The 143,048-nt window shown below is 36.7% G+C and overlaps 1 protein-coding gene across 2 annotated transcripts; it reads right to left on the reverse strand.

The window, feature by feature from the left end:
• Positions 1 to 22,942: 22,942 nt before the first annotated feature.
• On the reverse strand, positions 22,943 to 114,286 carry CUL3 (cullin 3). Of its 2 annotated transcripts, XM_019753677.2 has the most exons (16): positions 113,728 to 114,286; positions 92,653 to 92,850; positions 72,682 to 72,795; positions 53,577 to 53,737; positions 52,487 to 52,601; positions 50,164 to 50,392; positions 46,237 to 46,382; positions 45,317 to 45,493; positions 43,947 to 44,117; positions 43,265 to 43,372; positions 39,649 to 39,773; positions 38,911 to 39,007; positions 37,282 to 37,416; positions 29,997 to 30,183; positions 26,273 to 26,418; positions 22,943 to 23,417 (listed from the first exon to the last, which is right to left on the reverse strand). In XM_019753677.2, the coding sequence occupies exons 1-16, from the start codon at positions 113,791 to 113,793 to the stop codon at positions 23,286 to 23,288; spliced, it is 2,307 nt and encodes a 768-aa protein (XP_019609236.1). In that variant the 5' UTR covers positions 113,794 to 114,286; the 3' UTR covers positions 22,943 to 23,285. The 2 variants fall into 2 exon arrangements, with proteins under 2 accessions (XP_019609236.1, XP_019609237.1); XM_019753678.2 differs by lacking the exon at positions 92,653 to 92,850 and having other exon boundaries at positions 113,728 to 114,246.
• Positions 114,287 to 143,048: the final 28,762 nt, after the last annotated feature.

The raw sequence follows: 143,048 nt of genomic DNA on the forward strand, positions 1-143,048 counted from the left end.
GTTGGAATGAGGCATATTTGAAAGGGTAAAAGACAAGAAGAAAAATAATTCTTTGGTGCTATAAGCATCACCACATTATTTGAGGCAGATTTCAGCTAAATAGAAAACATTTTTTAATAAATACAACAGTCCAATACTGACAGGGCTGTTACTAGAAATTTGAGGAAATTTCAAGCATGGACTTGAGGGTCACTCTCAATGTAAAAAGTGGCTCTGCCATTTTCAACATGGTAGATGGTCTACAAAGATGGCAGCCTACATTCCTCCCATCCCTAGGTGAACCTGCCGCTTCACCTCTCCCTCTTTGATTCTGTGCTCTCTCTTTAACTTGCTTTGCCCAAGAGAAGGTGGCAGAAGTGATGTTATGTGACTTTCAGACCTCTTCCTTAGGAGGCTTTGCAGCTTCCATATTTACCCTTTTGGAAGCCAGCCACCTTATAAAGGTCAGACTAGACTGCTAAAGGATGAGAGGCCACGGACGGAGAAAGAAGGTGACCACCCAGAGGGGAACCCAGGACCCTCAGCCGACAACCAGCGCCACGGCCCCAGACATGTGGGTAAGGTTATTTTGGATTTTCCAGCCCCAAGAAAGTGGCCCCAACATCGTAAGAAGAGAGACAACACCGTCCCAGCCAACCAGCTGAAGCCCCTGACATCAGAGCACAGAGGTGTTGACTTGCTGAGCCCACCTGAATCTGTGACCCACGGGATCTTAACAAATAAAACCTTGGTTAAGTCCACTAAGTTTGGGGTGCTTCGTTACATAGAAATAGATGATTCGTCTGTAAACTATGGCCAATTACATCGAGAGCATTTACCTCATCACGCTGGTGAGGAGTAGCGAGCCTGTGTGATTCTCTGAGCCAAGAAAGTGCTTAGTTCTGTACCTGTTCCTGCCAGGTAATAAACACTCCATCAACGTGGGCCGTTTTTGCTATTGTCATTTTCAAAGCGAGTATGAATGACTTACCAGTAATGTTGTCAAGGGAGATTGTCCTTTAAGATGAGATTGATTTTCCTACCCACACACTCAGGGGGTGCTGAGACGAAGGTGATCTGAGCACTTTGTTGGCCCCCATGCCCCAGATCTGAGCCTACTCTCAGAGTAGAAAAGCAGTCTCTGTCCTGGGCAGGCCTCAGCCCTCGTGGAGGTGCCTCATACAGACCCAGCTTGGAGAAGCAGCCCCGGACAGTTTGTAAAGCGCCATCTTCCGGGGTGACTCCCTCCCCTGCAACTTTTGAGGGGCAAAGCTCCTCTCCTGGCCTCATGGAGACTAAATTGGACCGGCTGGGTATTCTTTCTAGGGAAGTATGAATGGGCAACACTGAGACTGAGAGTTGATGTCAAAGAGACCCCAGAAGGAAGATGGATCACCTTGGTAAGTATCAGAAATTGGAAACAGAGTGAAAAGACACCAAGTCACCACAAGGGAAGATGATAAAGGTCCCTGCAGAAACCTGGCTCCTCGATCTTCATTTTCTACCATGGACCATGATTCTTTTTTTTTTTTTAAGTTTATAAGAGTTTATTTGAACCAAACTGATCACAATTGCCAGGAAGCAAAGTCTCAACGGATTGAGAAAATGCTCCCGATCGTGATTCTTTTATGGTCTCTGTGAAGGCGGCTGGGTTTCTGTGGGAGGTACTAGGGCCCTAATTTCCCGAATATCTTTATAATAAAAGATATTTCATTTTTTGTAATTACCTTTTTTTTTTTTTTTTTTTTTTTTGCAATTAAAACCCTCTAAATGATACAAAAAATTGTTGGGAGGGGGAGCACTTTAGTGACTTCTATCTCTTTGATCTAGAGCAAGACACTCGAAATAAATGTGCAATCTCAGTAAAATCAGTATGCTTGGCCCACAGATCAGCTTCCAGACAAATACTCAGGTGTCCCTAAGGAGGTGGCGGCTTCCTGCACTGGGAATCTTGGAGCTGCCACAGAAGAAGACATACTGACTTTCTTTTGAACCTTGTCATTCTTTTTCCCCTTTGCTCCTAGCAATCACGCTAGAATTTCTGTTCAGGGCTTTAAGGTTTGTTCACAGTAACCAGTTCCTTTCCCCCCTGCCCTCTTTGGGTTTGTGATCTAATTCCTATCCCCAGTGCAAATTCTCCCACCAGTCACCTAGATAACAGATGTCACTCTATTGTTGACCACAGCACATCCCTCCCCACTTGCACACCTGTGTAAGGTTTTGTCCATGCCTCCCACCCAGCTGTGCCCCAGCCATCACCACGCCCTCCCTCCTACCAAGCCCTTTGAGAGTTACCCTGAACAGCATTCATCGAACAGCATTCATCGTATTACTATTCACTCACTTGCTTTTATGTGGAATTGGGATGCTTTATAAAGTTAGTCAAAGCAAGTCTTTACAAGCTGTTGCCTAAGAGGATTTAGTTATAAAATACTTGAAGGACTTCTTTGTAATGCAAATCAAAACTTTGTAATGTAAATCCAATTGTATGGCCCCTACAAGCAGAATGAGACCAATATTAATTTACTTATATTTAATTATTCTCCTTCTCACTACTATCCCCTGGGATGTAAAAATTCCAGGGGCAGGAAGAATATCTTCCACTTTTTTTCTCACATTCCAAAGCAACTTTGCACCCTGGGAAGACTAGATACTGACCTTGAGAATGACAATAAAAATTAGGAAATACCCCAAATTGAAATAGATGCTGTGCCTCTGTGAAGTTCTGACTACGCTCTGCTTTTCTCATTCTTCTGTTTTGTTTAATCAGTCATAAGTCTGATTACAGAGTTGTAGCAGCTTCTTTATGCCACACTGTGTAAATCTTTCTGTTCTTAACTAGAAAAAATAAAAACAAACAAAATGCTACTACTTTAGTTTGTGTAATATTGTTTTTGGGATAAAACAGGAAATCTGTGACTAAATCAAGGCATCGTATTCTTTATGAATTAGGGTCGTTCATGATTTAAAATATTTTTTGAATGCCTCCTAAAGCCATAGTAGGATTTCTACAAAAATAGTTTATTATTATGAATAGGAATTTCAGTAATGACAAATGATATTTCTTAATAGCAGCTAGTGTGCTTAGGCACTGTCTATCACTTAATTATCCTGCAATCTTATTTAGCAAATGAACAATCAGAAGCTCTCCATCCCTGGGGTCATGCAGCTTGGAAAGGCCTGACTGAGGGTGCAGATGGATTTCTCTCCATCCTGGCTGCCATGTTTTCCTACACAGCCTTCTTGCAAAGAAGAGACACAGGGTTAAAACATCCTCAGTCTAGAAACTATTTTATGTGATTCCTTGTTAAAGCCACAAACATTTTCCATCTTTGGCTTGCAAGCAACTGTCCAATCCATCAAAGTGATAATTCTTGAATTGGGTTTACCCACCATCACTTTTCTTCACTCCTCAGTTCAACTCTTGATGCTTTTGGTGGTTTTCCTTTTCTTTTTTTTCCTTGTGCCCAGTACTCTCCAGCTTAAAGCCTTGGCATAATGACTCTTCTGCATTATGTTTGCTTGTCTGGCCTGTTCTGTCTGATATCCCCTCGCTACTTAACCCACTCATTTGAACCTTGCTGATGCGTGTCAAGATTCAAAAGGATAAGCTCTTTCTCACTCCTACAGTTTACTTCTTACTCTCCAAACTTATTTGGGCAGGTCCCCCTAACTTGAGCCATTATTCTCTAAGGTATAAATTTGTCAAGCAAATGGCACAGTCACCGTTTGAGTTTTTCTTTTCATTGCGCCAGCATTACACAAGTAACTTGTAACAATGTGGCCGTTGTAAATAACACCTGAGCAACCCAAGTTCTAAAGGGGACAGAACTGTCACCCTGGATACTGAGTGACTTGAAGACGCATGTTCCATTTCAGCTCAGGTGGGCCGTGCAGGCCTTTCATTCAGGTACCTGTGCTCCTCACCGCAGCCACCCATCCTGGCCTCTTTAATTTTTCCTGTAACAATCGCGCTGGTATCACCACTCATCTTTTAGTACAAAGAGAGGAAAGAAGGAAAACGCTTCTCAGTATCCTGGAGAAAACAGTCATAATCACAAGGGAAGACAACAGGGATGGGCCAGAATGGATTTCCACAAACTCACACCCAAAGGAGATGAATGGAGCTTGGGTGACCATGGGGCCCAGTTTGAGAAACCCACTTGGAGAACCTGGTCTCTAACCCTGCTTCAGGATCTTTACATGATGGGTATGGGGTGGGGGTCAGAGCAGGACTGCCTGCTTGTGTAAAGTGCAAAGTGACCCTTATGTCCTGTGAAAGATGGGGGAGGTGGGGCGGGATGGGGGGATTTGAGCTCAGGGGAAATGGATGTCAGGGGAATTCAAATCGGGAAACCAAAGAGAGTCCTGGGGTCAGGATTCAGGAACCAGAATAACATGTGCAATGAGACCAAGCCAGAGACCCAGAAACCAGAGGCAGTGAGAGGGAGGTTGGAAAAAGAAGCCAACTTTCCCCCACAGGCCGGGGTCCGTGATGAAGCCAGGCCAGGACCCCTCAGCTCACCTCCAGCCCCGCTTCTCCTGCGGGCCGAGGCGGGGACGTGCGTCCCATCGCCAAGACCGGGGGACGGCAGCGCGGGGGCTCAGGTGCCCACAGCGAGTCTCCTCCAGGCAGAACTCGGGCTTCGGGTTCCCGCCCCGCCCAGACCCAGCTCTGGCCGCACCCCTCCACGACCCCGCCCGGGCCACGTGTAACGCCGCAAATGAGTCCTCCGACGAAAGTACTGGCGGGATGCGCGGCGCTCCTCGGCCGGATCCGCTGGAGCAGTCGCGGCGGTGGCTGGGCGCTCTCCTCCGTGCCCCTGGGGCTGTTCCCGCCGGGTTCCCGAGGAAGGTCCCTGCGCTGTCGCCCCGAGCAACACCGACAGCCAGGGCCACTCCGAGCCGAGGCCGTCAGTCGATCAGGTCCATCCAGGCCCTGCTGTGCTCAGCGGGGAGGAGGCGCTATCCTGGAGGGCTTCCTGGAAGCGCAGAGCCGGGAGGATGAAACCAGCACTCCTAGGCGGAGCTTAGCATTTTCATTGAGCCCGCCTTCTCCTTTTCAAAATGATTATTTTCTGACTAACCGCAGTCAGAGTGGGTCACCCCACTTTGGCAGTGACCCTCCTCTCCAGACACACACACACACACACACACACACACACACACACACACACACACACACACACTGCCACTTGCTCTAAGAGCCTGAACCTCCCAAGCGGCTTGAGAAGTGCTCAAAGAAGCGGCCCATTGCCTGGCGTCCACTACGCCTCTCGCTGCAAACTCACTGCCTTGAACTATTCTGCAGGTCACAGCATCTCCCTCCCCTCTGAAAAACCAATGCACTATTTAGGGGCTCCAAATGTCATTTTTCATTTCTGCATTCTGCTCTGTAAGAGTTCGGGCCTGCTTAAGTACACACAGCCAGAACTCTTTCAGCAAGGACGCAAACGTGACCTGTCAGGCTTGTCGCCTCTCTTTCCTTACTCCTCTCCCTCTCCCTTTAGGGTCTGTCCCAGCAGATAACTTCCTGTCAGGGCTCCTGCCACCCAACCCCCCCACCCACCCCCACTCCCACCAAGTACAGGATGGATGCCAGTATTCCCATTATTTTCCCACAGCTGTGGCGGCAGGCTAGGGTTTTCCAAAAGAAAAATTACTCCAGAATTTATTTTTAATATGAAACTATTTTAAAAGCCCATGTTAGAAGTTAAGATTTTCGGCCCTTCCTTCACTCTGCTCTTGTACAGGTTTGACCCAGAGAAATCCCCTTATTATTAGACTGCCCCCCTCCCCATCCCAGAAGTCTTTCAGGAAGGGGAGGGGTCTCAGAGAGAGCCTGAGAGCTGTCATCCCTGAGATGGTGTCAAGTCAAATGTGCACCAAATTGGAGACAGCTAATTTGAGGGTTACTTGTTTCATGAGGAGAAGGTTTGGGTATCTTCAACATTGTAAAAAGAACCGCCAGGCTCAGTGGGGTTATTAATTTTCTTACAGTGACATCATGTGGTAAAAGAAGGACCACCCAGCTTATCTTTCAAAGCGCTGATATATTCTGAAGACCGTGCAAGATGGGGAATGAAAATAGGAGAACCGAAAGGCATTAACTGAAGTTGGAACCATGGAATAACAGAGCTGGAAAGAGATTTAGGAGTTTCTGCCTGTACCTCCAATTCCAAGGCTTCTGGGAGCAGCCCCTGGGGGGCTGAGAAAAGCATCAAGCCTTGACTTTAAAAGAGATGAGGCACCTACACCTAAACAGAAAGGGAGGCTGGACCACTTATGTTTGGGCTTTCGTCACTGACCCTCAAGACAGGCATCAGATGTTCCATTACACATCGAACACTCAAGAAGTTCAAAAGGAAAATTTTTGTTTTTATTTTTATTTTTTTTAAAAAAGGGGCATCTGATTCCTAAGGGGCTATGAACACTGGGTTCTTCAATACTCCCTTCAACTAAACAGCTGCTAACAGCATTTTCCAAAGTGCATCTTATAGGAATCTGTAGGTGTTAGGTGAGTAAGAGGGTTCCGCGGTCAAACAAGATGTGGATTCAACAAATATGGACTTTTTGAAAAAGTAAACACTTTATAGTAGCACCTCTTAGAAAAGCTGATATGCTATGTAGCTCTTTAATTTCCCCAAGGTGGCCCCCATCGCCCTTGCCTCCTGCTGTAATGTGCCCTGGTGTAGGCAGTCCCTACACTGTATCAGAACTGGGGTGCTTGACCACCAGAAGACAGCAGTGTGTGACTCCCTCGGCCAGGCCAAAAAAGGCACGCAAGTTTCCACTTTGACCTCTGACATACATATAATTGTGAATTCCATTTGCTAGTATTTTCATTAGGCTTTTTGCATCTATGTCATACCTGTAATTTGCCGGTGACTTTCTGTTCTTGGACTGTCCTTGTTCTGTCTTGGTACCAAGGTTATATTAGCTTCATAAAAGTAGCTGCGTCTCTCTCCTTTTTTGTCTGAAATAATTTAAGATAGAATAAATGCTCTTTGAACGTTTGTTAAAGGCCCCTTCCCCCACTGTAAAATCATCTGGCCTGGTGTTTTTTGAAAGGGGTGGAGAGAATGCTAGGAGAACCTTTGGATTACTAATTTAATTTCTGCCATAACTATTGGTTTGTTCAGAGTTTATTTATCTTCTTGGGTCACTTTAGAAATGCATTGCAAAGTAAATATTTTATCCAAGTTTCAATGGTCATGTGTGATTTTAAACATCTCCACTAAGTCTATAGATATATCCTTTCTGTATTCCTAATGTTGTTTGTGTGTTTATATATATGCCTTTACTTTCTTTATTGTTTTCTATTTTCTTAGTTTAGCCAAAAACTAGTTTTTTATTTTATTGATACTGTTTCTCTTTTATACTTTATTACTTTATCCTCCTATTTTTTAAAATTCTTTAAAATTCCTTCCTTCTATTATACTTATGCTAACTTCCTGAGTCGAGTGCTTTACTCATTTGTTTTCTTTTTTAAAAAATTTTCTTTTTTTTTTTATTAGTTTCAGGTGCACAAAACAATGTAATAGTTAGACATTTATCATTTATATCCCTCACAGAGTGACCACCCCCCTCCCTCCTCCACTACCCTCTGACATCGCACACAGCCATTACATTTCCACTGTCTCTATTCTTAATGCTGTACTCCGCTTCTTGTAAATATATATATATATATATATATATATATATATATATATATATATAATTGTAGTTGACATTCATTATTTTCAAATTTTCTTCTTCAAAACATACATTTAAGTTTCTAATGACTGTTTTTGCTGCATCCCACGAATTTTGATATGTAATAAATGTATTATCATTCTAGTCTTAAATGATACAATTCCACTGTGATCTCTTTTCAAACAATTCAAATAATTGAGGAGAGCATTATAGTTTCCAAATGTGTGTGCATATAATTTATTTTATTACTACTTTTGTTATTTATTTGTTTTCTTATTTTATTCTTGAGTTATCATCTAATTTCAATATGGCCAGAGGAATGAATGTGCTCTATGTAATACATATTTTTTAATTTGTTTAGGCTATTAATTATCATATTGTTAATTTTTGAAGATATTTTTATAAATTATCCATTACATCAAATCTGTTAATTTTATTTTTATTTCTATATCCTTACACTTTAAGTTAAGTAACCAATCAGTATCTTGTAGAGATGTGTTAAAATCCCCCAGTATGAGTAAAGGTTTTCCATTTTCCTTATGTAAGTTAATTTTTGCCTTCTGTAATAGATTTCAAGGTTTTTTTTGTTTTTTTTTAGGTACATACAAGTTCATGAGTGTTATATTTTCCTCTTATTACTAAGTTCTTTCTTCCTTTACCCATATAATGCTTTTGCATAAATTATGTTTGATATGAAATTGATATTACTACTCTTAGGGTTATTATTTTTATTATTTGTATGGGACAAGTTTTATCACCCCTTTAGTTTCAGCTTATCTGAGTGGCTTTATTTTATGTGTATCTTCTATAAGAAGACAATGCCTAGTTTTTTAAAATTTTAATTTAACCGTATAATCTCTTATTTTTTATAGTGAGTTAATTCCATTTTCAATTTTTTGGATTATTGATTGATTTAAAATTATTTCTATTCTTTTAGTTTTGATATTTTGTTCACTTTCATTTGTTTTTGTTTCTTTTCTTCCTCCTTTTCTGCATTCTGTTGAACTAGTAAAACTTTCTATATTTTCCCCCTTCATGGTCAGGAAGCTGTTGACAGTGTTTTCATTTTTCGACTCATCTTTAGTTTTTTCAACATACATATTAGACCATACATTTCTCTAAATAATTCAAAATGCTCAGTAATTTTATTTTTGTCCTGAAAAAAATAGCCAAAAAGCTTTTAGCACACTAACTGCTAGTTAACATTTTCTCTTCAATTTAGTGTTACTTACAGTTTCAGTTTCACACTTCTTAAAACAAAACAAACAAAAATTGATTTTTTTTTACAGTTAGTAAACATTTGCTTTCAATTTTCCTGCTCCCCTCATTTTTTTGTATCCCATACCTTTCCTCTAGGCTCCTTTTTATTCCTACTGAAGTATATTCTTTAATAATCATTTTAGTGAAGGCCTTTATGTGGCTTTGGCTCTGTTTATAACATTGCATTTCTGGTGATTTCTGGTCTGTGAAAACATTTATTTCGTTTTTGATCCAGACTCCATCTTAATGATTTTTCCCTTTCGATGGCCTGTGTGTCTTGCTATGGGTTTGAAGCAAGGGGAATGAGTTCAAAGGTTCACTAACAGAGTCATCTTGACTAGAAATCAGAGTTAATGGCTCCTGAATTCCTGGTCCATGAAGGAAAGATCAAGACAGCACAAAGCAAACACGTATGACAACTTGCTTGAAAGAAAAGGGGTGGGGAGGAGAAAGAAATGAATTCTGAGCACATGCCAGTTTCACAAGACATTTGGATTTTCTAAGCTTTCTAACATTTATTCTTGTTTCGACTTATATTATTATTGGAGTGATAATGCCTGGTGGATCCCACAAGTGCCTATTTATTACAATTTTTGGATTTGGGTTGGAACTTATGCCAGGTGTCACAGACTCAAAAGTGTTCAGAGACCAGACAGGTTATATAAATGTGTCAAGTCACCTTGTATATGACAATAGATTATGGTGCCAAGCGGGATAAAGCTGGACAATGCAGACTCCACCAAAGGCATAAAAACTCAATGTTAAAAAAACACACAAAACAAATGTTGACAAAACACACAGACAGTGAAACCTGGAGTTTGTCAGAGCCAATGAGCTTGACCCGACCATCCAGATTTAGGTAACACACAGAAAGGTTAGGTCTCTGTTCCGTGGTCACACTCAAAGCTTGTTTTGTAATTTAATAACACATGCTTTCCATGATCCACCCTTACTTTCCAAAAATATAACAAAATCTCCACAATGCTATAATGAGTTATTTTTGTAAATTAAATCTAAGCATTTGTTGACAAGACCCAATGGGGGAAAATGTTGATCTTCAAGGGAATTCATGTAACATTTCTGTGTTTTAAGTAAAAAACATTTGTCCTAGATGTTATTTGAAACATTTTACACAGAAAGTCTTTACTTTAAAACATTACATATTATAAAAATTTAAATTTTTTCTGTACTTTTTTATGCAGTCAATTTCAAGTTTAAGAATTTAAAATCAGCAACTAGTCCCATTATGCTGTATTTTTAACTGAAAAGCATAATTACAGGGAGTAAGAGTGAATCATATAAAGGGGTTAATATCCAAAATTTATTTAAAAAACCTCATACAACTCAACCCCCAAAAAACAAACAATCCAATTAAAAAATGGGCAGATAACATAAGGAGGCATTTCTCTGGAGAGGACATACAGATGGCCAACAGACATGTGAAAAAAAAAGCTCAACCTCACTAATCATTAGAGAAATGCAAATAAAAAGCACAATGAGATACCACCTCACTCCTGTCAGGCTGGCTACCATCAATAAATCAACAAACAACAAGTGCTGGCGCGGATGTGGAGAAAAGGGATCCCTCGTGCACTGCTGGTGGGATTGCAGATTGGTGCAGCCACTATGGAAATCAGTACGGAGGTACTTCAAAAAATTGAAAATGGAACTATCTTATGACCCAGCAATTCCACTCCTGGTGTCTACCCAAAGAAATCCAAAACACTAATTCGAAAAGATATATGCACCCCTATGTTCACTGCAGCACTATTCACAGTAGCCAAGATATGGAAACAACTGAAATACCCATCGATAGATGATTGGATAAAGAAACTGTGGTACATTTATGCAACAGGGTATTAGCCATAAAAAAGAATGAAATCTTACCATTTGCAACAACATGAATGGACCTAGAGAATATTATGCTAAACAAAATAAGTCAGACTAAGAAAGACAAATACCGTATGATTTCACTTATATGTGGAATCTAAAGAACAGAATAAACGATCAAACAAAACAGAAATAGACTCAGAAATACAGAGAAAAGACTGATGATTGCTAGATGGGAGGGGAGTGGGGATGGGGGAGAAGCTGAAGGGATTAGAAAGTACAAATTGGTAGTCACAAAATAGTCACAGGGATATGAAATACAGTATGGGGAATATAACCAATAATGTTGTAAAGATTATGTAAGGTGACAGATGGATACTGGATTTGTCAGGGGGATCACTTCATAGACTGTGTAGATGCCTGACCACTGTGTTATATACCTGAAGCCGAAGTAGAACAGTATTGACTATCAACTATAATTAATGTCAAATATATATATATATATATATATATATATATATATATATATATATATACAAATATATATTCCCCCCGCCATGGGATGTAAAATACAGCTATATATGATGTCAGAGGGGTAGTAGATGGGGGAAGCTTATCACTTTGTGAGGTTATCACTTTGTAAATGTCTAGTACATTGTTTTGTACACCTGAAACTAATAAAAATAATTTTAAAAAAGAGTGAATTATATAAAAGTAGCAAGAGCAGCGATGTTCTAGAACCAAATACTTTGTCCAAATTCTTTGGAAAAGTCCACATTTCATTTCTACTAAGAATATTTTAATTAATTGTAATTGTAATCGTTAAAGGGCATTTAATCTTTTCTTTTCCTGATTTAAATTTTCTTATTCATTTTTTTCAGGATCTGTGTGACGTCTCACTTTGAAACGTCACTGACTTATTATCTATCAAATTTGATCACACATTTTCAGCCCGCCTCCCCACATCATTCCGTTTTAACCACGTTTCTGGTATCACTATGACATTCAAGAAAATCTACCTGCTTCTCTCTTGTGAAGGGTTGAATGTTTTCCATGGCCTGGTTAGCATTCAGCTTTCCAAGAACTAAGTCAGCTGCCGTATCCATCTGCTTTGCCAGTTCTCTCTGGCCCAAAGTATTTAGGCAAAAACCAAAGAAAAACATCTGCATTCTCGTGTGTGTAGGATTTCAGGAAGTTAATAAGTGTGTCCAATCTGATATCTTTAACAAGTGATCTCCCATCTATTCTTTCAGATGAACCTGAGAACCAATTTATTCTGCTAAAAATGTATCTGTATTTAATCCACTCACTCCCATCAAAGGTCAAACTCTTGGTTTCATCCATTACTTCTACATTCATTTGCTTATCAATTCATTTCTAGTTTTGTATTTATTATATCCCTTTCCTTTCTCTTGATTTGTTTTGAGGTTATTTTTATTATGTTTGAATTAATTGCTTAGTCTCTTATTTATTAATAAATCATTGAATCCTGAATTTTCTTTAGTGTATGACTGTGTGGTTAAATGCCATAGTTATTGATGTCTAATATTACCATTGTCATTCAATTCTAAGAAGCTTATAATTTCAATTTTGATTTCCTTTGTGGCAGGAAGTTATTTTGAAGAGCAGTCTTAAGTTTCTAAATGAGATTTTTTTTGATATCTTTTCATTTATTAATCTCTTATCTTGCTTCACTGACCATCAGTGAAAGGACAACTGTACAAATTTTACTTTGTTTCTTTTTATATTACGCCACTCCTATTTTTAAAATTATTTCTTACTACCTGTAAACTTCATAACGACCTTATGAAAACTATTTAGACTTAACCATAAAGTTTCTGCAACATAATAGAGATGATGTTTTTAGAGAAATTTAGATGCTTTTCTCTTCTGCTTTTCCAAATATATGGGTTCAAGGTGTTCATCTGCCATCATGAGATGCTGGAAAATGAGAATTATTAAGATTCATGTGTAGAGAAAGAAATGTAACGATGAACAAAGAGTGTTCAGTTTCTGACATTTAAATGGTATTTTGCAGAGGAGACAATAGGGGAAAATGCTTGAAAGTCAGTTGAAAACAAAGAAGTATCTAAATTCCTTTGCATCTATTTTCACTATCAAATGCGAGGCCTGCGCCACACAGCAATAATAATCCCCAAATTCACAGAAAATAATCTTGTCTGCCAGTTGAGTTTAGCCTAAAAACGTGGAATCAAGAAAGGGAAGATATTAACCAAAGGGAATAAAAGAGGAGTTTGTCTGTTCTGGTCCCGGGAGATGGTTGGAAGGAAAAGATGAAGAGGCCAGGGGAGACTGCGACATGGGAGGGGGAAGTCAAAGGTGTGTCCCAGTTTTCCTCGGGGCCTTGGCTTGGTGAGAGAAACTTGTGCTAAGGTAAGGATGAGGATTCTGTCTATTCCCACCTGGGACTGTGGAAGGAGCCTGCGGTGCCAGGTGGCCCTGTTCCAATAAAGGCGGACAGGGTAGCCCCAATGGATCCTTGTTCAAACCTCTAGAGGTGGGAGACGCTGAGCTGAGAACCGGCAAGTAAGGGCAAAGACTACCAGTGGACCGTGGAATGGAAGCTGGAATGGAGCATGTGGGTGAGGGTCTCAGCGTCAGGGAAAATCGAAGGGAGGATGGGAGAGGCAGCTGGGCCCTGAAGGAGCTTAGCAAGAATAAACTCTGAATTCATTACTTCCAGAAGCCAGACACAGATGCCAATGAGCAGGACACCCCGAGTAGGATGGGACCATCCACTTCTCAGCAGAGCCAAGGGCACACCCAAGGACCAACTTGAGCGCAGGGGACCCCTTTTACCTCCAAATGACAGGAGACTCTTGTCCCCACCCCATGTTCCAGATATCATGTTAGAAAAGAAAAAGATGAGAATAAAACCACAAGAGTGCACCGTGAGCCCCCTAAAAACTGAGGTAAGCCTAGAGATTGTATATTGTTTTAAACCAAATTGGAATCAAGTTAAATTGGACCAAAAGTTAAAAAGTTTTCCCACCACTCAACGGGTGGGGCTGTAAGGGAGTTCAGAATTGTTTTAAGAGCAGAGCTTCTCACCTGGGAATCTTGTTAGAATTGAAGAGTCTGACTCAGTAGGTCTGGGTGGAGCATAAGTGCCATTCTCATCACTGTTCGTTGGATATTGTTTTTCACTGGCTCTGGTTTTACAAATGCAAATTTAGATTCCAATTTATGTTTGGGCAGATAATTGCAGTCCTTCTTTTAGAGAGTTACACGCTGGCCTGAAAATCACTTCCTTTCGGCTTTAGAGATGCCCCATCATTTGTCTGGCATGAAACTCTCAGGAGGCGTTTTCCCTCGGGTATTTGCCAGCATTGCTCTGAGGTGCATTTGGCGTTGTGTTTCGAGAACGCTGACGTCAGTCTGATGCTCTTTCCGCACTCTGCACCCGTGAAGTAAGCCACCTCCCTGCAGCTTGAACAGTCTAGGCAGGTCTTTGAATTGCTTTATTTCTCTGCCTGGAACGTTCTTCCTCGAGAGCGGCATGGCTTGCTTGCTCTTTCACTTCCCTCAAGTTCAAATGTAACCTTCTAAATAAGGCCTACGCTGGTCGTTCCATTCAGTTATGACTTCACCCCTTTCCACCATGCTGCTCCTCACGTCCTTGAGCGACTTCCTCTCCCCTTCCTGCACCTACCACCAGGCCCTGCGTGTTATCAAACCTATTATATTTGGCAATTCTCCCCCATGTACTCTCCTTGAGGGCAAGGCTTTTCGTCTTGCTTTGTTCATGGCTGAGTCTCCAGTACCTAAAGCTCTACCTGGCACATAGAAGGTACATACAAAAATATGTATGAAGACACATAATAAAGATGGCTAAACAAATGAACTCTACGCAAAACGAAGTGTTATTCAATATAAATATATTTCATTACATTCACACTTTAAATTAGCAGGTTACGTACGATACACAAACTAGGTAACAGACTAGGAATGCTCATATCACAGCAACACCCCACTTCTGAGGATGAATGGGCGTTCCAGGCACCACCACCAGAAACTTCTGAAAATATGCATATCTGATACATTGTTTGCACGCATGCTGTCTTGAGCGAATCAAGGAATGAATTAGAACTCCGTGGGATTTGCTGTTATCATCCTATCCTGCATGGTCCCTTCAACGGCTTGACTCCTTTTTAAAGATTTGTTTTGTTTTGTTTTGTTTTGTTTTAAGCAAACCTGAACTGACTAAAATGTAAAGAATTAGAAGTCAACGGAGAGAGGCGATGACCCATTATACAGTCACACGTCATTATTCTGGCGGTTACATTTCCCTTCCACTTCAGAATGGAAACCCAAAGTGCCTTGCAAAGTGTAAACAAATGCTCACAAAGCCAGGTCCGTGATTGCTCCCTTCCTTTTGTCTTAGCCTCACTTACTCCTGAATGGCAGTTGTGGGAAGGCAGTTCTTTGGCTCCTGTGTGCAGCACAGGCGAAGAAATGAGGCCGTTAGAAGCAGGCACACTGACAGAGGAGGCAACTTGCAGCCAGATGGGTAGGAGGCCATCCGCCCTCCAGAAAGCACAGGACTTGTGCTGCACTGGAGGCCCAGCCACCCAGTGGGCAGACACAGGTCATGTGATACGGCCACTTATTTTCAAAAAGGTGCAGACGTATAATACAGTTGCAGAAAAATGACATCAGAAATTATGAAAACATATAAATCATGTAAACATTTGGCTGTGCTAGATAAATGTAACATGTTTGTACAGTGTATGTAGACATCTTTGTTTATGCATTGTTAGTCCATTTATTTTTACCACAGGGAGTTATTTTCATCATAGTAGCTGATGACACACTTAACCATGGGAAATTAACTCATAAATATAACCTAAGATTTCTTAGTCAAAAAACTTCCTAGAGTACCACCTACATAGGCTTGTATGTATGTGTACATTTTTGCCTGACAGTTTTATTGGTATTTAATACACTGTTCCTCAGCGAAAGTAGTCAAATAAAATGGGTTTACACTTCTTACTATGTGGTTTGCCATTTGATAAACTAAGAAATTATGATACACTAGTAATTATTAAAGAAATTACCAATCTATCAGCTATGTACAATACTTGAAGATCTAATGTCACCCATCATGCATAGGCAAATGTGCACACATATATACATACATAACATGTACAAAACATTTACACTAGTGAATGTACCTGTTGTAATAACTCACTGTGTGGTCAGTGATTGCAAATAATGAGGAAAAATGGGACATTTAAGCAAGGACTGAAGGACGTTCCTAACAGAAGCATATTTCAGGAAGTTACACCAGTTCAAAGGAGAGGGGAAAATAGTATGAACTGGTTTAGTTTACAAATCAGTTTTCAAGTAGTAAGTTGATTAGAGCATGATGTGATAAGGCTAAAGCAACAGCTTGGGTTCATATGCAGGGCTTGTAACTGTACAGAAGGGGGGACCCTACCATCGTCTCATAATGAATGCTGTTGTAAGTTGGGATGAAGTTAGCATTGAGAACTTACTGACAGGTGTCATGCTAAGATCTACTGCAGTGAGAGCACGCTACCAGCTGCTCCTTTAGTAAATACAAGGTGCAAATCTAAGAGAAGCTACACATGGAAAAATCTCCCTCAGGAGCAGTAATGTCATTTGTCACCCAGACCTACCAGTGGATTCATAGTTGAGGTCTGTGGAGGAGTTATAAAGAGAAGTAAACAATAGGCTGTGTATCCACCCGTGGGCTGAAGGAGCAATTACTGTGGCCAGGGTTGTGAGAATAGCAATAATTAGTGAGACATCTCCAAAGTGCACCGTTAGGGCCCAAGTACAGGCTGAAATGGGGGCCATCGCTGCTCCCCCAACCTTGAGAATTGGTTTGCCTGTCAGGGAGCTTCTGGGTTTCCTCACACTTAAGATCTTAATCTACGCACTGATCTGATGGAGCTATTTTTATGAGTCTCAACTTTGTTTACAAAAAAATTAAAAACACCTATTTTACTTAATTACTGGATGATTCTATGAAAGCTCCTGACTGAAAAATAATCCAGAAGTCAGGTTTGAGTACTAGGGAGTTAAGTGTCATGTTCTTAAGGCCGTCACTTCTTGTCACATTAAGAGGATACCCATGAAATTGCAGCCTCAGGCCCACTGGGAACACTTTGTTCTGTTTGGGTTACACTGATAAAGCCCACTCTATGGCTTACACTTGCTTACGATCTTATGCATTTGGCAGCACAAACACACTAATTTACGTCACTAAGACCTCACTAAATTGCTTCACAACCAAAGGTTCTAATGGTGGGAAAAGTCCAAATCTGTTCAGTAAGCACTTCCTTTTTTCTTAGAATCACTGTTCGTGTTGCTACCTAAACTTGAACGGGAGAGAGGTCACTGAGCTTTGAACACTTGGTTTCTGTATTCCATTTCTCAGTGGGAATGCCCAATTGTTAAGACCACAGGTTGACCTTTGACTGAGGTCACCATTGGTTCTCCCCCTCCCCCAATCAGGATCCTCTAATGACAATTGGTTGGTTGTGATTAATACTGTGATCTGTGGCCATAAGTAGCTTGAAATCAACTGGCCCACTTTTAATCAAACTTCTTGACCAACCTCTTGCCTTAACCAGCTGAGGGGTACGTAGTTAAGTCCATGTAAGATGTTGAAGATCTCTGGGGTGGCCAGTTAACTAAGCTGATTAGAGCATGGTGCTAATAACACCAAGGTTGCCAGTTCGATCCCTGCATGGGCCATTGTGAGCTGCGCCCTCCTTAAAATAAAGAAAGTAAGAAGGACCTGGTCTCAAGTTTAAAAACAAAAATGTTAAAAGATCTCAGATTGCATCCTAGCAAATGAACGTTCTAATTAGTAACATTGAATTAATATCCTTGTTAATACCTATAATCTAAAGCAATAGTTCCCAAACTTACCTTCACAAAACAATCACCTCAGGTCTATGAAATCAAATCTACAAGAGGCATAAGTTTTGTTTTAAAGCTTCCCTAGGATATTCTGATTTAAAATACTAAATCACTTGCCACTCTTTTTTTGGAATAGCTATTTAAAGTCTGTAACCCATTCTTGTGTAAACTTAATGAGCACAACCCTTCTTTTGAGAATGAATTATGTTTTAATCAGCTCAAGTCAGTTTGGTGAATATGAATGCCTTATGAGAAATTTGGATAATACCAATTTTGGTCAAAAAATAGTGAGAATGCTTTCCTCAGTGTTGCAAAATGGTTTTGCAGGCAAACTTTAGAGGGAAATTTAAAAAATGTGAATATAGTATGCATCGACTTTCTAACTTTGAAGGGCATTATCTTCTGTCCTCCCTCTTCACTAGATGTAGAAGTTGCAAGAGGCTTTCTACAGAATCTCACTGTTTTACAGTTACATACAATGGTTGTCTACTGCTGGAACAAAATGCAGATTTTTGCCCTTTTCCCCACCTGGTGCATGCTCTTTAGGTTATGTCTCTTTTGGCCTACAATTCCATTCCATTAAAAAAAAAAAAAAAAAAAATCAGTCTAGTGGTTACTTTTTAATACAGAGAACAGCATCATATAGGGAATAAAAGTTATGATTAATTCTACAGATATTGATATCTGACATCAGTTTTATAAACAAAATAATTCGCATATACCATACATACCAATATGCACAGCTAATATTTTTTCTCTTGCGTAGGATCTGTAAGTTTCACAATATCAAATACTCCAAGGAACACTTTCTAATCAACAAACGTTCACTAAAATACTCCCCAAGAAAATCTACTTTCAGAATCAAATTCAATTTGTAAAGTGCTGCCCAGTTTGCCAAAACTGGGGGCACATTAACTCATTAAAAGTACAGGTTTTCAAATCAGACAGTATTGGGCCCAATTTCCTGCACCCATTAACTATTAGTGGGATCTTGAGAGTTGCTGCATCACTAAGTCAGAGTTTTTTCATCAGATGTTGTGTGACTCAAAAGAGTTTTAAAATCGGATTGAAACCATCTGGAACAGCCCAGCAATTGGTCTCCATTTTCCACTTTTTAGCCAGCTGAAAACCAAAAATCAAATGATTTCCATTTATAAAATTAAAAAATATCATATCATGAATATTAGTCATACTCCCAATGACGTACAAATTTTATGAAGTTCAACTCTTTTAAGACAATCTTCCAAGACACGTAGCAATCATTAAGCACATCCGTCGGAGACTTACTACCCCCACCTCATGCCAGACATTGTGCTGACACATTTAAGTATTGCAACAGCAGAACTTTGAGACTTAGAATTTTAATTTTCCCACTGCAAGAATTCTTACATTCAAGTATTATGTATTATTTGAACTGTACTTCGTTATCTGAACATTGAAATTTGACGAAATTACTAAACATAGACAAGGTTACTTTGAGCTCCACATATAAAGCTACGCCTGCATGGCTCACTGGACCCTAATACTGAGATCAAATCACTTTAATGCCATGTTTACAAATTTGCTATTTCTAGAACTATCAAATGAATGGGTTTTCAAGACTTTCTAGCTGTTCATGTTTTCCTGAAGGCTTCATGATCAAGCTCTGTATTGTTACTTGTTGGATTCACTTAGGTCTCCTCTTGGCTAAATAACCAATTGGTATAGGAAAGGCACCCCATAAGGAATGTTTTTTTAAAACTCCAGATTTAAATTTATGCCTCTACCCATGTTACCCAATCAAGTATGTAAAATTAAGATTCCAGAACAGCAGCCACTTACCTATTTTCCCTCCTACCCAAAACTGTTATCAGCAAACGTACAATCAAAATATCTTAAGTCCCATATTGAGATGCTTCATGTATTCTTTTAGTTTGCCGTTTTGTATGTACTGTAACTCTTTTTCATGTAAATGAGGTACAAATTAAGTGGTAAGTTTATAAGTAGAAAACCATGTTTATTTGTAGTATGGAATACAGGCTCAGGAGACAGAACACAGGATCAAACCCAGGTCCAACCCACGGCTCTGCCATATCCTAACAGTAACCTTGAGCAACCAAGTGTAACGACAGTGCTCGTCTCATAGAGCTGATGTGATGACTAAATTAAATACACAGACGGCATTCAGAACAGTGTCTGGCACATGGTAATACGCACTCAAATGTTGTTTCTGTTTATTTAACATTTCTAACTCTGCTTTTGGAAACAGGAATGATTTATAACAATGTTGCTAACCTGAAATGTTTTAACGTTCATATGAGTGCCAAATACTCACTGACCCACTCTATGTACCATATAGTAAAATACCTGATCTGTGATTTTGATATGTAATAGCTTTCCTCCCAAGACTGAGACAATCTAACAGTATACATATGAGAGCTTATGAAAAATTAGCCTATAAAAATTGAATCTCAAGTTACACAGGCAATGATAAAACCTTGTACTACCAGTTATTCAAAATGAATATTTAAAACTGTACATAAAACTAGTATTGTCTAGATTTAACATATTATTTTCCAAATTGAGGAACTAAATAATATTGAAAAGTCTGAGCTGATGCCAACGTGCTATTAGTTTACCGGGGGTGTAGGTATAATCTTAAGATCATTGGTTGTTACTAAGCCTTTCCTGCTACCCAACATACACACTGGGGGGATGGAACATTAACAGTGCTTTACTATGATAAGAATTCTTATTGAGAAGGCGTATCAGCATCTTGGGGGTTTGGAAGTGGAACGTGTCTATGTTTGCAATGCTACACAGGTGATCCTAACATAGCCTTTACAGAGACATGCATCCCCCACCCCCCCAAAATTCACCGACATAAAGAATCCTTGCAATCACAACCACATTTTATTTTGTGAGGCTGTGAGTTCCCTAATTGCAATGAATTTTCAATCTTTAAATAATATAACTATATAACAATTCAAAGTAAACACTGTCTTGGATTCGATGAGGGTAGCAGAGAATTACAATTTAACAAGTGAACAAAGATTACATCATTTTTGCAGTTGGAAAATTATGTATCCGCCCTCCTTAAAATTCTTCAAGTATAAGTCACCAAAATTTATTCACATCAACAGGATTAAATAAATGGTAAGGATGTATTATTCTTTGAAATTAAGACATTAAAAAACTGAGAATAGCATGAATGACCTCTTGCTGAAAAGAAAGCAACGTCAAAATGTACCATTGAGCTAAAATACACTTACTTAAGAGCTAAAACATATAAGCATGTTAGGTGACCCAATTTTGTTTTTCAATGCATCAGTCTCCAACTATTCAACTCAACTGCAATTGACTGAAATGCAACTGAGTGCAAATGGTTGCATTCTCCACCTATCCAACTCAACTGCAATTCAGAAACGTTTCAAAATATTTATAAGCATTTAGAAACATAAACATCAAACCTGTGCTCCAAAATTAACAAATGTCTCTAAACTCTAGGTTGGATTTGTACCTTCACACTTGAGACAATGACATTAAATTTAACTTTACTGATTTTTAATGCTTTAAACTAATGCAGAAATTTGTGTTTTAATGTCTCATTTAGATTTCAAATGAAGTTCTTACATCCTTCATATTTATTAACGTTGACAATCTGAGTTATTCTATTTCCCAATGTGTTACATATCATTTAATTGGGAAATGAAGCAATAAGGAAACTCTGAAACCTAAATACCAGTATTTTCCTTATAAACACCTTATTATTACAGAAATTCCAATGACGTAAAAATCAGAAAGTAAAACCCTTCAGCTTTCCATGTTACACCTGACCTACTGTCACTCAAGTATGGTAAAAGTATCCTGAGAATAATGTTCATGATAGTTTTCAGTTGTATCTTATTTGCATCATGTAAAAGTGGAAAATGCAGAGATCAAGAGCATAAGGCTTACAAATCTACAGTACAAATGAAGACAAAATTAAATGCAGTAAGGGCGTATCTGCAAGTCTAAAAGGAAAATTATAACCCGAGACGCATGGGGAAAAATATTTATGTGGAGTTTTTAATCCATATTAGAATTCAGTTGTTGTAACTTGACCATAAATTTAAACAGAAACCATCTTCTGAGACATACATTCTAATAAATGTATCAACAGTATCGATAGTCAACGGTTGGTTATTTGAACTTACTAGTAACATTTCATTTTTCTATCCGATAGAAATCTATAGTGGTTTGCCCCAGTTACATATCTGCAACAATGTCTTATGAAAACAAAATGAAACAAAATTAAATAAAATTGAAGATAAAAATACTCTGAAGTTATTAAAAATAAAGCAAACTATAATCCTTGGCAGGTCAATCAGGTAAAAAACATTGGTGAAAGTTGGAAGCACAGGATAACCGACATGAATCTTCAGCACAAAGCACATCTTTAAAAACATGAAACGATGACTCTTTGGAAGACAACAGCTAAATATCCAAGAATCATCAGGTTTGAAAAATATTGCTTAATCACTTTCCAAAACACAGTCAACTGCAAGAACTGAAGATCTTGTTAAAAAATATCAAGGTAATCATATTTATTGCATCTTTAGAATGCATTCTGAAACAGAAAATTAACAGTGCACCTCAGCTTCACCAAAATATAGATATTTAAGAGAGGGGGAACCTAAGATATTTTATAAACAAAGTATAGACTATATGTGCTTTTCAAAGGGGCTGAATTAAATATAACCAGCTGCCAACTTTGTGCTCTGACGTACTTGAATTAGTGGGTATGTGTATGCTAAATTCATTTATTTTTGTCTACAATAAATGAAATAAAAACACTGCCCTATACAATCCACTATTAGCAGTGAGTATAACAGCAAAAAATTATTGTACAATTTATACATACTAAAATATTCTCTCTCTCTAGAGATAACGAGGAACAAAACCTAATCATTGTTAAGACTGAATTTGAGAAATTTCAAAATACAATAGGGGAAAACCAAATCAGGGTTATGTACTGAGCCCAAAACAAAGGTTCCTGGTCATACGGCTATCAGATCAGTCAGTGCAAGTGGTAGAACAAAGCATGCTCAGATTGTATGCTTGGGTCTCTGTATTTATCAAACCTTTAAATTAAACAAGACTAGCTAAAGAAATGCCAGAAGCAGAGCAAGATAATTGGAAATTGTGTCATTTCTTTTACCATTTTTGTTACCCAACTTATACAATGCGCAAAGTGCTAAGCAACACTACAAAAACACATTTACATCAACACTGAAGACCTGGGGAAATGAAATCCAACAATTTTATTTTAATGAGCTGTAGTTTCTAAATTTTTGTTTTATTTTTTTCCTGTTTTCATACAGTATTGAAAACAAAACGCGGCACATTCACATTTTCCCGAGGAACTGTAAAGATGACCTCTACAGGGATAAATGTTGTAAAGCCTGAAGCTCAATCAATTGATGTTGAAAACTCTCAAAGGGAGTAAAGGCTTGATCTGAATGGTCTAGAACATGTACTGTAATTTAATAGAAGAGATGGTCGTCTTAGTATTTAATGATTTAAAAGAACTTCCCAGTCCATGCGAAGAGTACAGTCCAAGAATAAATCAAATTTCTGGACGTATTTTATGCTACATATGTGTACACTTTGCGATCCTCAGGTGTTCGTGCCAAATACTCTCTCTCAATAAGTCCTTCAATACGTTTCTTAATAACAACTGGACTTGGTAAGAATCGAGCCTTCAACTGTTGAGTTACCTAAAACAGAAGGTAAAAAAAAAAACAAAACACTATTTCTCACCAGAAAATTTAAAAAAATATGTTAACATTTCCATATAAACACACAAAAATTTGTATTTTTGAATAGAACTGATGTGGAATTTTAAGACTCAGCTCAAACTTTAGTAATTTGATTACCAAAGTTAAAAATACCAAAACTTTAAAAAGGTATTTGAAAGTGTAATGTTAGGTTAGAACACACCACCTGTTCACATCAGAATGTGAATACTAAAATGGATTAGGAGTACAAGTTGGACTATATTAGTATGAATGTATATACCACCTAGACTTTAACCATTTGATGCTGTACGCTAGCCTTCTGGGTTACTCTCCCAATTCACAGAACGTGGGTAGCATAACGTGTCTGAGAGCACAAACTGTGGACCTGGAAGGGCTGGATTCAAATCCCAACTCTCCCACCTACTGGCTCTGGGACCTTGGGAAAGTTCCTTAACCTCATGAAATTAACAGACGTGATGCTTTAGAATAATGTCCTACTACCCGTCCACAGTAAGTGCTACTGGTGCTATTCTTTTCTCTATCTGCTGTCAGGATTCTAGGCATTGTGACGTCAGTAATAATAAAACAGTAACCACAGCAGTAGTCAAAGCCTGACTATGCACTGTATCATTAGTCATTTCGTATGCATTAATTTATTTAATGCTCTTAGCCTTGCAAAGTTAGGTTGTCTCATTTCTACAAATGAGAAAAATATGCCAGAGAGGAAAACTGACATGAATAGAGCCAGTAGTTACGAGATGAGAATCTAAACTTTTCTGCCCCAAGTTCAGGCTTTCCTAGGAACCCACCCTGCATCCTGCAGACCATCCACCCATCAGCCAGCTTTTCTTTTACTCCCGTTGGATCCGTTTGCTGCCCAAGACCACAAGGGGTTGATAATTCTTTGAAATCTGAAACTGCAGCACTCCATTCTCCAACTAAAATCTAGCAGCCTTCTAGTTTTATCATTCCATCTGAATCTCGAATCCTCTGACCCTTTCTTCTAAGCTATCAGTAACTTCTTTTAACTGTAACTCCCTCCTGACAGGGTTTAGTTTGCACACAGGATCACTTCAGCTACACTCTCAACAGTCCCCTCAGCTTCCTGATTCCTCTGGTTCTGTTCCATAAACACCCTTTCTACATGTGCTGCATCATTCAAAATCTACTACTCAGTTCCCCGCTGAGTGAAGTCGTAGTTTCTTATACCTTCTGTGTAGACCAGGAGCCAGCAAACTGCAGCCTACAGGCCAGATACAGTCCACTGCCTGTTCTTTTAAATTCTTCCTGAAACACACTCATTTCTTATCTATGGCTGCTTTCAGGCTACAACTGGTCATTAAAGCAAACAAACCAGAAAAACAAACAAAAAACCAAACTAACAGTCTGCCAATCTCTGATGTAGTGATAACCCAAATGTATAGTATTCAAGTTCAGCAAGTCCCCGAGCTCGGGAGCCTCGCACCCTGCTCTCCAGGGAAAGGCCACCGCCGTTTGCAAGTCCTCCCTCGCACCACCTCACACACTCACATGCATCCATCCTGGATTAACACTCACCCTGCACCCTGTCCTGGACTCTCAGGAACACTCAGTAACATCCCTGGTAATACACCTACCATCCACCGGTGTTCTCTATCCAATCCTCTCACCTTTCCTTTGACTTTGGTACATCAATTATCACCTCATTTCATTTTTCTTCCTTTTCTTTTTAAGTACTCCTTTCTTATCCTTAGGATATAAACATCCTCAACATTTCCCCATCTAAAAAAATGAAATTCAGAACCCCTCAACTCAACACTCAGTCCGGGAGTATTGCTCTCTCTGCCCTTTCCCATGAGCCAGCACCTCAAAGCACATGACACTCTTCCTGGTGGTCTCAGCTCCATTACTCCTCAAGGCACTGCCCTCAGACATCTCCTGCCAGTCCAATGAAAATGTCTGGGAAAATTAATCAGTTACCTAATTGCCAATGTCTTAAGTGCTTGTGTTTTTTTCTGTCATGATTTTTGAAATTACTGAGTATTCACTAATTATGTCTCGGGACAGGAAGTCAACTTGTACAGAAGGGTAGTAACTGGAACACAGCAGCACACTGTCTTCCCTTTTCAGTTAAGGGACCGACCTCATCTAGCCATTCCAGCCAGAAACCTAAGAGTTTTCCCTGACCCCTCCGTCTCATTTCCCACAATCGGTCAAATATCCTGTCAATTCTACTTCTCATTTGTCTTCATTCAGCTCTCTATCCTCTACCAATACTCTATTCAGCCCTAATCAACTCTTACCTCACTGTTTTAGTGGTTTCCCAACTGGTACTCCCCTCCTTAGTTTTCTAATTTGTAATATGTAAACACTCAATAAATGGTAACAGTTACTAATTTTAGAAATAAAGTCAGTTTGTTTTGCACAACAGTATTAAATAGCAGGGAAATTTTTTGTTTATTAATGTGACAATATGCTATGATTTTCATTACAAACATCAGTTCTTAGAAGTGTGTACATATTTCAATGTATTGCTTTGTTTAATTATCAACTGTCATGCTTTTAATAATAAGTATTACCTGACTGTTTCCTAATTTTAAAATTGGATTGAAATTAGTTGAAAATACCATGTTTCCCCAAAAATAACCTAGCCGGACAATGAGTTCTAATGCATCTTTTGGAGGAAAAATTAATATAAGACCAGGTCTTATATTAATTTTTCCTCCAAAAGATGCATTACAGCTGATTGTCTGGCTAGATCTTATTTTCGGAGAAACACGGTAGTACTTTCCTAAATTTCAATTATTAACGTTACTTTGCTTTTCTACATGAATCCAGGCTTAAAATGTTCTCACCTCTGCTACTAACACATTGTGCTGCATCTTCTTTCTAGATTTCATTATCCGCACTATAGCAGCTTCTATCTCATGTTTTCTGTCATCATCTACTTTCTGCCTCGTTTCCTTCCTTTCGGGGTCAGATTCACCTTGTTTGGCAGCAACTAAAAGAGAAAGACATTTACCATGTGATTACCATATAATTTCAAATGTAATGGAAAATGTGGTTTATAAACACGAACAATATAATTTAGTAATACGCACAGAAAAAAACCAATTTCAACCTCTACGAGTATACTTATTATCCCAAGTAAACATTCAAAAAGTGCCTAATTCAATGTCTATTTTAATAAATATTTAAATAACAAGAAGTGATATAAAAATCCTGCACTTCTAAGTCCTTCTTTAAATAACAGGAAATTAACTTACAGAGATAATAAAACCAGTTTTACTTTTATAGAATACAATGTATTTCTTTCCAAGAACAAAAATGTAGCTGGATATCTTTAGTAGTAAAAGTATCAGTCATTTCCATAGCTTGTGCCTTCCAGAGGTCAACTAGTACTTGACCATCATGAACTCCAAGTTAAACCTCACCAAAAGTATCTCACATAGGAGAATACCTGATGTCTTACTAACTCAAAATAGGGCTGTAATCTCTAAGATTTAAAGAGAAGGAAAGAGTATGTATTGCCAAGATTTAGTTAGCTCAATAAATAATTAAGAAGTATCACTAGAATGTCAATTAAAGAAATTCCATAACAATTATTTCATTTGTACCTCTCACCAATTATCTAACAATTTCTTGTTATATCTTATTAATTTCTTTATGTCACAATCTCAATATAAGTATACTATATTCCAATCTTTAGAAGTCTTAAATCTGTTATTCCCTATAGTTTCCAAGGCACTTGCTAGGGATTAGATACAGAAGTCCCTTTCTCCTACAACTTTGCTCTAATTGAAGTAGCAGACAAAGAAAAGTGGTAACTGAATTTTCATTTGGTCATCAGCAGGAGATAGACGTGAAGTGAAGTTTCTGGAGGTAGAAACTGGACAATTACCAAGAGCCACACACGGGACCCTGCTGCCTTAGGCATGGGCACACCCACGAGAGAGCAGACGGTAAAATTTAGATCATTGTGGCGTGCATATCCATTTAGCTGTTTCTAACAAGAATCCCTTGGTTAACAATTCTGCTTTCAGTGTCTTTTCCCTAATTAAAGACACTCTGTAGCTTAACAAAAAGTAAAATTAGATTAAAATGGTCTGCTAAGAAATAATGCTTTGCCTCAAAAAAAGTCAACGTCATAAAAAAAGATATGTATTAGTTTAGATTAAATAGAACTAAATAGACATAAAAGTTGATTTAATGTAAAAACCTTGATTGAATCCTGGATCCAAAAAGTAAGGTATGAGAGGTATTTGGGGCACAACTGTGTACATACAAACTGTGGTACGTAAACCTATGGCATTAATTTTCTTGGGTGTGATATAGTATTACAAGTATGTGGGAAAATAGCTTATCCCAAGGAGACAGACAGATGTATGCTCAAGTAATTGGAGGGGAAGTGTTATGATGTTTGCAAATTAATTTAAAATGCTGTAGCAAATACACACCCATATGGAGGGAAAGATGGTGGGCCCAGGGCAAGGTTGCCCGAGTAAATGTGGCAACATTTTAATGACTCGTAAACATAGACGATGGCCATTCCCAATGTCCACTATCATGTTTTTACCCATTTCTGTAGATCTGAAAATATTTAAAATAAAAAGCTGGAGGGAGAGACTTTTCTAAACCACCCATTTGGTTCATATGGATTCGGTCACCTACATAGGTGTACTCTAAGATAAATGGGAAGATTGTGGTGATATACATTGAATTATGATGTTTTAAAAAATGAGAGGGCACGAGCACTCTCCTAGAGCCTAGCACTAGGCTCTGCACTTAGAAGCATAACACAAGTGTCTGCCTGTGCAGGTGGGTGAGGGGTGCAGAGGTGAGCGGGGGTGGTGGGCAAGACTGTCGACTATGGCAATTACTATAAATTACAACAGTTCTTTTCAAAGGTTGTATTAATACTTTTCACTCCCTTGCTTGAACTTGTATTACTGACTTCAGGAAAAAGCAGAGGTATGGTCAGAATCTCTGAGTTACTGATTACAAGTCTGAGTACTTTCTCCAAAAGACAAATGTATTTCGACAACTTAAGAAAATCTATGTGGTCACAGTACTTATCACCAGAGAGAAAATTTTAAGTTACACAAAATATCAGTAAGAGCCAAGGTAATCTAAGTACCATTCCCAAATGAAAAACATTATTTGTTTACAGAATTACAGCTGAAAAGAGCTGCAAGACACCATCTAGTCAAATTCTTCTTCATATAACTATATTCCTGTTTTAATCAGATGTAAAATACTACACACACACGACCAAAAATTAAAAATCCACGAAGTCTATTTTTTTGGATAATAATATTTGACAATATATATTTATTGCTGTTCATGATGGAATCTGTGATTACAAAGACAGTTATTTATGGTAAAACAGTGTGAGGCTAGGCAATTCAGATATATATCACCATACAAGTTTTTTTCCTCCAAATCCAGGATACATATAAGTCCTGAAATCCTAAATCTGTATCTGCCCCAAACTGTAAACTCGTATGTCTTGCACTGGGGGGAAAAAGACATTTTATTCTATGACTCTCCTTAGCACAGTTGTTTCATTTTTAATATACATCTGTGTCCAAAGACACGGGGCCAATCTTGGTGGTGAAGATACAATGTTATGTGCAACTATGGGACACAGTAGCCAAGGCTTTTAATAGAGACACACCACTCTTCTTCAAAAAGCATACATACCCAATTAGGGTCAAAAAAGGAAAATAAAAGTGTGCATATAAAGTTCTTGAGTCAATGTATCCTGGAAATCAATTGTATATTTAGCATTAAAATAATTTTCAAAAGACTATTTTTACCAACATAAAATGTAAATACAACTTTTTTAAATTGGAAAACTTTAGGCATTTGAAAATTTTATCTTATTTTAAAAGTACTGTTTTACTGCAAGACATATTAACTATAATAAATGAATTACTACTGGGAAATTTATCTACTAGTTTTAAAATCAAGTAGAAAACTATATAGAGTTTAAATGTCAGCAAGCAGACTGCCCTTTTCCCCTTTAAATGCATAGAAAACGTATCTTACATTATGTTAAATATACAATAAACAGGGTGTTCATTATCGACTTAAAAATAAGGCTGTACTAAAATCTGCTCACAATAGGGTCACTTCTATGTTTGTAAGTTAGAGATACGAGTTTTAAGGCTTTTAAACTTAAAAATATGTATCAAAATATAAATAGCTGCATCTAAAAACCAAACTTTAGAGAGATAACTCCCAATTTTGAGAAATCTATAAATCAGTTTTCAAAACAGGTGTACACTGACTATTAGTTAACCAGTTAAACAGAATTATTTTAAGTAAAACGTTCATAAAACTGTATTTCACTCATCAAAAACCATATGGAAGTAAGTACCATGTTCACACTATGAATTACTCTTGGATTAAACTCTATTTTGACAGGAACACATACCAACTAAAGCAGCTTTATATCTTAAACCTCTGTGTCATGCAGCACTGGAAACTACTTACTTTTAAAAGATAGAAATCCAATAGGTAAGAGTTTTTTAGAGGAAAAAAATACAATTTTTTTAAAGAGGAAAAATATAATACCTGTTTGAATCTTGACTCTGTGTAGTTTGGATGTGAACTGATCATTAACTGTGAATATATGACCGTTTTCTATTTCCTTTGACTTGGGCTCTTTTGTAAGAACCCGCTGTGTTGGTTTACCGCAGGCAAGAGACTGCAAAGCTCGAACGAGTTCTCTTTCGGGGATATCGGTCTCTTGTTGAATTTCCTGAAATTTCATCAGATTGACATAATTATAACTGGACTTTTTGGAAGATTCAAGCAGATTAGTTAATAAGTGAAACTGATCAAGCAGTGGTTAGAGAGAAGTAATTCCATTAAAGAAATAATTGACAACAAAGAATTCTCTATTATGACACTTCCCTGAAATCTCATTTATTCGAACGAAAGATAAAGGTGATTCAAATTACAAAATATGGAAAATATGTGTATTTTTCTGTTTCAGGAGATATAAGGCCTACTCTAAAAAGGTCATCCACCAGGGAATATTAGGGACCTGCTTTAGTGTTTAGGTAAAAAAAAAATGTGTTAACCACTACACGGTTGCTAATTTTAGAAGTACTCTATAATCTTCCTTCCAAGTTTATCAACACTACTCTTCTGCTTAGCAACCTCTTTCGTAGGAAGAAGCAAAGTAGGCTTGAACTAAGGTCTTTCTACTATACAATCAAAATTTATAATCCAAATTGACCATATTTATTGTCTGTATGACCAAATGAAAAACAATTAAATACTTGGTAATTAACACTAAACATAAAACGCAGTAAGAAATGTTTTGTAGGGCTGGTGATAATTTTTGCTATTTATAATGAGATGAATAAAATACAATGATGAAAAAAAAAGCAGTCTGGGAAAGAACGAATGTACAGTTGACTTCTGAAAAACACAGGTTTGACTGCGCGGGTCCACTTATATGTGGATTTTTTTCAATAAATACAGCTGACCCTTCAAATCTGCCAGTTTCACATCCAAGGATTCAACCAATTGTGGATGGAAAATTGTTATTTTTCATTCCCAACTAGTTTCCAACTGTGGCTGAATTCCAGGATGCGAAGGGCCAACTATTGTGGTCAAAAGTTATATGTGGATTTGCAGCTGGGGGCAGGTGGGTGTCGAGGCCCCTAACTCCTCTCTTGTTCAAGGGTCAACTGTACAATTTTTAAATTCATTATATGCTTCGTATGTCAGTGGGACTGTTAAGATAATTGCACAAGTATATGAGTTAGTCCCTACACATCTACAGGGAGGTATGATGCAAAAAGTCTTCACATTAGGATGTGTCGCTTTGATTCACTGTATAAAGCTGTTTCTTTCTCAAAAGCAGCACAAAAGGGGGCATGAAGATGGTGATGTTCAGACTGTGTAACTGATCTGGAGACAGTCATTCTCCCTTTCACAAGAGTCCCTGAGCAACAGCTTAGGTCTTTCTGAAGGACTCTCAGGGTACATAAGGACTGAGAGAAATGTGAATGGTACTGATAATGATGCACGTTCTTTTGCGTCAAATGATCTCTGGTTATGTCTAGCTATTTTAGACATTTCAGTTATAAATGTTAATCCCAGCAAGTTAAATAGGTGCTTTTAATTATTATGTGCATGCTACAAATGACTTATTTACATTATTTTATTGTTTAATCATGTTCAAAGAAATGGAAACATATAAATACATTCTTAGGTGATAGTTGACAATTACAGATCATCCCCAGAGGTAACTACTGTAATTCAATATTCTATGCCTTTTCCTAGACACCTACATATATGAACACAAATACACATATACATGTATGAACATGAACACGCCCATCTGACACTAGTATTAATATTAAACGCAAACGGGATCACACTATCTGATTCTTTTACTGATTTCTTGGAGATTTTCCATGTTAATATAAAGTGATTAAGGCTACAGGGGTCCCATAGTACTGCTCTATCACGATATGAATAGATTGAGACTGTACCCAATTTCATGATGGAGCATGCATTTCTGTCTTTGAACACAAAAGCCAGGTTTCCTGAAGCAGATTTCTAGAAATACGTTTCCTCAAAGTTATATATTATACTTTATAGATACTGACAAGCTGCCTTTCAAGTTGTTTAACTATGTAACTTCACAACAGTTTTATGAGTATCTATTCTCTTTACCTGCAACACAGAATTTTTATCTTTTGTCCATCTCTTGGGCTAAAAATGGTTATCTCATTATTTTAATTTGAAATTCCATGACCAGTACAAGAAAAAAGCTTTCTTTAATGTTTAAAGGATATTTGTAATACTTCTGTGTTTTATCTATTCATTTTCCTTCCATGTTTTTCTATTCAATCGTTTGTTTTTGTATTGACTTATTGGTGCTCTTTGTATATTTATGGCTTTCGATTCTGTCACATGTTGTAAGTAATTTCTCCTAGTCTCTTAATCTTTTCTTTTTTAATTTTATGATATTTCATCATATAAATGTTTTATTACTTTTTATGTGTTTAAATCTGTCAGTCTTCCTTTGTGGTTTATGGACCAGGATTACTGAAAGGCCTTTCTCATATCAAGCTTATCAAAATATTGTTTTCTTCTATTACTTTTATCAATTTGTGCTTACATCTATCTGGAGTTTTATTTTGTATTTGATATATGGAACTAAGGTCCCCATACTACTCTCTGACCAGTCCCAAAAATGATGCAGCAATTATTTTAATTGAGTTTGATTAGAAATGGCAAATTCATCACTCCCAAACACCTGTCTATATATTAATCTGTTTCTGAACTCTTTATTCTGTTCTTATAAGCTATCTGTCTACATGTTAACACAATTTTAACTTTAAGGTATGTGTTAGAATTAGGACAAATTCGTTCCTCACTTACTGGGCTTCCCCACCCCAAAGCCCTGCCACTCCAATAAAAATTTTGCCTATTCCTGGGCATTTTCTTGTCCAGATGAATTTTGGGATCAGCTTGTCAAGTTTCATAGAAAATAAATTGTTTGTAGATTTTGATTGGGATTTCACTGATTATAGGTGACTTAAAAAAAAACAAAACTCCTTTATAACATGTAGTTTTTCCATTTGGGTACATTTACCCTTTCATATTCTTTTTCTTTTACTGCCTTTTTGGTATGTCTTCTACCTTTCTTGTTAGAATGACTCCTAGGAAGATTGTAATTCTTATTAAAATATCCCTTTCTTCATGTCATCTTCTGATTAGTTCTGATTTATAGAAAAGTTGATTTTTCAACCAAACTCTTCTCAGAGAATGGTTTCTTCGTTGATTATCAAGTTGATAATCATACTGTCCACAAATTTTGTCAACTCCTGATATTTAAAAATTCCATCCCTTTTTCTTTTCTTACTATGTTAGTTAGGATCTGCAGAACAAGTCATAGCAAAGGCAGGCATCCTAACTTGTTCCTAACGTAAATGCAAAAGTGGCTAATATTTTACTAGCAACTACTGCATGCTTAGGTCTCTCATTAGATGCACCTTCATGACATTAAGGCGGGCACTTCATTCTATTCTTAGGTGTCTAAGAGTCTCTCACACTGGAAATAAGTATTGGGGACTGACTTTTATCAAGTGTTTTTTGTACATCTGCAGAGATCATTAACTGATTCTCTCCTTAAAGCAGTGTCTGGCAATATAGCAAGTGTTCAGTTAATTTTATTATTAATATAAAATCTCATAACTATCTGTTAAATTCCTTCTTTGTATTCCAGGAATGAATCTGACTTGGAAACAGTGAATTATTTTTTCAATAAACTGTTGAATCTGACTTGCTAAAATTTTATTTAATATTTGTGCATTTATGGTGAATAACCTAAAGCTTTCTTTCTCTTATTGTATTTTCCTGGTTCAATTTTACTAATAAGGTTATGCCAGCCTCAGATATTTCCCAAGAGCAGTATGTGCATTTTGCTTTCTGGGTTCAAAGTTCTCTGTACAGCATTCAATTTTAATTTGCTAATTGTGTTATTCAAATCTTCTTTATCCCATTTTTTTTTATTTATTGTTTGTCAGTACATTTGTAAGGGGTTTCTATGATTGTGGAATTTTCTCCATTTACTTCCAACCATTTTCCTTTATATATTGTGAAGTTGTTACTGATGATTGCTATAATTTTTTGATGAAATATTATCACTGTTGTTTAAATAGTTTGCTGTTTAAATTCTACTGTCTGACATTAATTTTGCTACACATATGTATATGTATGTATATGTATCAAGGGTGCCAAAAAAATATACACGACTTGTATTCACTGTTTGTCATTAGTATATATTATTAAAATATTAATAGTTTTTTCCTTTCTTAAAATGTGTGTACGTATTTTTGGCACCCTCTGTATATATGAAAAAGCTTCAGCAGCCTGATTACTACGAATTACATGTTTTACAAATAACTGCCACCTTTTGTAGGTAGTTTCCAAGATGGCCCGCAATGATCCTGGTATGTTTTAACCTGTGTGGCCCCCTTACGGTGTCAGGGTTGATTTGGGTGACCAAGAAAACAAGTAAGTGACAATATGTGACTTCCAAGGCTATGTGAGAAAGGCAATGCAGGTTCTGTTTTGGTCTCTCGGATTGATCACTCTAGGGATAGCTAGCCACCAGGATGGAAGGACAACCAAACAGCCATGTGGTAAGGCCCATGTGGAGAGAAACTAAGACCTCTTACCAATAGCCAAATGAGCTTGCCAGCCATTGGCAAGGAAGTGAATACCAACAGCTTGGAAGTGTATTTTCCAGCACCAAGCAAATGTTAGATAACTGAAGGCCCAGCTGACATGTTAATACAAGCTCCTAAGAGACTGAGCCAGAACCACCCAACCAAGCCCTTCCTAAATCCCTAACCCACAGAAAACATGCAAGATAACTGTTAGCGGTCGTTTTAAATTACTAAGTTTTAAGATTTTTTAAGTGCAGCATCAAATAATTAATATGCCATTACAGAACTCATAAAAAATATTCACAGGTAAAAAAGATCAGCTTCCTTTAAAATGATTAACTATCTCCTCTAACTTGTGGAGATGATTTCTGTAAAAGAGTTGCCTAATAACACTCAGGAAGCAGACTATAGTGAAACACATGGTGTGGGTAAACACAAGCTTCACGTGCCTTCTTACAGTGCCCCTGGTTTGAGATACAAACAGCCAGAAGTCTATGGAGCCATAGGAACAGCATTCTACATATACCATTTATGCTCAGATTTCTGGTTTGGGACTCAGCTAACATTTGAAATATTAGAGGAAATTTTCTACTTAATTTTTACCTTCTGCCTAATCACTGCTCATTAGCATCAATGATTCCAAGTTGGTTGAGAAAGTGAAAAGCTTGAACCATTAAATTACTAGCAATTCCAATAATGGCTGTAGAGAATGAATGTATGTTTTTGTTTTTCCCATTTTTGCCAGCTCTTTATAAACGAGAACTCTAAAAACCAACCCCAGCATTTTTCAAGTAGCTTATTTTGCTTAAAATGTTTACCTATGAGAACTGCAGAACGAAACACCCAGGCTGCTAGAGACAATTATACCTGTTTGAAAAGGCTTACCATGCTTGAGTAAGGTACTTGATACTTGCTTAATCAATATTCTTGGGACTTAATCACGTATAACTTGTGCTTTAAAATTAAGGTTATTCCCTAAGTAAGACATATCTGGAAATACGTAACTGCAAAACCTCTTGACTTAGCCACTGACCTAAAATACTTAGGTTTTCAAAACATTTCCTTAAGGAATATCACATAAAAATGGTCACCTCTTAAAATATTATCTTAAATTTAAATTTAATAAGCATCACATGATCTTCATTTCAGTGTGAACCTACCCATTTAAAGGTATGGGGAGAAAGAAAAAAGGTAATAAAAAAGTAAGTATATTAAAACAGTGACTGTAAGGAAAAAAATGGGTGGAGAAAGAAATCTGACAACCAAGGTAGTGTACAATTAGCTTAAGGGCAGACACAGAAATCAATGAAACAGATTCGAGAATCTGAAACAAACCCCACACATATGGTCAATTGACTTCTTTAATAAACAGACTAACGTAATTTAAAGAGAAAAGATGACTGCTTTCGACAAATGATGCTGGAATAAACAATTGAACATCTGTGTGTATGTGTAAAATAATTCTTAATCCTTACCTCTAACCACACACACTAAAACTAACTTGAAATTGATTATAGACATAGACCTAAATGTAAAAGCTAAAATTATAAACCACTTAAAATAAAACACTGAAGAAATTCTTTTCAATCTTGGAGTAGCCAATAATTTCTTAGGATACCAAAAGCAAGAACTGTAAAAAGAAAAATAGTGGCAATTGGACTTAGTCAATATTTAAAAAAACTCTGCTCTTTAAAACATACCACTAAGAAAATGAAAAGGCAAGTGACAGACTGATAAAATACTCAGAGCACATAGATCTGACAAAGGATTTGTATACAAAAGTCACAAAGAGCTTTTAAACTACTCAATGAAGATATGAACAGACACCCCACTAAATAAGACATAAAAGCGGCACATGAAGACATAAAAGATGTCCAGCATCATTAGTCATCAAGGAAAGGCAAATTAAATCCACAATGAGATATAATGATACACCAGCTAAAATGGCTAATATTAAAAAGACTGATAATACTCAATTCTGGAGAGGATGTGAGGCAACTGGAACTCTCCTACACTTCTGGCAGAAATGTAAAATAGTACAATTGCTTTGGCAGTTTCTTAAAAAGTTAAACATACAGCTCTATTCATTACAGCCTCTATCTGATAACTCAAATGCCCATCAACAGGCGTACAGATACAGAAAACATAGTAGATTCATATAACAGCCAAAAAGTGCTATTATATGATTCATTTATATGAAATTCTAGAAAGACAAAACGAACCTATGGTGATATAAAGCAAATCACTGGCTGCCAGAGTTTGGGGACAGTGGGAGGGAATCCGCTGCAAAGGAGTATTAAAATGCTGGGGGTGGTGGTGGTAATATTCTACATATTGGTTGTGATGGTAATTTCACAGGTGCACACATCTATTAAAACTCATCAAATCATGCATTTTAAATGGGGTATGTTTCATTATATAAAATGTATTTATACTTCAATAAATTTCGAAAAAATGAAATGTGATCCCTTACGTGTATAATGTTCATATAGTTCCATAGCCCAATTTGATGCTGTTTTCTCTAATGGCACTCAAAGGTTACTCAAACAATCATAATCATCCTCATGCTCAAATAATAACTCTAAAGGTTATTCAAATAAGACTCAACAGGTGAGAATTAAGAAATACAACTGGCTAAAATTTATATAACCAACCCATACCTCAAACGTGTATTTTTCTCTATTATTAAAGAGCATTAATATGGTCATCTGGAAAGTGGAGACTTGCAGTATGTGCTTCCGTGTATTAGAGCCAGTTACTTGTGCCCCTCCAACACCAACTTCAGATCCATCTTCCTGTTTCATTAAAAAAATATACATAAATAAGATATAATTATCCTCTGGTAACTTTAACAGTATGTTTGAGAAATAAGCCTGGTAATGTCCAACCCCTCCTTTAGAAAACTATGTAACTTATTCCTATACATAAAGAAAATGTTATTAAAAAATGTGTATGTGTGTATATATATGTATGTGTGTATGTACGTATACATACACACACACACAGAGTCTTTATTTAGGACTGTCCTTTTTAAAAATTGTGAACACTTTAATGTCTGAGTAAGTAATGAATCAACAATTCCCTATATTCACAGCTAAAATTATTTTAATAGTACACAATGGGATAGTAAAGGACTTATAAGACATTCCATTATACTACTACTAAAAGTAGCAGGGTTTGGTTTCTTTTTGTGCGATCTAATCACAGTAAAAGATCAAGTAACAGCACAGGATGGGGAAAAATTGCCTCTGCCATCCTTAAGCCTGTTCCTGCTCTATGATTTCAGAAGTACAAAGTAGAAATTTAAGTCTTCAATAATACGTGAATTGTGTTTTTAAAACCATCTGTTTAATAAAACTTTGAAAGGTAACATTATTTAGGGAAAGAAACCTCTCCTTTCAATAATTAGAAACTGAGTTCGTTAGTATACTTAACCTTCCCACTTATACTTAAATATATAATAGTTTTAAAACATTTATTCAACTAAATGAATAGTCAGGAATACTTCCCATTTTAATTAAACAGAGAACTTAGAATGTATGTAGCCTTTTTCAATATTAAAAAAAACTTTGGTGTTACACTGACATCATATAAAACTAGTAAGATTTTAATTAATAAAAAAGAATAAAACTGTTATTTGCTGCCTAGATGACAATTTAGGTATTTTTCTTTAATGTTTTGCTAGAAGCTTTTTATCACTTTTCTATTTTTAAAGTAAATGACTCTGATTTGAGTTACACCAAGCAATAAAAATTAAACTATTAACTCTAAACCTAACAATTTTAGATACAAAAAAGTGATTACTCTTTAAAAATGAAGGCAACTCACTAGTATAGTGCTAATTTTTAAATAATCCCTTTAGTAACATTTTGTACATCTCATAAATGTTCCCGGTTTTGATTTATTGAAAATAAGGATGACAGGAATTGTTGACAATTTTAAAAAGGGACTCATGGCTTTGTATGTCCTCAAATTAATGTTTTATTATTTTATGCAATACTGTATCAAGTCAATTCTTATAAATAAAAATGTGTAATCATCTTACTATTATATACGCCTTAAGGAAGGCTACTGGTATAATATTCATATTATTATCAAATGAAGTTACCAACCGAGGGAACAGAAGTGAATAAATCAAAGCCAAAGTTTCCCCCGTTATAGTATTTCAAACAGGTAGGGAAAAATAACAGAAATAAATAATTTATGCAGGTCAACGAAAATCACAAATCAGTTCTATAGACTAATTTTAAGTTACAAAATATAAATATGTTCAAATTATTAATATTTACCTTTTTAACTGGTCCATAAAAGGTGGCATTGAGATCTGCAGAACCCATGTGATGCTGGAGTGTTAGCTGTCGACCACTGTGTTTGGCTAAGTAAAACCTTCAGCAAATCAAACCAGATTTTAGAGAATTGTACAATTTACATATCTGAAATTATAAACTACAGTATAACAACCCTTAACAAACATATATGTATGGGAGAGTTTAAAAGATAAAGGAAACCTTAGAAATCAAGTTCAGTTCCAATTTTTTACAGAACAGGAAACAAACAAATATAAAAGATGGAAAGGGGGTGGAGAGAGGGAGACACACACAGAAAGAAAAAGACAGAGCTGAGTAACTTAGCTGGATATTATTACATGATAAAGGCAGCAGACTAAATCATCTCACTGGTACATTTTGCCCCTGGCCTGCTGCTCAGCTACTGCTGCTCCGTAAGACCACCTTTCTCCATAGTAACTCAACAATCAATTCGTCCTATGCCAGTGGCAGACATCAACAATACAAAATATACTCCTAACCATGCACTAATGCTGAAGGACATTAATAAAATATTCCTCTGAAAAGAGTTTACGCAATGCATTCTTACATATTAAAAGCATAAAGGATAAATTCTCCTTTTGAACATGTGGTAAAAAATGGAGCATATTCACCCTCAATCAGTGACACTAATGCTCACATTTATTTCAATGTTGGACAATTATTTGTACCTGGAAATAACCAAGTTTGAGCTGTGTTTACCTTCTGAATATCTCGAAAGCATGTCTCGGTGCTGGTGGGATGTTGCACTTTGGTGTGGCTGACTGAGTGGGCCAATATCCGGTTGTGAGCACCCGAACTGTGAGATCAACACCTCCTAAAGATACCTGTGGGAGAGAAAGAGGTGTTCCCCACAAATTAACTAGGATTTGTCAGCTGTTCCACACAGACACAGTGTTAGAGTTCTCAGTCTTTAGCTTCAGGTCCAATATGGAGCAAATAAAACACTACCTTTTAACTGTCCTGGCAAATATTCATAATTATTGCTTAAGACGTTGACTTTCAAGTATTGACCAAGGATAGTTCTGAGCATGTGAACAGAGTGTTACGGTGTCACTGAGAAGTGCAAAGTTTTGGTCCATAAGCTTTTTTAGATAAAATGTTAAGGGGCCATATTAATATTGTTTTAAAGAAAAATCTAGGACATCTTTCCTATCAGCCTTTAAGTATTTTTAACCATCTTAACACACAAACAAAATATTTCTATCTCACTCCCATTTCAAGTACACTCACTGATCAGTATGTTTTCACAAGTAGTTCACATTCTAACAACCTTTGCATTGGACACTGTGGATCCAGTTCTGCATAGCACGAACTCTATAAAATATTTGAATGACTACCTCTACAAAATATATGCTAGCGTTATTGTCACAATTAGATGTTTTCTTCTTTTTAAACAAATTAAATTTTAAGAAAACAACAATAAAGCACATCAATGGAAATTCTTAAGGGTGAATTATTATCTTTATTATTGATATTCACAGCTTGTTCTAAAGCACTATTTCCTTTTTATCTAACCTGGAGGATTGAGCAATACAGTTTTAACAGGGATGAGTATACATATCATGAAGTATTCCATACTCAGATTTCTTCACAAATACGTACTAAATGATCACTCCATTTTAAAGAAACTGAAATGAGGACTCTTAAGATGACACACAGGAGAGATGATCATAGGAGAGAGAGACTCTTAGATGATGAACGGAGGAGGACTGAGCACTGCTGGTACATTTTCAAGCTGGGGGAGGGCTCACCAGCAGGTTCATTCCACAAAAGAAAAGAAAATCTTTTATTTCTTCTTCCTTCTACCCACACATTTTGCTCCTCATCTTCAAGTCTTTCCTCAAAATGCCATTTAAAGGAGGCTTCCCTGACCCCCCCTTCCTTACAGATTTCCTCTGTGTCTCCTAACACCAGCTAAGATGCGATATGTTTACTTGTTTATCATCTGTCCATCAGATTAGAGTGTAAGCTCCATCACGGCAGGGATTTCTGTCTGTTACGCTCTCTGTATACCCAGGGCCTAGAACAATGCTTGGCACAGAAAGCATTCAATGAATTATTTGTTAAATAGAAAAAAAGAAAAGAAAAAACCTCAAAGAACTATTACTTTAGTGGTTTGCATCTTCTCTTCCTATTTTAGTAATATTTGGAAGCCATTCAGCTTCTCTTCAAAGATAGTGCACGGCAGGGGCAAGTACAGAGAAACAGAGATTCTGGAAAAGTCTGTCAGGATATGGGATTTGATGACAGAAACAAAAATATGATAGCGAGGTGGTTATCCTGCCCTGTCCCCATTTTAAAAATAAAAACATGGGAAAAAATGGACAAATACTTAAATTACCTTAACCATAATAAGATCTGTCTAAATAAAATATACCACAAGTATTAATAGAATTTTAAGAAAATACTTACAACTTCTAAAACTGGAAGAGCCACTCTTGGTATATTTTAAAAGGCCAAGCAAATTACAGAGAATCACCTGCTTGAAGACTGGTGCTATTTTAAAAGTGCTCAAAGATTCTGATTTTAGAAAGCTCAAGATTTGTTTGATTACTCTCACTTTTCATCAAATCTTTCTAATATAGGTTAAGGCTTAGGCGACTTAGCATAAACAATGATAAAAAAGCCAGTAATTACATGCAAGTAATGGTCTTACAGTAGTGGAAGCAGCAGCTAGATTAGCAGATATATTAGGTTGGTGCAAAAGTAATTGTGGTTTAAAAGCTTAAAATTGCAAAAACTGCAATTACTTCTGCACCAACCTAATATAACTCTGAGCATCTTGATAAGTACTCTACTTATTATAGTTAACAAATTATTAAACAAATATTCTACCACATAGTGAAGGATACATCTGAATATTCAAAATGAAAGACTGGAAAATTCACAAACTTTTAACAACAGAAAATAACACAGGCAAACAGAATCTAATGAAATCATCATGTTGAACTGTCACCCCCTACCCCCTTTTAAATGAAACAATGGCCACAGAGTGATCAAGACTAAGGACCATAATTTTCATATTAAAAAGCCTTCACTATCATGGACAAGATAATCACACACTTAAAAAAGTAGTAAGGGTGCTGAACCCATCCAGGAACATTTACTTACAGAAGATTTCAACAGAGTATTTATTCACACAAGGTTATTTTCCTATAGCTCTCAATGGGTAAGATCAGTAAAAGAAAAAATAACCAGAAAAAAAAAAATTGTACCACATGAAAATACAATTATATCAATATATGAGACAGAATGAAGTACAAATACCTAACCCATCTAAAAACGAAAAAAAAAAAAAACTATCTAGGAAATCATATTATTCAGTTCCTGCCCACCCAAATTTCTGCAGTATCACAGACTTGTTATCTTTTCTGCTCTCAGCTCTTCTCCACTGTAAAAATTATGAGGCAAATCATCAAATAACTATTTACAATGAGGAGGGACCAAAGTCCCTCTGGGTCAGAATTCCTTAATATATATCCGTTTCTATACAATTAGGTATTTTCACATATTTTGTTTGTGATGAGACTGTCGGACCAGTAGAAGTGATAATCTTATATGTAAATATTAAAGGAAAGACCTCCCAATTGTTTTAAATAGTTGTGATATGTCTTAACTTTTTAAACAAAGTGATACACAGTCACTTGAGAGAGACAACTTTTAAAAGAAAAACTGGAGTTCTCTAAACTTAAGGTAAAGCAGAAAAACAGTTTAAAAAATTCGAAACTTTACTAAATCCTCACAAAACCCCATCAGACTGCAAAACCATACAAGTTACAGCTTACTGTCTTCAGGGAGTCACAATACAAAACCACACTTCTAACACACTAGTGCCAGTGTTTTTATACTCAGTTCATCACCCACAAACCCTGAGGATGCTTCAGGCCCACTCATGTTGATCTAATAGATGAGTATGTAACCAGGACAGCACAATCCTGGGGTAAATTGGAAGTAGGAGTACTAACACTCAGTAAGCTTGCCTAAGCCCAATATTCTTTCCACAATTTAGAATGACTATAACAGCAGAATCATTTCTAGTTATTCAATTTTCAGCATACTATTGCAAGTGAAGAGGATAAACTACGTTTTAGAAGAATAAGCAAAAATATTTTAATATTTTAACATTAATAGTTAGAAAAAGAGGTTATATGGGGGAAAATAAATTTTAAACTACTCACGGACAAAACCTATGTTGTCACTAATGACATTTAAAGAAACGACACCAGCAGTTATTTGATATGTGGATGAAAATGCCCATTACAAGACTACATAAAATTACACATGTATATAAATAGAAATTAATGGAGAATTTTACCCCAGTTGCCTGTAGATGTTGCCTGAACTCATCCATGGTTGTGTTTGAGATGCTCATATCCCTAAACATTCCTTCCAGTTTTGATGTGAACTGACATCCACATTCAGTCTGTGGAAGAAAACCACAAATATAGACAGATAAATAATGGATTTTTCTACGAGAAAACATACAAAGAAATAAACTCTTCCATGTTATTGCCATCATTTCTAAATCTTTCCAATAGTTGCTCTATGCCTGTGGGTACCAAACTTGAGTGTGTTTAAGAATAACCCAAGGATTGTATTTTAAAACGCAGATTCTAAGACTCTTTGAGATTCTAAGAACCTCACTGAAGGTAGGGCCCAGAACTGTTTTTAACAAGCATCTCAGGTGACACAGGTACAGGTGGCCCATGGCCCACCCCTTTGTGACAGAACGATATAGTAATATTCCCCCTGTGCCCCTGCCCAGATCTCCATGAATGTATCCTGTCACACAAAGAAATTCCAGCAAACTCTGAATGTCTCAGAACTTGAACAAATGGTAAATACAGCCTGCTGGAAAAAAAAAAAATAAAAATCTAGCTTTATTTATAGCAGTAAACATTTTAAATCAATTAAATATTTTCCAATCATATGTTGGTGTTCAATCATGTGATACACATTAGTTAAGTGCACTTCATTCCATCTTATATACATCTTACCTTTAACTTAGATATCATATTTTTTTCAGAGTCATCAGAAACACTTTTATTTGTGAGAAGTCTCCTTGCCAAGTGTTGTTTATAGTAACGCTCAAATACATCTTTTTCTTGCATAAACCTAAAGAGGACCATTGCCTTATCCAATATTGTTTCTACTTCTTGTTCTGTTAGCTGCAAAATCAAGTAAAAGATGATTTAATAATTACAAAATTTTAGTTCTACAAAAATAACACCATAGTTCATCTACAGTTTAAAAACAATACTGTTTGACAACAAACAGAAATATCTGGTGAGCTATGTTTGAGCAAGTGCCTCCAACTTCATAATAGCACAGCACAACGCTGCCATCCTATCTAGTGCAGCTTTAGTCAGAGGCTGACATGGAGCTCCAGTCCCTAGATGGCAACCACGGAAATGGAGGCACGAAGTGAGATATGGCTGGATTAAAGGATGACTGAGAACAGACAAAATCAAATTTTACTTGCAAAAAAGAATGCCTTTGAGTAATATGTATGCACGAACTCACACAACCAAAAGACAGATTATTTCATATAAGTTTTTCAAAATCTAAATTGTACAAATAGAAAGGTAAATACTTTGTTGTAATTGAAAGAGCTTAGAAAGTCCCCAGGCCCTTATTTTTAAATTAAGGGCAAGAAAATACTGTGGCAGGTTGTATTAAGCGTATATTAAAAAATAGGGAAGACTAAACAAATGAGTCTTTCCTATTCTGTGTCTTTGGTGATCTTCCTTTTGTTTGTTTCTTCATTATAGCTCCCTGTAAAATCTGTGGCCATTTGTTGCTTTTCCCTTTTATCTCACAAACACTCCAAGATGAAGTCCAAAAGATCAATTTACATGTGATCACAATATTGCATGATTTGATTTCGTTATAATGAATTTCTAAGATCCCAAATATATAATAAACGCTTGAAACTGAGCTTCCGAATATTTAGAAACTATTTTCTGACAGTTACTCTAGTCTATGCCTTCAAATCCTTGGCTTCCAAGTATCACTGAATATATAACCCCCAGAACCAGATGAGATCAACAGTGTCCAGTGCCCTGGGGAGCTGTTTTCAGCTCCTTACTATCGCTATAGCACTCTAACCCTCACAGCGTTAACAACTTTGTGTTTGTTTTTTGATGTTAATTATTTTGATGTCAATTGAAAAATCAAAGTACCTCCGACCATTTCAAATACCTTAAACGATCCTTTCCAAAGATCACAGCACACATTTAAATACAGCAAAGCGCTATTACTTTTATATCTACAAGATTCCCTAATTTTATATCTGATTTCCTCATTTTATGTACAATTTTGTATCTACAAGTAAAATTTAATGTATTTTCAAATGCATTATACTTACCCCTTTGACTCCCTTTTTCAGCTTATCATCAATAAATAATGAGAGGTATTCAGGGGACCTGGAGTTGAGGTTGAGAAAATACTCAAAGTCACCCGCAATAGTCTGCTTAAAGAGCCGGTCATTATTGAACGATTCCTGGAGGAAACGATCAAACCTGCTCTTCAGATCCAATAAGCCCTTTCAAACAAAAACAAAGAAATTTAAGATACACTATAATAATCTTTCTATAAACAATACGCATATGAACATGCATTATTTCAACTTTGCTGGTAATAAACGTGTGCATTCAGTGTTAAACTTATAGATTCTAGATTATTATTTTCAAGCCGATATTTAAACCTTTATTAAAAATATCACTGATGAGAGATGTAGTCTACCTTCCATTTAATGAATTATTCTACTAAAGATGAATCAAAGAACCTCCTCAGTGTTTCTTCTCACCCTCCTTTGTCTTGACCAAATGGGCAAGCCCGAGAAAACAGCTTTAAAAATGTACAAAAAAGCTCATTGTTTATATTAAAATATGAAAAACTTGGAGCTTAATATATTCATATTATTGCTTAAAAGCAAAACATTTTGAAACAAGAAGTATTTAACACATGGTTTTTGTTTTTTTATTCTAACACACTAAAGTATATGAACACTCAGGCATACAACAAAGTAGAAAGAATAATTTTCCTTCTTGAGACTATTTAAACAAGGTCTTCACCAGAATGAAAAGCTGCTCAGTCTGGCTGCCTGTTTCAAGTATACACTCTGGCAAAATTCTAAAATATTTTAGGATAATTATACATATGAGTTTATCACTGGGACAATTAAGTCAAAAACACATAATACGTGGCTTAGTGTAAGTGACCTTTGTAGCACTTGTCAACACAACTTTATCATAAACTTACAGAGCATCCTCTGTATTCACTTACCTGGATATAGTCAACGGGATTCTTTCCTTCACCTTCCTCGGAAACAAGGGCTTTACCTTGCTCCCTCAAATAGGAACTCATACACTCACACATCGTTTTCAAACCATTTGGCACACGACTGAATAACTTGTACATGCAAGCAAGGTCTGCAATCAGAAAGAACACACAAATCAGCTACATTAAAGATTAAGAAATAAATGTGAATCTCTGTTCATGCTGATTTGTGATACTTAAAATTATTTCTCCATTACAACCATTTGCTGACATGAAAAACTACTAAAAACAACCCCCAGAAAAATAAAAAATAAGGAAAAATACGCTAATTAATGGTTATTATAATTTATGAAATAATTTTCAGATGCGATGCTTTGAAAGCATGAATGAAACGTCTCAGCAATTTGAGTTTACATGGAGAAGATGCCCAAACAGTAATAATAAAGCCATAAAAAATGAAAACTGCAGTTTTGAGTTTCTGTACAATTTATCCTATAAAATTCTAATCTAAAACCCGGTAATATTACAAAATGTCTACTGAAAGGATAACTTTATGCTGTAATTTATAGTCAAAATAGTAAGGAAGAAATTTAAAAACCAATTAAAGTCTTACAGGTATTTTTAAGCATGTATATATAAAAAGTTCTATATGAAAAGTTCAAATGATAAGAAATAAAAGGATTTATTTATTTCATTGCATACCATGGGCAAGTTTGTATGAAATTTGCAGCATAAATTCCTATTCTTCATATTTTCCTCAGAGCAATTGCTAAGATTTCCTAGGTGATGTCCTGTACCAGTACCTGTTTTAAAATTGGTTTTTCTAACTACACTGTATTTATTTAGAATGAAAAGGTTGGACTCTGTCCATTTTTTGTATCAAGAAAATGTGGAGTTAAAATACTGCTTTTCCATATGTCTAGCGTTTCTTTGAAATAAGAATGTACTGGGAGATGACAGTGTCAGAACTTTATAATGATATAAAAAAGTTTTATAATCAAGATCTTTTGAAAATGCAGTTAAAACAGCCGTTTCTAGTTCAGGGGCTAGGAAATGTTTTCTGTATGCATCAAATAGTAAATATTTTAGACTTGTGGACCATACAGTCTCTGCTGCTACTCAATTTTGCCATTGTAGGTAGAAAGAAGCCATAGGTAATACATAAAAATGGGCATGACTGTGTTCCAATAAAACTTACTTATGCACACTGGAATATAAAATTTATACCATTTCATGAGTAATGAAATATTCTTTTCGAAATTTTTTCCCAACCAAGCTGGTGGTGGGCCATATTTTGGCAAACAGGCTATAATTTGGCTACCCTGGTCTATATTTATAAGAGCAATTTAGATCCTAAAACTAAAGTTATAATTATTTAAAAAATACTCAGAAGCAAGTTTTACAAAAAAAGGCTTCTAAAATTTGTTTTAGTGACTTGCAAAAGCAAATTTTATTTGAAAATGTTTTCATCGATAATATATGTTCAAAGTAATTTACACACAAAAAAGCTTAGTTTCTCACATTTGGAATGATTTACGACCAAATTTCACACATTAAAAACAGGTATTACAAATACAACAGTAATTTATGGACACATACACTGTACAGTAAATTTGGCATATCAAATACTTCTAACAAAATGGTTCCCAACTTATCTGTTTTGTTCCTGTGTTGTTACAGTTTTGCTTAATTATATGTCATATATTTAATTTTATGTAAATTAATACAATTTCATTGTATTTCACTGTACATAAATATATTGTATAGTGGAGAATGTGAAAGAGAAAATAAAAACTATTTGCATTCAAAAATTAAATGTCATTATTTCTGTACACATTTAATAAAGCAATAAAATGAGGTATCATTTGAACTGAATTTCATAGTACTATCTGCATCTGCTAACCAATCCAATTCCTACTCCATTATGGTGGGACAACTGTTTTTTTCATTTTCTATATTATGAGACATTTGGCTTCATAATAGTGAAGCTGTGCTCCTGACCTATTCTTGACATACTGCTCAAGAGCAGGGTCTAGCAAAATTAAGAAATTTCGCAATCAGGTGTCTAGTGGAAAGACAGGAAAATTGAGGCCAAGAGTTTACAATTTAATTTAGAATCAGATAGCTGCTTACTTGCTGAAAATATTAAGTGTTACACAGTAAACTACAGTAAGTAGCTATTCTGCTATTTCTTCATTTATGTACCTATTAAGCACTTGCCATATGTGTCAGGCATACTTAATGCCTTTAACCCAAGTCTCCATGGAAGTTAGAGACACTGAATTCAGGCATGCCCAACCACCTCTCCACCAAACATTTCATGGCTCCTAATCTCCAGTCCATTTAATCTTTCCTCTCCTACCTCCCTCTCTCCCCTCAAAGTAAGAAAGCATTAACTCAATAGGTAAATAGTACATTAGAAAATTTATCAATTCTCATTTTGTTTAAGTAGAGAAAATGATTTTCATAAAGTCCGAATGTGCCAGGGACCATTTAGATCAGGGGGTCTTCAAACTGCAGTCCATGAACTAAATACAAATACAGCCCACTGTCTGTTTTTGTACAGCTCATGAACTAGGAATTGTTTTCACATTTTTAAATTGCCGAAAAAAAAATCAAATGAAGTTCTGACTTTTTTTTGAGTTTTAGAAACATAGTCAAGTTTAGTCACTTGTGTTATTGTCTATGTATAGCTTCTCACTACTACAATAGACAAGAGTAGTTTCCTATATGGCTCACGTGCCTAACCTATTTACTATTTGTCTCTTTACAAAAAAAAGTTTGCTAACCCTTCACTTAGGCCTCAGCCATTCAGAGGATTATTTCAGAAAACATGACAAACATACTTAACGATGATTGTTTTGTTTTTCACTTTTATAAAAAAAGGTTTACCAGAAGGGTCTTTTAAAAACTCACTTTCTCTGGTTTAATAAAAGCAGGAAATTTATGTACAATTTTCAGGAACTTATCATATGTATAGAAACGTAACCATTTCAAAACACAAAGCAAGGATTCCATTAGAGGAAGCATGGAACAACCTCTCTTCCCACCATCTTTCTTTTCTCTTCTCTTACATAACCTCCTTTCTTTAGAATTATTCACTTAATGTATTTTTTTTCATTCCCTACCTAGTCATGACCCCAAAAGGCAGTATGTGCTTCTTTTATAAGAAGTGGCTAAAATATTGCTAAGACTTCATCTAAGAAGCAGGAGAATAGCAAGAATACCATGTTTGTTTATTTTTTAATACCATGTCAGTGATTTATAAAGTCATGGTTTTAAAGGAAAGCTTCAGAAATTAAGTACGAGAACAACATCACTGCTATTCTTTTATTTATTTCTTCTAGGATACAAAATATTGTTTTCAGGAAAAGGTAAATAGCCAAAATGAGTAAATGCTACCATTATCTCAAAATGTTTACTTTTAATTTTACGCAATTCACCCCTCTCCCTTTTTGGTCTATAACTTGAGTCCTCCAAATCAATCTACTCAATTATTTAAATGTACCGACCTGGAAGACACCTATTTTTGCATTTTTGGCACCCTTAGCACCACAATTAACTCTCACAGGAAAGCCTACAAAAATTTTAAGATTAGAATTTCAGATTTTAAAAGAATCACAAAAACTACAGGAGAGTATGTAAGACTATATAGAGAGTCCAAACCCTCTAGTATATAAAACCAATACAGAAATAGATGAGGAGCTTGTTGGCCTCACCAACATTAGATTTATCTTCTGGGTTAAGAAAAACAAAGTAAGGAGACTGTACCGTTAAATGCTGTCAAAGTAGCTAGTGATAAATTAATGATACATACCATAACTTCTTGAAAACTGACATTCATAATCTATTTTAATTATAAGAAAATAAAAATATTACTGCTGAGACCTTGGTAGAACTATAAGGATTTTATTTTCAATTGCTAACACTTACCTTCTGTCTTTCCATTTTTCAACATATGTACTAGCCCAGAATTCTCCATTTCTACTATAGTTTTCATGTGCTTAGAAATGAGTTCCCTCTCAACCACCTTTACAATTGGCTCTTCGGTGGACTTGTCAAGGCAGTGCATCACCCGTTCGATTTCTTCATTAATTCTAGCTTCTACTTTTTTTATATATACTGAAGCACTGTTTTCTGCTAAAAATTTCTGGCTTTCCATCTGCAAATAAGAACCATGTTGTTTTTTTTAAACATAGAAGCAAAATGTGCTTTTAACTGCGTTTCTATAGTGTTGATTATAAACCAAACTAAGTACCATATGCACTAATATTTTATATAGTTTATCACACATTTTATATAGTTTATATTCGTCTGAACTATATCCTTTAAAGCATTTACACAAGATTAAATTAAATTAATACATTATCTTAGGCAGTGTTTTTCAAACTTTGCCAGTGCATTCCAAATAGCAGAAAAGTAAGCACATGCCAGAATGAAGCATTTGACCCCAAGTGAGAGTATGACATTTTTCTTCGATTTGTTTCAATGTAAAATTATGCATAGAAAGACTCATCATGTTTACCATCTAGTTTCGCTGGCATACTGCTAGTGCCGGTTCTGAAGTCCTCCTGCCACCCCACTCCCAATCTCAAGAGTATATATACTGAATTTGGAGAAACAGAGCTTTGAAATACTATTACTCTGGTTTGCTAACACCAGCCTTACAGAAGTTCCACTAAATTATAAAATTTAACTCAACTGATTTTAACCTATTTGATGGTAGGATTAATGAATATATCTAAGAATTACAGAATACTGTTTCCCCGAAAATAAGACCTAACCAGACCATCAGCTCCAATGCGTCTTGAAGCAAAAATTAATATAAGACCCGGTCTTATTTTACTATACTTATTTTACTACTTTATAGTAAAATAAAACCGGGTCTTATTTAATATAATGTAATGTAAGACTGGGTCTTATATTAATTTTTGCTCCAAAAGACGCATTAAGAGCTGATGGTCCAGCTAGGTCTTATTTTTGGGGAAATATATTGCTATAAACTATGCACAAATTTAGTAACATTTCCTACTTTCTTAACAAAAGGTAGTTTTTAATCCTTGAAAACAATCAAATGTCTAAGAACAGACATTAACACACCAAACAAAAATCTTGGTGAGACCATCTCTCCACTTGCTATTAAAATAGTACATATTATGTATATTTACATACACATACATAGTGTCACTGCAGTACATTTTGGAATCTGGACAGTTTATCTTCTATTGGTATTTCTACACTGTAATGAAGGAAATTAAAACAAATGCAAAGGTCAAAAACATTGTCAAAAACACCCAGAATTAGTTGCTGTAATATGAGGAAAAACAGAGTGTTTCCTACATTATGAAATTAATAGCTTCTAAAGCATAGTCCAGGCTCACCAGTGTAGGATACAAACGTCTTCCTCATGGGCTATAAACTGATTTAAAAAAAGCAAGGCCATTCTTTGTTTCTTTATGGGTAAAACTGACACCACAATTCACTGAGTTCCATTTTTAAATATATCTAGTGGCTCTTATGAATGACCTGCTGACTTACCGAGAGTTATTATAATTTTGCATTCATTTTTTTAAAAAGTGTATTACTGGAGTAAAAACTTTAAGTTAGTCTTAACTAAGTCTGTTTTGGCCACACTACAAAGCTCCTACTGTAAATTGCTCAGCTAGTTAAAACCTGGTTATCATTACTTATAACTATTTCTTACATTCATCATGGTACTTACTTAGTTATTCTCATTTCATTACAAGTTAGTACTAGTTAAGCTTCACTTTTAGCAATTTAGTTGGTTTGGGGTTGCATATAGTGCCGCCAATTTGCATCAATTGTACTTGTTGACCTATAATTTCCCAATCAACAGTCTTTAAGACACATGTGCACTATGGGATCATGCATTTTCTCACCTTTATTTTACTAGCAACTGATATTACCAAAAGTCTGAACAGTGAGACTTTATTGATGATGCACTGCCTGTGAATTTATGGTAAATAATTTGTAACATGTAAATATAATAAAATGTTAGTTATTTCTATAGTTATATGTCTTGACATGTAAGTTAACACATGTGTGTAAGTTCAAACTCTCCAATGAGTTCCTCTACTGGAATGTGAGAACGTGGGGTAGGTATGCTGAAGGGTATTTTTTGCACGTTCCTTCCAAAAGGCCTCAGTAAAAAAAGGTCAAAATGTTCAAATTAGTAACTACATTCAATAATTAAGAACACCTTAAAAGAGCACTTATTTATATTGTCACTAATTACCTGAAAAAATTCTGCAGACATTTCCAAAAAAGGAGCCTCAAAATCTTCTTCATAAACTGATCGTCCTTCAAGACCTAAAATCATTAACATCTGGCAAGCATTTCTTATTGCGCCTCTGTCAAAAGAAGTTAAACCATTTGATAATCAAATTACATTAAAAGTTCATGTAAAAATACAACAGAAGTAGCTCAAGTTTCAGAACTTTTTTTTTTTTTTTTTTACCAAAGTGACCAATCTCCCGGAAGCAGTTCACTTATAACACAAGACTTAAAGTAATTTCAAATGGAAAGTATATCTTGACTTGCACAGCTATTTATCTCAAGTTGCTGTCATGCTGTGATAACTTAAAACTTTTAAAGCTGTCTAAATATTTTTGTGTATTTAAAAACACAGAACAAAAAAGGGGCTTATTGGGAAGCAGGGAGGAGGGAAGGAGGCTGTGTTGCTTGACATGGTACAACATACAGTGACTACTAGGCAATATCACTGTTTTATACCAAATAGCTCTGGGCAATCCTGACCAACCACCAAAGCTGAAATAGAGAGAACTGTACAAGTCTTCACCTTATCGCTGCTCTGAATACAGAGAAGCAGAGAAAGCAGTATTGCATTATTTCAAGCTACTCTAGCTGTAGAGTCATAAAAATGGCACTGGAATCATGTTAGAAAGGGAGAAGGAATATGACAGAAGGGTACAGTAATTCTTAGTCATTTCAGAGACTATGTTCAACATTTTTCTTCATATATGTTAAGAATGAAGCCTAGCCAAAGGCCCTTAAAGGAAAAGACGAAGAAAACCCAAAATGTCAGCATAAAAAAAATATGTGAAAAATCAAATGGGAAGACTAATGGCTGATTTGCTTTTAAAAAGTATACTAAATAACAGCTTAGGATGGTCTCTTCTAAAACCAGAGGTGTCCTTTTTAAGTTAAAATCTAGGTAACTTTGTTAACTGTGATACAGGTTTTTGAGGATTTTCATGTACTAGAAAATCAAACTTAAATACGCTTTAATAAAATTTTGATAGTGAATTGGCTGTCAGGATGTAACCGTAAAACCCACAACCCAAAGTGTAGAAACATGATTGTACCGGTCTACCACTTCTCCTTTCCGCTCTCTTGCGATCATATCCAGTAACGTTTGTCGTAGATGATCCCTAATACACCCGTAACGTACAACTTGATCTCGAAAAATAATTAACCCCAAATTGTAGACATTCTCCACATTATTCTGTTGTACATATACACGGTCCTGCAGTTAAAACAAAACAAAATCATAGAAATATGAATATAACTCTTGCAGACACAAAAATAATCACTGTGAGCCACAATAAATATAAAGGAAATAAAATTCCAAAAGCAATATATTTTTCAGGTGAGAAACACTTCAAACTATCTTAAGTAACATAGAATTAGATTTTGACTACCTCCTAAATTATATAAAAGTAAGTCTGTACAATTGTTATGGAAACAAACAATGACTATAAGTGGTTGCCCATTTAACCTAAGAAAAAGGGGTGTGGGGGGTGGTGGTGGAGGGGAAGCAAGCACCAGACCCAGGGAGGCAAGCAAGCAGAAAGCAGAGGAGAAAGGTAGAGAGCAAGGCAGGCAGATGTTCCTTTCTCCTCAAAGCCATACATACCATGCCCAAACATGGTTCTGACTTTATTAAATACTATACTTGAAGATCGTATTTTATGAAGTAAAATTGAGAGCTGAATGAAATACAGATCCAAATGACAATGTTAATTGCGTACTGGTAAATATTAAAAGGCTCTAATGCTTATAAACAGAGTAGCAGTAAATATTACATCATTAAAACACCTCTAGTTGCTGTCATTTCAAACAGATTACCTACTAGCAGTCATCTTCTTCTCAAGTTCTTACCAACATGATTATAGGTGTCTCGCTTTACAGAGCACATGTAATCCAGAAGTACTGGCTATAAAAGTCCTAGTTTGTGCATTATTTGAAAGTCTGTATTTACACCAAAGTACACTGAAATAAAACTACTGTTTTTAATTCACAAAAGGATTAGTAACAGAATTCCTTTCTGTTCTCTGGACTTTGGTGGGTCTGTGAACTTCCTAAAATTATAAAAATTATTGTGTTTGTTCATACATAAGTACTTTGGAAACAGAGCCCAGAGCTTTCACCAGATTCTTACAGGCATCTGTAATCCAAAAACAGTTAAGAACCACTGCAAACTGTGATCTTTGAACTTTTCAAAGGAACACTGTCATTACAAGCAACATCAAACAAAGCTCTAAGGAGAACATGAACAGAAGTTCTACCATGTTGGCAATGCAACTAAAATGGCATTGATCAACCTTCCATCCAGTTTTAACTGAATTCTCCAGGAGCAGCACTCTTTTCATATGACATCATTCCTCTCACCTTCTTTGATTTACCTTACACAATGGTACACATCTAGTGGCTACAAGAAAGCTGCTCTTTTATCTGAATTTTCAGTGCTCACATTTTTCAAATCCTGACATCAATTTTAGCAAGTTCAAAATTTTCATTGATGACTTCTCTGACAAGTTCTTGGACTTCACATTTTCATTCTCAAGATCTGAAATTCCAATCCCCCTCACCCCCCTCCACACCACATCCCTCCCTTCTTTTTGATGGCTCTCACTGTTCCATATTCACTGAAGCTACTCTTTACTCTCATGACCTTCCAGCCCAAACCTCCCCTCATCTAGATTCTGGCTCCCCTTTCAGCATAAAAAAACAAGATGCACTTAAAAAAACTGGCAAAAATCTAGTAATTTAAAAAGTAACGAGAATCCTTTTTCTTATGAAAATAATCACTCCAATTACTGTATAAATTATTTATAAATTTGACTTTTATAGTTCTGAATATGCATGTGTGTTACATCAAAGTACCATATACAGAATCACTCTTACCCAATGTAATCAAAACCAATAACTGGTTGGTTAACTAAAGACATGTGTGGTTAGAGAGAAACTATTAAATACACACATATACCTGCATCTTAAACATTTTAATTTAAAACATATAAAAATGTTCCTTGAGCTATCAAGACTTATTCTTTCAACATGAGTCCCATAATTACTCTGACAGTTTTTACATACACTCATACATAATAAATTGTCTAACGTTTCTCTTCATTTTCAGTAAGATGTATAAGATGTAGTATGAACAAGAGACATCTGTGAAGCAAACTGAATGCAAAATCCTTCGAGATTTTTACAATTTCCACTCCAGTCTTTTAAACTACCCACACCTAATTCAAACCAATATTTGGTGATTTGCGTTTGTCAAGTTTTTCCAAAACATTTGATCTAGTTTGCCAAAGAACAAATTCTATTGTTTTTGACACCATTTTATTCGTTTACACAATATTAAATTATGTAATAATAAAAGAAGTACAGCTGGTATAAAACAGGTTTGAAAACAAGTACAACTGACTCTCAGTGAGCACAAAGCTCAACTGGTAAGAGCAAAATAGAGAAGATATACTGGAAAGTAATTGAATAGCAGTGAGAGAACTTTGTTACTAGGGAGGCTATTTCACAGCAAAATAGACAGTACCGGTGATTCTTGCAAGCGCTGTAAGTTTCAACTACATGCTATGGGGCATGAAGCAAATCTTGTAGAAGATATATACCAGGGGTGCCAAAAAAAATGTATACAAGTGGACAATCTGGTTAACGTTGCTTAAGCAGTAGTTTGCTATAATCAGAGTGTCTGTATACTGATGGTAACTGCTTTGAGCACCTCTTATAACTGCAGAAGTCAAACGTGACTTGCATTCATCTTTTGTTATCGGTATATGAGTATATTGAATATTACAATTTTAATATAGTTTTCCTTTCTTAAAATGTGTATACATTTTTTTTTGCACCCTGTGTATGTATACATATGATAATATCAACTTTAACATGTCACTAAGATATGAACCTCCTCCTTAAGAAATCCAATGTTCTTAACTTAGGCTAAGAGAAATGTCAAAGAATTAGGTCCGATTTTATTGTTTTTGGTAAAAGGGTACTACTCCCTATAAGAATTACAAAACAAAAGTCACATATAATGTAATCTTCAGAGTAAATTAAGAGTGTTAAAGGTGAAGTTTTTTTAATGTTTCCCCTTTTTTGGTTTTCTTGCAGTATTATTTACAAGTCATAAAATTACTTATTTTAAGAGTCCATAACTCACAGTAAATTTCTATCGTTGTGCAACCATTGCCACAATCCAGTCCTAGACTATTTCTATCACTCCACTCCCCCAAAATCCTTCAAGCCTGTTTACAGTCAATTCCCACTTCCAGCACCCCTGCTTTTTCTTTCCATAAATTTCCTTTTCTAGACATTTCACATAATTGGAATATGATCTTTGGTGTCAGATTTTTCACTAAGCATAAAGTTGCTAAGGTTCATTAATGTTCTAACATGTATCAGCATTTCATTCTTTGTTAGTGCTGAATAGTGCTTCATTGTATGGATATGCTACATTTAGTTTATTCACTTATCAGCTGAAGGTTTTTTGGGCTATTTCCAGTTTTTGTCTACTATGAATAATGTTGCTATGAACATGTGGGTACAATCTTTTTGTGGACATAAGCTTTTACTTTTCTGAGATAGATTTCTAGGAGTAGAAGTATTGGGTCACATGGAAATTGCCAAACTGTTTTTCCTAAAGTGGATGTATCAGAGTAAATTTTTTAGTAATGAAAATACTGGATGTGGAGTTAGGAATTCTTCGTATGATCTCTGTCTCTACCACTAACTGGCTGTGTGACCATGAGTAAGTCATTTATCCACTCTGGTCCTAGGTAACACAAAGGGATGGTTAAGATATCTCTAAAACTCTAACATGATTTCCTATGAAGGTTAACTCTCTGATAAAAAATTAACATATACCAGGGATCGAGATACATTTCACTATTACTTCTTCCCTTTCTATTTGTTACCAGTGTCCCCTTCCCTGGGTTTCCCTCTTCTCAATCCTAAACACAGTGATGCTATCACTACCCAAGTAGGTAAATCTAAAACCTTATGGCCAAAATGTCTGCTGTCTCAAGCCCTCTGGCAGAAAGGGAGAAAAGGGGTCAGGTGGAGCTGATGGATCCTTCAGGTACGCTGCCTAAGGGGAGGAAACTTCAGTACAGGAAATATGATGGGAACACCCGGTTGGTGTGTCTGAGCAGAGCATAGGCCATTTAATTCCATGGTAGATAATGAAAATAAAGATGTTGTAGTGCAAGAACTGAACCTTTGTCTCTTAATGTGAAACTGTGAAGGTGTATATAATGGCTATAATTAAATGATATACAATGTTAAGAAAACCTGTTAACCCTGAACTTTCACTATAGATACCAGAGAGCTCATAAATGGAGAAGGGAAAACCCCCACACTTGAGTGTGGCTATTTAAATTAGTAATACCAAATACTGATTTATATTAAATGTTTGGTGTGCGTGATTAATTACCACCTAGCAAAAGGAAAGCTATACGTGCATACGCTCATGTCTGTGTGCATGTTAAACAGAAATGCATGCACGCACACATTCACAATAACTTGTGATCTTCACATGATGTGTATGAAAATAACTACTAAATGAACATGGTAAATCTTCTGTTTATTGCTTGTTAGTACTACCAGAAGGAAGTCAGCCTGTGGGTACACAACAGCATTTTCATCACAGATTCTAATAGGAATCACTCTGTTAAAAAATAACTGGCGGATTTTATGTAATACAGTATTAATATAGCTCTAATCATTTAAATCACTGTAGGACTTTTATTTTGTATGTTTCTAAGTTAATATTTAATTTTTTAAAAGATCTATTTAAAAATCCCAGCTCTAGTTAACTTCTAACCTAGCTAAAAAAAAAAAAAAGAAAGAAAGAAAAAGAATCTCAGAGTACGGATAAGATAAAATCATCCCAAAAGAGAGACATAGTATTAAATAATCTAAAAATATTTTAATCTCAGGCTTTTTGACCAAAATGCACTTTATATGAATCCAACATTAGTCATTTATCCATTGAAAAGAGCTCAGCAAAGGTAGAAGGTTGGTAGCTGCTTCTATTCGCCTCTTTATGCCAAAATGCAGTCATTTTAAAATCTGCAAATAAGGTAGTTTTATTTCTTCCTTTCCAATTATTTTTAAAATTAAATTTATTGGGGTGACACTGGTTAGTCAAATTATATAGGTCTCAAGTATAAAATTCTACACTACATCATCTACACGTTGCACTGTGTGTTCACCACCCAACGTCAAATTCCTTCCATCACCATATATTTGACTCCACTTTACCTTTCTCTACCTCCCCCACTTACCCTTCCAGCAACCACCAAGTTGTTTGAGTTCTTGCTTGTTTGTCTTGTTCCTTTGCTGCTTTCAGTTTCACATCCTATTCACATGAGTGAATGCAGGCATTTTAAATATAAAATGTGCTGAAAAACATGTTCGAAAGCCTAATGTCTAATTCAAACTTTAGATTTACTCAAGGGATGTGAGTTTCATCATCACTAAGATAAGCTACATTTTAAATCTCTAAATTTATGGTTCTCTCAGGAATTGCTATTCCTAGGCCAAGCAAACCTGAAGTGGGCAGATGGACCAGGGGGTGAGGAGTAATCAATGAGAGGACCACTTCACTGTCCGCTTTCAGAGCTGGGAAAAAGTCAGCCTGCTTTTGTCTCTGACTTCGTCTGTATAGTTAGCTTGATAAACCAACTTATAAGCACTTCATCTGTAACACAACACCTAACTCACAATCCTATTCCACTTATTCCCACTTCTATTCCCTGCCAAGAACAACTATAAAAGCTAGATAAAAAAAAAAAAGTACCATCTGTTTAAAAGCATCAACTAGGACAGACAGGTCTCTAGGAGCTGAGGTAGAGAGTTGTAGTCTTTCTTCCTCTGCTACAAAAGAAAAGGGAACCTCAACCAGCTGATGTCCACGTAAAACCCTACTCATGACTTAGGGCTCTTCTCATTCTTAGTAGCAAGAGCACATCAGCCTACAAGGTGCTTGGCCTTACAAGGCCACAGATATTAATACTCCCGCCATCTTGAAAAAGATTTGCCTTTTCCCCTTAACTGATGTCTTCACCAAGGTACCTAATCCACCAAGACACCTAAATATTTAACTGATGTAGGTGAGATCAAACTCAGCATGCAAAAGCATCCTTAGAGGTGTCAAGATGCACTATGCAAAAATATAAATCTTATGAAAGCTACACCTGTGCAAAGACAAGGAGTGACTTTGTAAGTGGGCTAAACAGCTTCATTACTGAGAGAATTATATTAAAAATACACCAAAATAAAACAAAAAATAATTTGTTAATGAAGTTCAAAAAGTAACTTAACTCTTACTACTTAATTTATCTGCAAGAAATTATTTAGCAAATATTTTTAACCAACAGTCATTATGTCACAGGAAAGCAAACTAGGATAAATGGATATTGGGCACAGTAAATAATGGTGCACCCAAGGAAAGAATAAGCCCTTTAACAGTATCACTCATATCTAGGGTCTCATTTCACAATGTTTTCTTGCACAATTAAAGAGGCATTTGGGAAGCAAACTCTAAAACTAACCTTTGGATCCCATTCAATTCTGAAAACAGTACTACAAATATAAATACAATAGTCCTTTGTTTTAATTATAGTGTTTAATGGAGCACTTTATAAAATTTTTGCTTCAAATACCAGTAGTACTTTTAATAGTTCAGTCCTTTTAATACCACTAATGAACCAAGGGCAATTATGGATTAGTAGGCATTCATCTACACTTCCTTGCCTGGTCCCACTTGTGGTCACTGGCAGCTATTCATTTAGGCAAAGACCACCGTTAAAATGGTAGCAAATAGCTCTGAAAGTTGGTTTATCAAGCAAATTGTAAAGCTGGTTAATCAAACTCTTAAGTAATTCTTTCAGTTTCTTGTCCTCACAGCCAAGAGGATCTGTAACTGTTTTGTTTTCTTAAAAAGAGGATAGGAAGAAAGGAATGTAAACAGAATTTTGAAAATCTTCATAAATATTAAACATTTCTCCTACTCAGAAACTAGAGACAAACCCTGAAGAGTTAAAACTCATTTTTCAAAAAAGACCAAACAAGCAAATAATGCTGTAACAAGTAGCTACTGTCTGTTAGAACATGTTTGAACCTGCTTTCCCAAGCTTAATCACTAGGCTATCTTCTATCAGCAAGTAATAAATCTAAGTGTTTTCAAATAGGGTTCCCTTTCTAAACATGAATAAACATGACTTAAGAAGGCTTAACGCAATGAAGATAGAAATAGAAAATTTAAAAGCATCAACCAACCTCCCCCCCCCAAACACACATCCACCCACCCACTCCAGAAAAGTAACAGAAAGTTTCTACTGCCATATTATGGTAGGAAAAAAGTCTAATTAGATCAAAGTTTAAATAACTATCTCAATATTTTCCACAATGCTAGTGTCTGATTCCATTGCTGAAAGGGAACCTTTGGTAAGACATGAAACAATTAAATTGTACAGAAAGAGAATCACTTCTGGATTTAACAATATTACTGGTAAAGTGAATGAAAAAGCACAGAATATGGTGTCAAATAACCTGGATTTAAAGCTTAGTCCCACAACTAAAGCTCAGTTTCCATCACTGTAAATGGGCCCAAAATTTACAGGCCTCTCTCTCAGGCCTGTGAAAGTTTCAAAAACAATGTAGTTGTAAGAAATTCTATTTTTAAATAATTTTCACTTATTTTAAGAACTGTATCCTAGTACTAGGACATTTGACAACTCAAAACCCTAGTCATGTTTCCCTAAAGCTGTGTATATTGCACCAAATCATAAAATAAAAGCACTGTTCCCTACTCCAAAGTGTAATAATCTAATGGTAGGGAAAAAACCCAACAACACTAGAAAATAGTCCCTATTAGAACCATAAAAGTTATCACCCTCCAGGTCTTGGATCAATGAAATTATAAGAAGAAATTAGGAAAGAAGAGCTGTATTAGAGAAGCGATACGAGTATAATTCGGTGGTTAAGAGTATAGATTTAGGCGCTAGACAGGCTGTTTCAATCCTATCTCTGCCATTTACTAGGTGTCACGTTAACTCTGTGTCAGCTTCCCATCTGTAAAACAGCATCTACATCAAAATGCTATTCCACGTAGTTCTATTTCTAGGCTTAAAAAAACCAGCTTTTATAAAACCAACTCCTCTGGTAAGAGCAACTATAAAAGCTGGAAGAAAATAAAAAGCTACCACCTCACACCCACCAAGATAGCTACTATCAAAAAATAAAAACAAACCCACAAACAAACAAACAAACAAACAAGACACACCAGATAATAAGTGTTGGTGAGGATATGGAGAAACTGGAGTTCCTCAGCAGAGTCTTCAAGAAATATTTGTACACCCATATTGATAGCAGCATTACTTAAAATAGCCAAAGGTGAAAAACAACCCTTGTCCACTGACAAACATATAAGCAAAATGTGGTACATACATACAATAGAATATTATTCGGCCTTAAAAATCAAGGAAATTCTGACATATGATACAACACAGATGAACTCTATGATTACACTTATATGAGATACTTAGAGTGGTCAAATTCATAGACAGGAAGTACAATGGTGGTGGCCAGGGGCTGCAGGGAAGAGGGAATACGAAATGGAGTTATTGTTTAATGGGTACAGAGCTTTAGTTTTGCCAAGATCCAAATTCTAGAAATTGATGGAGGTGACAGTTGCACGACAGTATGAATGTACTTAATATCACTGACCTGTACACTTAAAAATGGTTAAGATAATAAATTTTATGTTATGTGTATTTTACAATAATTAAAAAAAAAAAGAACGCCAACTGTTTAAAAGCATTAAAGAGCAACAAAGGTAAGCTGGACTTTTGGGGTCAAGAGTCTATGTCAAGTGTAATTGAAAAATTCAAAAAGGGGGGGAGATAAAGGGGAATAAGAGGTTCAAAGTTCCAAGTATAAAATATATAAGTGATGGGGATGTAATGGACAGCATAGGGAATACAGTCAGTAATATTGTGGTAACATGGTGCAGTCAGATGGTTGCTGGGCTTATCATGGTGATCACTTTTTTAGTGTAGGGAATATAATCAATAATATGGTAATAACTGCATATAATGCCAGGTGGGTACTGCTGAATAACTATGATGCATCTGAAACTAATATAATATTGTATGTTAGCCATATTTTAATACAAACCTTAAAAAAAGAAAAGAGTCTAAAGAAAAGGCGCGTGTAGGAGAGGAGCTCACTTTGCTCATTCCTTTGGGTCCTTTGTTGCGTTGGGAGGACTGCAGAAAGTCACAGGCGGGCTGGCTATCAAGCAGCTAGACTAGGAGGCCAGAGTCTGAAGAGGAGAGAAATGCACAGCAGCAGATATTCTGCAGGGAATTGTCATCGAGATGTGTACTGACACACCACCTCAACATGGGCGAGACACCAGAGCACCAATAAAGCAGCACTGGGAGGCAGAGGAGCTGAACAGACACGGTCTGCCGACTGGCAGGGGTGCGGAGACCAAAGCTGGGATTCAAAGCACCACAATGTGGAAAGCAAACTGATAAACACCTCAAGTTTTAGCTGAGACCCCAGAAGGGTTATTCCCTGTGAGTAAAGATATGCCCTGGAAATAAAGGCTAACTAAAAATAGACCGACCTTAACACTGCCTAAAAGCCAGCTTGACTAAATCATAGTGATTTGCCCCATGCTGTGCCTCCTGCCAGAAGAAAATTATATTTCTTTTGAAGAAAGATAGTATCATCCAGGGCCTCCACATTTTTATATACAGTGTTGGTAAAATTACCAGGTTTGTCCCCCACCACCAAAACAAAACACCTCAGGATCAAGTGTCTGAAAACCAAGGGGGGAAAAAAAACCCAGAAAGTCAAAGTATTCTAAGACTCTTACAGTATCCAATAAATGGTTAAAAACAAAACAAAACTAACACAAACTATAAGTCAAGGATCTATATTGTGATCTCTAAGGTAACCACTAAAATAATTAAAAAAGAACATATAAGTAACAGCTAACGATATAATAAAACATTCTTAATGCACCTAAGGAAGGCAAGCTGGGAAAACCAATAAAAAACAGATGAAACAAATAGAAAAGAAACAGTAGAATGGCAAAGTAAACCCAAACGTGTCAGTGCTTACATTAAATGCAAATGAACTATATGCTTCAATTTAAAAACAAAGATGATCTGATGGACTTAAAAAGCATGTTACTGTGTGGTGCTTGCAAGTGACAAACCTTAAATACAAGGACACAGAAAGGTGGGAAGGATGGGAAGAAATGCGCCATGCAAACATTAACAAAAGGAAAGGTCACATAGTAATACTAGATGAAATAGACTTTAAGGCAAGAAGTATTACTAGAGATAAAGAAGGGTATTTCATAAAAATGAGTCAATTCAACAGAAAAATAAAATGATGCTAAATTAATATTCACTTTGTAACAAAAACTCAAAATACATACACTACAAGGAGAAATACATAAATCTAAATTTGTAATGAGTAATATTACAAATCTGAAGATTTTAACATTTCTTAATAGCTGATAGAACAAGCAGACAAAAAAAATTAGTAAAGATGTGAAAGATTGGAACATGGTTAATAAGTTTGTCCAAACTGGTATGTATGCAATACTTTATTTAGCAATTACAGACTTAAAAACTGGCATTAAACTGAAATTTAAAACTTTTCTTCAAAGTTACCATTAAGAGAGAAAAAAGGCAAGCCCAGAAGGGAAGACGATATTTCACAATACATTTATCTGACAAAGGATATCTATCCAAAATATATAAAGAACTTTCACAAATTATTAAAAAACAAAACCAAAACCAAGAAAACACATTTTCAGAAAATGGGCAAAACAGACTTGTGTACTACTTTTGATATATATCAACAAAAATGTTTTAAAAAAAAATTAGAAGACGACTTTCAAATTAGTGTAGGGCTAGCGTACGATCAAGTGGATAGAGTAACTGTTAGGGCATCTAACATTTTGGTAGTTTCTAAGTATTACAATAATGATGGTTTTAAATCTCTTCTGATGACAATTAAGAATCTAAAGTCTTAGAAAGTCAGTTCTTCAATGAGGGTTTTAATATCAGATTCAAAATAAAAAATGAGAAAAGAAACACAGAATACCAAGATTACCTGCCCAAACAGACGTCCACATTAAAAAATTTCCCAATGACGGAAGAACTTGTAAAAAGGAAAAACAGCTTTTTAGAAGTGGGCTTGATACTTGTATAGTTGACGAATGAATTTATTGTCATAAGCACAAAGGTGAGTGAATGTTAGGTCGATTCTGGGTAAATTTTTATAAATTCTGTTAAGCGGAGTTGACATCCACAATTCTGCACTGAGGTGAAGACCATGGGCTTTGGAATCAAACAAAGACTTCACTATTCCAGTAATGTAGTAACTGTGTGATCTTGGCAGGTTAATCTCACTAACCTCAACTTTTAATCTGATTAACTCAGTTTTTATTCATTCACAAAATATAGAGTACAATACTCACCTGAAAGGTCAGGTACTTAAAATATTTTGCAGTATTTTGTGAGGATTAAATGAGTATACTTAAGGTGGTTAAAACAGTACCTGGCACACACTAAGGGCTATCTGTTATTATAAGGAATAGTACTAGGTAGGCTTGTCGGCAGCCAATACTCTATCAACCCACCTTAAGAGTTCTTAAAGGAATTGTCATCAACTTAATACTAATCTATCCATACCGCCTGTTTTTTTCCTGCATTACCATTCCCCAGACACCACGAATAGCTGTTCACTTTCAGTTTTAAAAGGTGTAAAACTTCAGAGCTGAAAGAGCTCTAAAATTTAAAATCATCTAACCAACACATCTTCAACCAGATCCCATAGACAGGCTTCAGGGAACCCTTGAACCCCTTGAAACTGCATATAAAGTGTATGTTGTGTGGTGTGTACATACACACATGCATCTTCTAGGAGAGGGCAGTTCTCCAATGGGCTTATAACCCCCGAAAGCCTCAGAATCAGAGCCCTTATCCAATAAACTTATGTTACTTATAAGGAAAAAAGAGACCCAGAGAGATTAAATGACTTAAGGAAACGAACGACAAAGTAGGAAATAAAGCTGGGTGTCTCTTAATTCATCATTAAATAAATATCTTTCTCGCTACTCCCAATTTCCTATGTATAATTGGGAGCAGCTCCCTTTATGTACCAAAGTTTCACTTCCTTTTTACACCAAGAAATACAAGCGCTATTTCTGATGTACCACAGGGCCTGCTTCACGCTGAATACATACTTGCTTCCCGAACTCAGTGTCATGGACTGCTCCATCTTCACTGCACGCGCACGCGCGCGCACACACACAGTTCACTGGGCAGAGTAACCAAGGTATTTATGGCTCTATTAATTTGTTTGAAACAAATTGAAATGGAAGGCAACGAAGAAATCCCAATTATCAAATACAACACTCCTAATCTTTTAAAGTGTTTATGACGATGCCCTGGTTTTATTTCACATAAGGGCCTCGTACTTGGCTTCTGACCTAACCATAAAAAGATGCCAAGGGATTTATACCGTCAGCCACACATGCAAACACTAGAGCACCTATGGGGAAAGCCTGCCTTGAACAGACCCTTCTTGCAAAAGCAGTCAGAAAAAACACTGAACAGGTGTGAAGTGAAGCTTAATGGTCCCAAAGCCACTGGATCCCATTTTCTTCTAAAATATCATTTTGAAAACAGAGAAAGTGCCAAGAAGATTCTTAAGCAACGTATCTGTGCTCTTCCAGAATCCAGTTATTTTCAAACTCCTCTAAATGTGTAATCTAGAATATTGTAAAGAAGAAATGTCTTTTGGGCCTACAAGCATCGAAATCTATAGGAGAAAATACACTCACAAGTGCCACCATCTCCATGTTCTCATCCTATTTCTGACGTCCAAGGACACACAGTCCTCGGGAGCTTCAGCAAATGGCTTACAATATTCTTGTCAACTCTTCTCCTCACGGTCTATTACCTTTGGTAACTGCAACATTCAGTGATTACCAATCTGACACACTCCTTACAGATGCCTTAATTTTCATCTCCCATCTTACCAGGATTCCCTCCCCCTCACACTGATATGGGCAAACCTTGAACCTCATTATTAGAAAACATCAAACATCTCTAGCACTGAAGCTCTTTTCCTTCCACATTTCCTACTTTGTTACACTTGAACAAATCTGCTCTTTCCTCTCTCTGGATCTTCAGGTTTGATCCTTAATATGTACCTAAAACTTTTATTTCCTGGGACCTTATGATTCACTTGCCTACTTATTAAACAGCCATGATCAACCATTTCATCAGTGATACTAATGATCTTAGAATTCTCCCACATACTCAAAAAGGCAAATTCTACCAGTGGCTTTTCCTTATTTTGAACGTTCTTCTCTGGGATTGCCAAGTACCCCTTGGAAAAAGTACAAATTCTGCTGACTGCCTCCACTATACACAATTTGTGCCAGCTCACCTAAATTATGCCTTCACAATTACAGGTGATCCGTTTATTTCCAGATAGCTGACCCCAGCACAGGAGACAGACCAAACTTTTTCCTTGTATTAGTTTCCTATTGTTGCTGAACAAATTACCACTAATTCAGTAGCTCATATATCCTCTTATAGTTCTAGAGTTCAGAAGACTAAAATCAGATTCACTGGGCTAAAGTCAAGATGTCTGCAGGGCTGGTTCCTTTTGGAAGCTCTGAGGGGGAATCCACTTCCTGGCCTTTTTCAGCTTCTAGTGGCCACATGTATTCCTCGGCTGTAGTCCTCCTCCATCTTCAAAGTGTACCATTCCCATTTCTGCCTTTGTCATGACATCCCTTTCTCCTCTGACTCTGAGCCTCTTGCGACCCTTTCTTTCAGAAGAACCCCGTGATTCCACTGGGCCCACCAGGATAGCCTAGGACAACCTCATCTCAAAATCCTTAATCTAATAATATCTGCAAAGTTCCTTTGGCCGTATAAGGTAACAATCCTTCGGCTCCAGAGATTAGTTATGGACATATCTCAGGGACCATTATTCAGTCTACCACATTCCTCAACACCTCATATGCTTCTGTCACCCTCAACTGATGGCCTCACCTTCTATTTGACCAGCAGAAGGGAGTTCCTCCTTCAGCTTCTCCCCACAAAGTTATCACTACTTCACACCTCACCACTTATCATCCTTGATGACTCTCCAAATACCTCAAAGAAGCACTGACCCTCTTCCCTGAGTTAATTTAACTCTCTCCCCATGATTTTGAATTTATACCCTCTAAACTTTAAGACTAACTTGCAATACTACTGTGTCTTTGTTGTTGTGACAATCACTAGTAACAAAGAAAAATTCAAGTAAAACCATAAAAACATCTCTGAAATTCACTGTTTTATGCAGAAAATTCCTGTATTAACTTTCTCTTAACCTATATATCATAATAGGAAATGCTCTCCTATTTCCTTTGACATTAACTCTAATTACTCAAAAGAAGCCTATAAAATACCATCCATATTTAATTTTCTCTTGATATTGTATTCATTTTTATAATTTAAGGGGAAAATGAACGGAACATTAATATATACTTATGGATTATATAATTAAAGCTATTACCCTGTTTCTCCGAAAATAAGACCTAACCAAACAATCAGCTTTAATACATCTTTTGGAGCAAAAATTAACATAAGACCCAGTCTTATACTATATTATACCTGGTACTAAATTATATTATACCTGTTATTATATTATACCCAGTCTGATAGTAAAATAAGACCAGGTCTTATATTAATTTTTGCTCCAAAAGACGCATTAGAGCTAAATGTCCGGCTAGGGCTTATTTTCGGGGAAACATGGTATGTAACCTATATTATAACAAACTTTACTAATTGGGGGAAATTTTGAGAATTTTACAATCTTTTAAACAATTAAAACTGAAAATAAAGCTTATACTGAGAACCTCCAAACCAACCTTAAAATTTCAACATGTTAATCATTCTTTAAAAAAAGAATGAATTAAAAATAAATTAAGTAAAGCCGAGATTACAAACTATTGCATTCAGGGGCCAAACAGGTAATGCAAATCTCAAACATTAGGAAGAGGTGGAGTGGCAGAAACTAGAGGTCACATGTTCCATCTAGACACATGAACACTTTTTTTTTTTTTTTGAAACACTGAACCTGCCAAACAACCAAGTTATGTGGGACATATTTTGGCCAATGGTTGCCTTCATGTAACCTGTGAACACATTTTCATTTTCAAGAATTAGTGTGTCCCTGGTGTCTACACACTGAGGCTCATGTGTGACATTTCTGACACAGACAATTCCTTCTTAAAAGTCAACTAGTTGAGTAGGTGGTATGTGGGTAGACAGTGAAGCATCTCTCCTCTCTCTCTGAGACTGAGATCTAAAATTCCAACAGTTAAGAGTCTGTATTCATAGGAAGAAATCTGTTTAGTTGCCATGAACCGGTACACCTCAGGTATATGTCCTATCTAGCAGGTAATGTGACCTGAGAAAGTCTGGAATGAGGGTAGAGATATTCAGAATAATAATAATAATAATAATAGTGCAGATGTCGACAGGAAAAACTTTTGATTTTTAGAAAATCATTTATTTATTCTGACTGACATATTTATTGGTTACATGGGTGCATATACCTGTCAAAAATAATTTTATGTACTTTATTTCTGCACATTTCAGTGTATATAAATTACACCTTAATTTTTAAAAACATTCATTTATTTAAGCCCAGAATACGGCAAATAAAAAAAGAAAATAAAAGAGAATGAAGGATATGAAAATGAAAGAATTCTATTTTGTGGAACATGAGGGTATCTCATCAACATTTTAATTTCTGAATCTAAAAGGACATATTTTAATAAGCACTACAAAAAATCACAATTTGTTAAAAAAGAATCTGTATATTAGTTCATTGGAAATATATGTAAGTGCCCAGTTTGTGCAAGGAGCTCTGCGAGGTGCTGGAGACACAGTATGGTGACAGAGGTATCAGCCCCTCCTCAGAAAGTCCAATCTAGTCAGGAAACGAGGCACTAAACAGTTGTTCATGAATGTGATAAATACTGCAAAGCAACAGTATTGGGTACACAATAAAAGCAAGTGCGGCCAGTGGGCAGAGCATACAGGGTGAATCAGGGAAAGCTTACCAGAAATTTAAGCTAACACTTAAAAGGTGAGTGGGAGCAAATCACATAAAGAGGAACCATTCTAGAAACATTTCCAGACAGAAGACGTGTGAAGATTCCAAGATGACAGAGAAAGATTTCAGCAGGGAAGTAACATGACCATGTGCTTTAAAACAGTAACTCTGGAAGCAATATGGAAAGGAAAATAGAGAGGAGCACAGGGAATGTTGTAACAGTAGTTACTGAACGCTCCAAGAGAGAAATGAAGGTGCTATGGTCTTGGCTAATAGATGTAAAACAGAGAGAAATTGCAGCTTCTAGAAATACATGATGTAGAGAGAGAAACTGACAAGAATAAGTCCCAGGTTTCCGGCATGAACAAATGAAATGACACTGATTGTGAGCTCACTTGGAGATGCCAAGTTGGAAGAACTTCTCAGACAATGAAGGGAGCCATCAACTAGACAAATGACTAGCTGAGTCTAAACCTCAGAGAACGAGGCTAGAGACATAATTTGGGAGTCATCTGCACAGAGGCACTAAATGAAGCTATGGTAGTAGACGAGACGTACCTGGAGAAGGAAATCTAGGACTAAGCCCGAAGAACATTTCCAGTCAAAGGGCAGAGAAGGAAGAATCAGAAAGGTAGGAGGAATACCAAGAGTGCTTTGTCACAGAAATTAAGGACCCAACATGTCAGAAGAAAAGACTAGTCTACTGTGCCAAATGCTGCTGAAAAAATATAAAGGCGCATGAGAATTAGCAGTGATCTTTGCTTGAGAGATGTGTAGATATGGTGATCCTAATAAAAGCAAGACAGAACAGAATAGTTAAGACAGAAGCTTAACTGGAACACATTATTCAAAGTGAATGAAAGATGAGAAAAGATAGATAACAAGTGTCAACAACTCTCATGAGACATTTAGCCAACAGAAAAAGGGGAATTTCATTTTGAGGATGTGAGAGGCCCAAACGTGTATAAAGCTGGTGAGTAGCACACAGTAAAAAGGCAGAACCTGCAAATACTCCAGGTTTTTGCCAAGGTAGAAAGGGATGTGATCCTTAGCACAGGTGGAGAACTGGCCTTTGACAGAAGAGATAGTAGCACCCGCCATTAAAACAGGAAACAAAAATACAAAAGCGGAGAAAACATAGGTAAACGTGTAGATTCAGTGGCAAGATATGAACATAAGTTTCCACCTGATGCTTTCTCTTTTCTCTCAGAGATAGCACATGAAATCATTTATTAAAAGACCAGCAAGAGAACTGGAAGTTTGAAGAGAAAACAATATTTCCAAGTGGTGGCATGAGCTGAATAGAGACAGAGGAGACTGCTAGGCAGTGTGGAGGTTTGTGACACTGGACAAATAGTGGCACTGATCTACCTCGTGTGGGGCTTCCTCCAGCAGAGGCCCAGGAAAGGTTCAAGTTGATAGATTGATCCAGGGTTGTGGGAGTACCAGGTGGGTTTGATGCAAGGATGAAGGGACAAGAAGACCAGTTAATTTTTACTAAGCACATTACTGTGGTCCAGGGCCCTGTAAGTGCTTTACACGAATGGCTCCTTTAAGCCCCACGGCTACCGTACCCAGTTGGTACATCATTTTCATTTTATAAATGAGGAAGCTGAGGAATGAACTTGACTATGGTCACGTAACAGCAAGGATCCCAGGTTTGAGATTTCATTTGAGAACGAAAAAAAAAAAGGAACTGAAATAAAACAAAGTTTAAAAATAAGAGTGGGTATGTATAATTTTAAAATACTTCTTTCATAAGTAGAGCAATGGATCATAAAATTACAAGTGGTTTTCTACCTTAGTGTTAGACAGTGCTAGAACTGAAAGACTCATCAATTCCAGAGAACAGCGGTAAGCTAATTTATTTTACATTTTTATCTCAGACATTTTGCGTTCACATGTTACCTCATTTGCCTCAAAATATCAAGAGAAGATGAATCTAAATCCTGAAGAGGAAAAGTGAGGCTCAGAAAGCCTACATAATTTGTTATACCTTTATCAACCCCCTGAAAAATGAAGGAGGCTCTTCCTGGCCCCCTTGCCACTAAGCCCTACAAAACCAAGGGTAATAGGCCTGACTGAATCCACTCAGCACAACAAAAAGCTTCACAGCTGTTGCTCTCATTGAAAATTCTTTCCACACCTTACTCTATCAAGTGAAAGAAACTAGGACAAGCTCTCACCACTATATTACAACTAAAAATCAAAACTAAAGAAACTGAAAATAAAAATTTGAAAAGCAGTGAGTAAAAGCTTACAAGAAAACTATTATGTCCAATTTCCAAACATAAACGCTGAAGAAACAAGTTACTAGATTTGATAATTTTGCAGTGACAGAATAATTAAGCTTAATAAAGCTAGTTTCATTCTACAATCATACTAAAGTAAAAAAAACTGATAGTTTAATCTCCTTGAAAGTAATCAAACACCTTAGCTCAAGTCAATGTTTTCCAAATTTTCATGCTGAACAAGATATTTTTCTTGACTGATAAAAAACAAAAAACAGTAATAATAGGTGAAAAATGGAATATACACCTGAAGAATATACATACTGCAAGGATTTACTATTAGGAGAGATAGATGGCCGCTATTAGAATGTAATTATTACAGAAATATTTCTATTAATGACATCCTGTCACTGAAGATATAGGGACATTAGGTTTTAAAAACTTGTAACAGAATATTCAGCTTTCATTTATCATGCTGTCACTCAAGAAGAGATGTTAATAAAGCTTTTTATTATTTCCCATTTTGAAGCACAAGTACTAGATATTGAGAAAAAAATGAAATCTTTCCCTTTCAGTCTTCCACATATACTTCCACTAATAGAAGTATATGAAACATAAGACTTCACTTATATAAGGTGGCCCTTGCAAAAGAAATAGTTTATTAAAAAAAGCACCTTCCACACTGACCTTGACTATCCAATGAATGGAACAGAAAAAAGACATTTTGCTTTGAAATGCCTAACTTCTTAAAGGAAAAACAACCATAAAAAGCTCTACTTACCATATACATGAGTATGTCTCTAATCATCACCATAGCTGTTTGATGATCGTTCCAAGCTTGATTTAGCGTTTGAAGAAAGTTGTTATTCAATGAATTAAGTACATCTTCTCGTACCTATTAACAGAAGAGTTCATTACGATTTGTTTATACATACACATGCACGCTCGTTTGTATACATGCACATATGTGTTCAATAACATAATGAAGTAGACTCTTCAATTTTAAATTAAAGAAATACGTTACAGGCCAGTAGAAATACTTTAAGCTATAATATAGTCTATGTACAATGACTAACAAATATGTTTTGTAGTCCAGACCTGTCCCTCGACCTCCAGAATCAGAAAGCAACCTCCTGGGCACTGAACATCACAGTCAGAATAAAATCCTAAATACTTGTAAGGAACTGCAGGGACCTATAGAACTGGCCCCAGGCTATTGTTCCAACTACACCCCCACCCCCAATCTTTAAAGAATGGTAAGACCACTGATTCTGGGGTCAAACTACCTGGGCTCGAATCCCACCTCCCTGACTAGCTGTGTGACTTTGGGTAAATTATTTAATCTTTATGCTTCAGTTTCGTCATATTGGAAATAGCGTCCATTTCGTAGGATTGTTGTCAGGATTGAATTAACATTTGTGACACACATGGAACAGTGCCTGGCACTCAGTAAACATTCAGTGAGTAAAAACTATTAATTTAGGACACTCTTGCTACAATGGAGCTGCACACAGCAAATGTGCTGTCATTTCTTCTGCCTTGATTCAGAGCTCACTCCCTCACTTCTTACTAGTTTCACTTCCACAAAGAGGTTTGCCCTGACCACCCTACTTCAAACAACCTCTATCTTTACTCCTTTACCCGATACTTTATTTTTCCTCACAGTATTCATCACTACCTATTATATTACTATTTATTTATTGTTTTTCCCACTAAAATGTAAGCTCCTCGGCAGCAGGGCTTCTGTCTTTTCCATGTGTACCTCCCACACCTAGAACAGTGCCTGGCATATATAAGACCCTTTATTTCATTTCCCCCGCCCCTCCAATACCATGATCAACTTCCAACATGGTAAGCTCTTTCAGACTATCTGCCTTTGCACATCTAGTTCCCTGAGTCTGAAATGCCTTCCTAATGCAATCCTAATAAAACTACGAAGACTTCAAAAATTCTTTTACATAGTCCACAAGCATACTGCCACTTCTCCTGCGATGCTATCAGTCCAATGGAAATATGATTTGGCTAGGGAACAGAATCTAGACTCTGGTTCTAGCTTTACCATGAAGTAGTAGTGTGTTTATCCTCTAAGTTCCTATAACACTTTGGGACTACACTGCCAACCTTTCCAGTTATTCCAATCCAACCAATCCTCCAAGGTCTAGCTCAACTCTCAAGAACTCCAGCCTAACCAGACATCCTTAGCTCCACACATCCTTTACCACAGATAATCTGCACCAGTAAACTTTTTCAGGTTGGGGAGAATCTGAAGTCATGGTGTTTTTGAGAAACACATTACTCAATTCTAAACACACGTAAATAAAATGTCACTGCGTCTCTTAACTAGTATAAACAAGTGGCTGGAAGTGCCAAACACTGCTAGAAAATACACATACCAAACTATTCCCAACATATGGGAGAATAAATTCTAATTGAGAAAATTGTATCTAATTTGTTTTTCTTACATATTAAGAGAAAAAGAGTCCAAGAGATTTTAGTGATGGGACAATTTATCTGTTCTACTAAACATGTAGTATGAAAACCACTAGCCTACACCACATAAATTAGACTTTATTATACATTTAATATTTTGTTCACAGCTGAATTGTCTTATATACAAGATGTATTTTGAAGCTCCTGGACTTCAAAATACATCACTGAGAAATTATTCCATAAATATGTTGACTATGTCAAAAGTGATAACATCTATGTCCATTAGTTGATAGTACTGTTAAACAAATACTATTATACAAAGTGAAAAATATATCATTTATTTCAACTCATTAAGCCTATCACTTGTCAGATGCAAATTCCTAAGGTAGCTAACACTAAAACAAAAACATAGTCAGCTTAAAATGTACCTATTTCACCAAACTTCGTATTCTTTCACGGAACCACTAAATTTTGACTGTCAATTAAATTAAAACCATGACAATACCACAGAAACTACAGTACTACATAACAAAAATAAAATTATATATTCCAAACACCAGAATATCTAGCAATTAATTATTCTTAAGGACTTAAGTGAATGTCTGTATACCCCTTTGTTATAAAATCAAGTTATGTGTTACCTGTATTAAAGTCACCTTGAATTTGGAACACAAAAATGTGCTTGGTATATTTGTTTGGATAAATGAAAAAATGACCAATTATATTTAAAAAGTTATGAAATAAGACATGTTTTTCAAAATCACTAATTTATACACTTTAAAGTAAAACATATCAACAAGTACCTATGTAGTACCTGCCTTTCAACAAAATAAGAATGTGATCAACTAGCACATCATAAATAATAAAACTATTTGCATCATACTTCAAAAAATTATCCTCACAACTTAGAGTGAATATTACTTAAAACAGCTATTAAGAGTTAATTGTTATATTTATTTTTGAATAATTACACATACACACATATACCTAAAAGATATAAAATAAATGTTAGATATACTTGCTGTAATCTCCTCTTAATTATTCAGATCATTCTATGCGCAAAAAAATTATATCTCTAATACTAGAAAATATCTTTCTACTCTGATAGATGAAAAGTAAATGGACATTTGGCCACAAATATACAATAAAATGGTAAGAATGAGATGAAAATTCAATCTTTATGAAAATTAAAACAGGCTTTTCAAAAGATAAGTTGGCATATAAACCAAAATACACATTAAGTGGAAAAAATTAACCTCATTTTACAAGTTAACAATAAATTGTGAAAAAGATAGAAAGTGAAGACAGTGTGTGGAAGTAACTTCGTTAGTTTCAGACTCTAACACAACCACCATTAGGTTTTGCACGAGCAAAGACAAATGGGAAGGAACCCTGCTATAGAGGTGGTACCAGAACCAAAGGGGCCTGCAGGTAAGTATGACCGGAATTATTGCTTAAGAAAACCTACACGAGATTATCCAGATGACGAGTTGGAATTTGAACAAGACAAGTATGAACAACTAACAAAGCCATGGAAGTTGAGCGTAAGATGGGACCAGCTGTAAAATGAGTAGTTGAAAACTGATGGCTGTGCATGGCACTTAATCTTGCAAAAGAAAAATCAATACACAGACAATAGTTTAAAACAGGAAATCAGAAACCCAGTGGAGAATTAGAATCATTTAAGAGCAACAGATTTTCATCAAGAGAATAAGAAGACACAGACGAGGAGAAAACATTTTCAAAAGACCTATCTGATAAGGGACTGTTCTACCTTGTTTCTCAGCCTACGGTAAAACTGGTTTCATTGCATGTCATTTCACTTAAATTCACAGAATCTATCAACGATGTTAAGTGAGGACTTACTGTATACAGAGAATTCATATAACTCAACAAAAAAATGAACAACCCAATTTAAAAAACTGGCAAAAGACCTGGACAGCTCACCAAAATAAAAATCCAGATGGCAAATAAGAGTAAGAAAAGATGTTCACCAACTGATCACTAAGGAATGGCAGATTAAAACAATGGAACACCACTATGCATCTATTAGAAGGGCCACCATCCTAGACACTGATAACACAAAATGCTGGGAAGGGCGTAGTGCACCAGGAACTCTCACTTACTGCTGGTGGAAAGGCAAAAATGGAAGACATTTTGGAAGACAGTATGTCAGTTTCTCACAAAACTAGACATATACTTACCACATGATCCAGCAATTATGTTCCTTGGTATAAATACCAAAGGAGTTAACAACTTATATCTACACAAAACCCCCACACAGATGTTTATCACAGCTTTATTTATAATTGCCAAAACTTGGAAGCAACCAAGGATGTTCTACAGTAGGTAAACAAGTAAGTTGTGCTACATCCAGGCAGTAGAATATTATTTAACACTAAAAAGAAAATGAGCTATCAAGCCATGAAAAGACATGGAAGAACCTTAAGTGCGTATTACTAAGTAAAAGAAGACGTTATGAAAAGGCTACATACCGTACAATTCCAACTACTATAGAGACATTCTGGAAAAGGCAAAACTAAGGAGACTGAAAAAACTGGTTGCCAGGGGTTAGGGTGGAGGGAGAGATGACAGGCAGAGCACAGAGGGCAGTGAAACTTTCTGTTTGGTACTATAATGGAGGATACATTTCATTATTCATTTGTCAAAACTCAAGAGTGACCCCTAATGTAAACTATAGACTGGGAGATACTGATACATCAACGTGGGTTCATCCATTGTAACAACTGTACCATTCTGGTGTGAGATGCTGAAAGTAGGGGAGGGCTGTAATTGTCTGTGAAGGCAGAGTATATGGGAAAACTGCTTAATTTTGTTGTGCATCTAAAACTTCTCTAAAAAATAAAGACTGTTAAAAAATTTGGGGCCCACCCAAGATCCAAAGAAAGAGAATCTCTGTTGTGTGTTTTTTTGGCAAAAAAAGCTACCTAGTGATTCTGATACTGCGGCCAGGATTAGGAAACCACTGGCTTAAAAGAGCCACACCAACCATTTCTGTTCCTTCCATTCACAGAATTTCTTCAACATGAATATGTTCTTATATATTAATAATATTGATGCAATTCTGAGTCCTGATTTTTGTAAGTCATCAACTAACACTCCACATTAACATTTACTGTAGGAGAAAAATATCTAGTTATAGCGTATCATTTCCAAAGCACTACAGTAATTCAAAGAAAAAGGTATACGAAAATGAAACACAAGAAGAAAAATGTCATCTGAGATTTTAAGCAACCTCCAACATAACACCAAAAAAGCATGATCTATAAATGAAAAATTATACTCCATCAAAATTAAAAACTTTTGTTCTGCAAATAATGTTAAAATAATAGAAAGAAACTATAGACTGGGGGAAAGATATCAAATTACTTGTATCCATAGTACATAAAAATAAAAACCTCTTACAACTCAGTAAGGAAAACAAGCAATTCAATTAAGAAATGGGCGAAAGACTTGAACCGACACTAGACCAAAGAGGATATATAAAGGCAATTCTGTACATGAAAAGATGTTCAGCAACATTAAGAAATGCAAATTAAAACCAGGATGAGATACCACTACACACAGGTTAGACTGGCTAAAATAAAATATACTGACAATACCAAGTGCTGGAAAAGATTCCCATCAACTAGAACTCTCCATACCATGTTTCCCTGGAAATAAGACCTAGCCAGACAATCAGCTCTAATGAGTCTTTTGGAGCAAAAATTAATATAAGACCTGATATTATATTATATAATGTTATATTATATTAGATCTGGTATTATATTATATTACATTATATTATATTATATTATATTATATTATTATATTATATTATATTATATATTATAATTATATGTTATACCCGGTCTATTATAGTAAAATAAGACCAGGTCTTATATTAATTTTTGCTCCAAAAGACTCATTCGAGCTGATTGTCCGGCTAGGTCTTATTTTCAGGGAAACGTGGTACATGGCAAAAGAAGGGAATGCAAAATGGTACAGCCCCACAGGAAAACATTTTGGCAGTATCTTATGAAGTTAAATATACACTTACCATATGACCCAGCAATCCCCACTCTTAGGTATTTACCCTAGAGAAATGAAAACTTATATTCACACAAAAGCAGCTCTATTCATACAAGAAACTGTATACAACCCAAATGTCTTTCAACAAGTAACTTGGTAAACAGATATAAGCAAACTATGGTACATTCATACAATAAAATGTTACTAGCAACAAAAAGGAACAAACTATTGATACATATAACAGCTTGGATCAATCTCAAAGTAATTATGGTGAATCAACAAAGAAGTTAGTCTCAAAAGGCTACAAACTATACAACTCCATTTATATCACATTCTTGAGAAAACAAAACTGTAGTGACACAGATCAGTAGTTGCCAGGTATTAGGGATGGGGGGAAGATGTGACTATGAAGTGAAAAACGGAGTTTTCTGGGGTGAGGAAATGTTCTATTATATATTGATTATTGGTTATATGAATCTACACATGGGATAAAATTCATAGAACTGTACATAAAAACAAAAGGTTAGTCTTACTGTATATTGATTTTTTAAAACTTGCAGCAATTATGATTCTTAAGTTGGTTCCTGTTTTATTATTGTACCATAAACACAAGCTATGATACCACAGTTTTAACTCATAAAGGCAAATTGAATGCCAAACAATGAAGGAATTGTGTTTTATTTTGAGTATATCAATCTTATGAACGACTGCAATAACTCAAATTGTCCTACTACATTCTTCATTTCTGTGAATATAATATAGCCTTTCCTTTTCTTTTTACTATATCCCTAGCAAAGATTAAAGTGGAATTACCAAGTCAAATAAAAACCTTTATTTTTTGACATTGCAATAAAACATATTCACTGATAAATTAATGTCTAAGTTGCAAAAAACACATCCTCAAATCAGTCAAATTACTGGCCAAGGGAGGAGGAGACGGATGGAAAGGAGGAGGACAGGAAAGGCCAGCGAGCACGAGCTTCCCCTTGAGTTTTCACATCCAAATATCTTCATGGATTGACAAGGAGGCTGACCCTGGGCCAGCAGCTTGTCTGGTGGGAGAGCTGAAGGGCATTAATAATCTGCACAGTTCCCCACACTCTTAACACATCCACACACAACTATTTTTAATCATTAATTAAAATTTTTTCACCCTCTAAATTTCAATGCCTGAAGCAAAATCCCAGGCAGCCAATCCTAACAGAATTTCTAGACAACAAAAGACATTCATCAGCTAAAACTTACTATGTATAAGATGTTAGTTCTAAAGTTCACTGAAACTAGAACTGAGCAATAGAATTAATGACAGGGATTACTGAAAGTTAAGGACTCCCTTCTTACATCTCAAAACTCAGCACAATAATCATATTTCTGAAGTATGGAAATTTGTATTTAGCATTATTTTGCATTAAAATAGACATCATGTATTAAAAACAAAATGGGGCATGAATAACAGGAGTACATGCTAATTATACAAAGAACATTGAAAAGTATCGGAAAGATACTGTGCGTTTAAGAGGTGTGACCTCCTAGAAACCTGCAGTAATTTAACATTTACCCAGGAGCTAAAACAATCAAACTAGTATTTACAAACGACTGCCCAGGGCAGACAGCTGTAACTAGGACATGACCAAGTTACTTAATCCATCTGGCCTGCAGCTCCTCTTACCTGTAATAGGTCTGGGGTTGCTTAGATCAATGGCATTCACACCAGGCTCCACTAAGATGCCTTAGTACCACTGCAGGGCGGGCTCCGTTTCCCCTGATGAAACATGATTTCTATTGGTTTTGTATGATTTAAAAGGGGTTTCCCACGGTTTTAAAATAACTGAGAGCCAGTGGATGTCTGCTATATATCTTTTTGGCTCTAAATTCTAAAACATACTAATTGTTTCATCTGATGAAACCAGAGTATTTACATAAATATGCAACATTTACCCATGATTAAAAAGAGCATTTAAGTTCGCACTTATATCATTTGAATTTTTTCAGTCCCACATACGTGATTTGGGGGCTTGTCACTTTACAAATTTTACTCGTTACGTATATCCTATTTTTCCAAGAAATGTCATTAAGGAATTAGTTTTAAAGATCTCAAAAAATTTTCACTTCATCCCACCAGAGTGATGTGGCATAAACCTATCAGAAAAAGTGGCTTAGTAAAGAAGTGAAATCTCAATGGAAGCTAAGCCACGAAATATAACAGAAGACATTTCTTCTAATCCAACACACACGTTTCAAACCAGCTCCACAGCTCCTTGCCTTAGCCCTAGAATTCCTGATTTAAAAGATTAAAGAAAGAGAGTGCAATGTTTTGCTGTTTTTATATAACAGTCATATCCAGTGAATAATGGCAGCACAGGAGTATGGATGCTGAAGAGCCAATTTGCCTGATTCAAATCACAGATCCAACACTAAGTGGATGTGTAACCTTGAGTAACTTAATTTCTTTGTGTATAAGTTTTAATAAAATAATAATAACAGCAGCACTTACTTCAAGGACCTATTGTTTGTATAAAATGAGCTGACATACACAGAATGCTTAGAACAGTGCCTAGCCCACATTAAAGGACACTGAAGCACTCGCTACCATAATAACATTATGTGTCACACATGTGTAACATTATTCCCGCGTGGACTTGAATCTTGCTCCTCAGCGGCTCCACAGCAGTTTCAGGGTCAACATGCTCATCACCAACTGGGAGCTTGTTAGAAATGCACAATCTCAGGTCCTGTCTCAGGTTTACTGAGTCAGAATCTGCATTTTAACAAGATTACCAGAAAATTCTTAAGTGTCTTAAATGTTGAGAAGCAAGTGACGTAAAACACATGCACACATGTCCACATATTTCACATAGGATTTCTAAACTCTCAATTTTCACTTGATTCTTGCTTTCCTTTCCTCTATAAACAGAAACGTCTCTGATGAGGCAGAAAAAGAGTTATTAACAGTGAGCCCAAGGGGATCGCCCAGGCCTGCATCCCCTCCCCAGACTCAGCCTTTAGAGATACATTTTTCTCTTGAAACATCCTTAGAAAAAGGAGGTAAGACCCCAACCAGAAATATCTAGTTTTTGACACCTGCGCAGTCTGCTGGAGCCTGCCCTCAGCTTGAATTCCAGCCTCATTGTAATACAATTAGAATAAAATGAACATTATGGCTTGGCAACCCCGTGGGTTTTTCTGTATGCATTATGGGTAGAAGCATGTGCAGAAAGAAACTAGTTATACAGCCTGCATATGTCAATCAAATGACCTTAGTCTATAAGTCAGATGGATGTCACATCTGCTGTGAGAAAATTTACCTACCCTTTCCTACATAAGAAAAAGCTAACCTGAAGTTAGGTGCAGTTGTCTACCCCCGGTAGCTTCTCTGCCTGCGCCTTTATTCTTGAATAAACTTTCTAACTTCTATTCCTTCTGAGTCTGGTAAATTCTTTCACATTCTGTGAAGACCAGGGGTATCTATACATTACATTCTCTATAAGCAAAAGGACTTATTTTACTCCGTATTTGGAGGAGCTTGTAATGCAGTCAACCTCATATTATTTGTATATTCAATATAAGTTTGGTGAATAGATGCTGCTCTCATAATACATATAACAATCTTAGGATTTCTGTATTTCAAAGCAAGCTTCTACTAAGATTAGGAGAATTACTCTTAACTGCTATAGATATTTAAAACTTTCTAAGAATTTACTAATGACAAGTGATTCCTGAATGATATAAAATTCACTTGATATTTGCTAGATTGATATTTGCTAGATTGACAAGATTGTTCTCATTATTTTCACTAAACTTTCAGAATAAAGGTGGCAATCTTGATTAGAGGAATCATGACATTATCATTAACAAAAGATAGCCACAGCAGGGAAAATTTTTTTCTTGATTGATGTTGGAATATTCTTCTACTAGTTGGAATATTCTTCTACTTCTTCTTCTAATGTATATATAATTAGTAATATAAGTTTAAGCACTTCACAAAGAGCACACTACTTGCAATTTCAAAATCAAATTCATTCCTAGGGGCAATATTCCCCACTCACTCTTTGCTTTAAGTGTCCAAAGTGAAGCTCTTAATTCAAAAGAATACATAAAATCTTTCCCCAAAATGACAATTCAAATATTTAATGATTACTTGCAACAAGCAAAGCAAGATGCTAGGCACTATGGGGGATACAAGATGCATTCAGCTACGGTATAATCTCTAGGGGGAAGGGAGAAAAGAGGACCCTAATAATAGTCTTCATGTGACCTCACTACGAAGTAGAATACAATGACTAGCACTAGAGAAGTCACGAGGTTCAAAGGAGGGTCACACAATGAGAATTAGAACATTTTCATAATTTCATACATAAAGAAAATTTGGTACATGTTCAAGCAAATAAAAATTTCATCTAAATTTGGCTTCATGTTTAAAAAATACATTCTTTGTTTAGATACTCTTTTTAATTTTTCTTTTTTCAATAAAACAACTTACAAAATCAGGATTTTTCTGAGTACAAAGTAATGCCATTAAAAAAAAATGGTAGTTTTTTACCTACTGGTTGAAAAGAGAAAACAGAAAGCAAAAAGTAGTATATCACAGAAGGATAATATGAATTATCATTTGTAAATTACTCGATCCCCAATGGTTAAGACAATAAGATATACACTAAAAGCCATCATAGCAAAAGTACCTTAGTTAAACTGAACAATGGGGATACGGACAGAATAAGTGGTAAAACATATATAAAGTATGGCAATTTTTTGTTTTCTTGGAAACAAAGAACTACCATTGTACAAGGTCACAGTATCTAGTATCCAGTACACTGACAAACTCCAGTCTCAAAAAAAACAGAGGTATGTATGCAACCTAAAAATTACACTGTGGTTTTAAATGGTGAAACACACTCTGTTTAAACAGTGGTTAGATTCAGTAATTAACTTGGGTAGATAGAAGTATTACCTACATACAGAAGACAAAACACATCTCGGCAGTTCATGGATATAAACCATGATGGTTTCCATTTAACTGCTAGTATTATTCTTAAAGGTTCTTTTCAACACACAATTATTGACTGCCAACTACGTGAAGAGGCAGGAAACACAAAGATGGATGAAACAGGTCCTTGCTCGTTCATTCACTTATTTAATATACTAAAAGAGTATCACTAGAAAATACAACAGAAAACCAGACAGACAGGGGCACCTGCACTCACAGTACTTATAAGTCTACTCAACAACGTAAGCGGAAGTAACTGGTGTTTAACATGGGTGAACTGGCTAAGTAACACTTTAAACCTGGCTCTCCAGGAACATCTTTTCTAATCCTTTCAAACTAGAAGCGACTCAATTTCCTTCCTATGCCCCGCACATCCTATGGTTGCTATCTTCCTGATTCTCTACTAATCCCTATTCCCCACCTTATCCCCAACAATTTCTTCCTCTTGTGATTACTCTTCTGTATCATATCCATCAAGTAACTCTTCCATATCATATTCAAGGGTTTGTACACCTAGCTCACAGCCTTTCTCTTCTCACTCCTCTGTCATCACCTTAAGCAACGCCAATATTAATCCAATGGGTTCTCAGTTTCTTCCAGCAACTTTAAGTTAGAAAAAAGAATAAGACAAGACGGCAGAATGAAAGGTAACTAGCAATGAAGCACTGAAAATGGCACTGCTACTAAACCTTTTACTCCAACTTTTCCACTTCAGTCTCTTTTCAAAGATAAAAATCAACAACTCCCACCACACACAGAATAAAAGCTATGCCCCCCCCAATGCTTTTCAAAATTTAGTGCAAATAACTACCATTCTCATTTCCTCCAAATGCACTTAAAGTTCTTTATGTGCCATCTACAATGATCTACCTCACCAATACTCACACCTCCCTGCCTTTTTCGCTCATGCCATTTTTCCAACTGAGACTGTCTTTTGCCTTTGTTCCTTCACATGATGAATCTTTAATAACCCTTTAAAGCTCATCAAAAGTGAGCTCCTCTTTCTACCGTGTCCTGAATTCCTCAGGGAAAACAATTCCCCTTCAAATCTGATGATTACCTCTCTAAAACTGGGGGCTTCCTGCTGATAGGTAGGCATGGTGTCCTAATTATTTTTGGGTGGCTGCAACACGGAGACACTCAGTTATCTGTGGGCCTGTCTTTGCTAACACAAAGACCTTATTCCTGAGTGTTTCTATCAACGTCCCTCATAATTCACTGCAATCATTATATTTATAACATCTTTTGTACATAAATGCCATTAAAAAATCTCTCTACATTCATTCACATTTGCCTAGAAAGGGAGGAAAAGTACTAAAAAGCTTGATTATAAAAGCTAAGTCTATTTAATTGGCCTACAAAATAGTCTTGAGTTTACCATAAAATTACCAACTTCATTTCCACATGTAATTAGTACCCTCACATAAACATCTTAATTTACCTACAAATAAACATAAAATCTGAAACTCTAGCTCTTCTCATTTTCCATCTAAAACTGGGGAGAAAAATTAATACATTAAAACAATAGTATACATAAAGATATCATTTTCAGCAAATGAGACCCTATATACAAAAAATTAACAGTAGCGTGTTATTGCATAAAGATTTTAGTTTACAAAAAAAAAATCCAAATAAGAAAATCACGTAAAAATTGAAAACTATTCCCCCTCAAGGCTTCCATTTCTCTGCCTGTAAAACAAAGAGCTTAGAATTGAGCAGAATTAGAAGGCACAGATTCAAGTATGTAAGTCTAAAACAAGAGTTCTGCAAAGGCAGGGATCTTTGCTAGATGGCAAATGCTTAGTAGACTAGTGCCTGTCACATAATAGGTCCTCAAAAAGCAGTTTTCTGAATGAATGAAAATGAGCAGGATAAAGCTCCTCTTATTCTGCCTTCTTCCCATCCAATCATATTATTTAAGAATAGGGTGTATGAATAGAAAGATTTTGGAAGCCACTGGAATAAGTGTTCTTTTTATCAATAAGAAGCTGTTTCTAGTAGAGTTAAAGTCAACATCTTTCTTGTTCAGCTGTTTTCCAAGAGGAAAACAACTGTCAAAAGTATGAGAATGAACTTTTATATAGCTCTTTTATGAGGCTGCCATGTATTCAATTATTACTATAGAGTAATAATTTGAAAGAGAAAGGGAAATTAAACATAAAGCAAATCTAAGAGAACTGTTAAGCATCACAGAATTGAGATAAAGTTCTTGACACATTAAAACAAAAGAAAGTTTCTCCCTTGACAATTAAAAACGGAAAAGTTTTTATTCTAAACACATATGTATTATGATACAGGAGTGAACAATGGTAAACTGCAAAAACTATGATCTTTCTAAGTCTTAGTAACCCCAAGTTGTCAAGACATGTAATCATGATATAGTTTTAAGGCTCATTCAGGCTAACAAAATGAACCCCAATCTCATTTTATAAATTAATAATCTGAAATTCAAAAAGTCTAGTAATTTGTTCAAGACTGTTAGTGGAGAATTAGGCCTGAAGTCCAGTTCTCCCTACTTTCTACCCAGTACTTTTCCACTCAATTTACCTCTAAGTTATTTCTTACTATTAAACATGGTGTTCTCAACAGTGGGTAGAAGAAAAAGCATGCCTTTGGTTACTGTACTGTGAGCTTAGAGACTGTCAAGTTTGAACCCCAAATAGGAATTTCTAAAAGGAGATGCCCCCCCCAAACAAAACATTTTAAATCTTAAAAATTTTATTTGTCCATTATACCTCAACAAATCTGTAGGAAAAAATTTTAAGAAACAACTCAACCCTTACCTAACCCTACCCACAAGTAACAATTGATTATCCCTATTTCTGAATTTAAAATGGTCTTTTCTCTCTCTCTCTCTCTCTCACACAAACACACACGAAAAACCACAATTCAGATAAATGTTGAAATTTATAATTTAAGGTTAGAGCTGACCTTAACCACTAACAGTCTAGCCATTTTTCAGTCTCCACTGCAATCCTCCAACTACGTGAAATGTTTAAATTCATCGGGGTTCATTCAACAGGGAGCCCTTGTTTCTTTTTTCTTTGTTATTTCACCTATTTACAGGGCTTTAAATATCATCTAAATGCTCATAATTCCCAAATTTATATTTTCAGTCCAAACTTCTCAGAGAACGGATTTGCATATGCAATTTCACGGGCATCTTATTAATTAACCTGTCCAAATGGAGCTCCGTTTTTTACTCCAAATCAAAAAATGGAATCACCAAGTTGTTCAAGAGCCCCAAATCTAGAAATCATCTTGGATTCTTCCCTTTTCTTTATTCTCTATAATCAGTCTGCAGGTAAAATATACATCCGAAATATATCTTGAATCTGAAAACTTTCCTCTATCCCCACTGTCTCTGCACTCCTGCAAGATCACCATCGTCGTTGACCTGAACTATTGGATTACTCCTTTTTCTTCCTCTCTCTTAACTCTTGGGCCCTCTAACTAATTTACCACATAGCACCCAGAGTAATATTTTAAAAACCTACATCAGATCCTATCACTGTGATGCTTAAAATCCTTGAATGGTTTCCTAATGTACATATAATTAAGTACGAAGCCCGTGTATGCTGGCTTCAAGGCTTGGCATGAGCCGGCGTCTGCTTCTCTCTCCCATCTCAGCCTTGTTGCACTGTTCCCCACTGCCAATTCTTAATTTCCCATTCAGAACAGTCCCCGCCCTCCCACCCCCAATTTCTCTAGTACAGGAATTGACAGAAGATGACCTGCTGTCTTTTCAAACAGTTTTCTTGGAATGCTGCCACACCCACTCACCACTATGGTCTATTGCTGTCCACGTGCTACAACAGGAGACTGAGGAGCCCTGACACAGAACAAATGGCTCAGGAAGCTGAAAATATGAACTATCTGGGCCTTTATACAAAAAATGTTTGATAGGTATTCCGTTTGCCCGGAATGCTCTTCAACCCACTTTTTTCATGAGCACCTTTCTCATTCACATCCCAGTTTAACTTCACTGGTTCCTCAAAGAGCCCTGTGAGCTGAGTAGTTGCCCTCATCATTTTTCTCTATCACTATATCCCGATTTCTTCATTATATTTTATAACTAAACATTTGTTTACTTGTTTATCTGTTCTATGGGTGCAATAGAATACATGCATTCTATTTACCAATAGATTTCTAACACTTAAGTCGGAGCCTGGCAAATAATAAATACTTTTGAATGTTGAATTTTATGATAAGTCTTATATGGATACTTTTGAGACTTTTACAAAATAATCTATAATTTAAAAATTCTTAAAACTGAAAAGTAGAAGAACTTTTTTTTCTCCAGTACAAACATGCTTTTAAAGCTATTTAAAAGAAAAATGTTAAAGAAAATACAATCCCTGTGAATTCTGAAACGTTTTCGTATTTACTAAAATAAGCCAAGATTTTTCTTATGGCAAGGCACAAAGGTCACATGACACCCTCAGTTTTGCTTTGTGGTCTTGACAAAGTCACTGAATTCCTTTGGGGCTCAGTTTCCTCAAAGGGAACATTCCTCTAGGATAGGAAGAAAATACTACCAAGTAAGAGAAACAGCATTTAGCTTTTCTACGCCTGCTTCAATTTTGTGAACTTATTTCCAAAGCCAATAATCAGCTACTTTCATCCCAAAGATGTGTCCTCCCTTCACCTGCCCTCTGGCAGTAGGTAGCACTCTACTCTACCAGAAATGTTCCTCAAAATGTTCACTATTCTCATCTTGAAATCAGGGTACCAACAAACTATAATAAACCCATATCCATGTAAACTGTACTTCCTTTGAATTCTTCAACACGAAAGATAGGTTCCAGCTGCACTAAAAGGTTCACTTCCGTAGAAAATAATTTTGCTAAAACACACACACACACACACACACACACACACACACACACACACACACAATTATTAGTTAAGCAGTTCAGCTAACTGCTAAAAGCAAAGTGAACAAAAATTTGATGAACATACCATGTAGTATGCTTTCAAAACAGAAAGGGATATATGGGATATATTCTGTGAGACTGAAGGTGGTTACTGTGGTACCACAGAACCCTAAACCATTCCTTTACCTTCCATTCAGAAGGTAGGAGGTAGAGACAAATAACAGATTAACAGATTTTCATGCAAACCACACTTCAGCATATTTTATCGGACACCTTCCTAAAAGTCTCATTTGGCAGAATGTGAGACTTCCTAAATCAGGGAACGTTTTAGGCAATTATTGTCTGATGGCCCTGCCTGTCAGCTAATAGGCTTGTCTTGGTAGTGTCTCCTTCATACAGTAGTACTGTATTTATACAGTGAAGTTTTTCATAGAGTAAAAATGAAATGGAAAACACAAAAATGAAAGGACAGATACTAGCAGAAATTCAAAAACTTAATTCAACCGAAACAAAGAAACCAATCACTAGATATGATGTACTTGGCGTATTTCCTCGTCAGAAACTGACACTTTAAGCTGGTCAAATGAGTGTTAGCGAAAGAAAAATATTAAAGAACATTTTCAGATACTGGTGACATATCATTAATGTCTTTTTTAAAAAAAATAAACTTAAGAATTGAGCACATATATTTTTAACTTCTTTAGTACAAGCAACCTGAATAGATGTTCTCTGGAATATATTATAGGGCACTGCCTGCATTTTGAAATGACAGTTAATCTTCGATCTAGGACCACTTTAAGCAACTTAAAATATGCTAAAGCTCTCACAGTTACCATGGAGTTATTTATTAACATGACTTCAATTTCTACCTAACCATGTCGCAGAGTTCAAAAATCAATCACTTAAACACTGACCTCACAACTCTGGCCTCCCCTCCTCTCCTCAGTTTTTAGACAAGCCAATTCTCAATCCTAGCACAGTAACTACAGATGCTTTTTTCTGCATCTGTGCCCAGAGCTGAAAAGCACTGCTTAAAAAAAAAAAACTAAAAAAAAAATTCACACATTTAGGCCATTTCCTACTGAGCTATCTTTCCCCTCACTTGGCAATTCCTTAGCAGATTCCCCACGGGATATTCCAGGTCTCTTCAGCTCATTTTCGTTTTAGAACTAAATAATCTCAGAGCTATTACTGCCAATTCCTTCATTTTAATTATATAAACCAAGACCTAGAATGTAAAGGACTATAGGTTTCCAAACACTGAGCCAATGTCTTTGAAGCCCCTATGCACGCTCAGTGACAGCCTATTTAATGCACGTCAGTCCACTCACTATGCCCCAGGAGCAGATGTACAGAGAAGACAAGGACTCAGCCTGCAGCCACACTGACTGAAAACTGTTCCACCCAGGCCACTTACTAGCTACATGCATTTGGACAAATCACCAATTCTCTGTGCCTCAGTTTCTTCACTTGTAAAGCAGAGCTTAATAGTAGCGTCTGGCTCATCGGATTGAGCCCATTAACTAAGTTAACACATGTAAAAGCCTTAGAACTGGACCTAGCACGCCGTAGTTAAGGTAGCCGTGATCATCACCACTCCCTACAGAGCCCCTGGCAAAGCAGAACAAGACCCTCTCCTACCGTGACTCCTCCGGTGTTCTCAATGCCATGCTCTCTCCACAGCCAAGACCTCAGCTATCCCAATCTTCTCCCCTTTAAGATCTTTAAGCAAAATTCTTCTCCTCTATTTTTCTTCTTTCTTTCGATACCAAGCGTAAGTCAGTCTTCTTTATTTCCCACACCTACTTAACCGCAGTTTGCTTTTGAAGATTCATCCCTTGACTCTGGAATTTTCGTTCTCTAAACTCCAATACTTATTCCTCAATATATGCTACCAAATGCCAAATCCTGAGCGTCCCTTTAGAGCCTGACCAAGCTGTAAACCTGTGTACCCCTAAACATGTGATATTCCTACTTGAGCACCTTACTATGATCTCACACTCCATTTTCCTCACACATAAAATAATTTCTAAGGTGCCTGACAACTATAAAAATTTCCAGTATAATCTAAAATAAAATCTATCATCTCCTCTACCCATTCCAAATCAGTTTTCCACTATAACTTCATAATATTTCTACTGGTGGCACCATACATTTTCCCAGTAACCAAATTCCATCTAGTCTTACTTTAGAATTTCTGACATCATCCATTCATTTCTAGCCTACTGCTTTACTCAGATTTTTCCGGTTTCCTCTTGCTTCTAGCAAACATCCTCCCAATTCTACATTTCTATCATTCCCATCTTAATCTTCCTAAAATAGTCTGTTTCATTATCATCTACTTAAAAACCTCCAATAAATGTCCACTGTTTATTAAATCCAAATTCCTTAGCTTGACATTCAAGTTTTTCTCCAATTTGTTCCCAAACCATTTTTGCAACACTATAATCCACTAATCGCCACAAACTATTATATACTTCAATTAAACTCTACTTACCACCTAAGTGTACCCATATTATTTCTATATAATCATGTGACATCTGCCATCCCTGAAATGCCTTCCACATTGTTCACTTATATCCCAAATTTGTCATGGCTCAGTCCAATTTGATCCTTCCCCAGGAAATCTGACAGCCCAGGGTAATCTCTCCTTCATCAGAATTCCTAAGCCATGTATTGCCTATACAACTCATTTACCGCTTAATTATATAATGCCTCACACTTAGCTAAATGTGTGTAGCATGTCTCACATCACAGTACAAACAAACCTAGGAAGGGATGGTTATCATATACCTCTTTGCATCCACTGTTATTTTCCTAAAAGTTGTGCACAGTAGGCACTTAACAAAAACTGTTGATTGCATGAAGAACACAATTACCTGCTTTATGAAATACTAGCTACCTGCTCATGTAACCCCACTTAAGAGAAAGGACTTGTAGAAGGAATAGTAGAAATAGAAAGTGACTATTTTGTAACCACTAGAGTAATAATGATTCATGCAAGAATCATCAATGGATGCTAAAACCATCACATGAAAGTTTCTCGGGGAACAGGATATTTATACAGTCTCAAAATATATCTGAACAAATTACTTAAGAATTACAAAGGGAAAAAAAGGTACCTTTACAGTGGAGATATCTGGCGGACACCAAGTGATCAAAGTTAACATCACCAATAATGGGATAAACTGACATCATGTGCCTCCTGATGTGATGCACTGAGGACACAACATCACTTATGTATTATTCCTGCCAAAAATGCATAACCTGAAACTAGTCATGAGGAAACAATCAGACAAACCAAAAACTGAGGGACAATCTACAAAAACTAACCTATACTCTTCAAAAATGTCAACGTGCTGAAAGACAAAGAAAGGCTGTGATCCTGGATTGGATCCTGGATCAGAAAACAAACTGCTATAAAGGACATCACTGCTACACAGGACAACTGGTGAATTTGTATGTGGACTGTATTAGATAACAGTATTATATTAATGTTAAACTGCCTGATTTTGAACATTGTTCTTTGGTTAAGTAAGAGAATTTCCTTGTTCTTAGGAGAAACATTCCAAAGTATTTGAGGGTAAGTAAATCTAAAACTTATTCTCTAATTGTTCAGCAATAATATCATACTAGTAATAACAAGTATCATAAAAAGATTGGCCAAAATGTGGCAAAATGTTAACAACTGGTGAATCTACAATAAAAGAGATCATTGTACTATTGGTGCAACTTTTCCATTTTTTCAAAATAAAATTTAAAAAACGAATACCCTAATACCACACAAAAACTTTGAGGAGTTTTTATTTATCTGTGGTATTTACATTTTATGTAACAATCTTAAAGCAAGACATACTTGCAGTGGAAGAGTTTGCTCTATAAAAACATGTTCTAAAAAAACCAAATACATCTTTTTTGAACCAAAGAACCATTTTGTAATGTTAACAGCCCACCATTGTATTGTTTTTAATTCACATTTCTGTAATAAAACTCAGTTAAAATGAATAAAGTCAATTTCAAATGGTGAAAAGTCTTAAGACAATATTTTTTAAACCATGTAGTTTTATTATTTTCAAATATGCAGAGAAAGTAGAGAAAGCTAAAATGGGCTGATTAAGCATTTTAAGGAAAAAATGATTATTTGTAATTAGCATTAATAAATAAGCATTTGTAAATTACTGCAAGTTTTCTTCCTTAATTATATAGAAAATATTTATTACAGATCACAAATTTCATCCTCTCTCAATTATCAAAAATTCTGATTTAGCTGATTAAGTTTTGAGTGAGGTTTTATAATACAGTCATTGATTATTATTTCTATAGGCTATCTGGAGGCTTTAAAAACAATACTTTTAGTCAAAGTAAAATATGGTATATAAGGATTTTCTAGATTCAATATAATTAGCAATAGTCCTTTAAAGTTGGATACCTTATTTATGAGATGTTCGGTAACAACTTCTCTTAGTCCAGTGTAGAGCTTTTCTCCATGTTTATGCAAAACCATTGTATATGCATTTCTATAGAGCTCCTCAAAACTAAGACCACTGTTATTCTTACGCTGGATTTCTTGAATTGCATTTTTCAGAAGGTCCCAAATGCTGTTTACATATTTTTCATCCATGGTCATCTGTAATATCCAAGAGAGAGAAAGAGACAAAAACAAAAACAAAAACCAATGGTTGAAAATCTGTATTTGTCCATATAAATATTTTATTATATGGCTATGATGACAAAGCTGTATGACTTATAAGGATGTTAACAATCTGTTTTAACGGAAATAAAGGGATACATTTAAAAATAGTTTTTAGAGCTGATAGAAGTAATTTTTAAAACATCCTTTAAGATCTCCCTCCTCTCTTATCGGAAGCAGAACCCTCCACTTTAAATAAAGTCATAATCTCTGATGTTAATACTTGCTTTAGCCGAAAGTGTAAGACATCTTTCCCCTAAGTTTATTTAGTAAAACACAAACTCAGGGATTTCCTCTCCTGGAGATTTTACAGAGCTGGGAGTCTTGCAACTAAAAACAAAATAAGCAAACAAACAAACATGAAAAAACAAAAGCCCACCATATATTCATTGTTTAACCCAGCATTCTCTCATTTTCCTCCTTTCCCAGCTCACACTTCATGGTCCATCATTTCTTACTAGCTTGTACACATTCAGTCACTTGCCCCTCTCTTCCTCCAAAATACGTGCTATTCTAAATCTCAACTGCCCACCTACTCTTCACCTGCACCCAAGTAGCTGAAAGTAAATGAAGAATAACATACATACATATATATTTGATTCATCTGTTTAAATTCAGGATCATTAATCAAAAGTAGGCCCTTGGGAAACCCTGCAATCCTACTTTTCAAGTCTACTGATCCAACTCTCCTAGACGATTTGACACCACCTCCTCCATCCGCATTCTAGGATGACGACCTGCTTCCTGTTCCACTGAGAAAACAGAAACAACCTGAAGAGAAACTGCACAAACTCTGACCATATCCACTAACATACCTGACTGCATACCAATGTAACCTGCTAGTTCTTGTGCTCATAGTGCCAAGTTCTTATATTCAAATTATAGCACAGGGACCAGAAACATAAGCAAACTCTAGGATCTGGTTAGAAATGCAGAATTTCAGACCCCAATCCAGACTGCAGAACCAAATCTGCATTTTAACAAGAACCCCAGATGATCCCTATATAGAATGAAGTGGAACAATACTGCTGCTCTAGCTCCATCCCAACTCACCTATTCAAGGACAACCCCCTCCCCAGCAATCTCCCTTCCTAGCATCATCAAATTTTTCCTCTCTGCATTCAAAATGATCTGTTCCCCATCTTAAAAACAAACAAACAAATCCTCACAACCCCATATATTTTTCCACCACCACCTAATTTCTCTTTTCCATTTTCAGCAAAATCATGGGGCAGAGGAGGAGAAATACTCTATGTTGCTGTCTCCAAGTCCTATTCTTCCCGCCGTATCTTGAATCCACTCTAGTAAGGATTTCATCTCTACCATTTCACTGAAATTACTCAAGATCACCAGTGACTTCCCCATTGCTAAGTCTAATGGTCCCAGTCTGAGTTATGGTACTTGACGTATCTGGCAGCAGTTGTAAGAGCTGATCATTCCTACTCCTTGAAACAGATTTCTCACTTCCCTTGCAAGCACTGCAGTCTCATTTTCTTCCTATTCTACTAGCTCCTATATGTCAGTCTGCTTACCGGGTCTTACGCATCACCACAACCTCCAACCCTAAGGCTCGGGTTCTAAACCTCTTGTCTACCGACAGTCCGTTTTTAAAAGGTGAAGTTGATCTCATCTATTCTCATGGTTTTAAGTTAACCTCAAATTTTATATATTTAGCCATTTCTCCTTAATACCAGTCATATATTCACCTACCTACTCAATGTTTCTACTTGAATACCTACTGGACACCTCAAACATATCAAGTCTAAAAGAGAAACGCTAATTTTTTCCCGAGTCTGCTTCTCCTGCAGTCTTCTCCAACCAAGCAAATGCCCAATCCATTCTGTCATTTGTTAATGCCAAAAAGCTTGTAAAACCTCTTTACACCCTTATCCCACTTCTACTCCTACAGGAAATTCTATTGTCCCTACCTTCAGAATGTACCAGAATCTAACTCCTTCTCACCTCTTCCACTGTTAACAAGCCTCGTCCAAACCACCCTCATCTCTCAGATTACTGCAACAGCCTCCTAACTCATCTGTTTCTGCTTTGGGCCCAATATCATAGAGCAGTCAGATGACCTTCTGAAAACACAAGTCAAATCATGTCACTCGTCTGTTCACCGCCCTCAAGTGACTTCATTTCTCTAGGAGTTCAAGTCGAAGTCCTTACACTGTCCCACAAAAGCCTTATTTGAGCTGATCATCTCTCTGACTTGAGCTAGTCTTCCTCCTGCTCACTGCCAGCCACACCAGCCTCCTTGCTATTCCCTGCAGTCTGTCAAATTCACTTTGAGGCATTTGTATTTGCTCCTCTCTCTGAAATGCTCTTCCCCTAGATATCTGCATGGCTCATTCACTTATCAACCTCCAAACTCTGCTCAACTATCACCTTAAAGTGACGTTTTACCTGCCCACTCTATTTAAAATAGCAGTTGCCTCCTACTGGGGACCACCACAGTCCAACCCCACATTCCTTATTTCTTTTCCTGGCCTCCCTCATCCCAGCTAAATGTCAGCTCTATGAAGGCAGGGCTTTTTCTTTCACTGCTGAATCCCTTAGCCACTATAATAAAATCATACCTAGCAAATAACAGGCACTTACTTATACTTGTTGATTGATTTTCTGCTCATTGCTAAGTAACCTTTTATATGCCACATAAAACTTACAAGTTCTGCATTCACAACCTGGGAAACCCTGCAACAATTACTCATCAGCTTCACACATACTTCTGACCTGAACTGGACAGAAATTACTAAACTGGTAGAATCTACCTCAAAGAGGTCAGGAAGCAACTTTTAAGGTTGATGGACATGCTTATTGCATAGATTATGGTGATGGTTTCACAAATGAATACTTACCTCCAAATTCATCAGGTTGCATATATTAAATATAGTTTTTTGTATGTCAATTATACCTCAATAAACTGATGTTAAAAAAAAAAAGAATCCTCTCCAAGCCATGTCCAATGGGTATGAATGCGAAAGAAGAAGGAGTAAGTAGGCAGAACAGTTCTTTCAGTCACTCCATCAATAAACTACCAGCTCAATTATCAATAAAGAGGATTCGTAAGTAGATGTCTTATTACTCTAATCTTTTCTGGAGAGCTTAAAAAGAAACTTTTTAAGAGAACAACTTCTTTCCTGTTACTCAAATCTTATTCAAATCCCAGGTCTATCAGACTTTTCTGAAATGGTCTTAATTTAGTCCTACACCTAAACTACTACTATCTATTTTTTGTCAGATCCATGTAAAATACAAGTAGGATATAGTTATTTATAACTTTTCGTAAGTAAAAGACACAAGCCCATGTGATAATTATGGCCTACTACTCAATGTACAGTAGTCTCCCTTATTCATGGTTTTGCCTTCTGCGGTTTGTTACCCTAGGTCAACCGTGGTCCAAAAATATTAAGTGAAAAATTCCAGAAATAAACAGCTCATAATTTTCCAATTACACGCCACGGAGTAGCATGATGAAATTTTGCACTGCTCCACTCTGTCCAGCATGGGACGTGAACCATCACTTTGTCCAGCGTATCCACGCAGTACATGCTAAATGCCCAGTAGTCACTTAGCCATCTCGGCTATCAGATCAACTGTCGCTGTTTCACAGTGCTTGTGATCAAATAACCCGTATTTTATTAAATAATGGCCCCAAAGTGCAAGAGTAGTGATGCTGGCAATTCGATATGCCAAAGAGAATCCATAGAGTGCTTCCTTTAAGTGATAAGGTGAAAATTCTTGACTTTATAAGATTAAAAAAAAAGTATGCTGAGGTTGGGATGATCTATGGTAAGAATGACTCGTCTATCTACGACATTGTAAGGAAGGAAAAAGAAATTTGTGCTAGTTTTACTGTCGCACTTCAAATGGCAAAAGTTAACAGCCACAGTGCATGCTAATTGCTTAGTTAATGCAGAAAAGGAATTTAGTTTGTGCGTGAAAGACACGAACAGAAAACGTGTTCCAAACATAGGAGCCAGAAAGCACTAAGCCCGTATGAAGACTTCAGAAAGGGATTCTCTGAAACAAATGACCACATTCCCCTGACTTACATTATATTATATTGTTGTAATATAACTCTATTATATAATTCTATAATTCTGTTTTATTATTGTTGTTGTTAATCTCTTACTGTGCCTAATTTATAAGTTAAACTTTATCATAGGTCTGTATGTATAGGAAACAAATATGGTATATACAGGGTTCAGTACTACCACAGTTTCAGACATCCACGTGGGGATACTGGAACGTATGCCTCACAGATAAGGGGAGACTATGTGCAATGCGATTTTAGTCTGCTGACAGCATATGCAGAGGTTATAAAAAAGCAATCTAAGACACCATCCCTTACCATTAAACAAACATGAAGCAGGACACTCAGAACAATTTCAAAGAAAGAGCAAAGTTAATATGGACTACAAACTCCAGAGATAACTACACTGCCAATAGTTAAGCAAAACTTCAAATGATCTTTTCAAGCTCTATAACATAAGATTCCATGAAAACTAGAAAATGTACAAACAGTGCATTGGCCCCAAAGTGCAAGAGTAGTGATGGTCTCTAGCCAGCAAGAATTACTACATTTTCTGTTAGAAACCAAAGAATTTAAAAAATATAAACCAAGAGGCTTCAAATATTGTACAAGTCACATTATAATAAAATAATTTCTCACCTATATAAATCAAAAGTTGTCTTGTCATTCAAGATTGTGCTTAGTATTTTCCTCAGTATTCGTGCCTTACAGATCGGACAAAGATGGAGCAACAGGACAACGTTTCTGGTGATTGCTCAGGTATCAAAATTTTCAAATGAAAAGAAAATGGACGCAGAAAGATTAAATGACCCACCCAAACCACAGAGCTGGGATTAGAACTCACGTATCCCTAAATCCAGTCCAAACTATTAGACTCGCCTCACGTTCCATGGCGCTAATACGGCAAAGTCGTATCACAGCGCCAGACACTGATTATCTTGGTAAACACAGCACAGGGGGTATTAGTAGCGAACACAGGCCTGGGGTCCGACTGGCCTGGATTTGTGTCATGGCTGTTTTTAATTCATAAGCCATGTGATCTTGGGCAAATTACTTAACTCCTCTAAGCCTTTTTTCCCTCACGTGTAAAGTGGGTTTAATAACAGTATCTATCTCAAAGGACTATCATGAAAATTAAATGAGAATGTCAGTAGAATTTAGCCCAGCTCAGGGCACAATATAATTCCTCACATGCTGACTAACAAAAGTGCCCAATGATAGAATCTCTTGGAACTCTCATCTATGGGTACCAGGTGTCAGAAAGAAATATAGCTTTTCAAGCTCAGCAAATAAACAGATATGAGCTAAAACAACAGTACCTGAAGAGCATAACTATGCTAAATGTACGTATAATGTAGCCTTCTTTCAGTAACAGTATTTCCCTACTTCTATATTCTATTTGTCCAGTATCTTCTATTTGTAAGATACTATTTGTAAAATGTAAATCACTTTAATCCCCAGAGTTCTGTCCTTGGTCCTTGGCTCTTTCTGTGGTACACTGGGTCCCTATGCATTTTCCTTCACTACCATGGTTATAACTACTACCCACTCTAAAATTTACAAGACTCTAGATTGGCAAGGGATTCTGGAGCCCCCTAAAACTATACACAAAATTTTGCAAATATAATGTGTGTGTACGTCTTTTCTGGATGGTTGGCCCCTCTCTCAGATTTCCCAAGAAGTTTGGCCCACACCTCAAAGAACACAAATTACTGGCTTATAGGTTAATTATCTACAAATCTATATTGCCAGCCTAGATGCTGCCCCTAAAGCCTAGAACTACTTTATTCAACTATCTGCTGGACATCTCCAATCAATGCTCCAGACACAGATCAAACTTAACCATGTCCAAAATCCCTGGTAAACTCGTTCTCCACACCCACCTAAATTTCCTCCTGTATTCTCTAGTTGAGGCAACACAAACCTATAAGCTAGAAGTATAAGCCTTAACTTTTCTTCCTTCCTCTCTGAACCCTTTCACATCCATCACCAAGTGCTACTAACATTAGGTCCAAAAATTTCTCAAATATGCCCCATTCATTCGTCCTGAACACTCCTGTCCTAAAGCTTTCATCTAGACTACTGCAAGAGCCTTCCAACCATCATGAATTCTGATAACCTCTTGGAATCTATCTTCCTCAAAATCACGATCAAAATAAACATAGACCGATCATGTCCCTATTCAAAACCCAGCTCTCATTAAAAACAGGGGTTGGAGGGGTGGGTGTATTTTAAAAGGGAACATAATACTCTCCAAGATCTAGTCTATCCCTACTTTAACTTCATCTGTCACCCACCACTACCTACTTTACATGCATTCCCTAATGACATTACACCAATGGTAATACCTCCCCACCCAGGCACCACCCTCCCATAGCTTCTTTATGTCCCGCTGTCTCTATCTGCTTCTTAAATAGCCTCTGAACACAGCTCAGGTGCCATATTCTCCAGGGATCCTTCTCTAACCTCAAGCAAAGCTAATGACTCCGTTTCAGCTCTTCCTGAGTAGATATACTCAGGTTGTATCTATCACTACACTCCCATAATGCTTCATAATTACGTTTGTGCATCTTTTTCTACTGGGTTATGAAATACTTAAGGGATTGTGCATATTTCTTCAATGCCACTTAGAAGGCCATAAACAAATGTCTGGTGAATGCATATCATTTTACCAATGTTATACCAATGCAATTTTGAAAACATGAACATCTGAATTACTAAGCACAATAACACAGGAAAATATTTTAATGTGCTTATCTATAGAAACTAATGTAATTTTTAAATAATCAAATGTTTTTCAAATAGAAATAAGGTATAACATGCAAGCAACAAACACCCAATTTCATATATCAAGTAGTATTTTCAGATTTTTCCATTCAGAAGGTTGCTTAATTATTAATTTTATTAATAAGTGTTAACTGGGAGAAAACTAATAGATGGAAAAGGTAATTCAGGAGAACATCCATAAGCTACAATCTTTCTTGAAATCAAACAAGTCCAAAAACTGTGTGCCAGAGGAAACCAGCTTCAAGTGCAAATCCCTATATACAGGCTTTGGTCTTGGCATCCAGTGAACGTGTCAACCACAGTAGCAAAATAATTATGTTAATGAACTTTAATTTCTCACCCATCCTTGATACAGAACACAACATGAACACTACAAAAATTTAAAGGCCCTAGTTTTATGTACAGTTTAAAAAATAGTAGTAATATTCTTGTTTTAAAGTAATATTCTAAATTGTTAAATTATGTGAGCAGGATTTTAATTCCACTTGAAACAGATTTACTTAGTTTGCAATAACTGCAATACATTCAAGGAAGGAATCTGGTAACAGTGCTTCAGCAAAACCGTAAAATGATAAAATAAAATGCACACACACATATATACATGAACATTTAATGTTTGCTACCGTGTTTCCTCGACAATAAGACCTAGCTGGACAATCAGCTCTAATGCGTCTTTTGGAGCAAGAATTAATGTAAGACCTGGTCTTATTCTACTATAAGACCCAGTCTTACATAATATAACATAACATAACATAACATAACATAACATAACATAACATAATGCCGAGTCTTATATTAATTTTTGCTCCAAAAAATGCACTAGAGCTGACTGTCCAGCTAGGTCTCATTGTCAAGGAAACACGGTAATTGTTAGGTGTACTCAGTGTGTGTCCCCAAGAAGCTCAAGTTACAAAGTGATCATCAGTAAGCAAAGTAAATTCATTTAGCAGGAAAAGAAGCAAAACTCTTTTTTTTAAAGAAAGATGTGATTATTCTTAAATTCTTAAGTTTAGTAAGATTTTTAAAAATCAAAATCAAGACTTTAATTTTTAAAAGTGACCTTCTCCCCCCTTACCTTTCCCCAATCAAGGATTACAATTCCCTCATTATTAATCATCAATAACCAAAATTACGCTGATGGTCTTTATTTCCTTTCACAAACATCTGACTTTTCATCTACATGACTTCAAATAAAACATAACCTTCAAAATGCCTGAATTTGAAGAATATAAATCTGTCATATACTTACACATCTTGCAGGTTCTGTAATTACTAAGAGTTGGAGAGAACTACAGTATAAGCCAATTAAAACTAAAATGAAGAGAACTGTATTCTTCACATCCACTACATACAAAGAACAAGAAGTCTTTAGTCCCCTGTGAATAATTTTCTACAAGAAATTTAGAACAGGGTGGGTGGGGGAAAAGGGTGAGAATTTGAAATTCCAAGCAATTCAAAATAACACAGCTAGAAAAAAATAAACAAGGAAAAATGCTTCATCTTAATTTTGAGCTTTAGCCTCAAAAAAGTTGCTTTGGTACAAATATCTGAGGAATGGCAGTATTCTAGTCAGACACAACGAAGCCATAAATTATGAAACGAAGCTCCCTCCCAGACTGCAGGCACCTCAGAGTAAAAAAAGTCTCTTTATTTTATTGTACCCTTTATGACACAGCACAATGCCTAGATGACATTCAAAAATATGATTTAAATGCTGCCCAGTTATAGTTCATAATGATGATGAATCTTATTTGATGACCAACAACTACACAATGACTGATGACATCTGCAATAATCCCACTTAACCATCAATTAATCTGTAAGCAACCTCAACCAGCAAAAACATAGCCTCAAAGATCCAAGCTTTGAGGAAAAGAGCCCAGTGGGAAATACTCAGACTTTGGACAAGTTATTTAGCTTTCCAAACTTCACTTTCCTCATCTGCTTGTGGCAGGAGAAATGGGAAGATGGTGTACTGTGGGGCAATTAAGTAAGGTTGTGAAAGCATCTGGCACACAGTACTTGCTCAATAAATGTGTTTATTTCTTTACTACACAGAAGAGACATATAGTCTTAATGACTTAAACCAGAACATAAATTTAAGACTACTGATGTTTGGTTAACTGGTTTCTCTTTGGTTACAGTGGGAGCAGAATTGTGCTGCCAAAAGTAGCAACTGATGTCAAGGAAAGAGAGAAAAAGATTTTCAATTAGAAAAGCACAGTAGCCTGGGACAATTCAATGAAATCACAAACTAAGTCTGATCTACATTCATTGGCCTCTAAAATCATTAAGTTATAGAACAATGACGTAATGAGAACACTAAATCATCAACAGAATGTTCAATTACAATTTGTATTTCAATCCTCAACATGAGTAGGCTGTTCAAAAATCAGTTTGAAAATAGGGAACAATTTCTTTCAAAGACACAGGTCAAGCTTCCAGATTAGTCTATTAAAGTCCATTTAAATCACAAACTGATTTAAGAGTACTAACAATGCAGTATCATTTCAACTGTACCTCTGTGAATGCCTTTTTCAATTATGAAAAAATGTCAGTGTAACATTTCAGTCTGATGATGACCACAACAAATAAAGATTCCATCCTAAGTATTCTCAATGAGGCAAGAAGTTTGTCACTGTCCAACTATTGGTACTGTTTTCTCTAAACACATTTTATCCAGAAAATATTAATACAAAATATTCACCTTAACTGAAGCTCTTCACACATTACAATTAGAGATCTTCCCTATTAAGGAAATTAGTTATTGTATCTATAAGATCAACACTTTAAAATAATAAAAAGATTTGCTCTTTTTCCCAATATACTATTAAATCCCAAACACTATTAAGCATGATATGTATAAAACTGCTCCTTAAACAGTCATCTGGAAAACAGAAAAAACAGAAAAACAGGAATCTTGTATTTTGGATGGACTCTCAAAATAGCAGTAGTAGCATTGCAGGGAAAAAATACTTTATATCTAAGTGAGTGTTGGAGTTCTGTATTTCTATCCTATAATCTAAAATTGATTTTAATAAAAAGTGACAATATTTTCTTTCCTTTAGCTTAAGTCGCTAAATTTTGTTCTTTTTTTTATGGGTAAATCCAGTGTTACCAAAACTATAATAATGTGTAAAAGGTCTACAAACTGTAAGACAATAACAAATTAGTTTATACCAGAATCAGCTACATACAATCCAAAGGAAAACATAAAAACATGTTAAACAGTATAAATTGCTACGGTTAGCTTTGTCTTTGAATTGAATGAACCTAAGCTGTAACCCAATGTGATATGACAACAAAAGGCCTATCATATAAAATTATTACTAAAATCTGACATCAAATCTGCTCAAAATTTCTCTAAAACTACCAACTCACACAGAAAGAACTATATAAGAACATAGTGAATTTTCCCACTGCTTCTTATTAGGCGTTAACAATCATCACTGAAATATACCAATCTTATTTTAAAAGAAATTCTAAGGCTGAAAAGATAGGTGACATCTGCAACATCACACAAAATGTTTTAGGCCACAGAACACACCAGCCTTCAGTTGCTAGACTTCTGTATAAATATACTGCCTTTTACTGAAATCTTCAGTTGAATAAACCTGAAATAACCCCAAATTAAAGTCTTTTCATTTTACAAATGAAGAGACTGTGGTTAAGTGGCTTATCCAGGATCACATAGCTTGTTAGAGCAACGAAGGGACCCACATGTCCTAAGCTAAGTGTGTGTCCCTTACACCATGTCAACTCAAATTGCCTGGTGCTCAATATTAAGAAATCATTTTATAATTGAATAGGCTAACGATAACACTGAATTATTATGGCCACATGCTTATTTCAGTTTGGTCTAGGGAAAAAAGCTTTCAACTGGAAATAAGGCTTCTAAGTCATGGTTCTTCCATTAATTCAAGTCATGAGAGTATCCCTTGGGTAAACCACCAGCTCTAGTCCTCCATTTCTTCATCTATTAAATAAGATCAGAACAGATTCTCTCTAAAATCTCTTTTAGCTTTCAAAAATTAAAATATGAATACAAATAGGAGTAAATAAGTTACTCATTTATTTGGCTAGTGATAGCATTCCTCCAAAAAAATACACCTTTCATGTCTTATTTGCATATACAATGAGGAAAAGTAAAATATTTTAGTGTCTGATCTTTGTGCTTAAAAATTCATTTTACTGTTTACCTGCTTAGAATATTCTCAAAGACAAAAAATGTAAAGCTTACATTAAAGTGTTCACACTTGTTAATTTTAAGGAATTGCTTTTTTTCTAGACATAGTCAACAAGATAAATTTCTATTAACTAAAAAGAGGGTTTAAAAATGTGTGCTATCAGCCTTATAATTAAAAAAGGAAAAGTGTTAACTCATAAATACGTCTGCTAATGTGTCTTTCTTATAGGTTATGATCCTACTTTATTTAAGTCAATATACACCAGGGCCCCCTTAAGCAATTTATATACTCAAATTTTACTGAATGTATACTTCAATTGATTCAAAGTTTCTAATAACATTTATTCTGTGAGTGGTGCATTTACCTTGAATCTACTGTGGCTTAAGCTTGCAAAAACTCCTTCGAAGGCCAAGATTTTAATTCTTTTCATAGAGTACTGCAGTCTATAAGTTTCAGGGCCCCTGAATCTGCCCCTGGCTAATAATTTAAACATAAACCCCAGAATTAATTTTCCAGTACATTCCTATTAAAAAAGTAAACATTTCAGAATCTAGCAAATTCTTAACAGAATATAATTAGGCAGTGTGGTGTAATGCAAAGAACAGGAGTTGTTGGAGTCAGACATGCCTGGGATCTGAATCCCAGCTTTCTGCCCTTTCTTATGTGTAAATGTAATATTACACATAATTCACTAGGTCTCTGATCCCCAGATTGATTTAAAACAGGAGTAACAACACCTAAAGATTGTTGTGAGGATTTGAGATAATTATAGTTCAAAGTACCTAAAACAGAGCCTAACACAAGACAGACATTCAGTAAGTTGTAGATACTAACCTTATAAAGCAACTTTTCATACTATTAATAAACTGGAAATGAAAATGGAAAAAGAATTTTTCATGATTACTTTTAAGAGGATATGGCAAATAGAAGAGGCTGTTTTACTCAGTTAAGGGCTGCTCTAGATAAGAATGACTTACAGTCAGTATGTTAAAATGCATTCCTCTTAACAATTATGGCTTGCTTTTATAGAAAATGTATCTAAAGAAAGTTGTATTTTCTTAAACTACATAACGATATCCCTTTAAAGTCTTTATTCTTTTGCTTAGCAGTAGCCATTTTCATTTAAAGAGCAAATTTGGGTCCATTTCTTTCTCAATGATCACAAGTACTAAATGAATGAAAAGTGAAATTAAGAAGTTTTACTCAATTACATTTTCAACTTTAAAACTGACTTAAAAAAAAATTATGCTTTCTTAGGAGCAAAAGCTCTGAACTAAGGGTTAAGGCAACTCCTGGATCTGTTCTCAATTTCCTACTAACTTTATCAACCTGGGCAAGTGGACTTCCTCAACTTTAAAAAGGCTGGATTAATGACTAGCGATTTTAAAGAAATGGTTGATACAACTTTGTAAAATGAAATCTTTTATACAAATGGCAACGTACCAATTGCTCTACATTACCAGAGGGGGAGATTTTTTAAATATACCTACTCCACTCTCTTCTGGGTCCTGGAGACCACGTGAGTTTGAAAATAACTGTCCCACATGAAACATATTACTTTTAGTTGAAAATTCTAAGTTTATGATTAGAAAATTCTTTTCAATGTCTCATAGATGCCACTGTTTATTAGAAAGCATTTTGATATTATTCCTTTTAATCCTCACAATTAATCTGTGAGAAAGATTGCTCTAGTTCCTATCTCAAAGATGACAAAACAAACTATTCAGCATTGCTGGGACACTACTGTGCTGCAGTAAGATCAGTACAGAGAGACTTAATGCCACCTCTAAAGAAAACTGTGTTCTAATAGAGGACAGACTATTCTTGGACGGCTCTTAGCTATGAAGAAAAATAGTATGTAGTCACCACGAAAGGGAAGACAGAAAAGGAACATCTTCCTTCTCTGAAACCTGAGAGGAGTGGAGAATGAGTAAAAATACAGGTTAAAAAATGTAACTGAAAGAGAAGAAAGCTGAAGGAACTTAACACAAAATAACATTAGTTTTCACAATGAAGCAGTAAATTTCTTGAAGGGAGATAATTCTCAATAAAGAGCTTAAGAGCAGGGATTAGAGTCTGGAATAGCTTATTCAGGAAAGGGGAGGGAGTTACAAGGGACACATAAAAACTGCCCTGAGGCACTGAGAGTCCAGCTAAGTTAGAGACCACTGTGTCTTGCAATTTTTACCAGAAGTGCAAATAGCCTAAAGAATACAAGCAGTGAAAGCAGATAGGTGGCATGATTCAAGATGCTTTCTGCTGGTATTTCTGGCCTTGCTCTGAGGAGGTAGTAGGAAAGAAGGGGCAACTAGTAATAGGCCCCATAGCTTGCGAGAATGAAAGAGGTCTTCCTGAGATCCAAGAGGACATTAATGTGAGAAGAAAAGCAAAAAGCAGGATAGAATAATTAACAATAACAGCTTGCATTTATTTATAATGCTTACTATGTGTCAGGCAGTATTATAAGAGCTTTACACATATTAACTCTATCCTTACATTAACTTTATGAAGTAGGTATTATTGTTTCTTCCTTTTTACAAAAGAGGAAACAGGCAGAGGTTACGTGATTTGCTCAAGTGCTACAGCTAATAAATGGAAGAGCTAGTGTAGAATACAATACTGGAATCTAAGATTTCTGAAGTAGCAGGGTGACAAGCTCCAAAACAGGGTGACGATAAATATAGAAGGGCCAGGTCTGTCTGATCATCACTGTGTGTCTAGTACCTGACCCCTAGTAGGAACACACAATAAACGTATTTTAAATGGAGTGAACGACTATGCCTAGATGCACTGAATAAAGTTAAGATTTAAACTAGACAGAATGTCTGTGAAGAAGGAATTAACGTCTTCAACGACTGAGGGAGCACACATAAGAGTTAGAAGATGGTCAGAGGAAGCACTCAAAAGAATAGTTCACAAGGGCCTGAGCCACAAGAGAATGACGGATGTGGCAATAAATGGCATCTGGGCCCAGTAACTCAAGGATTACAAAGAAAACGGACATCTCAATTCAAGAAGATAAGCCTGTATTCTCAGGGCACAACCAGATTTCAGATGAAAAGGCAGCAAATAATTCCAACTACAGGCTGAGGATACAGTGGGGTGAAGCAGGGGATCAGAGTGTACAGGTGAACAGACTGGAAGGAGTCCAGGTAAAGGGAGTACAACGTAAAGTACAGCTAGTGAACAGAAAAGACTGGACCAGATTAAGTCTTGTGATGCTCAATCCAAGGTTATTGCCAATGCATCCTACAACTTTTACTTCCAAGTCAGTGTTGCTTTGGGAGACGAGGCTGACTACGTGGCTAAGGAAAGTGCCACCAGATCATTAATAACCTACTACATTTTAACACTTCACTTATAGCTGCAAAAAGATCAAACATTTCAGAGTACTACTTGCCCTGACTTATCAAATTCATCAATTACTATGGTTTGGCTTAAAAGACTAGCTTCTCTTTTAATCAGTCGTTCACTAACCACTCACACTGTTTCTAACACGATGCGTAAGTGCTTTGTGGTTCAAATGGGTGTCTGGTATAAGCTTTGGGCAGGGACCACAACCTAGTTTATAAGTGAAACAAAAAAGGGGGTGGAAAAGAAAGGGAGAAAAAAATTGAAAGGAAATTTAAAAATGTATTTTTAGGTAAACACTGAATGTACATATTAGAATGTACATACCAAATAAGTGTTTACTCCTTCAATCAAGTTCCACACTTACTCCAATGATTATGTGAGAATCATTACTGGCACTTCCCCTTTGAATCTATCCAAGAGCCAGTAGCATTTTTTTGAAGTGCCCCAGTGGAACCAAATCTATATCCTTTGAGAGTCATTTCTTAGAGTGGTTCACAAATTGACTCTGTAGGTTTTTCGTAAGTTCTAAAAACTGTACCAAAACAATGGCAACATCGAGATACCAGGGAGGCACTCACAATGAGATAGCCATCCGCAAGCCGAGGAGACAGGTCTCAGAGGAAACTCACCCCGCCAGCTCCTTGAGCTTGGACTTCCAACCTCCAGAACAGTGAGAAAATAAATTTTGGTTGTTTAAGCAAAAAAAAAAAAAAATAGTAGCATCACTAAAATAAGCATATAAAATAACATTCAATTTTAGTACTTAAATTGTGACATAATCATGGCTAAATGTTGGTATTACAATAGCTAACTGTGTGCTAGGTACTGTTCTAACGCTTTATTTTCCCTATGTTACAACAATCCTGTAAGGTAGGTATGACTACTGTTTACATTTTACCGAGGAGAAAACTGAGGCTAGATGAGGTTTACATTTTACAGAGAAAACTGAAGCTAGATGTGGTTAAGTAACTTGTTAAAGATAACACAGCTAGAAAGAGGCGGAGCTGACATTCAAACCCTGGCAGTCCAGATGCTCAGAGTCTGATGCTCAGTCTCTTCACTTTTTAGGCACACTCCTTATATGCAACACTAAATGAAAATTCCCTACAGTCTGTCCAGTTTTTTTCTTACAAGAAGTAAAGAAATGCAAATTAAAGCATTAAAGTGCTATTTTTTTCACCTATGAAATTAAACATATATGTTGACTAAGACACTGCTACGCAGAAGTTAAACTGACACAACCTTGAGAGGTGTAATTAATTCCTAAGAACATTCATTTTAGAGCCAGACTGTCTGGGTTAGAATCCCAGTTCTGCCACTTAACAAGTATAGTGACCTTAAGCAAACCACTTAACCTCTCAAGGCCTCGTCTGTAAACAAATTAAGAATAGTAGTAGTCTATAGAGTTGTGCAAAGTTACTGAGTTTATGTATGCAAAACAGAGAAAACAGTGCATGGCACATGATAAGCATTCAGTGTTAGCTATTATTATTACTACCTTTCTGTCAATTTGGTAATACATATCAATTACGGTTAGCCCAGTAATTCCATAATCATAAATGGGCTCAAATATTTATACGCCTTGTCACAGCTGTATTATTTATAATAGAGAAAATATGGATTTACTGGAATTAATCAAAATACCTGGCAGTAAGGAAATGATTAAGCAAACTGAGGTACTACAGAGTATTATAGTCATTAAAAATCATGTTTTCAATATATTTAACATGGAAATACATGTACAGTAAAATACTGTTCTTTTTAACAGGCAGTATATAAAATGATATAGTACCCCACTTATACTGTGTGCTCACACATGCATGAAAGATTAAAAGGAAACACATCAACATGTTAATAATGTTTTATTTCCAAGTGGTGGGGTTACAGGTAATTTTTATTTCCTTATTTATAAATTTAGATATTTATTGTTTTCTATCATGAATGTGCATCACTTTGGTAACACTTTACTTTTTTGTTGACTTTACAATGGACAAACAAGAACCATTTTCAAAGTTACACTATTTAAAATTACAAGTTGTCTAGCAACTTTTATAAAAATCTAACAAAATTGCTAAAGAATATCAAGACAATCTTGAATGAAAATAATAGCAAAAAATTAACCCAACGTCTCCCAATTAATACAAAGGGAAAGCATACTAATTTTTCTAGTCTTAATTATATAATATTTCTGAGCTAGAGAAATGCTGTTATTTAATGAATGATGTACAAACCTATAAATAAATGATGTACAGACAAAGGAAGCTTTCCCTATTTTGTTTGAATGAATGACCTTGTGGCTAATACATTATTTAAAAGACCAAATTCTCACATTATGTGCTATACTACCAAAAATAGTTTCAAAGTCAATACTGGTCCTAATAATTTTCCAAGCTCCTCTGAACTGCTATCAAGGAAGATAATGCAAAATAAACACTTTATAGATAACTACTTTAGGCTTTCATTTTTCAACTTCTAAAGCTAGAGGTACTAACAGCTATAACACAGCAAGCCGTCCTAAAACTATTAAAGAGAATCAGACTAAGTGTAGGGTACGCAACACTTTAATTAATCTGCTACACCTTACTCCAGAATTTCTGTACAAGAAAATACTAGAGAATGAAAAACAAACTTAGTTAATTCCCTACCCTGTATAATTTGCAAGACTATTATTCAGCTTTCCTGTATGTATAGTCCACATAGTTCTAGGCAACAACTACTTTCCCTAAACAAGAAAAACCTATTATGAAGATCAAACAGGTTCCCCCTCAAATTCAGAAAATATTATGTAGCTAGGAAAAACAAAAACATTAACTGCCTTTATTTGTCATCAAGTTCTTGTGCTCTTAAGTACATCAGAAAGGATCTTAAAACTTATCACTAATAAATGTCAGTCACTTTATGGGTTCCATCTAACAATAACCTCCGTATCATTCCCTGTCCATGACACAGGTAGAGCTCTGTGAAGCTCATCTGGAAATATGAGTGGATATCACAACAGAGATTCTTTATCTTTATCATGATTTAGCATGAAGTCTATAAACTAGTAACTGAAGCCATTTCCAGATCACACTTTAACGACAGTAACTTTCAAAATAAGTCTCCTAAACTCTGAAAGCTAAGCCAATTAAGGCAAATCAGAGGAGAGGCCAGCACTTCCATTTAAATATATCTCCTCCAATCCAATCAAACTTTTCAAGCCCATGTGGTCATAACCCTGGAAAATAGAGATGGTAAGAAATGGCTTTTCAGAGAGAGATGAGGACAAAAGGTGCAGCACCTGACAGCAACTAATCCTACATAGTGGAACAAAAGCTCAGGAGTGAGACACATGGCAACAGCAAGGAAAGGAGAGCAGGAACTTCTTGGGGTAGCCTTCATTCTCTGGTCCAAATCCAGTTTCCAGGAGTTGGGCAACTACAGCCTCCTTCCTTAAAAAAGTTTTGTGGCCCTTATTACTTGGGTACCAAAAAAAACCAACCAACCAAACAAACAAACAAAACAACAAAAAAACAAAAAAAAACCCACAGAAAGATGTTAAATGATAGACATTTTGTGCACTGCAGGGAAGCTTGCAGGCTGGGATAAACTTTTCCTCCATCAACAATTTATGAATACAGAAAGTTCCTTATTGTTTTCCATCTTAAAAAGAACCAAATTTCCTTGAAATGCTATGAAAAGGTCTACCTAAAATGCAAATTGTGCATAAAACTGGTATGGCACAACTTCCACTTTCGTGAACAATGAACAAAGCACACTTAAAATATGCACTGTAAAACACTAAAAAGAACCTGATTCTACTGATGGGACTATATCTGGTATAGCTTTACACATCTATAAAATATCTTATTTTGCAATGAAAACAAAACAATCCCTAAACATAATTTTTGTGTTCTTTTACACACCAATTTTATAAAACAGAATCTGAAAGGAGCTCTTGAGACCTTGTTTAAACTATAATTTCCCTTAAATTATAGTAACTATATAACCAAATGGTACTGTAAAATACAATATTTGTAAGTATGTACATACATACACAATATTTTTTGTTTACGGAATACTACGTATTTACTACTTCTGATTAGCAATCTATGTAGATGATAGTTATGTAAAAGATCACTAACGTGGAGAAAGAAAAAATTTAGAAGGTCTATAAGAACTCAAACATTTACCATGTGAAACACCATACTTCTGAGGCATATCTTTATCTTTAATGAAGGCTCAAGGAAGTATGACTTAAAATTTATACATTAAAAAATGTACTGGTTCACTGAGAACTACTTATGAATAATGTTAATAATGATATAATAAAAAGTCTTATGCTTTTAAAAATTAGCCTATATTAACTACTAAACATCAAACACTAGTCACAAGGATTTTAGAAAAACATATCAGGCAACAAGTTAAAGACAGAAAGGATCCAAATTAGCTCATAATCATACTACTACTTTAAAAAAATATTCAGTTTCAGTACTATGTCCTAACCTAGCACATATTATCATCTCCTCAGCTAAAGGAATAATGAAATTCTCTCTCACCACTTCCTCCCAACAATACAAAATCCAGGGATCCTGGTCTTTCAAGCTACACTGCTATACCCCAAGCCCCTAGAACAGAGCCTGGTACACAGTACTCGGTATTTGTTGAATGAATGAAGGAAGGAAGGAATGTGAAAACAGGTAGGAACAGGCAAACTACTGAAGATCAAAGAGCTGACAATACATAAAGGTATAACTGGTTAATCAGAATATTAACATAAGTGAGTTGATGTCAAATGTGAGCTATTTCACGTTTTAGTAATAATCTGAATCAGAACTCAGACCCCAAGAATAGCAAACTCATCCTAGAAAACTTGTATAAAATTATTTAAATACTGAATTCTAAATTTTGCCAAAAATGGTCAGATCTGATTTTGTAGGAAAACTAACCTCACAAATTCATAAACCCAGTTCATTGTTCCATTATAAAAGAAAACATGCTAGTGGACTTCATTAGTGGTCTTTTGTCAACATTTCTTACTTTCTCTGTAGTTTCTCATTTACTTAGGGGAAAAAAAATTTTAAAACTTCAAAATCCCTTTAATCACTATCAAAATACTTAATTCTGCTGAGTCCACCCTATCTTTATTTACATAAAACCGGAAGTTTCCACACACTGACATTAGTACTTCTGTTATTACAATTTCAGAACTCTGCATCACATGTATCAAGTTTTAAGAATTCAGAAAGGACAAGTTCTTTGGGTGGGTTTCTTACTCAACTAGGACGATTATATTAGTAAAGTGTGTCTTCACTGCAAACTACACTTTAGAAAAAGCATGCTTTAAGGAGTACAGCCCTCCCCCTTTCCTTCCTCACAGGGTATGTTTGATTCTAAGAAAGAAAACCCTGGATCTTTCTCTAGTTTTACTGTTTTAAAACAAAATCTTCTGTTCAATTACTAGTTTGTCTATCTTGACATATACTCGTTACTGTAGCGACATGAGCAAGTATGTCCAGTTTCTGTTACAACAGTGTATTTTAATTGCTTGCCATTGCCTACCTGCATCAGATCTGACATCCAAAGTTATACCGTATATACTAAACACCGCAAGCGTATGACTCAACGTAATGCTACAAAGAAAGTTTCTAAACAGAATGTTTGGTGTCACTAAAACCTACAGAGAAAAGCAACTCGGGGCGGTGACTATTCGTTCTTTTGGGGTTCCACGACTAAGAAATTGAGAACCAACTGTCCAATATGTTCTCCCTGGCTTCTCCTGACCCTCCTACGGGTGGGGAGACAATTCCTGCATAAGAGAATGTGTAAGTGCTTTGAAAGCTTGTGGATGAGAGATGCTGTAAATACACTTGATGTTATTAGTGCATTACTATTAGCATTACGTGGAGCCACTGTCACTGCGTCGGGGGTAGGTTGATGGCATAACCCTTCCTGAGGCTGGGAAGAGAGAACACAGTCTTCATCATCATCCTGAATGTTTGGCTGGCCGTCTTTTAGGCCGGGTTATTTTGTTAAACCGCAGCGAAACCACACGTGAAAAGTTACACACAGGCCCCACACAAGGAGGACGTCGACAGTCCCCGTCCCCGCAGGACTGGAAGTCTCTGGAACCCAGCGTGGAGAGGAGTGCTAGGGGTTGGGCCTACACCCCAGTAACGTGAGGAGGTGCTGGGACCCGCGATGCGGCCCCGGCCGTAGCCGGCGCCAGCGGAGCGCCTGGAGGCGCAGCTCTGGGCGGGGGCGCGGCGCCGGGCACCGGGAACGGCCCGGGAGGGCGGCCGCGCAGGGGCCCCGCGCCGCCCCGTTGCCTGGGAGGCTCGCGCCCCGCGGTCGGCGGCGTGGGGGAGGGGAGGACGGGCCTGCGGCCTGTTGGGGGACTTCAGCCCCGGCCTCGCGTGCGGCTCTCGGGCGGGCCCCCGGCCCCGGGGTCCCGGGTGCCGAGTAGAGACTCACCGGAAAGGCCCGGATCCGCATCTTGGTGTCCTTCCGGCTGCCCGTGCCTTTGCTCAGATTCGACATGGTGCTCGTCCCCTCCCCAGCGGCGGCTTCGGGTCGCACCCCGAGGCGCCGGTGTCACATTTAAGGCGGGCGGGCAGGCGAGGGGCGACGCTGGGGGCGGCGGCGCGGCCCCCGGGGTGGGCTGAGGAGCTGGCCGGCCCCTGGGCAGCCGCGGCGGGGACGGCGGCGGCTCAGGCTCCGGCGGCTGTGGCTCGGCTGGGGAACTGCGCTGGCGCGGTGGCTCCGCGGGGTGCCCCCTCACGCCCGGCTCGGCTCCCTTTATCGCGCTCCTCCGCGATGGCGGCGGCGGCGGCGACGGACAAACATCTCACTGCGCAGGCCGAACGTCCTCCTCCTCCTTCTCCTCCTCCGCCTCAGCGAGACGAGATCCGGCCCAGAGGGTGGAGGGGGGAGGAGGGAGGGAGGAGAGCCGGAGAGTGGAGAGATTGGGGGGAGGGGGGTGGGAGGACGGGAGGGGGAGGTGGCTGGCCGCGGCGGGGAACGCTCAGATCTCGCGAGACAGGGCGAGCGCGCATTCCCAGGTAAGGCGGGGCGAAGCCCGGGAGCGGAGGGGGCAACGCGAGGAGAGGAGGGGAACAAGGAGTTGGGGAAGTGGGAGGGGCCAACTGGGCGGGGAGGTGCGAAAGGGGAGGGGCTGAGGGCGGGAGGAGTAAGCTTCCTTTTTGAAAGGGGAGCGTCGGAGACCGGTTCTGGTCAGAAGTGGTTGATGATTGGTGGAGCGCGGAGCGGGGTGGGAGGTCCTGGTCACGTGGACCGAGTGGGCGGGGGAAATTCGGATAGGCAGAGCGGGATTGTAGTGGGCTGGCTGGGTCTGGACTGGGCTGGGCTAGGGTGGGGGCTAAGGCTGGGGCTGGGGCCGGTGGATAGTCTCGGGGAGGAGCGTGAGGTCCCAGGTGAGTAACTACGTTCTAGAACTGGTTCCTGTGCTTTTCTAGGGCATGTGGACTAGGGATGAGTACTTAAGCAGAAGCTAGAAAGTTGAAAGAAGTTTGTGCAGGAGTCACCTGCAGTGTCAGAAGTTAGGGTCCTGTATGCTTAAGAAGATACTCGGATTGGATGTGCACACCCTAACTCACAGGACTAAGAGGTGGAGATTTTAAACCACAAAATTTCTTTAAACTGAAGAAGCTCCAGGATGGCTTGAATCCCTGATATTTTTTGAAGAACCCAGGACTTCAAAGTGTTAAAATTTCTTTTTCGATGCCATTGAAATAAAATGACAACTCCCTTAATGTAGTGCAGTATTTTGGTGAATGGTGTTAAATAGAAGATAGAATATTAGGTTGGTGCAAAAGTAATTGCGATTTAAAACGTTAAAAATATATATATACATTGCAAAAACCGCAATTACTTTTGCACCAACGTAATACAAGCTACCTTTCACCTACCTAATCATTTTTACCACTACCAAGAGTGTTGTAGGTTTTTAAAGCCAAAATTATTGTCTTTGATTCAGTTTGCTGCAAATTTGGAATTTTTTATTTTCATTATAGTCAAAAGGTCTAGTTTGATTCATTAGTTTTGAATTTTACTTTGTAATTTACCTCTTGGTCCAATTGATGTTATATTGGGATTTCTGATGCTGCAGAGAAATAGGTATGTGAGTTCCCACTAAAATTTGTGATCTTTGCATTTTAAATAAGAACCTACTGTTGGGATGGATATCTACATTTGGAAGCTGGGGTTTTAATACTTTTATATAGCATTTGGAAGTTGGAGGTTTTATATTTTTTAATAACTAAACGAAATATACTTTTCTATTTGTTGCCGATAAGATTGAATTTGCCCTAAATTAACTTAATCCTGATGACTAAATTTGAGTGTGTGCTTTCATCCCCTACGTGATTGAAATGCCCCATTTTGGAAATATATTTTCTTGTGTTTTTTTTGTGTTTTTTTTTTTCGGTATTTGCTAATCAAAACACAAGGTTAAGAAATGAGGATGTAGCTGGAAAAAAAACGTCTGTGTAAACACTGAAGCTAAAAATAGGTCATCAAGAACTGGGTTGATAAGGTAAGAATGGGTGGAGCTCTGATTTAAATGTAAGATAACATGAGTCTTGGATAGGAGTTTATAATCTGTATGCTAATTGAGCCTGTATTTCCATAATCATTAGAAAATAACAACCAATGTTTTTCTATTGATGGTACTGTCCTGTGGCCCAGTTTCTTTGTAATATAAGAATATACATGTTCCGGATCCATTGGTTTGATTCCTAGCTCTATCACTTTACTACCTCTATTATGTATCTTTTGGGGTAAGGCTTTGACTGTTTATACCTGGAGTTCCTCATCTGTAAAAAGGGGATAATCATAATACTTCCTCCTGGGACTACTATGAAATTTAAATGATTTAATACATTTTAAAAAGCTGAGAGCAGTGCACAGCACAGAGTGGCCACTCAACAGCTGTTGGCTGTTATCATGGGCCAAGGCCAAGGTTATACTACCGTGTTTTCCCGAAAATAAGATCTATCCCGAAAATAAGCCTCAGTTAAGATTGTCAGCCAGAAGGATGCATTCAACACGTTGTGACGATGTTCCAGAAGAAGATGACATAACTGTATTTGAATAAATGTAGATTGTTGTACATGAAAAAATAAGACATTCCCTGAAAATATGCCCTAATGCGTGTTTTGGAGCAAAAGTTAAGAGCCGGTCTTATTTTCAGGGAAATACGGTATCTTCCTTTATTCAATATGTAAATTTATATATATATATATGAAAGCTTGCATGCTTTTATAAAATGAATTTTATTTTAAAAATGAGCCAGTCTCCAACACTTGGATTTCACAAACCAATAATATATTTTTTGGCAAGTAAGGGCATTAAAAAGGAATAACTAACATTAAACTGGGTCCATTATCTTATTTTTTTTTAAAAGTATTTTCACTGCATAAGTGGGGGAAGGTCAATTTTTGAATAAAGGACAGTTTCTTAAATTGATTAATTTAGGCTTGTGAGGAACAATACACTGAGCTGATATTTCTCATTTCACTATGAACGTGAGAAAACATCATGGGCTTACATTTAGGAACTCCCTGCATTAAAGCATATTTCTATGTAATTGTGATGCATATAATCACCCTTTAATTAATTTCTTTCGTGAGCTCAGATTTTCACGTTGGTTTTGCTTAAGCAAAATTTAACTGCATTTAAAAGAATCACTATCAACTATGTCTTCCGTTAGGCTTTAACCACAAAGACCCAGAAAAACTCTTCAAAATGAATTTGTCTGCCACCGCCATTAAGAAACCTACTGCTCATTTATTTGTTCAGTTATTCATTTATTCAAGAAATATTTATTTAATGGCTGCTATATGTTAGGCTCTCAGTGAATAAGACAGATAAGACCTGCCATCACAGAACATACACCGTATTTCCCCGAAAATAAGACTTAGCCAGACAATCAGCTCTAATGCGTCTTTTGGAGCAAAATTTAATGTAAGACCCAGTCTTATATTATATAGTAATATAACATGTTGTGTTATAGTAAATGTTATGTCTTATGTTATAGTAAAATAAGACCGGGTCTTACATTAATTAATTTTTGCTCCAAAAGACGCATTAGAGCTGATTGTCCAGCTAGGTCTTATTTTTAGGGAAACATGGGAGTTCCTTTTCACTCTCAAAATTTGGAACCACAGACCCAAGTTGGATGTGGCAACAACTTCCTATACACTCCAGTCCAGAAATCAGGTTTTTTTCTTCCTAGGAAAACCAGCATCCTCAAAATGTATATGAAATACTCTCTAAAGCAGCAGTAGACTATTCTTCTATGCCCGGTGTTATTCCCTGACTTGCAGATAGCAAATTAACTGTCAGGATATTAGTTTTTCTGCCAAATGCCACCTGATCTAGCAGAGAAAGCAGTGTTGGAATAGGAACTCACTAGATGTTGCATGCCTGCTGGTTGGTATTCCTACTTGTGCTGACGGTGTCCTGACACAGGAGAACAGTAACCACATTTCTATTTATTTGTATGGAGCACGTGCAGTCAAAGCTGGGAGGCTGGGTGAGCCAGCCCCTTCTCTACATCTCAGTCTAGAAATGGACAGTACGGACTATGAGAAGCCAGTGAAAGGGAATAGCCTCTTCTTGGCCATGAGTTTCTAGGTATCCAGGATACCAAGCCACTTTAATCACTGTATCAGACCTGCTGACTTGATTGTGCTGATATTGGTATTAAAACAGCTGACAGTCTACCGATTCAATTAGAAAGACCTGTTCAATGGTTTTGAATAGACAAAGACCGTGTTAGGGAAAACTATATTTTCAAATTGGAAGGGGAACATTTATAGATATTATCACTTATTGGAAAGTAAGGGCTAGATCTTCTACTTTCTTCCTATAATACTAATATGTATGGTAGGCCATTAGATTTGTACATATTTAGAGCAGTAGCATTTGTATGTGATTTATAAGATGACCTGTTGGAAGAGTATCCCATTGAAATATACCCACAGACACTTACTTATATGAAAACTGTCTGTCTTCTCCATACCCGTTTTCTAGTTTGTCCTTACTGTTTTCCTTACATATATCATCAAGATGAGAAGCATCTAAAACATATGAGGATATGATACAAAGGTACATCTTGAATTTAAAAAAAATCTTAAAATGTCTCTTATAAAAACCCATCTCAATTTTTCATCACATTATCATGCTAAATAAAAGCATCTCACTGGCAGCTCTGGAAATTTCCTAGTTGGCCTGGACAGTGTTCTGTTTATTCCACATTTATCCAGTAAATTAATATTTTGGAAATAAAAATATTTATATATACAACCAACTAACCTAATTTAACAGAACATAAATCCTCAATTGAAAATTATAGGCATTGCATCCATGTAATTTTATTTTGATGAAAAATAATTTCCTCTTATTGGTAATAGCAACTGTATCAAGAAATCTCCAGGGGACAATTACGAATATGTATTGCTTTCATTTGAGACAAAGAAAGTATATGTTGACATTTATAAGTCATCAGCTCTGTCTTTGTGAAGTAAGCTAATTTTGGAGTTGAGATAGAGCACGGATTCAAAGAGCTATAAAAGTAAATAGTCTAAACTTTACGCTAGATTTAATAATTATGTGAATTATAAATACAGCCGTCAACAAATGTAATAAGATAGCATTATCTTAAACTTCTTCAATAAGCTATTTGTCTTTAGTTCACAGTAAAACTGTATTCTTTATTCTTATATCTTGAACTAGTAAAAATCAAAGTCTGAATGAAGCAAAGGACTGCTAGTAGAGATGAAAAATAACCTTTTAAGAGACTAACAAATAAGAAAAAAAATTGTCAGGGCCAATTTCTAGTCCCAAATTGATATGATGATTGAATTCCTAGAGATAAATTGATTTGTAGTTACTGGTTCCTGAATCTTCTAGTTCTTGAGTGGCTGGTTATTGGGCAGAAGACCCATTAAATGGGCAATTCTAAGAAATGGACAACATGGACACCTTGTTAGGATGAAACTAGTAACTTTATATCTAACCCAGTTAAAAAAACCTTGTCAAGAATTTTCATTTCTGAGGCCTTTAGAAGTGGTACTTCTCTGCTACTGGAATTCTGTTGAGTGCTTATCTCTATAGGAACCTTCATGTTTTGGGGAAAGTTGCTTCAGATGCTTGGATTGTTAAGGCAGTTTCACATTCTTTTATCAATTATTACAGCAACATTTGTGCTTTTTTTGGGGGGGTTGCTTCTATCAGTACTGTGATTTCTTATTTTAAAGAATTCTCCCATTGGGCGTGGTCTTGATGGGTAGTGGTGTCTACTTCCTTTCACAGTAGCCAAAGAGGCTTGACCTTCCCCCTCCGCTCCCCAAGTCAGCTGGGGATGTATAATGTAGACTCAGGCAATCAGATCCTCTCCTAGAAACTTTGGAGTAGGTAACTGAAGGACACAGGAGCAGTTGGTGGGCAGTGGCTGTGGGTGGCCTGGGCGCTTCCCATTGGATGACTTTAGCTGTCATTCCTGCTCTTCAGCTTTACAGCAGTCCTTTGATTCCTGCTTGTTCTCCTCTCTGGTCCTCCCACCTCCCCTCATTTCTGTGACTTCAAACATGCCTTCCCCATATTCCATTTTTGCTTAAAATAGTCAAAGTTTGTTTCCGCTGTGTATCAGTCAGGGTCCTGGCAGGAAACAGATGGCTCACTAGAACAAGGGATATGAGGCGACTTTAGTGCAGGGACTATTTACAGAAGTGTGGGCAGTGAGGGAGTGATCCAGGGATGATGAAGCATCTCAGGACTAACAACAGCAGGGAGCCTTGCACCACTTCTAGGCTAGAAGGGCCAAGAGGAGAAGTGGCCACCAGAACCTGGAGAGAGCGTTCTCTCTGTAGCTGTGGGAGAAGGCTGCCTGGCCATCTGAAGCCTTAGGAGAGGAGCTAAGCTACTGGCTCAGTAGGGAGGCAGACAGGGGAGAAAATACTGTGGCCTCACTGTCCTGCTCCCCTAGCACTTCTGGCTGGTGACTCCCATGGGATGCACCTAACCAGAAGCCAGGAGGCAAAGGAGCCCAGTGATGGAGCTCATAATGGTCAGCCTTCCAAGACCCAGAGCAGAGTGAAGAAGGGTGTAGAATAGATCTGGAGAGGCAAACAAGGAATAACCAGGTAGAGTGCTTACAAACAAGACTTTTGACTGATACTGGGAAGGCCCTTTGGCTTTTTCTACCGTGTTTCCCCGAAAATAAGACCTAGCCAGACAATCAGCTCTCATGTGTCTTTTGGAGCAAAAATTAATATGAGACCTGGTATTGTTTTAATATAAGACCGGGAATATAATATAATATAACATAATATAATATATAATACCAGGAATATAATATAATATAATATAATATAATATAATATAATATAATATAATATAATATAATAGCAGGTCTTATATAAGACTGTGTCTTATATTAATTTTTGCTCCAAAAGACATATTAGAGCTGATGGTCCGGCTAGGTGTTATTTTTGGGGAAACACGGTACTTTACATTAAAATCATCATATAGACTAACAGTAGCTGTGCTTTGCCAGTACACTAATATTTTAAACTAGTAAATAATATATTAAAAGCACCATGGTTGAGAGTGCCAGCTCTGGAGTCAGACTACCTGGATTCTAATCGGAGTTCTGCAGTGTATCAGGTGAGCCCCATTTATTCTCATTGATAAAGTTAGGTTAGTGACAGTGCCAACTTCACAAGGCTAGTGTGAGGATTAAATGAAACACGTAAGGTACTTAGCACAACACCTGGTGCATAGTTTGAACTCAAGGAATATTAACAGTTATTTGATGGTTAACTTCTAATTCCATTTTCGACTTGCATTCATGCAGCCCCCGCAGCATCCTGTTTGCTCGATCTATTCCCTGATTTCCAGTCCCATCACCCCTTACACCGTGGCCTCCCCGTCATCTGTATCTGGTATCTGTACTTCCATCCTCTCAATCACATCCCTTTCCAATCAGCATTAATCTTCCCTGCAACATTTGCTTTTGTAGGCATATTGACTGGCTCCCTCTTATCAATGGAGGAAGATCTCAAGTTAGCTGTCCTCCTAGGGGGAGACACAGGAGCAGCAAAGCTAAAAACAACTGAAAAGAAGAAGTAATGATGGGAACTCTACTTTGACTTTCAAACCAGGTCAAAATCTTCAACAGCTTTAAGTCACTAAGATACCCTCTCTGTGCTTTCATTAAGATTTGGGTTCACCACAATTCTAGGATTAAAACTTTAAATCTGTTATGCTTATTTAAGGTTAAACAAGGACCTTTAAAAATAAATACGTGAAGCAGTCCCAGGAGACCCTCATGGCTCATTGGCCAAGACTAGGTTACATGTCTCTATCCCAATTGTCAGTTCTTGTGATCTTTCTTATACTGTATTCTTTCTTTCCAAAACACACAAATTATAAGCTTTGGGTATGTAAATTACACATCATCCAGTTCCTCGTCCTTTGAGCTTCTGCCTTCCTTGCCCCACTGCCATGTCACTTTCGTTATGCACAAGATGGCAGCAAAGCTGGACCGTACATCGTTATAATAACTGAAAATGATGAGTCTCACATCAGTGGTAAGTATGTGGTAAATTAAATTTATCCTCAAAATTTTGATTAAATGTATGGTGCGATATTATCTGAAGTATTTTTTTTCTTTATGCCTACTGAGAAGAAGGCAGTTCTTTCCATAACTGTATCCAGACTTTTAGAAGCAAAAGAAATGGTCCACGTGGCTCTGGTGTGATCAACCCACTGGCCATCAGTTTTGGGGGAATTTACACAGCTACCACCTAACATTACACGAAGCAGTTATACATGGTAACACGTTACCATGGGTGGGGATAGGGAATAATTACAAATTAATTGAATATAAACAATTTCAACTTATAAAACTAGCCAGCAGACTACTCTATATCAATACCTGACCTGTAATTTGAACCAAAAAATATTAGCAATTACAATATGGTTATATCAGAGCAAGCCGGTAGATGAGCAACTGAATGTGTGAAATTAAATGATAGTTAACAATTAAGGTTGTCCATAAAAACAGTACATCTGAATCAGCTAAATTACTTTTTGCTGCAAGTGAACAGAAAATCCAACTCAAATTGGCATAAGCAATAATCAAATCTATTAGCTCACATAACAGGAAGTCCAGAGATAGCATAGGTTAGGCATGGTGCATCAGGGCTCTGGCCCAACTTTGTGGCAATTCTCTTGGCCCTGGCCTTGGCTGGTGGGAAAGTGGCTATAAGTATCACTTATAGACACAACAAAGTCCAGACTAGAGGAAGAAGAGAGACAGACTGTCTCTTTCTTACGGCTCTGAGTTACGAACTAGGAAACGAGTCCCAGAAGCAGTCCCAAGAGACTCTCATGGCTCATTGGCCAAGACTAGGTTACATGTCCCTATTAACCCACTTGGTGGCAAGGGAGAATGGGCTTTGTTTATACTGATCATTGGGCTAAAATAGATCTTGGAGGCAACCACCACCACCTAGTAGTACAGAACACATTCATTTATCTCTGAAGAGATTTCCCATGGAGATGAATGAATTTGAAGGAGTATAAAAGGAAGTGTGTGTGTGTGTGTTTGTATAATAATAGGGTGTTTGGCTAAAGGGGGCATGATCGCAGGCCCCAACTACACTGGAAGAATAGCTCAGACGCGGATAAGGAGATTAAAGAGAAGCACATGACAGCCAGGGCCCCACAGAAAGATGCAGCTTGTTTCCGAAAGGTAGCGTGGGCAGACACATTTCCACGGACACCTGCACACCTTTCAGGGAGCGTAGGCTCCTCTCCCAGAGCTGCTGGAGAAACCTTATTCTCTGCTCCCCGTTTTCATGAGACCAATAGACAACGGTAGCCACAGGCCAGTGAGGACAAAGTGGTTGCCCGCATAGAGCAATTTGACAGATGATTAAGATGCCTCTTTAATCTCCAAACTCTCCCCTCTAAAAACAAAACTAAACAAACCAAATGGACAAAAACAGAAGAGACCAAAGTAGCCATCTGCTTAGGTGAGCAAGATAGTTAGATATGAGACATGGTGTGAGAAGCCCTCTGTTTTCTCAGAACCCCATAGTATTTACTCCATCCTGAGCCCCAATGCCAGCCGTCCCACTGCTGGTAAAGCATTAGGCTCTCTAAGGTCTTTTCAAAGGTAAATGCTGTGCATTAAGCCATCAACACCTTAGCATTCATTATTATTGCGTAGAAACTAAGAGTACCTGGAAACAAGCAAATTCTCTAGTTTGGCGGGATCTTTAAAAAGAGAAAAGCAACTTCCATATCATTTTGCTGCAATTTCCAATAACAAACATATCTATGTAAAACACATGGGAAAATGCTGTGACCAGGAGAGATTCAAACATGTGCCCTACTTGAGCCAATATGTGGGGAAGGGCTGCTGTGGTCCTCTGGGAGTGCCGGCCTCTCCTGGCCTGGCTGCTAAGGGGGATCCTGGGATTCTCTTCAGTCCAATGCCTGCTGTTTAATAAGAGGTTGACTGCTCTCCAGGTTACAATGGAAATTAATCAAGACCTCTCCCCAGAATGATGTGTGACCTTGGGTTCATTTTTGACCCTCCTCAAGGGAGTGGGTGAGTATGTGAGCACTTTGTATTGGGGTGTTTAGTTCAGAAATGTTTATATTATACTTGATTGACGCAAAAAGTGTTCGTCAATCATTCTGGAACCTTTCAAGCTCTTGATCTTTCCTGTCTTTACTGTTTGGTAGCAAAGGTATGTGTGTCTCCCAAAGATGTAGAGAGCTGGCATAACTCAGAAACTTCTCTGGGGAGTAGAAGTTCATATTTTAGGTTAGATCTATTCTTAATTTATTGCCTTTGTTATTTTAAACATTCAGTAGCTTCCTAAAAGTAATAAAATATCTATAGTACAGTTTCTGGGTGTTCTTCTTCAGGTACATTTTTGCAAAGGAAAGAAGGGCTAGGACGGATGGAACATTTACATACCTGCTCCACAACTCTGCTTGGCTCACCTCCTCTTCACAGCAACGCTGTGTGATTCAGTATTATTAGCATTGTGATGAAGAGGTCTGGGTTTGACCCCAGGCACCATTCAAATTAGCTAAATGACCCTGGGTACTCCTGTATAAAAGAGGTAATAACAGTAGTACCTACTGACATGAGGTTATTGTGAGAGTTAAATGAGTTAAGGAATGCTAAGTGCTCTTAGCTCAGTGCCTTGCAACTAATAAGCGCTCGGTTAATGTCTGCTCTTATTTGATTGTTTTATAGGTCGGCAAGTCAGATTTCAGAGACACTAAGTAACTTGTCTTATCTGAGACAGGTTAAGTAATTTGCCTAAGGTTACCGCGTAAGTAAATCGTGAGAGAGGGATTCAAACTTTTTTATTTTTTTAAAATCTAGTTTCAGGTTCTTCCAATTCTAGAGTACGCACACTTACTTCACAACTGTGTTATTTCTTCCGTTGAATCATCTATTTCACACACTCCGTTTCACACAGGAGAGCGGGACGAAGCTCCAAAAAGTGGATCAAAAATAATTTGGGGTCGGTATCATCCTGAGTGGTTTGCACTAGAGGGCACTAAGTGGATGTTGCTGAGTGACCAATAAATGGAAAGCTTGTGCCTAAGACCCTGACAAACTACCTTGTTGCAACTTTGAGTGATGGCTTAAAAATGTAGTGGTATAGCATGGGCGAGGTGAAGTGGTTTGCCTCGTGTCCCATAACTAGCAGGTGAGAGAGTCCTGATGGGAAGTGAGCCTGGCTGCATCACCCCTGCTTTGAAAAAGTGTTCAGTGTGTGCAGAATGAATTTAGTACAATGGACAGCATTTACCTTAAGTGACAAGAATTTAGATGTGTGAGTATTAGGGTTCTCCAGAAAAAAAGAACCAATAGAAGAGTTAGCTGGCTAGCTAGCTAGACAAATAGATTTACTATAAGCTATTAGCTCATCATTATGGAAGCTGAAAAGTCCTATGATCAGCCCTCTGAAAGCTGGAGAACCAGGAAAGCTCGTGGTGTAATTCAGCCTGAGTCTGAAGGCCCAAGAACCAGGAGTACCAAATCCAAGAAGATGGAAGGCCCAGCCCAAGCAGAGAGTAGATTTCCTCTCCCTCTGACCTTTTGTTCTGTTGGGGTCCTCAGAGGATTGGATGAGGCCCACCCACATTGGTGAAGTTTATCTTTACTCACTCTTCTGATTCAAATGCTAATTTCTTGTAGAAACACCCTCACAGACACACCCAGAAATAATATTTTACCTGCTATCTGGGCATCCCTTAGCCCAGCCAAGTTGACACATAAAATTAACCATCACATCAGGATTTGTTTTCTGACATGAAAGAAACATGGAAGCAAACCAAACATACTAGCAAGTAAAACAAATACCCATGTGGCCTTAGTTTGGGGTGGGGACAGGGCCGTACAGAGTCAGTCATTCATATCCTCTGCAGCTTCGCTATTTCTATGTCACTGTGATCTTTACTCCTGAAGACCATCTCTATATGCTTGAAGAAAGACATTAATTAACATGTTAGAAAAAGGAACCAAAGTTTCACAGAGATTTTGGAGCAAGATGAATTTCCTTAGTTTACCAGAAAATTTAGATATAGCTGTGTGACCCAACTATAGTTAATTGATGTTTTTCAATAACTGCAGTAGAACTTTTTTTATTTTTTCTGTCCAGGGTTTGCTTTGCATTGCAATTTTATTATGACAGGTTGGCAAGGAATAAGTGTGAATGATAACACTCTTTGAACAGGTACACTGTAGGGGATAATATTGTTGGAATTCTTTCTCTTGGCATACACCCAATAAGACTCAAGATTGACAAAGCCCTTTCTTTGGTGGGGGAGCTATTAGTTGTCTTCCTCTTAGCTATTCAGAGAAACTAGTGAGTTTGAGTGTTTGAACATTGTGGAATCAAACAAAAAGTTGTAGAACCAGAATGTGACTCTCATTATCATTCCGATTTTATTGACTTGCAGTGTCTGTTTTTCTTTTTTTTTTTGATGTCTTCTTACTACGTATTTATATATGTATTTTTTTTTTAAATTGAGATACAATTGACATATAACTATATAGTTTCAGGTGTACAATATAATCATATATGAGCATGTGTATAATTGAAACAATCACCACAAGAAGTCTAGTTAACATCCAACTAGACATAGAGACGTGTGTGTGTGTGTGTGTGTGTGTGTGTGTGTGTGTGACGGAACTTCCTTTTATTAAGGTTTATTATTTTATAGATTTGGATATACAAATGGTTTTGGATATACGACACCAGGATCAAATTACATGTGTTCAAATAAAACCACCAAAGAGAAACTTGATATGGTTGAGCTGTCCTATAAGATTGCCCTTTGACATTTGGGATTTTAAAGGCATTATATTACAGATTATAGCAAACATAATTGGTGATTTGATTTTGAATATGTAAGTCACCACAAAAGTTAATTTGGAATATTTAATCACTTCCAAGTATAAAAATAAATCCATAATTTTGTTGTATGTTAAGTTTTACCTCAAATGGGAAAAAAAATCCCACAAACAAACTCTGGACTCTATTTAGTATATGCAGGCTGATATTTTTAGGAGAAAAGTGTACTGTTTTCCACAGAATTTGAAACATCAACAAAGGAGGTCGTTGAATGGATATAGGAATGGGTAGACAGATACAAGTATGTGATAACATGAATCTAGTGAAGTGTTATTTATAGAATCTAAGTGGTGGGTATATAGGTATTCAGTGCATAGTTCTTTCACTTTTATAATAGGTTTGATATTTTTCAATAAAATGTTAGAAAAAACATGAATGCATGGATTAAATTAAATACAGTCCAACTTTATTTAAGAGTCTAAGATGTACATGAATTATAGGAAATTTCACAATAAGTGAATTTGACACATGAAAATGTACAACTACCAATGATATTGAGTATAATTTATTCAGTGCTTAATATGTGTCAGGCACTGTACAAAGTGCTGAATAAGTGTTATCTAATTTAATACTCCCAAGCATTATTTGAAGTATGTATTATTCTAATTTTACAGGTTAGGAAAAAGTGTAAGAAAATCACATAACTTGCAGGAGGGTGTGCATCCAGTAAGCAGTACGACTGAGAGCCATACGACATCTGTGTGAGTCTACAACCAATGCCCTAAGTCACTGCACTCTAGGAAAGGGAAATCTGAGTTAGGGACATTTAGAGATTATCTGTAGTTCAATTTCCCCATCCCTCATTACAAATGACAACTGGGTCAGCAGCATTAGAATCCCAGAATTTCCACCATTTGGTCAAAGCATTTGCGACCAATCATAATGTCTCTCTAAGTGCAGTGGTTTTTTGTTTGTTTGTTTGTTTGTTTGTTTGTTTTTTCACAAAAGGGATTCACTATAGAATTCCTTTAAGTAAAAAAATGTCCATAATGCACTTTAACAATAATTTGATATAGTAGACCTATATACTTATTTCAGGGACAATATGTCATAAATGATGGTACCTGATGCTATTCAGTACGTCCAAGCATGTAACATTAACTTGAGCTTTTGAATGCATTCAGACTGCACATTTCCCTGGTGGGAAAAAAAATGCATTAAATTCTGAAATAAATATTATTACATCTATTTGAGTGAAAATTCTATAATTCTGATTCTTCCGGAATTTTATTTTTTCATAGCTCAATTCCAAACCCTCGACTTTACTGGGACATTTTACTTTAGCAGTGACTGGTTTACACAGTTCAAACCACCTTAAAAGAAAAGGGAAGTTGAGCATTAAAAAGGAAAAAAGGACATGTTTTTTCTTCCACTTGCATCTCTCTCTCTTCTACCCAACTCATGTCTTCAATGGTACTCCCAAAATTCTAACATGGGAATGTGGCCCCATTGAAAAAATGAAGAGATCCTCTAAATCTTTTAGTTTTTAAATTCTAGGCAGTTGTCCATGTACTTTAATGCTATTGGTCAAATGTTTGGTGGCTTTGGAGTTAGAAGTCCTGGGTTGAACTTTTGGCTCCACTATTTACTAGGTGAGTATCAGTGAAGCACCTTACCTTCTGAGTCATTTTTCCATCAGCTATAAAATACTTAACTGACAGAATTGTGTGGGCATCAACAGAAAATGTATTTATGCTTTGAAAACAAAATAAAAACATAAAAGCTAAGAATGATGCAATAAACAATTTTTAAATTTTTTGTTACTTGTTTTTGCCATTTTCTGTAAGGCATACTTGTTTCCATTGTGTGATGAAGCTATGAACATCTTTCTTGATTTCAAACCACAGAAGACAATTCTCCATGGGTCTCTTGGGTATCTGAACACCTTTCAAGTGAGGCAACTATTACCTTTGTTACAGACTATCTTTTCAAAGATTTTTGTATAGATAACATCCTTGAAAGATAGACAGTGTCTCTCTCGGGAGCAAAGAGCAGGAATATTTATTGTCCAGTATAAAATATTTGAGTTTCTTAATCTCAGGATTTCTCTCCCAAACCATAGTCCACTGCATGTGCAATTATCTATCTGGGCATATCTGTATTGCCCTATGGAAAATGGGCCTCAGGAAACTGGTGCAAATGCTGATTCTGTAGCTATTGCTACTGCTGTGTTTAATAGTCTCTTGTCTCTGACCTAGGAGTCTCATGTCTTCTACCAGCCTTTATCAAACTATGACATGCTTATTTATTTGCTGGCAAGGAGAGTCAAATAAAATCTCAGACCATTCACAGTTCTTGACAAGAAGTTGAGGTATAAAATGGATACAAAGATTCTTCCTTCTATCCTGTCTTGTGACAATTTTTGCAAAATATACTCCAACTTTTGGGGAGAATGTGCAGTATATTGTAATAATTAAACACACAGACTCTGCAGCCAGACTGTCTGGGTTCTAATCCTATGTAGGGCTCTTTTTTAGTTTGGATTCCTCCAGACAGACTCTGCAATAAGGATATGAGTGAAAACAGTTTATTTGGGAAATGACCTGAGAAATCGCTGGTAAGGATTGAGGAAATAAGACAGTGGAGAGAAGGCAACCAATAAATGAAGAATTTTCAAGTAAGTTATACTGTGGGTAACAGAAGTTTAATCCTACTTGGGAACACTTACTGGCCAACATAGAACACACAAGTCTGAGTTATCCTACCTGAGGGAGGAAGGATCTGGGCTATTTTACACCAAATCCCATCCATCATTGACAGAGCTCCTGGGAGGGAGTCAGTGTTCTAGCTCTGGCTTTTCTGGCCTGTCTTGCATATAGCACAAACGGCTGCAAAGGGCCCTGGCAATTGGAAATGCGGTATGTACTACATTGACAAGGCCCAACCCACAGCCTTTGCTACAGAAATTCTCTCAGTATATCCTTAGGGAGTCACTCAACTTATTTATCACCCTGTTTTCTCATCTGTAAAATGGGAATAATAATAACACTAACCACACAGGGTTGGTAGAAGGATTAAAGAAAAATTCAATCCACGTAAAGCGCTTAGAACAGGCCAGTGTTTCCTAAGCACTTAGTAAATGTTGGCTACTGTTATAGAAGAATATGACATTTATGGATTGATTGATGTTTTGTCTCTATCATTTTCTGGTATTCTGGAGGTTGACTTCTGATTCATGAACACCGTGAAGTTTTATTTTACTAAATGCCTGAAATGGACTCTTACAGATTCAAGGTATATTTATGTTAGCCATTTATTTGTCAAGGGCCAACGTTGGCTGCCTCATGGGAAGCACCAAAAAAGATGTGTTTAAACCTTATTATTCCTATTTAAATTTCCTTAGAGAATTTATGGGGCTAAGTACTCCTGAACTCCTTAATTTAAAGATTTACTGCTTTGTCAGAGAAACAAATTAAATCTTATTGAAGTGTCAGTAACACAGCAGCATCAGACTCAATTTTCTATTCTATTATGGGAATGAGAATATAAAAGAAAAGTGGATTTTAAACTCAATTTTCTAGCATTATGTATCATTTATGCCGTACTCCTGTGAATAAGCATCATAGTAACGATGGAATTTACCAAAACAAAACATTCAAGACTTTTAGTAATCCTACTTAACTAAAATTCTGCTATTAAGTTAAACAACGCAAGTAGGAAATTATGGCTTACCCGGGAGGAGACTCATTTATGGGAAGCTTCAGAGGTCTATGGATTTGCCTGTTTCCTACTCTAGTAATGTCCCTGACCTCCATTCCCTTTTATTCTCCCCAGACAGTCCTCTTGGGTTGCTCTGATCTCTTAGTTAAAGACCTCAGTCACTTTTACATTATTTTCTGAGTCTTTATATTAATGAAATTATCTCAAGAATTTCCCCCTAAGTCCTTTTCTCATTTTTGCAATTGCTAATTTAGGTAATTTTCTCTTTGTCTAAGTCAAAGGATATCTTAATACTACATGTATGTGTATACCAGGGGTGCTAAAAAAATGTATGCAAGTGGACACTTTGGTCAACATTGCTCAAGCAGTAGTTTGCCATAATCAGAAGTATCTGGACACTGATGGTAACCATTTTGAGCACCTCTTAGAATTGCAGAAGTCAAACGTGACTTGTGTTCACCTTTTGTTTTCTGTATATATTGAGTATTACATTTTTTTCCTTTCTTAAAATGTGTATACTTCTTTTGGCACCCTCTGTATATTTGATTATGACAAAAGTTAAGAAAATTATAATTTTTCTATAGATATTTTATCAGTGTTTAGGATGAAAGAAAAGTAACAATAATATTCCATATTAAAATTTTGATAGTTTTAATGAGATTTATTTTTAGTTACTGCCTTTTTCCACATTTAAATACATTTAAATTCTATTAAATGGCACTTAATTTTTATTATGGATCAAGAAGAGTTGGGAAACTCTGTAAACTTTCTTTTCTTCTATTAGTCAACTTAAAGAAAATTTTTTTGGATGTCTTACTGCCCTATAAAACTTTTTATAGTAGGAAGTAGGATAAAGTTTCCTATAAATTTAATCCATATGTACTATGACATTATTTTTATTTCTTGTAATTTCCTTGCCATTTTCTCCTTTGCTCAGCATCAGTTTAATAAAATATATTGCTATAAATAATTTGAATCAAATGTTTTTTTTCCCTAAACATGGGATACTCAGGCTATTTAGGGAAGAAAAAATAATGCAATTCAGCACTTAGCCTATGCTTTTATAAAGAAAGCATAAAATAAGTTTTGAAAAAGTAAGTTCAAATTATGTTACTGATTTATGGATATTAAGAACTGTTTTAAATATTTGAAATAATCTTTTAGTGCATATATGTAATTGTAAAAATACTGCAATTTTGTAATAATGGATTGAATTTAATCTCTTTGCTATATTTGTTTAATTTTTTTAAATTCTTCTGAATTCTTATAAAATATAAACGTCAATCCAAATCCTTTGAAAAAGAATTTTCATTCTTTGAATGCCTTCTAAGACTTTAAACTCCATTTTAAAACAAATCATGTGTTGCATTACTCATTAATGTTATGGTATTTAGTGAATGCTTACTGTGTGATAAGCTCCAGGCATACATGAAAACACGGCATGCTTTCTGGCCATAGAGACAAGATAGTAATCAAATAATGCCACAAACACAGCCCATAAGAGACAATTGTGATAAGCAGTACCATGTATGAAAGCTACCAGGCCCTGTTAAAGCATATACTAGGGAGACCTGACCCAGCCTGGTGATTAGAGAGAAGGTTTCCTTGAGGAAGAGATCTTTGAATTAAGATCTGAGGGATTTGTAGGAGTCACACAGAAAATACGATTTTTGGCTACAATTGCAAGTCACCATAGAAAATTCTATTTCCAGATTTCACAGTTAAAGAAAGCAGCACATCATAATGATTGAGTCCTACCTCTAGCTCATCAGAGGTATGTTCCCTCAACTACACTACAACTATCTGGGTCTTAAGTTACCTTTTTATTAATAAAACAAGTTATAATGCCAGCTCAATTTCTGAGAAGATTGCTCTAAGAGTAAAAAGAGGTAATGTATGTGAAAGTGTTTTTTATTACATGATAGAGTTTTATGCAGATACTATTTATTATCTCTGTGATCTCCATTATTACTTATTTTCACATAAGTGGGAAAAAGGAGTTGGTTCTTTAGAAGAAAGGGTTATTTGTTCTGTACAACTAAAATTTCTGGGTGTTCTTCCCAATTGCTTGTTAGCAAGTAATTTTTAGTAAGTGGTTACCTGACATAGATGCTTCCTAGACACAGTAAAGTAAAAACACCGTTTTAAAATCTTTTAATAACAATCTTGATACTTGATTTGAAACTGTTTGACTTCCATTAATACTATTACACATATTTTAATGTCATTTTTTATAAACCATGTAAGAGTCAAATTATGTAACTATGATTGTAATGCAGAACCAGTTTCTAATGAAAGCTAAGATTTTGCTTTTGCACTACCTGGAAGATTTACTGTAGAACATTTCTAAGAAAAAAAATGGAGAATATGTTTAATTAGAATTTCAGAAAGAAAACATGGAATCTGGGTCTTATTGAGCCAAATCCATCTTAGTCTTCCCTAAAAGAGCAACTACAGCAAAGATGCAGAATCAACATAGACAACAAAACACCAAGAGTATAAGTAAATTCATTACTCATTTATTCATTCATGCAATCAGTATTTAGCTCCACGGATACTAGAAAAAAACAAGACAAGAAGACAGAGTTGGTCCCTGCCTTCATAGAGCTAATAATCTAGTTCTAGTCAAATGTGGTGAACATGTATAAGACGTATGCTTAATTTCAGGAGCATATGCTAGAAAGAATATAAAAAGTACAATGCATTATATAAAGGCCAACGATTCAATCAAGATTCATGTGTAGACTTCATAGCCACCCACAAGTTGTGGAAGATACCTAAGCTGTTTGCATTACTTCATCCCACTCCCTGGCAAACGTGCCCTCTGGCATTTGTCTGGATTCCAAGCTGAGAGGGGTGTGCAGCTGGCAGAAGCATGCTCGCCCCATCTGAATTCAGTGAAAGGGGAAAAGAAACGATACTCAGGAAAAGGGAAAGCTTCTAGGGAGGTAGGTCAGCATGTCAGTGGGAGACAGTAGGCCCAGCTCTGTGTGCTGGTGGATTGGAGGTCATCTCCTGGTGCACCTACACACACACTGGACTCTGAGCAGGCTTTGCAGGAGAGAGAAAGACAAAGAATGCATCCACCACAGTTCAGCTTACAGCCAGCCCTGCTCAACATCCTAAATATGCCACAGGAAATGTCAGCTCATTCCTGGAAGGTCACCTACTTACTGAGATGAGTCCAAAGGAAACTTCGAGCCTTGGGAGAATCCTACTGACTTGGACGTCCCTAGCCTCAAAGCAGGCTATGCAACTGGACTAGGGAAAAGAGTATTGTTATTAAAGCTCCATTTCCATCAGAAAGATAAAGCAGGCAAATATGTATTTGGTGACACTACTACCCCCTCTTTTTGCACCATATTTATGTCCTTTCCTCTCTGATGCCCAGAGCCCTCATCCGCACCTGGCTGTACAGTGTTCCTCTACAGAGACCTGGTAAAGTTCATCTTTCCTGCACATACTCTGAAGCTAATCAAATCTTACCTTTCAACAAAAGTTACTACCTGTGTTCCACTCCTTATGCCCCTCTTCTGATTAATTGTTAATTGTGATAATGGATTTAGGACAATATCTGGCATATAGATGATTACTGAGAACATAAAAAACATCTGGTAATCTCTCGAGGTTACACACACACACAAAAAAAACACTATCCATAATATTGTGATTTTAATATGTAATCATAAAAATCAGTGAAATATTTACATTCTTATTTTCATGCTAAGTTATCATATAGTATATATAATATATATTATATGTTATATATAATTATATATTACATTATATATAACTATAACATAACAAATATACATTATATCTATACATGCATATATATATATATATTTATATATATATGTATATGTATATGTATAGTACTATAAGATTTTAAAGCTCCAGCCCTAAGGGAGAATTACATTTGGGGGTATATCTCCCATTTATTAATTCTGTACCTTCATGTAATTTCTGCATATGATTTCATGAGCCTGGTCCTTTGGGCTGTCTTATGTTCTACAAATATGCATTGAGCCCAAGATATACTGTTGGAAATTAAAGACATGTCAGTAAGGTTGACCATTTCTGGGTACTTGTGCAAGGCCCAGAAAGAAAGATTAGTTACATGTTTTCTTTAGTGATGACATGAGTCAAATAGTAATACCCTCAGATTAAATTTGTCACCTACTCAACACAGAGTTCTTACAAAAGGCCTCAAAGCAAGTATAGTCTATTAAGTGTAATAACTGGGGAATGTTGGCAGCTGCCAAGCCCATGTAGCATTCACACATTTTACATTATGAGCCAACACGTCAGTCAATTTATTTGACCTACCCATGTCCCTTTCTTGAGAAACTGTTCCCATTGCTTCTAGTGACTAGAAAGAAAGCTGTTTGACCCCAGTCTCCTGACCACAAGTGATCGGACCAGGGATGAGAAGGACAGAGAGGAAGAGAGAGATAGAGACAGAGAAAGAAGAGTAAGGCCAGTAGGTATGGAGAGAGAGACCAATGACCACATGGCTCCAGTGAGTGAGAGAGAGAGGAGAGAGCAAAAAGAGAGCACACATCTTGGTTATGGAGAACTTCCAGTTTTTGGGTTTTTTTTTCCTGATTCTGTGAGTGGCCCAGACATATTCCCTATCTTGATTCTGTGAGATAATCTGTGTATAGAGAAGGCTGATTTCCATAGCAGTGCTATCCAATAGAAATAGAGTGTAATTTGAAATTCCCTAGTAGCCACAGTAAAAAAGTAAAAAGAAACAAGTGAAATTAATTTTAATAATGTATTTTAACCCAATGTATCCACAATGTTGCTATTTCAATCAGTATTCAATATAAAAATTATCAATGAGGTATTTATATTAATTTCATGTGTAGTCATCAAAGTCTGGTGTGCATTTTCCACTTGTGGCACAATTCAATTTGGATGAACCACATTCAGGGACCCAATGACAAGTGGCTACCATACTGAATAGTATAAGGATGGAGCAATCATTGGAACGTAACTTTGCTGTCAGGAACTCCATTTCCCAGCCTTACATCTAGGAAGGGTCACATGACTAGGTATTGTCAAAGGCATGAAAGTAGACATTGTGTCTAAACTAAGATGGGAGTAGACATTGCACAAGTATCTAAACCAAGATGGTTAGGAAACAAGTTTGGCTTCTCCAGTCTCTGTCTCTTTTCATCAGCTTGATGCAAGTGGACATGCAGCCTGTTAAAGATGGCACAAGAAGGAAGGAGCATGGGTCTGTGAATTATCACTTTAAGGAGAGCCTGCCATCCATTGGAAATATTTGTTTTGGATGTTACATAAGCAAAAAATAAAGCCAACTTTTTTTTGTTTGAACAGCTATATATTTTTGGATTTATTTGTTTAGCCATAAGCTTTATCTAGCATATCCGTATTTTCTTTGTATTGGTGTCATATGGTTTTTCTATTTCTTGTAGCAAGTGATAACCTAACACAGGCAATTGAGCACCTGGGTGTACACACACATACACACATACACGCGTGCGCAAGCATGAGCACAATAGCTAATTACCTTTGTGTTTTGCAGATGAGTTATACATTTGTGTGTATTTTACACAGGCCATGGTTAGGCTATAGACTTTATGTGGGAAAATGAAGCTCTAAGAACCAATCGAGAGGAGACTATGAATAAACTGTAAAACTTTTAGAAGAAAGCATAGGACAAAAGCATCACAACATTGGATTTGACAATGATTTCTTAGATATGACATTAAAGGCACAGGCAATAAAAATAGGCAAATTAGACCTCATGAAAAGAAAAACTTTTGTCCATTAAAATAAGCTATTAACAGTAAAAAAGCAATCCATAGAATAGGAGAAAATATTTGTAAATTGTATATCTGATAAGGTAATAATATATATAATACATAGAGAACTCCTAAAACTCAACAGCACAAAACCCAAACATCCTAACTCAAAAATGGGCAAAGGACTTGGATAGACATTTCTCCATAGAAGATGTGCAAGTGACCTATAATCACATGGAAAGATGTCCAACATCCCTAATCATTAGGAAAATGCAAATCAAAACTACAATGAGACACCACGTCACACCCATTAGGATGGCTACTATTAAAAAACAAAACAAAACAAAAAAAACGCAGAAAGTAAGTGTTGGTGAGATCACAGAGAGATTGGAACTCCTGTGCACTTGGTGGGAATGTAAAATAGTATAGTGCTATGGAAAACAATAACAATTCCTTAAGAATAGATTTACTACATGATCCAGCAATTTCACTTCTGGATATATATACCCAAAAGAATTAGAAGCAGGGTCTGGAGGACATATTTGTACAGCTATGTTCATAGCAGCACTATTCATAATAGCCAAGATGTGGAAGCACCCCAAGTGTCCATTGATAGCTGAATGAATAAGCAAACTGTGATATATATAATATATAATATATTTATAATATATTTATGATATAATATATAATATACATAATATATATTAAATATATATATTTTAGCTTTAAACATGTAATATATTGTGACACAATGCTACAACAGAGATAAACCTTGAGGATATTATGCTAAGTGTAATAAACCAGACACAAAAACACAAATACTCTATGATTCCACTTATATGAGTACCTAGAGTAGTCAAAACCATAAAGACAAAAGTTAAATTGTGATTGCCTAGGGTTTGGGGGAAGAGGAAATGGGGAGTTATTTCATGAGTACAGAGTTTTAATTTTGCAAGAAAAAAGTTCTGGAGATGGATGATGGTGATGGTTGCACAATAATATGAATACCTACCGTGTTTCCCTGAAAATAAGACCCAGCCAGACCATCAGCTCTAATGTGTCTTTTGGAGCAAAAATTAAGACCTGGTCTTATATAAGATGCAGTATTATATTATATTATATTATATATTATATTATGTTATTTTATAATTATATATTATACCCGGTATTATAGTAAAATAAGACCAGGTCTTATATTAATTTGTGCTCCAAAGGACGCATTAGAGCTGATGGTCTGGCTAGGTCTTACTTTCAGGGAAACACGGTAATACCATCAAAATGTACACTAAAAAGTGGATAAGATGGTACATTTTATATTGTGTGTATTTTACCACCGCAAAATAATTTTATTTAAAAAATCAAGAGATGAATATGATTGAAGCCTTAGGATCTTGAGAGGTTTGATAAGTAAACAGGGAATTCATCACTGCCGAGAATTTTTCCAAAAAATATGCACAGAATAAGAGAGGAATAGTTAGATAACGGCATAATTATTTAACAAGTTTTGTTTTCATTGTTCAAACATAATTCTGACAAAGTACTAAAGGCTCCAAGAGCACTTATAGGTACTGTGATAACCCTATAAGAAGTACATTTTTATGAAGGGAAATTCTGCACCATAGAATTGTTAAATAACTGGCTCAAGGTAATTTACCCAGGGCTTTAAAGCAGGGTTTCTCAACTTCAGCATTGTTCCTTTTGGATCATCGTCTCTGGTCTCTACACACTAGATGCTAGCAGCACCCCTCCCCCATACGGTTGTGATAACAGACCTTGCCCAGTGTGCCCTGGGAGCAAAATTGTCCCTGGTTGAGAACAACTACTCTGATACTAAGAAGTTTCTAAGGTTAGGGAGGGCTCACAGAGTCCCCTGCCTTAAAACAACTGCTCAGGGCAAGATAGAATCAATTTGGGAAGATCTGATATTACCAAAATTATTGAAAGGACAAAGATGGGAGTTTGGCCACAGAAATAAGCTATAGTCTTACTGCTTTAATTCCTACCAGAGCAGTGCTGGGTGATTGAACTAGGGCTTCTCTAGTTTCCTCAGATAATAAAACACAATCTGTAGTAGGGCTTGGGGTGAGGGTCAAGCCTCTAGGAGGGGGTGTACAGTAACGAGAAAGCAGGGAGAATAGAGAAGCAGGCAGGTCATGAGAAGGTAGCACAGCAAGGCAAGAATTGTTCCAGCTGGGATGTCTCAGAAAAGTACCATGGAAGAATTGTCATCTGAGTGGGGGTATTTTTTACAGGCAAATTCAATGGTTGTAAGGGACAGAAACCCACTCAAATTAATTCCAATTGAAAAGGAGGTTTATTTTTAAGATATAGAGCTCTCATATAAACGAGTTACAGCTGGGCATGGAGCTGCAAACTGGGAACATGCCAAGGACCACAGTTGCTTTTTCTTTCAATGACTGATTCTGTGTATAATTTTGCAAGCATGCCCTCTTCTGTTTGACAAACTGACTTTCTTTGCATACTCTTGGTCTCTGATGCTCTATAACTTTGTCTTGCACATAGCTTTGGGTTGACATGGTACTGAAGAATAGACCTGAGATTCAGTCAAGATGGCAGAGTAGGTAATGATGTGTTTACCTCCTCTCACAACCAAATAGAAATTACATCTATACTACAGAACAACCATCACTGAAAATTTCCTGAAATCTATCTGAATCAAAGCCTTACAACTAAGGACTTAACAGAAGAAACCACAATGAGACTGGTAGGAGGGGCAGAGATATGGAATGGGCTGGTTCTCCACCTGTGTGTGACTAAATGGAGTCCCTCCCAACTAAAAATTGGGAGGGATATCTCAGCTGTTGAGATTCTCCCCCTCTCCCCCCCCCCCCCCACAAGAGGAGCAAAGAGGTCCCAGCCCCACACCAGGCTCCCCTGTCCAGATTTCAGTATCAGGGAGAGACCTCCCCACAACTTCTGGGTGTGAAAACCAGCAGATATTGCAGCTGAGTGAGACAGAGGGTGGCTGCAGTGCCAGGCTCTCTTCTTAAAGGGCCCATGTACAGACTTACTTGCTGATAGACTCACCCGCTCTGAGCTCCATTGACAGGATAGCAGCTTGAAAGGTGCCAGGGAGACACACGAGGAGGAACTGAATTGTCTGGCTTCAGGGTGAAACCTGGAGGGGCAGCTTTCTACCAGACAGAGGAGCTGGCGGAAGTCATTGTTATTTTGTTGAACGCTCACTCCTCCCTGTGTGCAGACACAGGTGGCCGCCATGTCTGAATCTCCATAAGCCTGGCTAGCACCTCTTGTTCACTCCACCCCAGTGATTCCCTGAGATACCCCACCCAACTTGTGGGCCCACCCAAACCACTTTGAGTGGCTTTTCCCTTCAAAAAGCCTACCTTGGTTCACGCTACAGACTTTCCTAAAATCTCTCAAAGGTTCAGAAAATCCAAATAAGCAGCATCTGACTTCAGCATGTCCCGTGCCTCTAGCTGAGCAGCCCTAAGCCCAACACTAGTGATAGCTGACCTTGGTTTGCAGCTTGGCCTCTCAAGACATCTCTAAGCACAGAGCAGGTGGCGGCCATCTGAAGATTGCTTTCTGGCTCATGCCAGGTGACTGGGTAGGGCACAGGCTGTGCCTGGACTTGGCCTGCTGCTGTTCCCCTCCCAGGAGGCCCTGGGTCCGGCACACCCAGTGGCCAGCTTCAGACCACCTGGAGCATCACCCTGCCATCTAAAAGGATGACACACCCAAAGGGAAGACTGGCAGGGACCACAGCCCTGCTAAAGCAAATCCTGCTCCATAGGGTCAGCCCCTGTAGCACAGTTCCTCCACTGTAGTCATGACCAGTTCTCACAATCAATCAGCCTGAGTGTCAATCCCTCCTACTGACATGCAAACAATAATCAAGGCTCAACTACAATAGGAGGGCACACCTGGGACATACCTGGAGCACCTGGCTCTAATGACCAGGCAGAGTGTGCCACTGGGCCCCACAGTCCACTCTACTAAGATTGGGAGACACAGCAGTCCTACCTAACATATAGAAACAAATACAGGGAGATAGCCAAAATGGGGGAGACAATGAAACATGTCCCAAATGGAAGAACAGAAGAAAGCTCCAGAAAAAGAACTAAATAAAATGGAGACAAGCAATCTACCAAATGCAGAGTTTCCAACACTGATTATAAGGATGCTCAATGATCTCAGGGAAGACTTCAAAAAAGAGATAAAAAGCATAAAAAAAAGAACCAGTCAGAAAAAAAAGAACCAGTCAGAAATAAAGAATACAATAACTGAAATGAAGAAATTATTAGAGGGAATCCACAGTAAATTAGAAGAATCAGAGGACTGAATCAGCAATTTAGAAGAGAAAGTAGCAGAAAACACTCAAACGTGACAGCAAAAAGAAAAAGAATTCTAAAAAATGACAGTTTAAGGGGTCCGTGGGACAACATCAAGTGTACCAACATTCTCTTCATAGGGGGAACCGAAGGAGAAGAGAGAGAGCAAGGAATTGAAAACTTATCTGAAGAAATAATGACAGAAAACTTCCGTAACCTGGTGAAGGAAATGGACATACAAGCCCAGGAAGCACCGAGTTCCAAACAAGATGAACCCAAAGAGGCCAACACCAGGACCCATCATAATTAAAATGCCAAAGGTTAAATACAAAGCGAGAATCCTAAAAGCAGCAAGAGAAAAGCAGTTAGTAACCTACAAGACAGCTCCCACAACACTATCTTGTAAATACATATTATCTTTCTCTTTCAGGGACTAGGCTCACTGCATCTCACAGTTGTAAGGCCTTTGGCATCTACATCAGGGCAGCTTCCTCAAGCACTTACCTGTTACTCCTCTAACATTTAGCAGAGTCTCCCTGGTAACTGGCTATCCAGTTAGAACCGAAAGAGTCCAGAACCTAACCAAGCCCACATTGTACAGCCTTCCAAGTCTGAGGCTGGGCAGGCACTTCCAGGTAGAGTTGGCTTGGATCCTATATTTTTGGACTTAAGAGTCCACATTAGAATATCAAAAGTGTTTTGTAAACTACATGTCTCTATAAGAGAATAAAAATTTATTCTAGGGTTTAATAAGCTTGCTTCTTGCTTCAAATTTGATGCTAATGGTAAACTGAAAAAAATTTCTAGTGACAGATAATTAGTGATAATGGTGATTACTGGCCTTTATATAGTCTTTCCCCCAAACAGATGGTAAAGAGCTTTAAAAATGAATGCTCTAAGGCATAATTTCTTCCCCTTCTTAAATAAAAGTTCCTCTAGGGTCAACAAAAGTTTGTATTTAACACACTCATTATGTTATCCGTACTAAATAACAATTTCTGGGCAATTTAGTTAGTCTGTTAATTTGCTTAGCAATTAGCTTCGAATGGATTTTCACCCTGAATACATTACAAATGTATGAATACATATATGCTTTATTTATTTTTCTTAGTCATTTATTTAACTTTTATAAGCCTCTATGTTTACCATCACGTCTTCCAGGTCACAGGAGACTTACGTCACTTAACAGGCCTCTCTTTGGTGGCCCTCAGAGCCCCTGCTTCCATTAAAAAAAAAAAAAAAATGCCAACCTCTTATGATGCACAGGGACAGAACCAAGTTTGAGATCTGTAGGTATTTCTGGATCCCTAGGACCCAGTATCAGATGCATTTTCTGAGTGTCTTTTTATTTCCTTTTATGTAGCATTTTAAATATATAATATTAAAAAGGCATCAAGGTTTTATCAAAGTTTATCTTATATTAAACTATGAAAGGAAACGTTGAGTCTCTCCCTTACCTTCCCCCATGTCCTCTCTTGGAGAAGGTGATTCAGGCCTGTATTATTCACTGTCTGGTTCCCAAGGGATGCTTCATGATGTGATGTGGGGAAAAGTCAGGGCAAATTCTTTTTGGCCTAATAACACTAAGATATTAATTTGCAAGAAATAAAGTCAAAGTTAAGTTGACTTAATAGGAAGAATATAATAGGACTTAATAGGAAGAATATAAATTTTATTCTAGACCCCAGACCAAGTTTCAGAAGGAAATGAGTCTTTGTGTTGGTGGATGTAGTTTTTTTAAGTTTATTTTTCAAACAATTGATGTACAATATTATATTAGTTTTAGGTATACAACATAGTAGTTAGGCATTTATATACCCATGATGTGATCCCCCTGTTAAGTCTAGTATGCACCTGGCACCATACATAGTTATTACAATACTATTGACTACATTCCCTGTGATGTACTTTACACCTCCATGACTATTTGTATAAGTTGGTGGATGTATTTGGTTTTGCTTCTCTGCAGAGGGTAAGTGGGGGCTGTTGCAGCCTGAAAGAGAAACTCCCACTTTCCCTCTCTTCTGCCTCCCCTCCTCCCTGGTCCTTCCCCTGGCTTGGGCAGACTTTCATATCCTGAATAAGAGCCTGGTTCTCTCCTCTTTAAAGCAGAAGGTACAGAAGAGGTAGTGCCGCTGAGAGCCCTGGACAGGCAGTCTGGGTTGGAATCCCACAGCCTGATGGCACTGTGAATGTCATTCTAGGCCTGGAGTTTCAGCTTTTTCCCATATAAAATATGTTGAATAAGTTCCTGGAGCATCATATAAAATACTAAAGTACTTAGCACATAGTGCCACGTACAACGTGTAAATTCTATGCATGTTAACTATTATCATCACCATCATCATCGTCATCATCATCATTGGCTCTCAATGCCTGGGATTGTGGAATTTACTGGATATTATTCTTTAGGGAGAGGTGAAAAGTCCTGGGAAAAGATAAGGGAATGGGATATAATAAGGGAAGAAGTTGAAGGGAGAGAGAGGAGGTAGGAAACAAGGGAGACAGGCAGGGCACCCTCTGAAAGCTTGAGATGCTTCCTCGTGGGGCCAATCCCTCTGCCC

This window comes from Rhinolophus sinicus, linkage group LG01 (genome assembly GCF_036562045.2).
Source record: "Rhinolophus sinicus isolate RSC01 linkage group LG01, ASM3656204v1, whole genome shotgun sequence".
In the NCBI taxonomy this organism is placed as follows: Eukaryota; Metazoa; Chordata; class Mammalia; order Chiroptera; family Rhinolophidae; genus Rhinolophus; species Rhinolophus sinicus.

Bases quoted from the DNA above. Each gene is read 5' to 3' on its own strand.
- CUL3 (XM_019753677.2), bottom strand. From the start codon at position 113,793: ATGTCGAATCTGAGCAAAGGCACGGGCAGCCGGAAGGACACCAAGATG. The intron at 52,602-53,576 runs GTACAATCATGT...TTCTTTTGACAG, and splicing joins AAAGGAGAAGTGGTAGACCG to AGGCGCAATAAGAAATGCTT. The intron at 46,383-50,163 runs GTAAGTGTTAGC...TTCTGATTGCAG, and splicing joins GAAAAATGGAAAGACAGAAG to ACCTTGCTTGCATGTACAAG.